The 119,077-nt window shown below is 41.7% G+C and overlaps 2 protein-coding genes across 3 annotated transcripts; one reads left to right on the top strand and one right to left on the bottom strand.

The window, feature by feature from the left end:
* The first annotated feature begins 15,377 nt into the window (after positions 1 to 15,377).
* Positions 15,378 to 91,762, top strand: URB1 (URB1 ribosome biogenesis homolog). Of its 2 annotated transcripts, XM_054048005.1 has the most exons (39): positions 15,378 to 15,665; positions 16,932 to 17,071; positions 19,201 to 19,352; positions 21,740 to 21,872; positions 24,031 to 24,127; positions 25,308 to 25,393; positions 27,597 to 27,722; positions 29,649 to 29,779; positions 31,172 to 31,367; positions 32,797 to 32,934; positions 33,366 to 33,539; positions 34,217 to 34,361; positions 36,937 to 37,059; positions 40,805 to 40,917; positions 42,137 to 42,256; positions 45,299 to 45,415; positions 45,913 to 46,051; positions 48,738 to 48,908; positions 50,740 to 50,936; positions 52,347 to 52,571; positions 53,136 to 53,315; positions 55,707 to 56,562; positions 60,819 to 61,023; positions 61,889 to 62,072; positions 64,989 to 65,047; positions 65,783 to 65,976; positions 68,486 to 68,596; positions 68,678 to 68,741; positions 70,089 to 70,260; positions 70,867 to 70,969; positions 77,204 to 77,364; positions 77,911 to 78,022; positions 79,983 to 80,089; positions 80,675 to 80,818; positions 82,610 to 82,719; positions 85,045 to 85,242; positions 86,915 to 87,156; positions 89,196 to 89,801; positions 90,450 to 91,762. In XM_054048005.1, the coding sequence occupies exons 1-39, from the start codon at positions 15,530 to 15,532 to the stop codon at positions 90,653 to 90,655; spliced, it is 6,873 nt and encodes a 2,290-aa protein (XP_053903980.1). In that variant the 5' UTR covers positions 15,378 to 15,529; the 3' UTR covers positions 90,656 to 91,762. The 2 variants fall into 2 exon arrangements, with proteins under 2 accessions (XP_053903980.1, XP_053903988.1); XM_054048013.1 differs by lacking the exon at positions 32,797 to 32,934 and having other exon boundaries at positions 31,172 to 31,250.
* A 3,559-nt stretch (positions 91,763 to 95,321) lies between these two features.
* On the bottom strand, positions 95,322 to 110,376 carry MRAP (melanocortin 2 receptor accessory protein). Its single transcript, XM_054048035.1, has 3 exons — positions 110,178 to 110,376; positions 104,211 to 104,310; positions 95,322 to 97,192 (listed from the first exon to the last, which is right to left on the bottom strand). Exons 1-3 carry the CDS (start codon positions 110,281 to 110,283, stop codon positions 97,027 to 97,029), a joined length of 372 nt encoding a protein of 123 aa, XP_053904010.1. The 5' UTR covers positions 110,284 to 110,376; the 3' UTR covers positions 95,322 to 97,026.
* Positions 110,377 to 119,077: the final 8,701 nt, after the last annotated feature.

Here is a 119,077-nt window from a genome sequence, read left to right as displayed (position 1 = left end):
TTGGGGGAAAGCATGGGGGACCCCAGGAAATACTTTGAGAGTGTAAGCCCTGCCCATAAAGTTATGAGAAAAAGGACCTTAAATCCATCAGTGGTTCAGGATTGAATCTGGTGCACACTAGCCCTCAGGCAGATGAAATTTTGGGGAGAAGATCCACATGATCTTGGGGAGAACATCCTCATTAATGATCTGGAGGATGGCATAGACTGCACCCTCAGCAAGTTTGCAGATCACACTAAACTGGGAGGAGTGGTAGATACGCTGGAGGGTAGAGACAGGATACAGAGGGACCTAGACAAATTAGAGGATTGGGCCAAAAGAAATCTGATGAGGTTCAACAAGGACAAGTGCAGAGTCCTGCCAATATGGCAGCTGTTTGAAACTGCTAAGAGTTTGGAATATTGCAAGTAATCTCAGAGATGATGGATGAGTGGGCAGAGGGCACGGTGAGGTAGTCAAAGATGTATGATAGTTTCATATCTATGTTATATGGCTGTGCAAGTTATATGGATATCACCACCAGATGTGTTTGGGGGAATCTATTTGCCTATCTATCTGTCTGGATAGACAGACAGATACAAGTATACATATATAAGCCCCAGGTCAGGAAAGCATCCCTATTCTGAAAAGCATTTTAGGACTTGAAGTCAATGGGACTTAAGCACATACTTATAGTTAAGCATGTATTTAAGTGTCTGTTTCCTGAAACAGGGCTATAGTTTGTTAGAGTTTACCTCTAACCTTTTTAGTAGGACTTCATTATTGCTATTGATTTTATGATGAAGGAATTCAGATACTGCATTGATGGCAATATAAAACCCTAACACAGATAGTTAGAAAGTAATATTTACAGAATGTATTTTCTCCTTTCACTTCTGGTAAACCCTTTGCCTAGGAAAGCAGTTTTTGCCAGCTGACAATATCCACTAGTCAGAGGGAGAACACAGCTTATGTGTTTGTTTACTCACTTCCCAAACCCATGATGCTGTAATCTAGACCCATCTGACATCATCTTTTGCTCTCCTAAGTGATTCCTTAGTAGCAGCAACACTTGAGTCCATTTATTCCTGAGGACAGAAGTTAGCATCTGAGCTGGGTACTCTGTCTGCTCAAATCAGTTTACTCTCTTTTGCACTGGAGAGAACAGAAATAATTTCATAATGTTAGAAATGTGGAAAACTTGCTGTTTGTATGAAGTTACTATTGGAAGTCTCAGACTGTCAAGGCAAGAAACATACCATACTATATCTACGTTTTACTCATTTTCTCTGAACCTCTGCCAATTTGAAACTCATATCACAGTTTCCTGTATGGAAACTCAAATAAAATTAGTGTTGTCAGTTAGAGAAGAAGCCAGCAGTGTGGAATAATAGAAGAATCTTGAGTCAATTAGTAAATATTAGACTATTAGTAAAAAGTTCACAACCAGGCAGATTTATATCACCATGACAGTGACACCACAGTTACTGCTCTGGAGATATTTTAGTTCTCAAAATCCCTATTTTCAGGCACACACAACTCTTCTCCCCTCAAAAAAATCTTTTCATGCTCGTTCTCAGCTGCAAAAGTGAGGGTTTTGAAATGTTTAGTAAAATTTTGTTTGGTTATTTTAGAAAATTCTGAGCATGAAAAATAAAAAAACAAGATTTTCCCACCACTTAGGACATTTTTAAACACTTTATTTTCTTGCACTCTGACACAAATGAAATCTACAAGAGAGTTCTAACAATTGGGCTGCCATAATCAGTTGGGTTTCTCTGGCAATGAATGTCAGACCAGTTAAAATAAAGTAAGTGCTTTAAAATAATTACTATATGGTGGTTATTTAAAATAACGTGTCCCATATTTGCTGATTCAACCTCCATTTCTATGGAAAAAAGAATAAAAAAGGTAACCAGTAACAGAGAACTCTCTCTTGTATATTTCAGCTGTGGCTGTTTTCTGAATGATACAAGTTCTACTTTTCATATAGTACTAAAGACTGTTGCATCTAACAAGGTCTTCAAGTCTGCAATAGTTTGACTTTGAAAACAACAGGCCAAATCCTGCATGCTCTACTCAAGAAAAATTCTTATTGACTTCAGTGGATCTTGGCCCAGAGTGTTTAAAAGTAGGGAAAACATCTTACCATCCCCCCGCCTCTCCTCCTTCACAAAAGTAATGATCTCTGATGTGATGGAAAAGACAAAGTTATTTAAGACCGTGGTTTTCAACCTGTGATCCACAGACTCCTGGGGGACTGCAAACTATGTCTAAGATTTCCAAAGGGGTCTGCACCTTTATTCAAAAATTTTTAGGGGCCTACAAATGAAAAAAGATTGAAAACCACTAATCTAAAAAGTTCTGCGCTTTGTGGTTAAATCAGTTCCCTGCACCGTCAGCTTCTTGCCCGGCTAATCATAACTTTCCAATGATCATGCCCACTCTGTAAGAAAGCAGTAAGACAGAACAGGATGTGCATTCATATCAGTTAGTTAAACCAATTACCTTCTCTTTGGTTCCCCTCTAAATTCCATCTTTACTCCCTCATTGTAGGGAACCTCCCCACCCCCCATCATGCTGCCACTGTCATTGACAGCTCTCCTGTAATCAGATATTTTTTCTGATAACACCCACAGCATGAAAGGCACTATACAAACAGAAAGAAAGGCACAACCACTGTCCCAAAGAGCTTCCAATCTAAAAGAACAAAACAAAACACAAAGGAAGAAAGAAAGGGGTAAAACATAGATATAGAGAGGTCAAAGTTTTGATTGTCCATATCTCAATAATTCAGAGCATTGATGGTGTAGATCAGGGATCGGCAACCTTTGGCACGCGGCCCGCCAGGGTAAATTCCCTGGCGGGCTGGTTTGTTTACCTGCCACATCCGCAGGTTCGGCTGATCGCAGCTCCCACTAGCCGTGGTTCACCGCTCCAGGCCAATGGGGGCTGCAGGAAATGGCGGCCAGCAGATCACTCAGCCTGCGCCACTTCCAGCAGCCCCCGTTGGCCTGGAGTGGCGAACTGCAGCCAGTGGAAGCTGCGATGTGCCGAACATGTGGACGCGGCAGGTAAACAAACTGGCTCTGCCCACCGGGGGCTTACCCTGGCGGGCCGTGTGCCAAAGGTTGCCAATCTCTGGTGTAGATCATCCCCAATTGCTCCTCAGTCTAACCATTATTAGTCAAATCATCTCTTGTGCCACATAGCAGTGGGTGTTCAGGAGGGATCAGAATGCAGGGAGAGAATGTGATTTGCAGACCAGCTCTGGAAGGACATCAATAGGAGCTGCTGGTACCCATGAAAATGAAAACCAGCCTACATGTTGGTGCTCATTTTGTCATTGCTTGTACTGATGCTTGCACTGATGCTCTTTCCCTCTTGACTGCAAGGGTTCAATGATGAATTTGGAGGAAATAATCAGTTTATAAAGTCAAAGTGGCTAAAGCTTAATTAATATAATATTATTCTATTAAAATAAAGTGAGTGAGATTTTGGTATTTCTGTAAGCTACCCTTTCTCCTTTTCCTTTGTAACCTAACTACTGTGCAGAAGATGTCATTGGGCAAAGGGGCTTATTCTATTAATTACAAGTGATTACAATTGCTTCATCTTATACTGCTCCCCTCTCTTCCAGGTTTGCTCACTTTGTTTGTTGGTCCCCTGTCATCTTCCTCTCCTATCCTGATCTTCCCCCCCCGTTTCTGTTTTCTGGGCAAGCAGCCCAATTCCCAAGCCATTCTGAGTCCTGGCTTGAAATCCTAGCATGTCCACTGCTGCTGACACCACAGCAGGTTGGTTGCTTTGATATTGATATAGCTCAAGTGTGACAGTGAGGAAGATAAACCCCCATAAGTCATATTTTAAAATGCAGTCATTTAGCTATTTAGAAAAGTGCTGCTCAATTTGAAACAGCTGAAAGACTGATTTTTTTTTAAGATTAAACCAAGTGGTGGTTTACCTAAATTGCTGCAGCTGCTAATCCTTGTCAATAACAGAAAACCCAGCTTGGCTGCATTGGCTCAGCAGTGGAGACACATTAAGGATGTAATCGCAGGCTGGCACTGCCAAAGAGTGAGATTTACCCCAGTTCCTGGGCCCACACAAGGCCTTATGCACTTCTTAAGCCCTGTGTCAAGGCCAATGTTTTCAGAAATGATTTCTAACTGGGTGCAGGGCAGGGCTAAAATCATCTCAGGCATGATGCTCAGAGGGGCTGTGCACCTACAGCTCTTCTTGGAATTGTAGGTGCTCAGTACCTCTGAAAATCTGCACCTAGGTGACTGATGTGGGCATCCGAAATTAGTGGGCACTTTTTAAAATGTCAGCTTTAACATAGGGCTTAACTGATGCTTGTGTGGGGCTTCTTCATGGGGGTGAATTTCACCCAGTATGCTACAGGAGCTGGAGAGCTTACCCAAAAGTACAGATGGAAGCGGTGTAAAAGAGGATAGTGTAGGTGTGAGTGGAGAAAACCAGTGATAGATTCATAGATTCATAGACTCTAGGACTGGAAGGGACCTCGAGAGGTCACCGAGTCCAGTCCCCTGGTGCTTTTGGTTTTTATTAGTTACTTTTAAATATGAAAGTACCCCATTTTGGACTGAAATGTAACTTAATTTTTGTTTTTGGTACAAATCATAATACAACATCGCGTCTTCTATATATCTCACCCTTGGTTTAGCTCCCTATGTTTTATATCAACAGTATATCAAACCAGAGCTTTCTGTAAAATGGGAGCGCAAAAGCCATAGCTCCCTTAGCAGAAGCGAGAGCAACTGAGAGGGAGTGTCAATGTAACAGAAATAGAAATATATCCCTAGAAGAGGTATGATCAAAAATAATAAATGCCTAGAACTAGAAAATTAAAAATTACCTAAGAACAAATGTCTTATAAAAAAAGACCAAAGGTACATAGTTATAGTCTATATACAAACAGTACTGTACTTAATTTGACAATCATAAACCTTGCTCACTTCACTTTACACATGTAGTCCCCCTGAAGTCTATGATTGAACAAAGTAAGAAACATTTGGCTACATCTCTACTAAATATTAAGTTACTAAGGAGATCAGCATGAATTATGTCACTTATTCCATCCACCAAACTCTCACGATTTTCACCTTCTTTAAGACTGAAGAAATAGGAAGTTCTTTCTTATATTTTTTGTATTGTTTTAATGAAGGGATAATTTTTTTCCACTACACTGCATCCCAGCATCTCTAATAAACCCTTTGGGCCTACTCCTGCAGTCCTTAGACAGTCATAGTCCTACTGACTAAGCCACAGAGCCTTCAAACAAAAATTTGCTAAACTTTAAGCACTAGACGTGAGTGGGATTTACTGCCATGACTGGAGTTAACCACAAGCGTAAGCATTTGCAGGGTTGGGGCCTTAAACAGGAGTTTTGAGTACCTCAGCACTACAAGATCTAGCTCTTAGTCATCACTCAAAAACCAGAACACTGGAAGAAGGTTACAATTATTTTAGTCAACATTTTGGCACGTCAAACAGTCGTGTAACTTGGCACATCAAACAGTCTCTACTTGTGTAAAATGTTGTTGTTTCATTGAAGCCAATGGAGTGATGGCAATTTACACCCATTGAGGATCTCCGTTGCAGTCCTGTACCCACTGAAGTCAATGGGACTTCAATCAACCTCATTTGGAGCAAGGTTGGGATCTATCTGGAACAGAGAAATAAAAATACTGTCATTTTGCTTGAGGTATTCCTGAAGCAAATATATATGGATAACCAAGTCAGCAGGGGGAGGGGAAACAGAGTAAAGAAACAAAGAGTGAGTTGGCTCTTATTTATCGATAAGTCTATGGTCTATATTTCTACATTCTAATGTATTGTGGCCATAGTAGGAATTCACAAAGCCTCCCTTTGAAGTGATTTTGTGTTCTGAACACCATGCATGCAGGATAATTTAACCTTTTCAACCTTAATAAATCTCAAAGAAACAGGTTTGCCATTAAAGAGATTAAAATTTGTGCCAAAATGGCAAAAGTCTCTCCTAGATTTATTTCTTGGAGTAATCCATTGCTTTTAATTGTATTTAGTCCTGCTGATGTACTGTGGAGGGAAGTATAAGAGCATGTACTGTGTATATGACAGTGTGTATATGGCAATGTGTTCTTTACATGTGTTAAAATTCTTAATAGAATTCTTTAATAATAAAGTTTATAAGAGCATTTCTATCAAGTACACATTGCCCATTTTTTAGATTAACTGTAGAAGAAGGAATATTGAAAGGGGTATTCCTAATTGATTCACAGTGTGAATGAACCAAATAGTCCTTCACAGACTTTTCAGGATTATAAAATCATACCTCTTAGCACAGGTTTCTAAAGTTGGGTGCAATATCCCAAGTTTTTAATGTGGTATGGTGGCTATGTCTAAGCAATGAGCATTTATGGCCTTGCAGTGTTATATTCTGGGAACTGTGTAGTTCTGCCAGTGTCTGCTTTCACAAAATGTCTAGGACACATGCTGTAAAAATGTTCCTTTGTTTTCTGACTGGATCTGGATTATTTTTTAAAAATTAACATTAAATTTATGATTAATTATTATTATTTATTATTACCTTAGTGTCTAGGAGCCCCCGTCATGGGCCAGCACCCCATTGTGTTTGGTGCTGTACAAATATAGAACAAAAAAGTGATCCCTGTCCCAAAGAGTTTACAGTCTCAGTATAAGACCATAGATAACAGATTGATACAGACAGATGGGGCATACAAGAAAACAATGAGACAATATTAGTCAACATGATCAGAAGCGGTATCTGAATCTAGAACACGTCCTGAAAATTGCAACAAAGTTTTAAGGGTGTATCCTCACATGTATTCCTTCATAACAGACAATAGTACATAAGAACGGCCATACTAGGTCAGACCAAAGGTCCATCAAACCCAGTATCCTGTCCTCTGACAGTGGCCAATGGCAGGTGCCCCAAAGGGGATGAACAGACAGGTTATCATCAAGTGATCCATGCCCTGTCACCCAATCCCAGCTTCTGGCAAACAGAGGCTAGGGACACCGTTTTTGCCCATCCTGGCTAATAACAATTGATGGACCTATCATCCATGAATCTATTTAGCTCCCTTTTGAACCCCGTTATAGTATTGGTCTTCACAACACTCTCTGGCAAGGAGTTCCAGAGGTTGACAGTGCGTTGCGTGAAAAATACTTTCTTGTGTTTGTTTTAAACCTGCTACCTATTAATTTCATTTGGTGGTTCCTTGTTCTTGTATTATGAGAAGGAGTAAATAACACTTCCTTATTTATTTTCTCTATATCACTCATGATTTTATAGACCTCTATCATATCCCCCCTTAGTCACCTCTTTTCCAAGCTGAAAAGTCCCAGTCTTATTAATCTCTCCTCATATGGAAGTCGTTCTATGCCCCTAATCATTTTTGTTGCCCTTTTCTGAACCTTTTCCAATTCCAATATATCTTTTTTGAGATGGGGCAACCACATCTGCACGCAGTATTCAAGGTGTGGGCGTACCATGGATTTATATAGAGGTAATATGATATTTTCTGTCTTGTTATCTATCTCTTTCTTGATGATTCCCAACATTCTGTTCGCTTTTTTGACTGCCGCTGCACATTGAGTGGATGATTTCAGAGAACTATCCACAATAACTCCAAGATCTCTTTCTTGAGTGGTAACAGCTAATTTAGTCCCCATCATTGTATATGTATAGTTAGGATTATGTTTTCCAATGTGCATTACTTTGCATTTATCAACATTAAATTTCATCTGCCATTTTGTTGCCCAATCATCCAGTTTTGTGAGATCCTTTTGAAGCTCTTCGCAGTCTGCCTGGGACTTAACTATCTTGAGTAGTTTTGTATCATCTTCAAATTTTGTCACCTCACTGTTTACCCATTTTTCCAGATAATTTATGAATATGTTAAATAGGACTGGGCCCAGTACAGATCCCTGGGGGACACCACTATTTACCTCTCTCCATTCTGAAAACTGATCATTTATTCCTACCCTTTGTTTCCTATCTTTTAACCAGTTACCAATCCATGAGAGAACCTTCCCTCTTATCCCATGACTGCTTATTTTGCATAGGAGCCTTTGGTGAGGGACCTTGTCAAAGGCTTTCTGAAAATCTAAATACACTATATCCACTGGATCTCCTTTGTCTGCATGCTTGTTGATCCCCTCAAAGAATTCTAGTAGATTGTTGAGGCATGATTTCCCTTTACAAAAACCATGCTATTTCCCAACAAATTATGTTCATCTATGTGTCTGACAATTTTGTTCTTTATGATAGTTTCAACCAATTTCCCTGGTACTGAAGTGAGGCTTACTTGCCTGTAGTTGCCAGGGTCACCTCTGGAGCCCTTTTTAAAAACTGGCATCACGTTAGCTATCCTCCAGTCATTTGGTACAGAAGCTGATTTAAATGATAGGTTACAGATGACAGTTAAAAGAACGAGGAGTCCTTGTGGCACCTTAGAGACTAACACATTTATTTGGTGTCAAGTATCAGGGGGTAGCCGTGTTAGTCTGTATCTACAAAAACAACAAGGAGGGGTTGGAGCAAATTCGGTTGTATCTTAGGGCTTGGCTGTAGACAATGGATCGTGTGAGGTGTCTTGGATGGAAGCTGGAGGCATGTAGGTACGTATAGCGGTCAGTAGGTTTCCGGTATAGGGTGGTGTTTATGTGACCATCACTTATTTGTACTGTAGTGTCCAGGAAGTGGATCTCTTGTGTGGACTGGTCCAGGCTGAGGTTGATGGTAGGGTGGAAATTGTTGTAGTCCAGGTGGAATTCTTCAAGGGCCTCCTTTCCGTGGGTCCATATGATGAAGATGTCATCAATGTAGCGCAAGTAGAGGAGGGGCACTAGGGGACGAGTGCTGAGGAAGCGTTGTTCTAAGTCAGCCATAAAAATGTTGGCATACTGTGGGGCCATGCGGGTACCCATAGCAGTGCCACTGACTTGAAGGTATAAGTTGTCCCCAAATCTGAAGTGGTTGTGGGTGAGGACAAAGTCACAAAGCTCAGCCACCAGGCTTGCTGTGGCCTCATCAGGGATACTGTTCCTGACAGCTTGTAGTCCATCCTCATGTGGAATATTGGTATAAAGTGCTTCTACATCCATGGTGGCCAGGATGGTGTTTTCAGGAAGAACATCAATGCATTGTAGTTTCCTCAGGAAGTCGGTGGTGTCTCAAAGATAGCTGGGAGTGCTGGTAGCATAGGGTCTGAGGAGAGAGTCCAAATAGCCAGATAATCCTGCTGTCAAAGTGCCAATGCCTGAGATGATGGGGCGTCCAGGGTTTCCAGGTTTATGGATCTTGGGTAGCAGATAGAATACCCCTGGTCGGGGTTCTGGGGGTGTGTCCATGTAGATTTGTTCCCGTACTGTAGCTGGGAATTTCTTGAGCAGATGGTGTAGTTTCTTTTGGTATTCCTCAGTGGGATCAGAGGATAGTGGCCTGTAGAATGTGGTCTTGGAGAGTTGCCTGGCAGCCTCCTGTTCATAATCTGACCTGTTCATTATGACTACAGCACCTCCTTTGTCAGCCCCTTTGATGATAATGTCAGAGTTGTTTCTGAGGCTGTGGATGGCATTGCGTTCTGTACGGCTGAGGTTATGGGACAAGTGATGTTGTTTGTCCACAATTTCAGCCTGTGCACGTCTGCGGAAATACTCTATGTAGAGGTCCACTCTGTCATTTCGACCGTCAGGAGGAGTCCACGCAGAGTTCTTCTTCTTGTAGTGTTGGTAGGAGGGTTCCTGTGGGTCAGTGCACTGTTCAGTGGTGTGTTGAAAATATTCCTTGAGTCGGAGACGACAAAAGTAGGCTTCCAGGTCACCGCAGAACTGTATCATGTTTGTGGGGATGGTAGGACAGAAAGAGAGTCCCCGAGATAGGACAGACTCTTCTGCTGGGCTGTGTGTGTGGTTGGAAAGATTGACAATGTTGTTAGAGGAGTTGAGGGTACCATTGTTATAGCCCCCAGTGGCAGGTATTAGTTTAGATAGCTTACAGTCCTTTTTCCTCTGTAGAGAAGTGAAATGTGCATTGTAAATGGCTTGTCTCATTTTTGTAAAGTCCAGCCACGTGGAAGTTTGTGTAGAAGGCTGGTATTGTATGAGAGTCTCCAGTTCTGAGAGCTCATTCTTGATCTTCTCCTGTCTGCTGTACAGGATGCTGATCAGGTGGTTCCTCAGTTTCTTTGAGAGTGTGTGGCACAGTCTTTCACCATACTCAGGGTAGTATGTTGATTGCAATGGATTTTTTACCTTCAGTCCTTTTGGTATGATGTCCATCTGTTTGCATTTGGAGAGGAAGATGATGTCTGTCTGTATCTGTGCAAGTTTTTTGTTGAGGTTGATGGATTTCCACTCCATACGGCTAAATTTAGTGCCTTGCATGGTGTCAAGTATCAGGGGGTAGCCGTGTTAGTCTGTATCTACAAAAACAACAAGGAGTCTGGTGGCACCTTGAAGACTAACAGATTTATTTGGGCATAAGCTTTCGTGAGTGGCCAAGCCCTAAGATACAACCGAATTTGATCCAACCCCTCAGACAGAGACAAACACCTACAAGATCTTTATCAAGCATTCGTAAAACTACAATACCCACCTGGGGAAGTGAGGAAACAGATTGACAGAGCAAGACGGGTACCCAGAAATCACCTACTACAGGACAGGCCCAACAAGGACAATAACAGAACACCACTGGCCATCACATACAGCCCCCAGCTAAAACATCTCCAGCGCATTATCCACGATCTACAACCTATCCTGGAAAATGATCCCTCACTCTCACAGACCTTGGGAGGCAGGCCAGTCCTCGCTTACAGACAACCCCCCAACCTGAAGCAAATACTCACCAGCAACTACACACCACACCACAGAAACACCAACCCAGGAACCTATCCCTGTAGCAAACCTCGTTGCCTACTCTGTCCCCATATCTACTCTGGCAACAGCATCAGAGGACCCAACCACATCAGCCACACCATCAGGGGCTCATTCACCTGCACATCCACTAATGTCATATATGCCATCATGTGCCAGCAATGCCCCTCTGCCATGTACATTGGCCAAACCGGACAGTCCCTCCGCAAAAGAATAAATGGACACAAATCGGACATCAGGAATGGTAACATACACAAGCCAGTAAGTGAACACTTCAATCTCCCTGGTCATTCTATTACAGATTTAAAAGTCACTATCATTGAACAAAAAAACTTCAGAAACAGACTTCAAAGAGAAACAGCAGAACTAAAATTCATTTGCAAATTCAACACCATTAATCTGGGCTTGAATAGGGACTGGGAGTGGCTGGCTCACTACAGAAGCAGCTTTTCCTCTCCTGGAATTGACACCTCCTCATCTATTATTGGGAGTGGACTACATCCACCCTGATTGAATTGGCCCTGTCAGCACTGGTTCTCCACTTGTGAAGTAACTCCCTGCTCTCCATGTGTCAGTATATAATGCCTGCATCTGTAACTTTCACTCTATGCATCCGAAGAAGTGAGGTTTTTACTCACGAAAGCTTATGCCCAAATAAATCTGTTAGTCTTTAAGGTGCCACCAGACTCCTTGTTGTTTTTACATTTATTTGGGCATAAGCTTCCGTGGGCTAAAACCCACTTCATCGGATGCATGCAGTGGAAAATACAGTAGGAAGATATCAGGGCCGACTCCAGGCACCAGCCGAGCAAGCTGGTGCTTGGGGCAGCAGCTTGTAGGAGGCGGCATTCCGCCCAATCCTAGGGCGGCACGGACGCGCTTTTTTTGTTTGTTTTGTTGTTCCACTCTGGCCGCCCTGTAGGGGGCAGCGGCGTGGAGGACAGGAGCGCCCTGCAGCAAGCCCGGCAGGGTAGCCTGTGTCCTTCCCTCCCAGCCGACCAGAGAGGTGCGGAGCCCTCCCGGCAGGGGGCACGGCGGGAGGGGCCGCGTGACAGCGCCCTGCTGAAGCCCTGGCCGCCCCCCTTCTCTCTCTTCCCCCACTCCCTCTACCTCCCCCCGCTAGCCGGGGCACATCTGCAGGGCAGGGAGTCCCCCTGCACCCTGGCTCCGGCCGCGCCGCACGTTTTTTTTTTTTTTTTTTTTGCTTTGCTGTTCTGGCCGCCGCAGTTTTTTTATTTATTGATTTTTTGCTTGGGGTGGCCAGAAAGCCAGAGCCAGCCCTGGAAGATATATATACACAGAGAACATGAAAAAAATGGGTGTTGCCATACCAACTCTAACGAGACTAATCAATTAAGGTGGGCTATTATCAGCAGGAGAAAAAAAAACTTTTGTAGTGATAATCAGGATGGCCCATTTCAAACAGTTGACAAGAAGATGTGAGTAACAGTAGGGGAAAAATTAGCATGGGGAAATAGTTTTTACTTTGTGTAATGACCTATCCACTCCCAGTCTTTATTCAAGTCTAATTTAATGGTGTCCAGTTTGCAAATTAATTCCAATTCTGCAGTTTCTCATTGGGGTCTGTTTTTGAATTTTTTTTGTTGACGAATTGCGACTTTTAGGTCTGTAATTGAGTGACCAGGGAGGTTGAAGTTTGTACTGACTTTGCTAGTGCTTTTTGAGTTGCCTGTTGTAAAACTAGGCAAATATCTAGATGAGTTGATGTACCCTTTGGAAGACCTGTGCATACCTCTAAGGGTATGCAGTACTCCTGGCCCCACTGGTTGTTTATCAGGCTTTCTGCTTCTGATGTATTTAAAAAAAAATTGCTATTACTTTTGGAGTCTTTGGCTAGCTGCTTCTGATGTATTTAAAAAAAAATTGCTATTACTTTTGGAGTCTTTGGCTAGCTGTTCTTCAAATTCTTTTTTGGTCTTTCTAATTATATTTTTACACTTCATTTGCCAGAGTTTATGCTCTTTTCTATTTTCCTCATTAGGATTTATCTTCCACTTTTTAAAGGATGACTTTTTGCCTCTCACTGCTTCTTTTACTTTGTTATTTAACCACAGTGGCTCTTTTTTGGTTCTCTTACTATGTTTTTTAAATTGGGGTATACATTTAAGCTGAGCCTCTATTATGGTGTCTTTACAAAGTTTCCACGCAGCTTGCAGGGATTTTACGTTTGGTACGGTACCTTTTAATTTCTGTTTTACTAACCTCCTCACTGTTGTGTAGTTCCCCTTTCTGAGATTAAATGCTACAGTGTTGGGCCATTTTTTTACCATCAGATCTTGTATGTTTCTTGATCCTGGACATATGCTGATGACTCCCTGGCACTTTTGTTCTCTCCCTTGTAAAGCTCACAAGCTCCCAACCCTAGCAACATAAAAATCATCTTTGGGTGATAACCCAGCACTGGAAACTTCAGGTGCTGCCTTTGAACCCCTCCAGCCCCTCAAAAAAAAGTAGAGGATAAGAGAAAAGAAAAGGAGTATTGGAATAGAAATAGATCATCCATTTTAATAGGTTGCTCGGTAGCTTTTGTATTCCTTAAAGTAACAGTTGGTGTATGTATGAATGCAGTGTGCATACCCTGTTTCCCCGAAAATAAGACATCCTCCGAAAATAAGGCTTACTTACAGTTTTGCCTCTCGTTGTAATATAAGGCATCCCCCCGATAATAAGGCATCCACCGATAATAAGGCATTTTTCATTTCTGAAAAATAAGACATCCCCTGAAAATAAGACCTAGCGCATCTTTGGGAGCAAAAATTAATATAAGACACTGTCTTATTTTCAGGGAAACAGGGTATAAACAGGTTATATGACTAGAGCCTGAACAAAAAGTTATTTGCAGACACAAGTGAAGCATCACCAATGCTGGGACACCTAACTGGGAGGTGGGAGAAGGACTCCTAGATGAGGGAATTCTAGGTGTGGGAATCCTCAAAAGATAGGAAAGGGAGTTGGAGACCCAGGGGTATGAGAAATGCAAGGAAAGAGAAGACCAAAGGGGCAGAGAATTTGGGAGGAAAGGGAAGTGAGAGTGGGGTTTACAGTGATTCTCAACCAGGAGTACTGCATACCCTTAGAGGTATGCACAGGTCTTCCAGAGGGTACATCAACTCATCTAGATATTTGCCTAGTTTTACAACAGGCTACTCAAAAAGCACTAGCAAAGTCAGTACAAACTAAAATTTCATACAGACAATGACTTGTTTATACTACTCTATATGAAAATGCACTTAATGAAATGGAAGTACAATCTTCATATTCCAATTGATGTATTATATAATTATATGGTAAAAACGAGAGAGTAAGCAACTTTTTAGTAATAGTGGGCTGTGACACTTTTGTATTTTTATGTCTGATTTTGTAAGCATTAGTTTTTAAGTGAGTGAAACTTGGGGTACACAAGACAAATCAGATTCCTTAAAAGAGTACAGTAGTCTGGAAAGGTTGAGAGCCACTGGTTTAGGAGACCCTAGGAAAGAGGGGTAATGAAGACAGAGAACCAAAGGTTGGGGGAGAGGAGTCCCAGAGAAACAACAGTATACAAGAGGGAAATCCCAGGAGGGAGAGAGACTAGTAAAGATGCAGCCATGTACAATAAATTGGGATGGGGGGAACCAGGAGTGGCTCCTTCAGGTTTCTTTAGAGGCTCCCATACTACAGTGATGAGTGTTAACAGATAGATATTTACAGGACAGTGAAGTAGTGACAGATGGAATATGCCCCTCCCCCCAATTCTCATATTGTTGTACTTATGAGTAAGAGATGTTTCAACTCCCAGATTTAGGGCCCAATTCTGCTGCCCTTACTCTTGCTGAGTTGTCCAATTGAAATTAGCTGGACTCTTTGAGGAATAAAACAACACTCAGTATCAGCCCTTCTTTAGGGATTAAGATTAAAGCAGTCTGTACAAAATGTCTCTCTGATGAAATACCAGACACACATTTTTGCGATAACCTTTCCTGCAAGGATGGCCCTGCACTTCTCACTGAAGAAGAATGAAACAGACACCCACTGGATTCCACTGATTTTTGCTGTTGTTGTTGGATTAGCCAATAACCAGAAAGCAGGATCTTTAGGGGAATTTCCCTGGTGTTCTCAGAAGCTTGTGGGGAACGTTTTCTAAAACGTCCTGCAATTGCTTACACTGGTGTGAGCAATGGTGGGAGGCGAGCCCTAACGGGACCAGCCCGCTGGTCTTTTAACATCATGCCTGTCAATGAGAGCTGCTCTGACTGTGAGCACACATTGGGCTCCCCCTTGCAGGCTGATGGACTAGTCCCTGAAGGCCTAAAGCTGCAGTGGGGCCTAGTTCCCTGCCTCCTCCTGGGCCTAGGTAGATGTGCTCAGGCGGAATGTGGGTGGCCTAGAGGGGGTTTGGGCGTGGGGGTGGATGTCCAAGGGGGGAAGGGAGGGCAGGGGCGCGTGCCCCGCCCCCCCCCCCCGCGGGGCTGGGAGACAGCCTGGGGCTTGTTCAGCCAGCCCTGAGCGCTCTGGGCCGGGGCGCTGCCGGGCTGCAGTTTCCAGAGGACCGAGCAGGGAAGCGGACGCGGGCCGCTTCCGGGAGAGCACAGGCCGGACCAGTCCGCCGCGTGTAGCCGCTGTGCGCAGCCTGGAGGCCGGCGCGATGGGCGCCCACAAGCGAAAGAGCTCGGCGCCGGGCCCGGGGGCGGCGGAGGCCAAGAGAGCCCGCGGCGCGGAGGGGGAATTCACGGGCACCCAATTCAAATCTCTGCTGCGGGACCCCGAGACCGCGATCAAGGGTGAGCCGGGGCGGGAGCTGGGCTCGAATTACACGTGCTTCCCGCGGGGGAGCCTGCTCCCGTCACTGCTACTGCTGTTGCTGGGGGCATTACCACCCCCCCCCGGGCTGCTGCTGCCCCTGTCCTTGAACTGGCACTGACGGGGCACCAGCCTGGGGTGTCCCCAGGCTGCTCTTTGAGTTGTCACCGGCCATCGCCCACTCGTGCTGCTGCCTCTGCACTCTTTAAAGTTTCAGAGTAGCAGCCCTGTTAGTCTGTAGCCGCAAAAAGAAGAACAGGAGTACTTGTGGCACCTTAGAGACTAACAAATTTATTAGAGCATATGCATCCGAAGAAGTGGGCTGTAGTCCACGAAAGCTTATGCTCTAATAAATTTGTTAGTCTCTAAGGTGCCACAAGTACTCCTGTTACTCTTTAAAGTGTGCTGAGTTCCTGTTGCGTTCGCCCCCCCCCCCCCTGCATTATTTCCCAGGTCCGCGCACACTGCACTGCTCCCCGTGCTGCTCCAAGTGTATTACAGTTCCGTTCATGTTGATCTCATGCATTATGGCCCATCCCTGCGGGGAGGGGCGGGGGGATTGAGACCCACACCTAGGAGCTTGTTTAGTGCAGGTGCCCCAGTAATAAATGAATCATTGTTGCATTTGTACTGTGAGTCGCTCGCTGTTACTGTTCACAAAGATTTTGCATTTTCTCTCTCTCTCTCTCTCTCTCTCTCTTACTTTTTTATCTGGCAGCCTTGGATGTAGTTAGGTGCATTATGTGATTTTCTTTACTATACAAGTATTCCTGTATCTTATGCAAAAAAAAGGGGGGAGGGCACCTTTATTACTCTCTAAAACTATTTTGCAGTTTTTGCATGTTTAAATGAGCTTGAAATGATATGAAGTAATTCAGTGTTCAGGGTAGAAATATTTTTGGATAAATTCTGTCCTTTGTGGGGATTTATTCAGTGAAGGGTAGTTGGTTGCATTGTGCTCTTGTAACGTTCCCATTCTATATTAGTGAATGTACCTTTGGATTGGCAGTAATATGCCTAGCACTCAGATGAACATAAAGTGAGAAAGAAAATGTTAACAAGTAGATGATATTGGTCTAAGTTTCTTCCCATGCTGAATGTCACGTTCTCCATACCAGACACTTCTTCCATGAACCCTGACAAATTATAATGCAGTGTACAGAGTTTGTGAAGCTGGAATAAAGGTTATATCTGTCATTTAAAAAGCATGCTTTTGATTACAGATGTAAATGCTTGTTTTCTTTCAGGTTTAGAAAACTTCGTCTCCACAGCTAAAACATTACCATCTACTGAACTATATGATGTAGTAGAGGGATATATAAAAATTTCTGTGGAGTGTGCTGAAATTTTCAGACTTTTGGATGGTGAAAGAAGGCCTGAAAGTGAAGTAAGTTGTCCACATGCATTGCATTTGTAATGGACAGCAGAGTGTGCACTGAATAGAACGTTTAATAATTGTTGTATAAACACAGAATAAAATAATTTATTTGGAGATCTGAGGAGCAGAAAAATCGGTTGTTAAGTTGTCAGTGGCCTTATAAGTTTGTCATAAAATGTGCAGGGATCCTGCAAAGCCTCTTACACATGCTAAACCTAATGTATTCTGAATAGTCCTATTGAAGTCAAGCTCTGTAGTACTGAGGCCTTTGAATTTTCTTAAGAAAAGCTTTTATAAAACTCAAGACCAATAGAAATGTTTATACACACATGCGCACACACAAATCTAATAAAAGCATTTGTTTTTAGATAAATAAGCCTTCCTTTGTAGTGTGTGATATCCAGCTATTTCAGCTTTAAGAACCTGAAGGTAAAACTTATTGTCTTAGCTGAGAGAAATGCAAAACATAAACAAAGAGCATAAATAGTGACCAATAAACTGGATTTATAGAATTGTCTTACAGCTAATTATGTGAGGCGTTATTAGTAATTTAGGTAAAGAAGAGTTTGTTTACAACTGATTAAAGCTGATAGAGCCCCTTTTAACTTCCAATAAACAATCTCTTTAATAAAAACAATGAGGAGTCCTTGTGGCACCCACTCCATGCATCTGATGAAGTGGGTTTTAGCCCACGAAAGCTTATGCCCATTTAAATTTGTTAGTCTCTAAGGTGCCACAAGGACTCCTCGTTATTTTTGCTGATACAGACTAGCACGGCTACCACTCTTTAATAAAGTATCCTCTCTGTCTACATAACAGAAAAACTATGTATACATTGTGTCTTGCTTTGTCAGCTGCTTGCTGTGTAGATATTCTTCCACCTACTGATAAAACACAGAGTTTGTAATTTGTAAGGCCCTGATGCTGCAGTAGGGTTGTGTGTGTATTTAGGGTTTCACTGTGAGGAGCTCAGTGCAGTATTGGGGCTTAGGTATAGTTTTTGAGTTCTGTATATAATGGCATTACAGTAGTACACCTCTACCCCGATATAACGCAACCCGATATAACACGAAGTTGGATATAACGTGGTAAAACAGTGCTCCGGGGGGTGGGGTGGGGCTGTGTACTCCTGTGGATCAAAGCAAGTTCGATATAATGCGGTTTCACCTATAACCCGTTAAGATTTTTTTGGCTCCTGAGGACAGTGTTATATCGAGGTAGAGGTGTACCTCAGAGTTATGAACACCTCGGAAATGGAGGTTGTTCGTAACTGAACAAAACATTATGGTTGTTCTTTCAAAAGTTTACAACTGAACATTGACTTAATACAGCTTTGAAACTTTACTATGCAGAAGAAAAATGCTGCTTTTAACCATCTTAATTTAAATGAAACAAGCACAGAAACAGTTTTCTTACCTTGTCAAATCTTTTTTTTTTTTTTTAAACTTTCCCTTTATTTTTTAGTAGTTTACGTTTAACACTGTACTGTACGGTATTTGCCTTTTTTTTTTTTTTTTGGTCTCTGCTGCCTGATTGTGTACTTCCGATTTCAAATGAGGTGTGTGGTTGACCGGTCAGTTTGTAACTCTGGTGTTTGTAACTCTGAGGTTCTACTGTATATTTGAGTATTATTTTCCATTCCATCCACATGTGCATCCTAGTGTCTTGTTTCCTTTCTTGAATGCTGCGGCACTATAAGCAGATGTTTTAATTGTGCTGTCCATATTGAGGCCTAGGTCTTAATCTTTATTGGTTACAACTACTTTAGAATACAGTAAGTGTATGGGTAGTTTAAATGATTCTATATGATGTACTTTGTCTTACCATTATCAACACTGAATTTCATGACTTTTGCAGCTGGAAACAAGAAGAAGAGTTGGTACCATGTGACCAGCCACCTCTTCGCTGCTCAGTAGTGATTCATAGACCATAGTATGGAAGCCTCTGCCCAAGCATATTATTTCAGTGTTAACCACCTGGAAGAGAATCAGTGTGTCACATTTGGAAGCATTTCCTCTTGTTGCACAGTTACTCATTATTTATGATATTTACTGTTCTAATGTTCTTATTTAGCTTGTATAGGGATATTTGAGGAAAGTAATGGCAACAATATTTTAAAATATCTCTGAACTTTGCAGATGCTGTTAATTTTTCAAGCTTTGGAAGCCATCTTATTGAGAACAGCAAGTGACCTGTCCCATTTTTCTGTTGTGGGGATGAACATAGTAAAGAAGTTGATTAATAGCTATATGAAATTAATCTATGCTGCTTTGTATTCTGAAAGTCACAGGTAAGTCTAGTGCATACCAGAGTGAGAATCTGTGTTGGTTGCTCTGACGTAGTCCCGATATGCTACCTTGGGCCACCATCCTGCAAAGACTTAAGAATGTGCTGGACTGTTTGCAATGTGAGGAGTCCCACTGACTTTAGGAGGACTGCTCACAGTGTATAATCTTAGGCACATACATATAAGTGTTTGCAGGAATGCTGCAGGGAGTAGCGCTGCACTTGACTTTAGCTAAGTCTGTAATTTTCCATTCTCTTCCTCTGCTTGCTTTGTTTACCCTAACTATGTCGTTTGTGATATGAAACCTGCTTGAGGTGTAGAGAGAGGTTTCCTTTTCTATTGCTCACCGAAGCTGAGCAGAACACCATGGTGATGGCAAGAAGTGTTGAGTTTGATTGTTGCTTCTTTTTCCTAGTCTTTTCACAAAATGTCGACACATTTGTAATAGAATTTCTCCATTAGCCCAACTTTTCCTCGACACCTTTTTCTCTGTCTCTTAAATGTGACAACTAATTGTTTTGATTGAATTTATTTCTTAATTTATTTATAACCTAAGTCCAAAGGAGGTACTTCCACAACCATTTCTTCTGCTTTGTCCCTCCATGGCAGTTGAGGTTTGCTGAGTGGTTCTTGCTTTACATCCCAGTGTGTCATTTGGATGAGGGAAGGTGCTTATTGGTGCAAGGACCCTGTCTGTTGCATTCAGAGCTCTTCGTCAGCTCTGTGTAAGCTTGAAAGCTTGTCTCTCTCACCAACACAAGTTGATCCAATAAAAGATATTACCTCACCTACCTTATCTCTCTAATATCCTGGGATAAACATGGCTCCAATAACACTACCAACAAAATAATGTACCCTCATAATAATGACCCCAAAATACAGCTATTGGAGAAATCCTTCTAGAGCTTGCTTAAGGGAAACAGCCCTGTTGAATTTCAGATAGGGTATTTTGACTTTTGGCTACATTGGCCAACTGGAAAGGCCAAGGGGTTTGGCAGTAACAAAACAATTATTTTCATGTGTCAGTTGCACCAATGGGGCATAGAATATAATGATTACAATAATTTGCTGAGAATGTATGTTGTCCAGTTGAAGCATAAAGAGGTCATGTTGTTGTGGCATGTGGAGGCAGGATCTCTGCTTTGTATGCGTCTTCTCCTCAGGATTTTTTATGAATGATAACATTTCTAAATTAAATTAATGGAGATGTCCTATCTCCTAGAACTGGAAGGGACCTTGAAAGGTCATCGACTCCAGCCCCCTGCCTTCACTAGCAGGACCAAGTACTGATTTTGCCCCAGATCCCTAAGTGGCCCCCTCATGGATTGAACTCACAACCCTGGGTTTAGCAGGCCAATGCTCAAACCACTGAGCTATCCATCCCCCCTATTGGAACTTTAGGGCTTGATCCTGCAGCCATTAATAATGGCATGTCTTCACACATCAGAAAGGGCTGCAGAATCAGGCCCTTATGGCCCCAGTTTTGAAGTTAACAGCAAAATCCTATTGACAGTGGATGCAGGGATTGGAGCCTTCATTTCCGGCGCTCTCCCCCTTATTCTGGAACATCAACATCCAGCCTCCCAGTATATTTGTGTGTGTAAGCTGAGTTGATAGGAACAATGTAGATGTACTTTTCCTCGTGCCTACTCCCTCTACATCAGTACCTCTGACTTTTTCCTTTCGTTACTCAGATAGATTTCCACTCCAGTCAGTGAGTAAGGACTGAGTATAAAATTTGAATGAAAACTAGTAAGGACTTCAGGGTTTGGTCCAGTGACAGGAATACAGCTCTTTTTCTGCTTTCTTTAACAAAGAAAATAATAATAAGCAATAATAATACAAACCATTTTATAGGAATGAATTAAGGCACCATCTTGTAAACACTTATGTTGGTGCTTAACTTTACTGCCAAGGGTAGTTCCAATGGCTCTGCTCCCCATACTAAAGTTAAGCACATGCATAAGAATTTGGAGGCTCAGGGCCTTGATGTGAGAAACATACTTTTTAAACCAGGCAATATGAAAATAAGATTGGCCAGAATTAGGGAAAAGTCACGTGCATTTTGCCTAAATTAATAACAGTGGTTGCTTTGTAAAGATGCTGGATCTTGCATTCCTTATTGAGCCAGGGCTTCCCTGGACTGTCAGAGCTTTGCATGCAGTAGGAATACAGGATCAGGTTCAGTGTGGTTAGAGCTTAGCTTTCCTGACTGTGCTTGCTTACTCACGTTGGGACAGACTCCGAGTGCTGTTCTGTGCCTGCAACTCCCACTGACTTTGGTGGAAGTTGTGGCTGGATGATTTGAGAGGTATAAATTCTCACATTATAGCGTCTGTGTAACCATCATTCCTCCAATAACATGCATTCCCCCCTATTTATTCACGTAGGATGACTCGAGTATGCCTCACCTTGCTGTTGGCCATGGTGGCACAGGGGCCAGATTCTGCAAGGGATGTCTATAGCCATTTTGATTTTAATAATAAATTCCTGCCTGGATTAGTGAAGAAAAGAGATAAGAAGGTAAAGTGAGCAAAGTATCTGCAGGGGTCAGATGAGCTGGCCTGGAGGTATCTTCGGTTTACTTTTGCTAATTTTTAAAGTAAACTTGCTAATGCGACTCCACTGTATTTTCATCCACTGCTGCTTCTCCACCTCTTCCTTCCCCTTTTCTGTCTGATTGTTTATAATAGGCACTAGCGCTGATCTATGAACAGTTTCCCATTCACTTAAATGGGAAACACCCAGGGGTCATGGATGTTTCTAAGTGTCTATCGTTATGGGAGATCTTGTGTAACAAAGTCCTGGCACCCATAGGAGTTGCTCATTTCATTGCCATGCCTGCTTGATCTCTGCTACCCTGATGAAGTGGAGCGCCTGAAGATTATAATACCATAGGGAAAACTGGTTGAGTTTTGCTGCCTCAGTATTGGGTGACCTAGTTTGTTATGAAACTGCATCATGGCTTATTATGTGGTTTGGTGGCCATAGGAAAGAACTGCCATCAGATGACATTTTAAGGCTAGAATGGAATGAAGGCAAAGGCAATGTTTTAATGTTTTTAATTTATGTTTCAGAGGGGTGGAAATTGTCCAGTTCTAAAATTAACAAGTTAAATCCTGGTCCTGTAGAAGTCAGTGGGAGTTTTGCCATCAATTTCAGTGGGGCCAGGATTTCACCCAATATTTACGAAAAAACTACACTCTGCTTTGGAAATTGTAACTAATGGTTTTAGGGGAAAATCGGTTGGGTTTTTTTAATGTTAAGTTATTAGGAGTGTCAAGTGTGGGGTTTTGCTGCAGGATCTACCTTTGTGAGCTCTGACATCTTAATTGAAGGACTTGGGTTAAATCTTTATCCAGGATATTCATTTAACAACGTGTTCATTAGTCATGGGAGTAAATTAGATACTATTAACCAAAACAGAGTTTCAGACAGTGCCTGAAAATTCCTCCTCTTCTCAGTTGTTCAGATTTCACTCCATTATGATGTCGTCATTTCACTAATTCTCTAGTTGTAATAGTGTCTCAGGATAGACCAAGCCTGAATTTCTAATGTAAAAATCAAGCAGAAAAGCAACAAACTCCCTAATTTTTTGACAAAATCTTTCATGTCCCCACTGCTATTTCTTTTCTTTCCCCCTTTTTACAAGTCACTTTTAAAGGGAAAGTTGTTTCACATTGTACTCCAGTAATTATATTTAATTTGGGGATTTTTACATATAGTTTAAATGACATATACTAACACAGTGGCTCTCAACCTTTCCAGACTATTGTACCCCTCTCAAGAGTGTGATTTGTCTTGTGTACCCCCAAGTTTCACCTCACTTAAAAGCTTCCAAAATCAGACATAAAAATACAAAAATGTCAGACACTGTTACTGAAAAATTGCTTACTTTCTCATTTTTACCATATAATTATAAAATACATCAATTGGAATATAAATATTGTACTTACATTTCAGTGTGTCGTATAATAGAGCAGTATAAACAAGTCATTGTCTGTATGAAATTTTAGTTTGTACTGACTTTGCTAGTGCTTTCTATGTAGCCCGTTGTAAAACTAGGGAATTATCTAGATGAGTTGACCCCCTGGAAGACCTGTGAGTACCCCTAGGGGTACACGTATTGGTGGTTGAGAACCACTGCACTAAAGGGCTAGGGATTTCATTTTCCAGATGGAAGTTAAATAATTAATCTTTAAAAATAATTCTAATTTACAGTCAGATCCTGTGGCCTTTATGCGGACAGAACTCCTGTCAGTTTCTGTAGCATTGCCAATACACCTTGGTCCTGAGCAATAGCTCCCCGTTAGTCTGGTCCTTGGCTTGTCTGAGTAGCTCAGCAATCTCTGGTGGTTTGGTGATGTGCGTAAATGGGGATTAGAGTCTGACTGCCAAACCACTTATCATTTGTGACCTAGCCCAGGTATTCAAAATTGAAAAATTAGTGAACCAACCAGCCTTCCTAACTAGATGCTAAGATATGAAAGTAATCTCCACAGGTTAATAGACTGTGGTTGACAAACTCGTGTAGTTTATCAGAGTAATATACTGGGGATGTGTTTATATAAAACATATCTATACAACTTATTACATATTTTATGATAACAAACTGCTGCTGTAAAATTTTTGCAATTGTGTACAAACTATATGCTAAAAGTGTCTTTTAATTTTCTTTTAGGGGAAACCAGATGTCCGTATGGCATATATTCAGTTTGCTCTCTCCTTTTTAATTGCTGGTGACAACACTATCCTAGTACAAGTGCTAGAGTTAAAAGGTACTTAACAATTACTGCTTTTGTTAAAGGAGTATCTTTTAAAGATCACATTTAAAAATATGAACCAATTAAACAGCATTGACAAGACAAAGGAAATTCAATTTTAAAAACTGATTTTAAATAAGCTTATGCTTTCCAAAACACTTGGCTGTACTGGCTGAAAATAACGGTCATGGTCTTGCTTATGTTGACTGCAAAGAGATTGCAGGGTAAATAGGAAGGCCTAGATGACCCAATTCGTGATAAATAAGCTTATAGTACCTTCAGAATCACAAAGATCAGATGACAGAGGAGACTTTATGGCTTTTAAACTTCTTCAGAATATAACAACATTGGATGTGCTGCCTTCTTTTAAAGTTAAATGTTTAAAAATCAGGCAAGATCTAGTTTTTGAACACAGTGAAATTCATCCCTGTGCAGATAGCCTGTGCAAGGCCCGTGTAAGTCCTTAGAATGGATTGTCCTTGGGTCAAATGGCCACTGTCTCTGGCTGCTGTACCCCTTTAAGCCCTTCATTTGGGCTCTGCAGGGAAGTGCCATCAGAGGGTGTTTGTACAAACCCCGTATGTTGAGGAAGAGGCAGCTGTACTAGCCCCACATAGAATAGCTCACAGAATTGCAATAGAGAAGGAATCAGGGTTTTTAGCTAATTTAGGGTCTGCTTCTGAAAAGACTTATCTATGCACTTGACGTAGCATACTAAGAACTGGATCCAATGCTCATTGACGCTAATGGAAATACTCCTGTTGATATCAGTGGACCTTGTATCAGACCCTATAATTAATCCCATTGACTTCAATAAGTGTAGGTCCTTCAGGGCTATGGTTGTCACTAACTATATGTTTACACAGAGCCTAGCACAATGGGGCTCTGACCCGATTGAGGTCTCTAGGCGCTAGCTCAATATAAATATTAAATAATAATAACTGAGCTAACTAACTGCCTAATAATTCTTACAATAGGTATTTCATAAAAGGCAATATTACAGCAGTTTGCTTATCACTGTATTATCTGTTCACCATGCATGCTAATACAGGTATTTTTGTTCATCTTTAAATACAACACAGAGATGAGTGACATGACATTGAGGACAAACAAGTACAAATTCCCTGAAATTAATTTCATAGTCAAATGCTGCTTGTCCTCAGATCACGACTCTAACATTGAAATATGTTCTTAGATTTCATTCCAGATATTCTTAGGACTGGATTAAAGGAAGATAAAGTTTCTACTATCAATCTTCTGCTTTCCACACTGGGAACAAAGGTGTTGTATGCCCTTGAAATGGCTTTGTCTCTTGCTTTCTGTTTCTCTTGCTACTGAAGACAGCTTTGCAATGCATTCCCAAAGAATATACACCTATTTATTACTCTGGCATTGTGCTGCAAAGAATCATCATCATTTCTGTTGCTGAGCTTGTTCATCAGGGGTTTATATGTTGGCCATAAAATTGTCTCAGGGTTAAAGCTTCTAATGTGATATTTTTTAAGTAGAATTTTAAATTAAATGATTACGCGGCTGAATTTAAAAGCTACTTACTGCTTGTATGTAACGTTTCTCATACATCCCATCTCACTTACCTCCTGGAGAAGTGGGGTGGTATAAATCTGCAATAAGTTATTACTCTTACTTCGAAAATCTAGCTATTGAACACACTGCCTCACTTCTAGAAGGAACAGAGCTTTTATATTGGGGGCTGTTGGGGCAAATGGGGTGCAGAGAATTGTCCTTGTCTGGTGGGTGAAGCCCCTTTACCATAGGTTTCCAATTAAAGACATAGTCTTGATAGGGTTCTGTAGCATCCCTCATCCTGACCTCCTGACTAGAGATAACTGTTGCAGTCTGGATCTGCTTGCAGTTGAGACTGGGAGTGTCCTGATTTGGGGCTAGTGATTTAGTCTGCCAGGCAAAGCTGTTTCTTGATGGACAAGAGGAAAATGGTGGCTTTTATAATGAAGGTTTCTAGTAAAAACCCAGGGCTACATCCAGGAAAGCTGCTGCAGGGAGGACTACTTTCCATGTGCCACATAAACCCATTGAAAGAGAAGGGAGAAGTTGGTTCTGTGATGGGATGTCATGTTGCCTGTTTCTCACATGGGGTGGGGAAAGCAGATTTAAGTTACATCAAGGCTGCTATGGAAGCTTGATAACAGAAGTCATTGAGAATTGCTGTAGAATCAGTTGTCTTCAGCTGCTTTGGCCATATCCCCTTGTGTATCAGCAGTTTCCACATTTTGAGCTCTGTTGCCCCTTCTGTCCCTTTTCCATATGGAAGAAACTTAACAGGAAAGGGTAACTAACAATATAAATGAAAACTGTGCTTTTGTTTACCTTACATTAAACTTTAAAAAAGCTAGCATCGTGACTGCAAAATCAGGACCTTAGAAATCAGGGAGTTACAGAAATGAATTTTTCTCCTGCATTGTTAGCTTGTCTGTGTGGCATATCTTATTCTGGTATGTATCATGGTTGAGTTAATAACATAATACACAAAGTTTAAAATTTAACAAGGAAAACAGGAATAAAAAAATGAAGCCGAGAAAACATTATGGGAAAAACCATTAATTTTCGGAATTTCCTTGCTGGATGTTACAGGGTTAATGCTATATTCACAGTAATTTTTTACATTTACTTTTGCTGCAAGGTTTTGTTTTTTTATGGTTATTTTTGCAGTAGGGAAGTGGGGAGGAGGCATCTGGAACTGTTTGTTGTGTGAAATTTATATGCACCTCAGATTTTCCCATAGAGCTTGTAAATTCCTTGAACTGCAGCTACAAACAAGCCTCAGCTATCCAAATCTTGTTTAACCAAAACTCTTGGTTCTCCAAAAGTCAGACGTGTCCCCTGAAGGTCTGATTGAAGCTCAGGTCCTGTAGAGCTGCAGAAGACTCTGATTCTGCAAAACTTAACTCTTAGCCTGGAGCAAACCAGTTGCCATTGCTAACATCTGCTTGGTGCATTCATTGGATTACTCTGGTAACAACTCTTGCCAGCTTCCCCCAGTGGATTTTGTCAGCTCCTGTATTGAGAGTAGAGCCTTCAACATACACAAACTCTCTGTGTAGCTAACACTCCCTCCTCTTCCGATTCTACAGCTAGGAAGCTCTGCCAGTTTTTCTAATAGCTTTCCAGTTCCTTGTCGGGAGCTAATGGGGTTTTGGCATTCCAAAGGTGCTGGAAGCTCCTTAGTCCAAACTGTGGCTCTAGTCCTGCAAACACTTAATATGCTCAGTGCTTAAAGTAGATTGAAACAGGAGAGGCTGCTCGCAGTACACTAGCCAAGAAAGAAGGGGAGTGGTGGGAGAGGGCTGCTTCCCCAAGCCAAGGAGAAAAGGGGAAACGCTTCTGTTCTAGTAGAGGAGAGGGAGATGCGCAAAAGCAATACCAGTGCAAGGTGTGATGGAGACTATTATTTTCCATTTCATTGTAATTTGCAATATACAAAATACTTTCTTTTTATTGTTTTCAGGTGGTTCAAAATAAGAGTATCAGTAAGACGCAGAAGGTGCGTTTTTTTACTGTGGAAGTGTTAAGTCACATTGCTTCTCTTTACCGTTGGAATGGGATTACCGATGTCAGCACTGAGGATGTCAAGGTCTGGTAATTTCTTTCGTAAGATGTTTCTCCTAATTCCCTATCCCGTACCTCTTTCCTCACTCTCCTTGCTTGAATCTGTGCAGCCTACAAACAGGAGGAATAGACAGGTGGGGCTAGGGCTATCTCTATTTATGATCCCAAGAAGAGGAGAGAGCCATGCCATATGCTGCTTTAAAGAAACCAACAAACGACTTGCCTGGGCCGGAGACTACTAGTGCTTCAGTCCTAGGACGAGTGGCAGTAGGGCTGCCCCTTTTTTCTGATTGCCTGAAGGGTGTGGAGGGACCTCTACCTTCATGTCGCTTTGTGGGGCTCTCTTTTCTGTCCCCCAATTTCTGGAGCTCCAGAGCAGAAGTGCTGCCTGTGGGGCATGCTGATACTTCAGCATTCTTCTCTGCTTGACTGCCAGGAAAAATTTGCTCCTGCATTAGGGCAAGACGGAGTAGGAGAGAGCAAAGACTAGACTGTGCAGTGCCTCTCTCAATATCCTTTCCATGTACCCAGTTTCCATACATCAGACTGGGCTGACTCTGAAATAATGCCCCAGAATAAAGAGCAGCCTCATCTCTGGGGCTGATTCTGCTCTTGCTTCCACCAGCAAATGACGTTACGCTTGTATAAAACTGTCTTTAATGAGTTAAGAGTCATTCTTCTGAAACCTAGTACCTGCTAGCACTGCATTGCTGCTGCGTAAGTCACTTTGTTTTTACTTTACATAACAAGAATTACACGGGTTGTTATCTTTTAGTTCCACTTTTGTGTAATGGAAATATCTGAGATGTGGTGTATCTAAATTGTCTTAGGACCTTATGCAAAGCTTATGGAATGGAATGAAAGACTCCCATTGCTTTTAATGGGCTTTGTATCAGGCCTTTATATCAGTATCCATAGATTTTAAAAGACCAACTCTCTCCATGAAAACTTCTACCATTAATGGGCTGTCTCTTTGTCAGCTCCTATCCTGGTACCTACAGTATATGCAGTTCAGGTTATAAGAAGCCTGTAAACTCCTGGCAAGGATCTGTTTCCATTAAGTGTTTAATACAGAGCCATGCATACATATGACTCTACATAAGTTTGAGCTGTGAATTATTCACACTGTTGCAGTGTGGATCAAACTGCTGCTTTGTCAGTAGGTTTTGTGATTTCCCAACAATTACTTGCCAATGAATTTTGCATTTGCAGAAGTCTTAAACTCTGCCATATCTAAAGAGTTAAAGTAACCAGACATTGACCTGATAAATATTGCTGGTCTGTTCTCTCCTCTCATTTTTGTGCTGTATCTGTAATGGTATTCATGCTTTTTCATCCCTGAAGAGTTAGCATGTGCAGGACATCTTTCATGTACTGTATTCTCGGTGTGGCCAACATCTTGACCCAAAATTGGCCCAAGGAACATGTTATTTGTTTTGTATGCTTCATGCTGATAGCATCTGTGATTTCTATGACAGCTTTCTTGCACTGATTTTTAGTAGTAAGGCTGAAAGTAGACATTTCAAATCTTAATTTTTATGGTGCCAGCACATTGTTTGGCCATAATCCCTTTATAAAAGTGACATACTTACATCTCAATTTAGCTTCATTTTTCACTTTGTTCATCTGGCATGGTTCTTTTTACTGTCCTTATTTCTTGCCAGAAAGCCCTAGGTGGCAATGCCCTGTAATTAATAAAAACACTCCCAAGGTATGCAATTTGAGTCCTATGAATAGAAGGAATCCTATATTATTGAATGTGTTTAATACACAGGTTAAAACTTGCCTTGTTAACTTAACCAAAAACTAAAGTGAGTGAAGTAGGAGTTGTCTGTGTATAAATCAAGCTGTATAAAATACAGATAAAAGTGAACTTGTTGTAAATTTTTCTTTCATTAAACTAACAATTAAAATGTTTGTTTGTTTTTCACAATTCTCTTGTACACTGTAGATTACTCAAGATCCTGAAGAGGCAGGAAAGGTCATGGTAAGAGAACTGGTTCATAACTTCTTAATGGACCTGTGTTGTTCTCTGAAACATGGCATTAATTTCTATGATCGAAGCCTTGGCACGTCTGGCAGGTGAATTACCAGGGCTTTTTTGTCTATATTCATTTTCGGGGGGAGGAAGGGGCCATTGGGTTTCCAGTCTGTATTTCATAGATTTTTAAGGAAAGAAGGGTACCATTCTAGTCATCTAGTCTGACCACATGCATACACGGGCCATAGAATTTCACTCAGTAATTCCTGGATTGAGCTCAATAACTGTGTGGAACTAAGGCGTATGTTTTAGAAAGACATCCAATTTCAATTAAAAGATTTCAAGTAATGGATAATCAACCACATCCCTTAGGCATCTGTTCCAAGAATTACCCTCCCTGTTTAAAAATGTTTTCAGTTTGAATTTTTTAAGCTTCAGTTTCCAGCCATTGGATCTCATACTTTTGTCTGCTAAATTAGGGATCCCTCTCGGATCAGGTAGCTTTTGTCTGCACAGGTTCTTATAGACTGTGATTAAGTTGCCTCTTAACCATCAGGTATTTGAGAAGCTAAATAGATTAAGTACCTTAAGTCTTTCATTGTACGGTGGTTTTCCCAGACCTCAAATCATTTATGTTAGCATAAAGTAACAAAGATGAAATTGCTAATGTTGACCTTGCCACGCCGAAGTGTCTGTTTTAATTTACTGGCTTATGGAACTACAAATACATATCCTTGTCCCCCTAAAGTTAATGTGAGTTTTGCTATTAACTTCAGTGGCACTAGAATTTGGTTCATAACACCTGACCAGCTTTTTCATTTGTCTCTCAGTCACTGTTGGCTTACTGGATAAAATACTTATGCACCCAGTTTATGACCAACAGGGAAAATAATCTAAACTTTTATGTTTCCATGGAGGGGGGTGGGTACAGTGATGTTGTGCTTCATTGCTAGACAAACCATTTGGCTGAAGTCCATTTATAACTCATATTCACGCAAATTGTTTTCTTGCTTTGGGGTAAATTTGAAGAGCTGTTCCCTTGGCATTTGCAACATTCTCACTTTGCTCAGGGTCGTTTAGAAGAAGCCATCTGCAATGCCGTGACTGATCTTAATAAGGGGGGGCTACAGAAAAATATTTTCCAGTTTAATATAATGCTATAATTCTATGTTTTTAAGTTTGTGATATTTGGTTAGAATATTTTTTGGAATATCTCAGTGATACTGTGTTGATGAGGGCTCTGTTTTAGCTACAGTACATCATGTAAGAGACCTTTAGCTATAGTCTATTCTTAGTTACCCAATATAAATCCAGGGTGACTCTATTCATGTCAGAGGAGTCACTTTTTGGATTTACACCAGCAAAAATGAGAGTAGAGCAGAATTTGACCTCTTGCATGATAACATTATTAATACTGGAGTTATTGAACTAGTGGAGTGCTTAAAATATTAAAATTGTGACTCTCCCCTCCCCCCGCAATTTTGTCTTTACAGAGGAGGAAATTTGGTGCTTCTGCGCTTTCTGCTGAATTTAAAAACTGCAACAGAGGATGAGATGGTTGCTGATCTTATGGTGAATATTCTTAAAGTGTGCCCAGATTTACTGAATAAATACTTTAAGGAAACCCAATATTCCTTCATTCCCAGACTGAAGTCAACCTGGTTGGACAATATCAAATTGCTAAAAAAGGTAAGAGAGAGATGAAAAATGTGTGCTTTCTGTATATGGAAAAGCCCAGTTTTGAGGCTTTTTATTTTTTTTTTAAAAAAACATTTTTTGTTTAAACAAGTACTATTATTTTGTATGATTGTGTAATACAAATGACAGAAAATTCAAACACTCATAGCCTATCTAAAGCCACTTAACAAGGAAATGCAATGCTATATTGGACAATTTGCCCTTAACTCCACCTGTTACAGCTGGGTATTCCAGCACATTCTAAGTACTGTTAGTACGGTGCAAAATTAACCACTCTTGGGATGCCATGCAATACATGGTCCCAATCCAGTTATATTGTGGAAATAATTTTGTGTGTGTGACTTCAAATTGAAGATCTTGGCCTGAACTGGTGTAAATTGAGGATGCTCTGTTGACTTCTGTAGAGCTAAACTGATTTGCACCAGCTGAGGATCTGACCTCTTAATTGAAAGAATCAGTAGTTTGGTGTCAGAGGAGAATGTGCCTAAGCTGAGGCTCTAGTGGATGAAGATGTAGTGTGTTCCCAGCTGTGCACACATGCTGTTTAGTGATGTTCCCTCACCAAAAAGGCAGCAAGGCACTTACTTTAAATAAATTATTTATTTTAAAAATCAAATGAGATCCAAAGGCCCAGCTACAAAGAAGGTAAACTGTTGTGGTTTAAATGACCTAAACAGGAAGGACATAAGGGTTCTGAAATACCTTTAGTAATTGATGTTATGTTAGGAAAGAAGAGGCAGGATGTTGTAAAATAAATGTTGAAGATGGTAAAGAAAAAAGTTGCATCCTGTTTTCTGTGAACGCTGAGTAAAATGAGCTGTGGCTTGGAGCCATGGCAGCTTGGAGAAGTGTAGATGTAAAGTGAGTGAGAAGGTCATTTGGTAAAAGGCCATTCTGGGAGTAGAAAGAGGTATAAACATTTAGCTAAATTGGGAAAGGAGGAGTTGGCATTACAGTCTGTGAGAAAAATCCCAGTGAGGATTTTGGTTTTCAAGACACAAAAACAAATGGCTAGAGAATCCTTTTGTCCTTGCTGTATACTCCTCTGCCTTTTTTTTAATCTTAAAATAGCTGAGTGGTGTATACAGTGCCATCTGTTAAATAGAGCAGGGCATCCAAGGATAATAGGCAAATTTTCTGCAGGTTTCCGGTGTAACTGAACATAAAGTAGATGTATGCTCTGCAGGATATACTACTACTCATTAGTAATCATCATTTTAGAATAACTATGTTTTAAGTATGTATGTATGCTCTGTGGTTAACTTTCGAGTGCCCTTCTCTTTGTGTGAAACCTGACATTTAGTACAGTTGTTAGTAACCTTTGACAAATAATATCGTGTTTGTAATGTATTCTGTAGAATTGGCTGCAAATCCACATGATTACATCAGTCTTGGTTAAACTCTATTATTTTTATTTCAGATCTATGAGGCTCAACCAGAGATTTCCAACTCCTTTAAAACTGCAGAGTTTATTCCACTCCCTAGATTGCTTTCTATGGTGATGGTAACAACAGTTCCTGTGGTGTGCAATAAAACTATGTTCACCCAAGGATTAACTGTAAGAGCATTTTATTGTCTCAATGTGGCTTTTCCCAAACAACCTCCTTAGGGTTAAGAGTGTGAGGTGATCATCCAAGTAACTTTTAAAATCAATTAATTATCAGATTTTATGCCGAATGCTCCAAATTGTGACCCCAATTCAAGAAAGCACTTAAACATGTATTTAAGTCCCACTGATTGTTGCTTTCATTAACTTCTTGTAAGCCACAGCTGTGCAACTGCTCACTGTCTGTAAGGGCTGGTTTTTTTTCTTCTACCACATGCAGTGAGAATGCATGCAGTAAAAGAACCCACCAAACAACCCAGTTTTAAAAAACAATTATCTTGTTTACAAGTTTCAACAAATACTCCAAAATAAGTAGTTTGAATACAATGGATAGGGAAGAAGCACTGTAACTTTATTGTTAATTCAGCTTTTCTTTCTTTTAGTTACCCAGCAAAACAGTGAAACACACCATCTTGTCCCTTATATCAACTATTTTGAGAAGAGCCCTGAAAAATATTGAGCACTGTCTGAATGAGGAAATATGGCAAAAGTCAGAAATCTACACTCCACTGATGATGCAGGAATTTGTCCAACTGTACAGAGAAGCCCTTAGCAAGGTACAAAAGAGAAGATATTCAAAAACAGCAAGAGACTAGAATTACAGGTGTGCAGCAGATAACTGCTCCAGTGCACTCTGCCCCTGATTTATTGTATCCTGGGGTCCAAGCACATAAAAGTTTCTAGGTATTTTATAGACATTTTTATTAAGTGTTAATAACCAGTACTGTAGTACAGAATGGTAGCTAATAAATCTGGTCAGTGGAAGTGCCAATAAAATTCTGTTCTAAGATGAATTCATAACATTGGCAGCTGGTGTGCTAGTATTGAGAAAAACTATTAAAATTAAGAGCAGCTTTTTAATAATTTGGGGCCAAATTCTACTCTCACTTTAAGTAAATTGCAGTCAATGGAGTTCATGCAGATTTACACTCCGGTAATCTATAGCAGAAACTGGTCCTTGGTTTGAAAATGTTTATTACATTGAAATCCAGACAGCCAAAAAATTCTAAGCACTTGGTAACTTTTCATATCTGTTTTTAATACGGTGTTCTTCTTTCGTGTGTTTATTCTCTGCAGAGCTGAAAATAAAAATCTGATTTCAGTCTGTATTCAAATTGCATAGTGTAAGCAATTCTCCTCGTCAGTGTGTTAGGAATATTTGCATCATTACAGCATTGTGCAGCACTGAAGAGCTGTTGATTTTTTTTTTCTCGCGTATATATTTTGTCTTTAGCTTTTACCTGACATGAACAGCATAGTGGCGGTCTGGCAGTCACTTCTAAAACAAGAGAGAGAACAACATGATGGGGAGAGAAGGGAAGACACCATTTCCACTGAGGAGGAAATGACTGAGATCACAGAAACCAATGAACAGCACGGTAGGAAAATATTTGTAGGCATAACATCCTATATGTATATAAACAGTTGTGATGAAATCCTGGCCCCATTGAAATCAATGGAAGTTTTGCCACCATTTCATTGGAGCCTGGATTTTATCCTTGGTATTTGGTATTCAGTCAGTTTGGTCCTTTGGCAAGGACCTTTGTCTATAGCTGTGTTCCAACATTTTTTTTTAAAACTGAGTCCCTCTACAGCAGTGGTTCTCAAAGCCTGTCTGCCACTTCTTCAGGGAAAGCCCCTGCCAGGCTGGGCTGGTTTGTTTATCTGCTGTGTCCACAGGTTCGGCCAATAGGGGCTGCGTGAAGCGGCGGCCAGCACATTCCTTGTCCTGCGCCACTTCTTGCAGCTCCCATTGGCCTAGAGCGGCGAACTGCGGCCAGTGGGAGCTGCAATCAGCCGGACGTGGCAGGTAAACAAACCGGCCTGGTCCGGCAGGGGCTTTCCCTGAACAAGCGGCGGACTGGCTTTGAGAACCACTGCTCTACAGAAAATCAAACCAGTCATGCCCCCTGCAGCTTAGCCAATTATTGCTAATGGCCTACATGTCTTAATTGATGTGTCTTCGGTGCACCCACTCTTACTTTGTGCCCTCCCAGGGTGGCATGTCCCATGCTGAGAGAAACGCTTGTGTAGCTCTTCGCAATATGAAACTTCCTCTCCTTTTATAGGAGTTTTGTGAGCAGCAAAACAGTTGTTAATATTGACACTTAAATCAGAGACCAGTGATGATACTTTAGCACCTATCATAACAAACGGGAGTTTACACCTAAAAAGCAGTTGTTTCAGGCTCTCTGCAGACGCAGACAGGCTCTGCTGCATCAGTTACTTGCAGGTCATGTTTTCAAGGTTTTCTCTGCAGCCATTACAGCTAGAGATTTCATTTTTTAAAAACTGTAAGCTGAGAGTGTGGATAACAGTAGAGAGGTCTGTTCTCGTCTTCCCATCTAGTTTTTTTTTTGGGGGGGGGGCGAGGGGATGTTCCACATTTTGAGAAACGCTGGCCAACAGGAAAAAAAATGTTGTAAAGAATTGTCCAGCTATTTTTACACTGTATTTATTTACTTCCACTAGCAGCTGTACAACAATTTGCCTTTATGCAGCCTCACATCAATTCAGCTGTCAATAAACCAGAAAAATATTTTAGGCTGCTGAAATGCCTTTTGCTTATAAGTGGATGGCTGCTGTACATGAATGAGGATGTTTCTGTTGTACCTGCTGCACATCTTACAGTCATTAAATGATCTCTCATTTTAAGGCTTCACATTTGGAGATTATTATTTAAAAAACAACAGCAGGGGAGAGAGAAACCTTAGCTGAAATAAATAGTGATACATTTCCAGTATATACTGTATATCCAACACCAATGTACCCAATGTCAATGATAAAAAAGCAATGATATTGGTTAGCTATATTTTTCACTTCAGGGCTTTGGAGCTGTGCTCCGGCTCTGCTCCAGCTCCAGGCAAAAACTTGCAGCTCCGCTGCTCCGGAGCTGCTCCGGGCTCTGCTCCAAAGCCCTGCTTCACTTTCCTATTTCTTTCTATCTATCATTTACTTTAGAGCAGGGGTCGGCAACGTTTGGCACGCGGGTCGCCAGGGTAAGCACCCTGGCGGGCTGGGCCAGTTTTATTTACCTACTGACGTGGTGGGTTCGGCCGTTCGCGGCCCCCGCTGGCTGCGGTTTGCCGTCCTGGGCCAATGGGGGCGGCGGGAAGCGGCGCGGGTGAGCGATGTGCTGGCCGCGGCTTCCCGCCACCCCCATTGGCCCGGGTCGGCGAACTGCGGCCAGTGGGGGCTGCGATCGGCCGAACCCGCCGCGTCAGCAGGTAAATAAAACTGGCCCGGCCCCCCAGGGTGCTTACCCTGGCGAGCCGCGTGCCAAACGTTGCCGACCCCTGCTTTAGAGATTGATGGATGGTATAGATAGTATGCTTTTTAAGGGAAGAGATTGTATCTTCAGATGTGGGGGGCACTATACAGGCAAATTTAAAAACGATAGGTCCCCATGTAAGACTTTGATCAACTAATCCAGATTTAAAAGTATAAATATTAATACAGAAAAAGGGGTGTGTATCCAATTCTGCTTCTTTTTATTAGTCAACTGGACAGAGTCTAGCTCGTAGTGGATGCTACTGATAATACAAATAATAATACAAATGTGGGTTAGAGCAGTGATAGTCAGACCACTGTGATTCAGGAGCCAAATTAGCAATCAACATTACTCAAAAAAGCCACAGTAGTGTTAATGACGGGGGAAATATTTAGTGTGTGTGTATATTGAAATATACTATAATAAAATATATTATTCTCACAGCAAATAAGTTAATAAATTAGTGCAAGTTGATAACTTAATTGGTTGATAACATAGTTAAAACCTCCTGACTGGTTACTAAATAAATCCTACAGTGTTTTAATAGTGTGTGCTGCAAACAGGAGAGACACTAAAGAACCATTTGCGGCTTGAGAGTATCACTGTGTTAAAACATTGCGGGTTTCCTTTGTCTGAAGGAAAAATGAACTAATTCTAAATATATTCATTCTATCTGTGTTCAGGCTCAGATGATGCAGAGACCACTCTTCTGAAAGCTGTGTTACTTCAGGTCATATGCCTTTGTCAGAAGGTTGTTCCCCATTTGGTAGCTCAGAGCAACTTTGATTTCAGCAAACTGCTAAAAGGTATGTTAAGGGTATTTAAATGTTCTTCAGCTGGCTAATGAAAGCATTAAAAGCCTCTAGGACAGGGGTCCTCAAATTGGGGGTCGGGACCCCTAAGGGGGTCACGAGGTTATTACATGGGGGGTCGCAGGCTGTCACCCTCCACCCCAAACCCCGCTTTGCCTCCAGCATTTATAATGGTGTTAAATATATTAAAAGGTGTTTTTAGTGTATAAGGGGAGGGGGGGGGGGTCGCACTCAGAGGCTTGCAGTGTGAAAGGGGTCACCAGTACAAAAGTCTGAGAACCCCTGCTCTAGCAGGAGAGGTTGATTACTTTTCTACTTAGTAAGAGGAACAGAAGTGTCCTCAAAAGAGTAACCTGTTTTAGACTCTCGATTACATCACCATTTCATTTTGCTGTTTGTGCAGGGCATAGCACTTCACAAACAAATGTAAAATGACAAGATCGCTGCCCCCAGGATTTAGCTTTAAAACTATAAATATTAACGGTTATGGGGCGTTGCTGTCTGGAGTGGTTCACGGTTGTACGTGCCAGCCTCTGAGCAGTCTGTCAGAAAAGCAGGGCAAGCTGGTGCCATGTTCTATAATTAGATTTTCCCAACCTAGTAACAAATGTGAACTCTTGGATCACTGTAAGAGTGTTACCATGGAGTCACGGGCAGTCCCCTTGGGCACTCCAGTCTGTCTTGCCACCCAGGCAAGCTGGACTTAGTGATGGATGGTCACTAACATAAAAAATCAGAAATATTCAGGTTGCTCCCAGTCTCAGGAGACCAGTCACTTACCCCAGATCAGTTTGTACCTTAGATCTAACACCAAAAACAATGCTGGTAGCCAATCCTGTAATAAACTAATTAAGGATTTATTACCTAGGGAAAAAAATGAGAGGGTTTATTTATATATTAAAGCAGGCAACTTATGAGCACAAATGAGTTACAGTCTGTGATTCCAAAAGGTGACAGAGATGTAATAATCTGTCCATTTAATGTCTTTTAGGGCTAACCTAGGTTGACTCTGGGGAATCTCTGCTCTTGTTTCTTAGCTCCAGCCCGTGTAAGAGTCTAAACAGCAAAGAGATAACTATTTCTTCTTGAGAGCATCTTTCTATGTCCATCCCCCAGAGTTCAAACTGATGGGACAAGAGCTCCTGCACATAACTTCTTCCTGGGTGGATGGGGCAATCCATAAAGTTTCTGTCCTACGATGGCCTGGATAATCCTTCTTGGTGGGTGGGGGAACCCCTCTTCCTGCTGAGGCTCACAAGCTCATAGCAGGCATTTTTAAAATTATAAAACAAAACTTTTATATTATCTTACAGCATGGGATACAGACATTAGAAGTCAGATCAATGCATGGAGCAACTTACAAGCATTTTACAGAATCTAAATAGATTTTTACAAGTCTAACACCTGTCTTGAACAATACTAATATATAGGTCTGGTTTCCAAATACGAATTTGTCAGTGCTCAGCTGATGCCTTCAGACTTGGCAACAGCTGGCACCTGGTCTGCCAGTGTCACAACAGGAAAAAGACATTTTTTCTTAAATTCCTTATCTGTTTTGTCACATCCACTCCTATTTTTAAATTTTAAAAATAATTTTCTAATCTACTTCTTGATGTTGTTTACAGAAATTTACTTGCAAAAATCTGGAATTTCTAGGTGTCTAACTCATAAGAAGATAACATTAGAAGGCCATACTGGGTCAGACCAAAGGTCCATGTAGCCCAGTATCCTGTCTTCAGACAGTGGCCAATGCCAGGTGCCCCAGAGGGAATGAACAGAACTTGTAATCATAAAGTGATCCATTCCCTGTCGCCCATTCCCAGATTCAGGCAAACAGGCTAGGGACACCATCCTTGCCCATCCTGGCTAATAGCCATTGATGGACCTTCCTCCATGAATATATCTAGTTCTCTTTTGAACCCTGTTATAGTCTCGGCAACATCCTCTGGCAAAGAGTTCCACAGTTTTACTGTGCATTGTGTGAAGAAAAACTTCCTTTTGTTTGTTTTAAACCTGCTGTCTATTAATTCCCAGTGACTTTCAATGGGATATGGGTGCCTAACTCCCTCAGGCCCCTATGACAATCCCAGTCTAAATAAATGATTTTAGAACTCTTCATATTTGCAACAACATTGCAGTCTCTTAAAGGGATAGGGTAATTCATTAGAGGTTTAAAAAAATCACTTACCAATGCAGTGGTCTCTTCTGGAAGGTGTCAAAAGTAACCCTTTTCTTCTTCTACTGCTCTGTTTTTTTCAATCATGCTTACTGCAGTCCAAGGGAGGAGGAATGGAATTCTACATGGTGTTGCTTCTGAGGGAAGCTCATAATAGGAGAATTATTAACAGTAATATGAGATGGTTTGAGTTTGGGCAACTGTTACATAGGAAACAAGGAGTGTTTCTTTGTACAGCAAAACTGAGTAGAGAAGTATATACATTTTCTGTACCATAGAGCTAGAATAATTATCTGTACTATGTGCAGTCCCTTGTAAGGTATATAAGAGTAGGAGTTACATAAATTAAAAGTTTGTCAAGAAAAGGAGAGCCAAAAGTCTTAAAATAAATAGACTAATGCATGGGCTTCCCATCCCCCTTGTGCCCCAATCAGAGTGCACTGCCATGGTTAGTTTATTCTGTGGCTGCCTCACAAAATCATGTGTCCTGTGTGTCCCAGTATTTCTTGCAACATAATGGATTGATTTTTCCAAAAAACAAAAGGAGGGACATGTATCTTGATAAGGCAATGACCCCTTGGTATTGTGTTTAGTTATAATGTGACACAAGGAATAAAACTTTAGCACCTCACATTTTTTGGCAGAAAAGTACATTGAGGATTAGTCACAAATCTCCCATCCTCCTGCACAGAATTGAGCAGTCTGCCAGTGGGACTGAAGACAGGCAGTCTGTTTTTGACTTGTAACAATCTGTATGTTTAACAGCTGATCCCATTGTTTAGTTTTGCTGCTGGTGGAACTTTGGAGTTTTGTTAGTTCTGCTATCTTTTTTTAATGTGCTGTTCCCATATACAAATTACACAATACAAGAAAAGAGAACACTGAGCTCACCCCATAGAAAATGAGATTATAGAGTGCATACCAGAGTGGAGTTAAAATATGAGGCAGCTCCCACTCTGTGCTTAATGAACCAATGGTAGCATCACTAGTTTTGTGAATTATATGGGAAGTATTTGATCTCTGATTAATTCAGGAAAATAAAGTATCCCATCTCAGTCTGTTTTTTGCTTTAGGTGAAAAATACCACTTGTTGCAAATAAATGATAAAAAGCTACTTTTGGTGAGATGTAAGCCCAAAGTTCACTTGCGGTTAGTAAATATGCCATATCACATTTTGTAACAGTATGGGTATTAGTCCGGACACCTAGGTCAAATTCCATGTTGTAGTCTTTGCTAAATTTCCCACTGCAATCTGAACAGCACCTGGGTTTTCTTTTTCACTTGTTATGTAAAACTACTGTTTGGAGTTGCTGCATGATAACCCAAGGGCCTGTGTTGTCAAGGGTGGGCCTAATGATTCCTACAGTGTGAACTGGGTGAGGTCGTTTGGATTGTGTTACTCAGGAGGTCAGACTAGATATTAATCCTGGCCTTAAAATCTATGAATTTCTTGCTTGCTCACTTCATAAGAGTGCTTTGAGGCTTAAATAATGAATGTTTGTGAAGCATTCTGAGATCTAGAAATGCAAAGTAATATTGATTATTACTGTTTTCCAACCCCAGGTATTGTCACTGAAAAAGGACTCCGAGAAGAGATCCCTCCTGTTCTACAGCACCATATACTGAAAGTGGCTCTGGAACTGCCGGCAAATAAATTTGCCTGGTTCAGAGTACAGGTAGGAGAATTGCAGATGCGTTTATCTGTTTCTTTTGCCAGTTGCCCTCATGTCTTTGTCTCTGATGCTGCACGTCTTTAGTGCCAGTCCTATCATTTCAGCGTCTGTTTCCATTAGGCAAGAGCCCGGGAATCATTGGCTCAACAAAGGCCTAGGACCTTTGTCAGTGGGAATAGAAATTCCCTCCTCTCCTATGAAGGGTTAAAAGGGGCATCCTAAAATCTGCTGCTCCCAGAGACAAGAGTGAGACTCTTCTGGACACTGAGGGATGGAAGGATTGTGGCTGCAAATCAAGGAGATGAGCAGGATTCTCGGGTGCTGCTTCTAAACACCTGCTGGAGAAGAACCTTACCCTAGGGGGCTCCTTGCTTATGCGAGTGGAGGCTTTCACAGACTCCCCTCTCTTCTCATTTACTCTAGGCACATATAGGAAGAGACCCTCCTACAGCTGGCTGGAGAAAGGATTTGAACATGCCTTGTGAGAGTTGGCAGTGGGGGAAAGAAGTGACTCAAGGCTGCCCTGATTGGAACCCTCCATGATAACAGATCCTCCATCATATTCAGCCAGCCATAGAGAACAGGGAAGAGACTTAAGAGGGAGCAGGAAAGATCTTTGAAACTGGCAAAAAAAAATTTACTTCTTGCCAGTTTCAACAGCAGTGTAATTTTTCTGTTTTGCACACTATTAGTGTTAGACAAGTGCTTAAAGGAAAAGTTAGAAGGCCATATTCAACAGTGATGCAAAGGGTTTTTGTATTTTGCACATTGGGTTGGTCTGAAAAGTAGAATAAGCAGTAAAGTAGTGCACATTTGTAATAATTCGGCACCTGTCAGAACAGAAGCGACTTACACTGATTTCCTATTCTTTGGGAGCTAAATTCAGCCCTGGGATAAATGGATTTATTTCCCCTTGAGTCAGTATTAGTATGACATCAGGATTATTGGTGATGAGGGAAAGTTAAAGGGTGTGGTGTTCTACTTAGACCCTTCTGTTAGTTGGTTTTCCTATTAGACACACTCCTTCCATTGCTCAAAGGCTATTATACTCATCTTGCTCACCCACTAATTGCAGAATTCGTTCAAATCACGCTACTTCCACTTGGCCAGCCCAAAAAATCTCTGGCCTGCAAAACAGTTTTTGCTATTCTGCTGCCACAGAGTAACTTATTCCTGTCCAGTGATATCACACAAGGGAAGTTTAAACCCATTATTCTTTTAGGATGTCTCGGAAACAGAAAAGGTTCGTGGTGAAAGATCAGTATTTTATTTACTGATGAAAATGTTTGTAACAAGTAACCATTCACAACTGAAAACGTCAACAAAACAACTGATCATCAAGGTAAGTTTTTTCTTTGGCCTCAGATACTTAAACACATTTATATAGTTTGTGCCAACAGCAGTGTGTTGATGTTGATCACGCTAAGGTTGTTTTTTTAGCACTTTGATTTTAAAGAGTCTCTAATTTAATTTGACTGTAATTATTCACTCCTTGGCTCACAGCCAACCTGTTCTGCTCACATGAAATAGTCCCATTGGCCACAGTCTTTTCTGGGTAGCAGTGAATATTATTTACCCTTTAAAAAACAAATAAAAAAAATCTACATTTTGGCACTTAAATAGAAGATGTCTGATTTTCAGAAGTGCTGAAGGCCCACAAATCCCATTGAAGTCAGTGGCAGCTGCAGAAGTTTGGTGCCTCTGAAAATCAGGTCACTTCTAGTTAGATGCCTCAATATGGATTTAGGAGCCTAAATTAAAAGAATCTGGCCTAGGTGTTCCTAGGCCCTGATTCTGCAATCAGGTCCATGCAGGTGGATTGTTGTGACTGTGCATAGCCCCAGTGACTAGTGACTTCTGCACAGGTCCAGGAGCTTGTCCCTGGGTACCCAGTTGTAACATCATTCACAAACCAAAATGATATGGATTTTAAAAGTTAAATCTGGCATGTGATTACTGTTATCAGGTTTTATCACAGGTTGCACTTTGAAAGCTGGAAACAGCTGCTTTTATCAGAGAAATTACATAAAGAGTTCCGTTGTATAGTTCATGTCAGCCACTGAGATGCACGTGAGTCTGTTACCCACTAGTGTGCTCCTCCTGCTCATGGCACTAGCATTGGCTGCCACTGTCAGCAAAGCAAGGTGCCAGATCACAGATGAATTTTTAAGGACTTGGGGGGGAGGGATAGCTCAGTGGTTTGAGCATTGGCCTGCTAAACCCAGGGTTGTGAGTTCAATCCTTGAGGGGGCCACTTAGGGATCTGGGGCAAAATCAGTACTTGGTCCTGCTAGTGAAGGCAGGGGGCTGGACTTGGTGACCTTTCAAAGTCCCTTCCAGTTCTAGGAGATAGGATATCTCCATTAATTTAATTTAATTAAAAAAATGTAAGTTACAATCCAAAGCCCTTTGAAGCTAGTGAGGGTCTTCACACTGAGTTCAATGGCCTCTGGATTTTAATGCTTGCATGGTAACACCATATCTGGGGCCAGTGGGATTCAGTACAAAATGTTGTAGAGGCTTAAAGACAGTGACAGAACTCCCACAGATGTTATAGGGTTCAGGATCAGAGCTGGAATTTGGGACCCTGTAGAATTTCTGTTACAGTTACTTTTGGCAGCTGCATAGGAAAAGCCTGCTTCGTAAATGTGCAGTCCTTAATGGTGGTGGGTAAGCTCCTCTTGTGTGAGCCTCTGGTGCTTAAACGTATTTACATTTAAAAGCAATAGCGTGGGTGTTTTTTTTTTTTTTTTGTAGTATATTTGATTGATGAGCAGAGATTTGGGCTGCCTGATTCATTTTCTCCTTTCAGTTCGTTCTGTTTTCTTTGAAAGGGATTCATAAGCAGTGAGGTCAGGACAGTTGTATCAGTTCCAATGGGCTTTTCAAAATTCTTAAAAAAAAAAGAGAGATGTTAATGAGTCTTTTTTTGCTTTATTTTTCAACATAATGGAATATAAATTGCAGGTATGTTTTCAAATTTTGCGTTCTGTTCCTGCCTCTTTTCATGAGGGCTGAAAGTATTTTCTTTTTTGAGAATCTGCCAGAAGTAGTTAATTATTTAAGAGTGAATCATTTTTTTTGATGAACTGTCATGTCAAATTCGTGTAATCAGAGATGCTATTTTTGTATCTGCCAGTGTAGCACACACAGTGAAAGCTGAACAAACTGAGCCCTGAAAGAGAACTGTTTTCAATATATGTTTTGCAAAAGACAAAGTTCATAAAACTATATAGAAGCTTGTTATTTGAGTTTTCATATGATAGTGTCCTCTCTCTTTCAGTAACTTCTGTTAGTTTATTTATTACATGATTACCTGTGCTGTTGTTTTAAACACAAAAGGTCTGATTTTGATTTCACTTAATGCTGGTTTAACTTTTTTTACTTCAGTTGAGTCAGAACTTGTTTACACAGTTTTTGTACTGCTTTCACTATATTGGCTTGCAACTAATCACCATAGCGTGGATGCAGTTGTGAAAAGGGCCTCGTCCCTATAGCTTGTTACCCATAATTTCTGGGAATAACCTATACCGGTATAAGGCACCTTTTCAATGGTAAAACTATTGTCCCCAGACAAAACTATGTCTGGTAAAACCCTACCAGAAATCAGGGGTTTTACTGATTTAATAATTTTGGTAAAAAACAAACAAACAAAAAACCATCAGTAACTGAAATAGTTTAATGGGTACAAAAACTGTGTTTAGACCAGGCCTAAATTACTTTTGATTTATACTGGCGTGAGATCGCAATCAGGCTGTAGTTTAGCCAGATCCCTGCTTCCCCCGATGTTACAAACACTCTAGTCCTGCAAACAGTTGCCCTTATGAATAACTTTACATATATGAGTAGCTTTATGTTGTTCAACTGCATTACTTGTGTGCATAATATTAATTGCGTGTGTAGCTGTTTGCAGGATCAGGGCTTAAAATGCATGGATCTAAGAAAATAAGTGCAAGACTAAGAACAAATTAGAGTTGTATCTGAGAGTTGTATAAAGCTAGGCAGAAAAAAAGTGTGTGTTGGGAAAAGTTTTGGAGGAGAAGATGGCTGCTTTCAGCAAAGGGGGCAGCATGAATAAAGACATGGGGCCTGATTCTCATTTACATCAAGGCCACTTTACACAGCTTTGGCAATGTAAAATGGCAGTAAATAATATTTACATCCACTTTGGGGCCCTTTTGTGGAATTAGGGTGGTCTAAAGCAACCTTGGTATATGTAAGAATCAGGTCCCTTTTGTCAGAAGTTAGAGAGGGGGACAGTGTTGGTGTTCAGCAATTTGCTGCTATTCTGTCTGTAGTAAAAGAAATAAAAATGAAAGCTGCTGTACAAAAAGCTATAAATATACACTATTTATTTTCTCTCACATGCTGTTTTTCCGGCTAGGTTTTGCATGACAGTGGAGTATTTGAGTACACGTGGAAGGAACTCGTACTGTGGCTGGAACACTTGGATAATACAATAGAAGACAAAAAGGAAGCCGTGATTCAGTTTTTGGAGAGGGTAATTGTTCAAATTAGTTAGATAAACAATGTCAAGAATAGCATTAATGGGAAGCTAATTACTTTGCTGTTATTGAGGAAAATCTTTTCAAAGGATTGTGAATGAATTCTGAGAAAGGCAGTGACTAAATCCTTTACACAGAACTCATATCTGTTGTCCTTGGTGAAGGGGTGGATGAAAAGGGTTGGGGGGAATTGACTCCCCATAAGATATATTGTTACTGGAGCAGTGCTGGTATGAGGAGAAAAGACGCTAAGGTTATTAGGCATCCCACCTGCTAGGCTCCTTTGAAACTCCCAGATAAAATTAACTAATTCCAATGAAATCTAATCTTTAAAAGAAAACATTTCTTTTCCTGATCACCTTTTCTAGATGTTAAATTTCCAAGCCCTTCCATTTGTTTCACTTAATATTCCTATAACTAGCATTTTCTGTATAGAATTGCAATGAGCTTGCTTGTTCGGGGGTCTATGACTGACTTTTATCTTGGTTCGCAGATTTTAATGAAGTTGGTGACAAACCCCTATCCATACACGGATAAAGCCGCAGACCTTGTCCAGGAAGCCAGTATGCTCCAAGTCAACTTATTTAAGCAAGATGTGGATAATGTTAGCATACCCATCTCTCACATTGATGGTATGTGATGATCCCAAAGTGATGTCTGCTCCATCTAATTTTGCAGTCCTTAATCAGGCAAACCTGCTACTGATGCCTGTTGAAATCTTGCCTGAGTAAGGAACTACAGGATTAGGCTTTTTAATTGTATTCAGCTCTGTAAGTAAACACTAAATGACCATGATGTCTCCCCGCACCAGAAGGTAATCTATGACACAGCTTTGCAGTTTTAAAAGTCCAAGTAAAATCTTACTTTTGATCTGCTTTCAGTGTCCCACAGCACCAGTTTTTAATCCAAGTCAAATCCATTGCAGTCATGCTTCCTTTTAAATCACAGGGCCAGGGCTAGTTCCCCCTGCATATATGAGCAAGGGGCAAGGATCATACCAGAGCCCCTCCCACTTCTTGTGTTCATTCACAGGGGGCAGCTGGAATCTTGCTGCTTGTGCTCTTTAGGCCAAATCCTGGTCCCATTGACTGCAGTGTCAAAATTCTTATTGACTTCAGGGACCAGGATTTGGCTAGCTGAGCATACAGACATGGGAGTGTTAGTTCCACTTTGGTAATTCAGGGCTCAGGAGAAAGCACATGGCACAACTCCCAACCCCCCCCCCCCCTTGTTTTTTTTTTTTTTTTTTATAAAGAGTATAACAGCTGCCAGGGTGGATTTGATTTTAAATCACTAGTCAGGAAGACTCGATTTAATCATGGATTTCTACATAAAAGTGCCTTCTTGTTGGTTGTTATAACCTTAATACATATTCTTCACAACTCAGAGATAGATGTAGGTTTCATTTTTAGAAGGTACACACTATACGTTTTTAAAGTGATTTATTTTGAAAACTTTTCAGATTAGTTTTATAGCTATATTAGAAAATGAATGATGGTTTGGTTATTTAATTTACCAAAAGTAATTGAAGCAGATATTTATGAAGTCATTGGGAGGTGAACTATCTCCAATTCAACAGGTTAATCATTAATATTTGGAGGATTTTCTTGCCATGCTGTATTAGGAGGAGAACATCACCAGACAGACATTTAAATTGTTTTATTTAACTAAAACAACAACGTTATGTATTCTGGATTTTTTTTCTTTAACAGCAAACATATAATGTTTTAATAAAACAAGTATACGAATTTTTGAATTTAGTTAAAGATTCAAGATTTTTTTTAAATCAGGTTTTTGTTAAAAATTTTTTTAACTAAAATAGTTAAATGAAATATTTAAAAAAAAACACACACAAAAATTAAATCGACTATATCAGCCTGGTCAACATGAGAAACTTAAAATATTGGCTTCTGCAGCTAACTCAGTCATCTTCACCTTCCTGCTTTCCTAGGATGATTTCTCAATTTGGAATAAATTAGTCCAAAGGAAGAAAATATTCTTTCTACACCGGCAGAAGAAGCTACTGCTGTTAAAAGTGAAATTATCACTTCAACAGTCTCTGAATCCACGTGCTTAAGTGACTTCCACCAGTTCACTGGTGTGACTTTCTTTAAAACATCATCAGCAAATATATATCTCAGAAAGACCTCAAGACTTCTGGAATATGCTGCTCAAACAGTTTCACTTTTGTTTCTACTGCTTTTACCTCCTTTCTCCATTTATCTCCAGACTTCTTCTCCTTGTCCAGATCTATTTCACCCCCAAAAATCTTCTATTCATTGAAATTTTTGAAACTTTGCACTTTTAGAGAGAGGTAAGGGATTGGCTCTGTGTACACAAATTTAGAGATGGACAATAGGGTTGAGGTCTGTTATTTCTCACTGCTACACATTATTTATTTATTTATCTATTTATTTATTTAAAAACATTTTTGTTATTAACAAGCATGTTATCTCTGGAGACACAAATTCACAGTTTGAGAACTGCAAAACTAAGCATCTCTGATGGTATCTTCTAGACTGAGCGCTGAGTCCCATTGGGAAGAAAGCTTAACCTAAATAATCTATACAGAAGTCACTGGAACCCCATAAGAGTGAGTCCCTAATCCATGAACTGTTGGAACTCATTTACCAAACTTTTCTTAAACATTACATGAATATATTGTCTCATTCTATAGAATTAGAATTTATAATCCCTATTCCATGATGAGATATCTTTGAGCTATAATGTATCTTAATTAAAACTATCTTTAGATAGGTTTTTTCCTCAAAAAGCATTTTATCAAAAAAATCTGTTTGTTTGTTTGTTTAAATCATTGATTTTTATCCACCCTGGCAGCTGTCTCCCCTGTACGCGCTCGCCTGTCTCCTCCAGAGGTGCTCTGACTGCAGATGTTTTGGTGCGATGCCTTCATCCACTGCTGCTGGTGCTAGTTCCCCTTTCTCCATACTTCTCTTAATGGGGCATCAGCTTTGAAAGCCACCCACAGTGTAAACATGCTAGGAGTGCCATCTATTTTACCATCATTAGGAGCCAGATATACCTGTCTTTCACCCTTTGTCTGATTTGTACCATGAATGTATATTCAAAGATAATGTATATTCAAAGAGACATCTTCTTATCCTTGGGTTGTTGTTCCCCCAAACCTATATTAAATTGTTCCCTTTCACTTGCCTACAGCACTAACATTGGATGCTTCCTTTATTTTCTCCTGAATTACCCACACCTTTAAATCTCCTCTTATTTCCTGTGTACTTGCATCCTAAAAGTAGTGTTTGCTTGAACTCAGAACCCTGACATTTTTTCATTGGTAACTAGATGTCCTGGATATGGTTGATGTCCTTGTGGAGGGCAGCGAAGGCCTAGATGAAGAAATTGGATTCAGTTTAAATGAAGACATGATTCTACACACCTTTCCATTCAGTGCTGTTGTCCCTGCAGCGTTAGAAGCCAGGAATAAGTTGTTGCTTCAGACTGAAAATGAAATGGGTATTTACTGTGTTTGTATATGTCCCTGGGAGTGGCTAAAAAGATTCATGCTGTATATGGAAGGGGGGGGGGAATATTTTATCATTTTCATGCAGTGGTTACTCTGGTTATTGTGTATGAAAATCAATGAGCCCTATTGTACCCTCTGCTTCTACAAGTGGGAAAACACAGATCCAAGGGATCCTGGCTCAGAGCAGCATTAAGGGTGCAAGGTGCCTCTACTCTCTTCTGACCCCAAGGAAGATACATTGGGTTCAGAACCTGAGCCAAGAGGGCAATATCAGGGTGATGATTGCTCTTTACAACATTAGTCCCACCACCACCAACTCTGTGGAACTCTTGTGGGAAAGCTACATAGGTCATATCCGAATTAAAGAGCCCACCTATCCTCTGATGCTGTGGAACCCACAGCAGTGGCCGGAGAAGGGAGCCCCTGTAAGCACAATTCTGCTGGGAACCAGGGCGGAGGCAAAGTGCCTCAGCATAGATAGTCCTGGCTTGAGAAGCCTCCAAGATTCTCACAGCATAAACCTTTATTCCCTGTTTCTTTTGTGAGAGAGGAATGCATGCCTTCCTCCCTTGCTCCTGAGATAAGAACATGTACAGAAGTCACCCAAAGGAACTTCCTGGAGTTCCTGTCCTTTTATGCAGTGTAGCCATGTAGGAAGCAATATTGCTCACAATAATTTGTGGCCTTATGGAAAATGTAGAAAACCAAACCTCCTCCTTGCCCCCGACACACACATTTCATTTGGGGGAAGAATTCTGCAAGTTCACATTCTAAAAGCACACTGTTGATGCTTAGTGACGACTATGTTACAATAGCCGTGACTGGGAAAAGGAAGTGCTTAAGTGAAATAGAGCTGAACAGTTTTAAAGGATTGTGTTTGGTATAACAAATAGTGTGAAACTCGCCCATTGAAACCAGTTAGTTGGGACTGGAGAATTGGACCCATGGGGGAGGGAATTAACTTTTTTTTTTAAAGAAAACTTCCATATTAATCCTTGACTGACAACGTTATCTTTTTGGGTGCATTGGGAGCATAAATGACAAAATGGGCTGAACTCTACTCAGACCTGAATTTAGTAAGGTTGAACGGGTATAACTATAGGACAGAACTTGGCAAAATGTGGTTAAATGCTAGACTTAAGATAGAAGTGCTTTTGTTTGTATACAAGTTCAACGAGTTAGAAGTTTTAGGTATAAATTCTGACTGATGCTGCCATGTACGTGAGAAAAGAGGTAGCCATGATGGGTATAATTGTTATGCACAGATCAGGATTCTCTCCCCATGCCCCACCCACAAAGCTGGCATTCGCCAGGCCCTGCACATGGAGAACTGTTGAGTATCCAGAGTGACTAATGGGCCAAGAGCTACGTATTTATACACCGCTTCCCCTCTGATCTGCACACCTGCATGCAGATTATGCCTGTTTCTATGTGCAGCTGTGCTTGGGCCTATGACCAGCCAGAATACGGGTATAATATAACACTGCGAAAAGCACTTAGTTTTGTGTCAGGTTGGGGGTTGAACCCAGTAGCAAGTCTGAGTGTAATCTGGCACCATTTACCTTACTAAGAACTACAGTACGTAGGATTTTCACTAGCACCTCAAGAAATTAGGAGCATAAATCCATTTGACATTCAGTGGGATTTGTGCTCCGTAGGCACTTATGAAAATCCCACGTTGTAGTCTCAAAGTGATTGCTATCTAAATACTGCTCAGGTTAGGTGGGTGTGAATGGTGTTGTGGCTAAAGTTACTGTATGTACTTTCCCAGATTCTTACCAGTGAGAGAACCTGTCTCAAACCTGTTGTTTGCTTTTGTAGGAGGAAGTATAGTGGAGTATCTTGTTGCTGTTTTTACTGATCTCCTTCACAGTCAGAGAGATCCCCTGGCCCTCTGTCTGATGTTTCAGCTCTTCGATAAAGAACTCCAGTCACTGAATGCATCTCAGTATCCTCAGCTCTACCAGTTTAACCAATACTATAGTCTCTGGATACCACAGCAAGCTAAGGAAACCTTGGTAAGGGATGCATAAAATCATTTGATTGCTAGCTTTAGGGTTGCTAAAAGACCAGTGGATTGTAGAAGGCTTTCATTTCCACTGTGCAGTACATCTAGGCTTTTATCTTCCAAACCCGAGTTTAGGCATCCTTGTTTTCTAATGTGTTGCAGAATCTTTGCAGGATTGAAGGGTATTGGAGACTTTTAAATGAGGTGCAAATACTTTTTAGCTGGTGCAGGGTCAAACTGTTAATTGAATCCTTAATTACTTTTACATTAGCAGCAACTTCTTATCAAGTTGCAACAATGATTTATATGCAGAATCACATTTAGCAAGTGGCGGGAAAGTTACTTACATGCACCAGTGGCCTGAGTTTCAAAAAAAGTAAGGAAATGGTTGTAATACCTTGACAATAGCCAGTTTATTATCTATCTGTGGTACTTATGTGGCCCTCACTGCAGTAGTATCTGAGCACGTCACAATCTTTAATGTATTTATCCTCACAAGGCCCCTGGAAGGAAGGGAACTGTCCATTTTACAGATGGGGAGCTGAGGCACAGAGAAACTAAGGGAGTTGCCAAAGGTCACAAAGGAAGTCTTTGGTGGAGCAAGGATGTAAAGCCGGTCTCCAGAGTCCAAGGCTAGTGCCCTAACCATTGGGCAATCTTTCTTCCCCAATGAGAGCATCACCACAGCTCCTATCATGGAGTGAGCAGATCAGCCAAGACCCTGTGAAGGGAGTGCCTGCAATCCCTGTGGTGCCCGCCAGGAGTGCTAGTTTGCTGCAAGTTCAGATCCTGCTAAAAACAGTTTTTGCGTTTTGCTTTTTAAATGGATTTGTTATTTATTTGTTCTGTGTTAGTTATAACTATTTCAGGTGTCATCCTGGTGTGAATAAGTAATGTTTATAACTCTAATTTGTAATTAAGTTTAATTATTTCAGATTCCTTTCAGAGCAGGCAGTAGTAGGCACAAGTGTCCCTTCCCCAAATGGGGAGGCAGGTGGATGAGGAGCATCCCCACAAGGGCAAGGAGAAGAATGGTGGTGGGTGCTCCCCATCTCCTCCCAACAAGAGAGGCTGGTGCAGCAGTGATTGAGGTTGTGCAGGGCTAGATGGGAGCGGGTTAGGAGCACACAGGCCATCCACGATAGAAGCTGCAGCGTTGCTCCCTCAGCCAGCCAGAGAGCATATGAGGGGCACTTCGGCCAGCATTGATCTGTATGCATTGATAACAATACAGCTGTATTGCACTGTGCATTGTGGTTGCAGGGCTGGGCCCTGAGAGCATGGTTCTGTGCTTGGTTACATGCCTTATTCCAATGGGAATTGCCCCAGCCTAGGTCAGAGCACAGTTTGGCCCTAAGAGATTGATATACACATTGTGTCTTTTTTTTCCCCTTCTCCACATTACTTCTGTTTTCAACAGTTGAAACAAACTGAATGCATAAGCAGGGAGCTCATCCTGCCACCAGATTCTTCGTTCCCCTCCTTGCTGAAGATTGCCTTTGAGAGAGGTGGCGCTGTCCTGTTGGAAGATGGTGTCCAGGCAAAGCTGAGAGAGGCAGCTTCCCAGCTCCAACTTCAACAGCTTTTGCTAGCAGTCAGGCACGTGCTGCTGTACCTAAAAACCACAGTGGAGAACTTCGGCAGTGTAAGGAATATGTTCTCTTAACGCTGGGTTTAAGTACAGCACGCTGAAGTGGTGCAAATGCACTTTGGTTGTGTAGCCTCTTCATGTGCACAACCCCCACTGAAGTTAGGGAGCAGCTCAGGAATCCGGCCCAGATTGTAGCAATTGTATCTCTTGTTGTTGAGACTGGCTGCCTTTACAATAGGATTCTTTATGAATGTGTGTGTCATATATACTACAAATGAATTGCAGCTTTCTTTCCATCTCTTGTTGTCTTTATATCACGACTAGATGCCTGTCTGGAGGATATGCTTTAGTTGTGATTAAATTCTTTGGCCTGTGTTACATTAGAAGCAGACTAGATGATCTGATGATTCCTTCTGCCCTTAAAATACATGAATATTGTGTTAGCCTCACAGAGGCTTTGAGCGGGAGCAGGCCCCTATTGTGGGAGCCATTGTATATGGTCCCTGCCCCAAAGAGCTTACAATCTAAGAAGATGTTAATTTAATCCTGTTCTTGCATAGTTTTCGTTCCAGCCTCCTCCACTTTTCTCCTCATCCTCCAGTGTGTTTACGTTCACAGCTCAGTAAAAGTTCTGGTCCTCGCCTTCTCGGTCTCTACATGGACCTACTGAGTAGCCTGCTGTGCCGATGTGATCAGATGAAGTTGTGCAACGAGCAGAAACAAGAAGGGGCCCAAACTGAATCAGATCTCTTTATGGATTTAGAGTCTGTGGCCACAGTGGAGTCTGCAGATGGCAAGGTATAAATAGGCTTGGCAGAATTCAATTTTTATTTATTTATTATATAATTTTAACAGATAATATCAATGTTTATTTTTAAGCATTTTTTCCCAAAATTATGGAGGAGAGAGGGTCATACAAGAATTATTTAATAACAGTAGACGTTGAGATTAAAAAAATTAAAGCTTTATAACCCTTAAAATACAAATTGTCAACATCACATGCCAAAGTATACAAAGTAAATAATGTCAAATCAGACTCTAAGAAGTTCTCAAGCAGCACTTTTTTTACTTTGCCTATCAATGGAAATATATTTTTTTGGTCGGTGTCTGTGTGTTGAAATCAACTTTTAGCAGCAATTACCGATAAAAATCTGATCCTTCCAAGCTTAGGTATAAACCCCTCGGTAGACTCATAATGAATGCTGTCATATTAGTCAGCACAATTAAATTGGACTCTAGGAAGTCTTTCATCAGCTTTGGAGAACTGTTTACTGAGGCAAATCAGACAAATGGCTCTCGGGTGCAAACTATATTATCTAATTGTCATTGGTAGTTGAAATAAACGTTTAGCGTAGAGCATGGAGCTGACCTGTATTCTTACTGATACACACAATGTGATAGAGGCTGAAGAAAGAAAGGGGGCTTCAGTGAATGCTACAGTCTGATGTGGAAGGTGAGGGTTTGACTCTTTATTTGTGTTAGAGTGTTTAATTAGGATTAAAGGTGATGCCTGTCTGATAGGGAAGCATGCAATCACTTGTTGAAGGCCTGTGCAAGATCTGCACACTATGGCCTGGTCTACACTCTGGGGCGGGAGGGGGAGTGTCGATGTAAGATACACAACTTCAGCTATGGGAATACCGTAGCTGAAGTCAACATATCTTATTCCGACTTATTTCCCGTCCTCCCGGTGCGGGATCGATGGCCGCAGCTCCCCTGTTGACTCCGCTACTGCCGCTCGCTCCGGTGGAGTTCCGGACTCGACGGGGAACACGTTCGGGGATCGATCTATCGCGTCTTAACGAGACGCGATATATCGATTCCTGATAAATCAATCGCTACCCGCCGATACGGCGGGTAGTCTGGACATACCCTAAGTGGAAGCACTACTGTAGCTTTCTGTAGGGTGATGGGCGGGATGCAGGTGGGTTATCGCCACATGGATAGTGGGCTTCAGACATAGTGTTTCACAGAGGGGTCTTTGCATCAGGCACAGATAGGTCAATGCAGAGGTGTGCCATTGAAGGAGGTCTGGGAGAGGGACCAACGGATCTATGAGAACGTGCATTCAGTGTCCCTAAACTAGTGGCTCTCAGCCAGGGGTACGCAGAGGTCTTTCGGGGGTACATTAACTCATCTAGATATTTGCCTAGTTTTACAACAGGCTACATAAAAAGCATTAGAAAAGTCAGTAGACACTAAAATTTTGTTCAGATGATGACTTATTTATATGCTCTATATTCTATACACTAAAATGTAAGTACAATATTTATATCCCAATTGATTTATTTTATAATTGTATGGTAAAAATGAGAAAGTAAGCCATTATTCAGTAATAGTGTGCTGTGATGCTTTTGTATTTTTATGTCTGATTTTGTAAGCAAGTCGTTTTTTAGTGAGGTGAAACTTGGGGTAAGCAAGACTGATCAGACTCCTGAAAGGGGTACAGTACTCTGGAAAGGTTGAGAGCCACTGCTCTAACCTACGATACAGGTGTGTGGCTGGGCAGCAGCCTCTATTATTCTAACCCACAGGCTAGAATAGTGGCTATGGAAAGGGCTGCATTGCGGATCTACAGCTCACTTGTGTATGGGGAGAGTGAATGCTATTTCTCCATTCCTTTTAGACCCTGGCTCAAAGCTTCGTTGCCCACGTTTTGTGGAGGGAGGAGTGAATTTTCACCATAGCGTTAGTTTTATCTGATTCCTGGATTCAAGAAGATTAGAATGTCATGTATTTAGTTGATGAAACCTGCGATACCTCCCCTGGGAACGTAGTAAAACTTATGGAAATGTACAAAGTTACATTGTGTGATAAGTTAAAGTGGTGTCTTCTCCCTCACATGATACTCTGACTTAGGACTAAGTCATTCTAATGTCTGTGTAAAATTGTGCCACAGACTTTGAAAGATTCAGTCATGCTTGTCTGAATGAACAAATGGAGGAAGCATTTGGCTTTATCCTAGAAGCAGCAGAATAGAAATTGAGATGAATAACTTGGAGATGTTGTTTAATGTTTTACAATACCATAAACATTGAGAGAAACATAATTGTATGTACCTGTATTTCATTAATTCTTTTGACCAGTAATAGGTTTTTAGGTTTCAGTAAACATGCACTATAGGTAGAAGCAGAGAAATGATTTTAGATTATCTTTTTTGTGGTTTCTTCATCACTGTGTACGTTGCAGATGCTAGAAGATATGCTCATGTTGATCTTCAAACATCCTACACTGGAGATCTGGTTCTTGGCTTTAGAGCAACATTCTCTTCCCCAACACAACTTAAACCCTGTCATGGTGAAGCTTTTGTCAGCTCATGTAAATAATGGCATCCTTCAGTTACTGAAGGTGAGTGCTCCAATGTTGCAAAATATGAAGCACATAGGCATGCTGTCTAAGTATTTTGAAGCCATCACTGAAAGCGTCTTGGAAGAGTTACGTGCTGGAAGAAAAGAAAAGAACCTGGTATCTCCCAAAAAGTCCCAGCAGCTGGAGGCTCTGCAGCAGTTACATGTTTATATGGATGCGGCTCAGTTAAAAGAAGTCACGCTAACCATGCTCCAGCTTCCTGAGGCAAGCCTGACCACTCAAAAATCTGAAAATTCCCCTAAAAAAGAGAGAAATTTAAGCTTTTATGGGAAGACACTGGTGCAGCTCCTCACAGAAAGCTACCAAAGACCGACCATTCAAGGAGAGCTACTGTTATCAACAGAGCACATTAAAGGGATGGGGATTCTGCTATCAACATCAAACAGTGAGGATCTGGAAAAAGTCTTCCTGCATGCTCTCTCTCGAGAGCCCCTGTTTGCCCATGCGGTTGGTGTAGATGTACACGTTTACTGCCTTAACCACATGACTGAAACTTCCCTTGCCATTGTGGCTTTGCTGATCCAGCATTGTAGGACTCATCTGCTGCAGTTTGAGCTGTGGTGTCTGAATTGTGCAACTGGAAAGTACCTAAGGAAAAATATGGACATCTTTCTTCCACTCATCAACGTATATTTGCAGAGTAGAGAGCAGTATGACTTTACACGGCCATCAAAAGGTAAAACCGACAACTGATCAATATTAATGATGTAAATATTATCTGGGGATTTTTAACTATTCTCACCAGAGTGTTCAGATAAAATGACGTGTCTGTCATTGGGTGCATTGGGAAGACCATTTTCAGGGAATGAAAATTTCACTGGCCTAAGGTCTGGGACTTGCTACATTCAGTGCTGGACTAGCCCCCCGAAAGGTACTGTTAGACTTGAGGTCTACTGACAGTTTAGAAGTCCATTATCTTGTGAATCTTTAGTGCTAAAATCAATACTTGTTATCCCTGAAAAGTTGGAATTCTCCACCTTATTAACCAGTTACAAAAATCGCTCTTTTCTGTCTACTCTTATCTGACTCTATGGGTGTTTATCATGTGACCATCACTGACATATCCAGGGCAAGGCACAAGGCACTGAAGTCAAGTCATCAGGCCTCTTTCCATTGCCATCTTTTTAAAATGCAGATAACTTTCCTTCCATGTTGGTTATTAACTGATTGTTCAGCACTTAGGAAATAAAAAGTGCTATCTGCAGCGAATGCTATGAGTATTGTTGCCGATCATGTAAATACAAATTTAAAAAGTGTTTGAAAACATGTAGAATTTGCTGAACTAGGATGGCTCCAAAGGTGTATTGATAGAAAATTACAAAGTAAGTTTTATTGGCCCATTAGCTTAGTGATACTTAGCCTCCTGGCTCTAGAGTTGCATGTGGCTCTTTGGAGCACCGCTGTGGCTCTCACTGAATCCAAAGATTGGTGCACTTCTTGTTCTGCTTAATCTCATGAAGAGCAAGTAAAGTACTGGTAAGCAGGAGCAGGCCTCCTCCTGGCTGGACACAAGAGGCAGCATAGACATGGTATTCTAATCAGAAGATCCAGAGCTCATTCCCTGTTTCTTCAAGGTGACAAGAAGGAGGCAGAGAGGAGAAACTTTCATTGCTCTTACCTCACAGGAATGGGTGGAAATATTGTGCTGAATGGCATAGTAGAATGCTATAAAGTAATCTCGGATTAGTGTCATGAGCAGGGTGGATGAAAATCAAGGACTTTTAAAAAGAAATTTTAAAAAATTAGTTTTCTTTTAAATTTAAATTAAATGCATTTTTGTTTTTAAAAATAAACCTCCTCAAAATTGAATTTGAAATGTAAAGCCTATGTTAAGGTCTAAACTTACTATATCCTCTATTAAAAAATTAAGCAGTGTATGTTTGCTGTCAAAGTTTTAAAGAAAATCAAACCACTGAACTTGTAGAAGCCATTGGCTGAGCACCTGGAACCAGCAATGTTGAAGAGCTAAACCAGCTTTTGACAGCAGTAGTCTCCGCTGCAGGTGCAGAGAGAATATTTTCTTCATTTTGTTCATCTAGTTCAGTTCAATAATTAGTTCATTCAAAGTTAAAAAAGGGATTGGGGGTTGAAAAATCAGGAAAGCTTGTTCTCCTCTTCCAATTTATGAATAAAAACTATGTGTGAGAGGATGAGGTCTACTAGTTCTAAAATCTTAAACAATATGGCGACCAGAAGCAGTCTGTTCAATTCCCAAACTATAGATAATATTAAACTATTCCTTTGTTTAATAATCCAGTTAGTTTTAAATGCAAAACTTGTTTTGATAAACTTAACTTTTTCTCAATATATCCAGCACAGTTAGGGTAATTTTATTTAATGATAAAATAAAAATGAAAACTCTGTTTTTGGCATTTATAAAATTCCAGTTTTGTTTCCTGAACAGAGCTTGACAAAAATCGCAAGTAAAAAATTAATCATCTAGTACATATGAAATTCATCATTCACCAGGCTCTAATATAATACATTGTAAAAATTAATAATATGAATAAATGTATGTTAAGCTATATAGTTGCTTAAATAAATGTGTATACATATAGTGTATTGCCCTCGTTAGCAAAAAGTAATACAAAATTTATTGTAAAAACTAATTTTAGTTGTAAATCAGCATGTAGTAATGGTTACTAACTAATGAGAATCAACTTTTCTTTGGACAAATAACTAAAAAGTACAAATGCAAAACACACTTTAAATTATTTAAATCAAGGTTTCCTGGTTGCTGATTTAAATAATTATTAAAATAATTTATTTAAATCACTTTGAATAAATCAGTCCACCCTAGCCACGAGGTTTCATTGTCATTTTTGCATTGTGGTGTTGCTTCAGTATGTGAGAAATGTGTTTCATGACAAGGCAGTGCAGTGACATTGATCACTCTGATTGTTTTGTGGCTTTCTGCTGTTCTTTTTGATGGCAAAGTGGCCCTGCCCCTCTTTGTGCTCTCATCGCCTGGCAGAGTTAACCTCATAACTCCATCATGTAGTAGCAGTAATTTCCCAAAGGCAACCTAATAAGTTAAATGAAAGCATAACACAAAAATTAATAAGTAGGCTGATGAGTACCATCAATGAGCAGGAATCCCAGCAACAGTTGAGTCATTTGCCTACATCCCGAATGCCACAACATGACCCATAACACTCAATATGCTGTAACTCAGGGGTTCTCACATTCATTGCACTGCGAACCCCTTCTGACACAAGAATTACTACACAACCTCAGGAGGGGGGACTGAAGCATGAGCCCCACTGTACTGAGTGGTGGGTGGGGGCAAAGCCCAAGCCCCATCACCCCATGCTTGCGGGGGCAAAGCAGAAGCCCAAAGGCCCTCCGCCAGGGGCTGACGCCTGTAACCTGAGCCCCGCCCCCCAGGGCTGAGAAGCCCTTGGGCTTCAGCCCCGGGTGGTGGGGCTCAGGCTTCGGTCCTGGGCCCCAACAAGTCTAACGGCAGCCCTGGAGACCCCATTAAAATGGGGTCACTACCCACTTTGGGATGCCAACCCACAGTTTGAGAACCACTGTTCTAGCTCAGTCAGAACATGGACTTCATGCAGGAGCTTTTTAGTGACATTCTGTGGCCTGGGTTTATTCAGGACATTGAACTGGGTGATCACAGTGATCTCTTCTGGACTTAAAATCGATGAATCAGTCTGTCTGCACCATCAATGGAACAGCTGATAATGAAAATCAGAGACATTTTATGATTATTCTTTAGACTATTATTGCAGTAGTGCTTAAAGAGCCACAACCAGGTGGGGCCAAATTGACTCAAATAGAACACTGCCAGCTGCAGTTGCCCCAGGCTCTTCTTGAGCCCTTTACAGCTGGTCAAAGCATAACACTTCTTAAAATCTGCCTAGATCATTATCGGTTCAGTTTAGAATAAACCCTATCTATCTAGTGGTTGGGTGTGAAAAAATTATTTCCAGCTGCAAAGAGAATATTTTATCTGGTGAATGGAATGTTGTAAACGATCCATTTCAACAGAATTTTATCTGTCATGTTTAAAAAAAAAAAAAAAAAAAAAGTTCTAGCCCTGTAGGTGGAAAAATAAATTTTCAAGTATAAATCAATACAGTGATGTCTTCCTGAACCTCACACAGCTCCAGTAGCTCTGCTGCTGCTCCAAGTTTTCCCAATCAACAGCAGAATTAAACTGACAAAAATCTGGTCAGTTTCACCGTGGCATTTCAGAAAATTAGGTGCCGCAGTTAAACTAACGAGGGTCATGCCTGTTTCATTCTTCTACTGATAAGGAAGGTTACAGGCGACAGCAGAGGCCGACACGCTGTATCTGTTGATGGGGAAGGACACCTGTGTCTGGAAGCGGTATAAAATGGTGGAGAATCCTCAGCAGCAGCCAGTAGCGTCTGGGAGGGGTAGAGTAGCAGACCCAGCTGACAGGAGGTTCAAGAAAGGTGTTGCTTGGGGAAGGGCCAGAAGAGGAAGAGAAATCTTTCTCCGTTCCATTACTCAGAGAATGGTGGTAGCTTCAGATTTATCAGACACTTCCTATCTGAGAGCTGAAATGAAAGAAGAAGCCTCTGATCAGAGTCCAGGGTCAGCACTTTGGTAAGAATGTGAGCAGTTACTACTACCTTTGTCTAGCAGATCAGAGCTGGGCTTCTCATCAGGATGTTGCCCCTGTGCCTTGGAGGTCTGTGATATTTGCCTGTAACTACTCATTTTAATCCTCTGTCTAGTAGGTGTTTGAAAGAGATACCAGACACTTTACGGAACATTTGTCTTTCAAACACTTCCTAGATCTGTTACAGTCCCACACAGTGCTTTTTCACAATAGGCCCACAGTCTATGTTCTATCATTCTGTTGAACACATGAAGCAGTTTGAGTTGAGAGCACTGCCAGAGAGCTTACAATGACATCCCTATGTCTCTTTGCACTCTTTCTTCCTACAGTCTCCTCAGCTGTTGTACCTGTCTTGAGAGTAGCTTTGTGGAAAGAACTGTCCAAAAAAATTCTAGATACAGAACCATCGCAAGAACTCACAGCCGTGAAGTTGCAAGTGTTTTCCAAGCTGGTACAGTCTTCAGAAATTGAAGTGCTAACTAATCTAATTGACCAGTTACCTGGAACTCTTGAGAGAGCAGAAAATTATGAGAGGTAGGCAAGTCCTATTTCCAAATTTTGCATTTTAAGTAATGTAATGCCTGGAATTGTCATTTTGTTGCATAAAACATTGTTATCCCTGCTTCAAAGAACGTACTGTCTAAGTGTGATAATATTTTTAAGCTGGGGTGTCCTTTAATGTATGTATATCATGTAAAAATATTTTTAAAAATCTCAAAAGTCCCCCAAAACTTTAAATACAACATTCCTCGTTCATGAAGCTGTACAGTGGTTCAGTGAAATTAAATGTGTGTGTGGGGGCGGGAATATCAGGAATTCAAAGCCTGATGTTTTCTCCATTTAATTTCATTGGTGTGCTTCAGACATAACTTTATAGTACAGCAGAATAAGGCTACAACAGCCTCGCATATCTTGCAGGGAAAGGGAGCCACAGCACAGATACCCATATTAAGTTTTATTTAAAGTTTGTGGAACTTTTGATCCATTTTTAAAGTTAACATTCAATAGCATAATAAACAGAGAGACAAAAAATATTGTAAGGACGTGTGCGTTAAGGTCTGGAAGTACTCAGCTGGGACCAGTACACTTTCACAAGTTCTGTTTTTGGGCAAGTGATCGAAACATTTTCTATCCCTGCTTAAGCTGATGGTGGCTAGGTTTATAACAGATGTGACAGTACTCATCTCTGAGGGAACATGAGGAAAGGACTGGCCATGTAAATTCCTGGGTGACTAACTTATTACATGATTATCATGAGCTTTAGAAGATAGTGATTCTTTGGTCATCTGGGGCTTAGGTGTCCCTATGCATAAAATCAAATGTTTAAAAATGTGTGGAGAAAATCATGGTAAAATTAATACAAACAAAAACATTCTACTAACATTTGAATTTTCTGCAGTTGGATTGTGGCAGATTCCATATCGAGAGCGCTGGAGAACTCTGCTGAGGATTTGCACTCCTGGAAGAAAAGCCTCTTGGCAGCCTGTATAAAGTGGTTAATCACCACATATAACATCAGTAAAGACCAAGAAAACAACCAAGGAACAGAGAGTTCCATGCTGTTGAGACTAGAAGAGTTATTGGTGAGACTCCTTTCCATTTGCTTTAATCTAAATCTTGATTGTATGGACTTTTCTTTATTGTGCTTTTCTATTTCTGTATTATGTAAATGAAGTTGTTGCGCTTGTCTTGGTTTCTTTGGTATTTTGTGTGCAACTTGTACAGTTTGTAACTGGCCTTGCAAGATCCTAATGCAAAACCATTTTGGGTCCTGTTGGGAGAGGTGCTGGACACTTGCAATTACCATTGAAGTTAGTGGGATTTTGAGATGCTCAGTGCCTTTCAAGATCAGTCCCTGACGGTATTTTTTTTTTTTAAAAAGAGAGAGAGAAAGAAAATGCTGTAAAAGTAGAAATGTTCTTACAAAGTACATGAATCTGCTCCCACTGAAGTCAACGACAGTCATCCAGTTGACTTCAGTGGCAGCAAGGTCAATGCCATTAGTTCCTAATCATGTATACCTTATGCATCTCAAATTTTCTTTAGGTGTGTAAGGGATACAGGATCAGGTCCTAAGTAAAAGCAAAAGATGCTTTTACAGAAGCTGGGCTAACTGCCCCTCTTGGTTTCTTTGTGTGCACTCCCTCTCAGGCATCACCTGTCTCTTGGGGTGTAAATAACAATTCTCCCACTTTCAGACAGGACCCTGATACTAACGGTGATTACCTCAGCAGATCTGATTTGTGGTCAGCACCTGCAGCACACTTCTGTCTAGGAGCTATGACCCATGCTATCCTTTGACTGGACAGCTTTATAAAGCAAAGTATTGTTTATTTAGAACTGAAACATTTCAGAGAAAAAGATCTTAAAACAAGAAGTAAACCACATGTATATCTAGCTTACCAGGTACCTATCCAACTTCCACTTGGGATCCTGGTAGCCCTAAGCTTCCTAGAGACACCCCCAGAGCCCTCAGGTCAAATAGCATAATTTGCTCTCTTAGCCCTCAAACCAGTTCTTCTCTATACTTCAGGGACAGAGTCTTGAAATCCTGTTTCATTTTTGTCCTCCTCCCCTTTGCAGGCACCATGTCACTTTTTTTAACTGTTAGCTACCAGCGCTGGCAAAACAAGACTTGTGACTTAGTTGGAAGTAGGTTGTAGCTTTCCCCATTGTCTTTCAAGTGTGTGCTGGAATGTTCTTATCCAGGAGCTATTGTCTTCGTCCTAGAGACAGCTCCCATTGACTTAAAGCAATGCAGGTGTGTAATAAACATTCCACTAACCCAGCATAGTTCTATACTGTATCTGTTTGACTGTCACACATGGCATTCATAAAATTATTACATACCCACTCCATGTCCACTGTAGATCCTAAAGATTTCCACAGCTGATCTACAGATAAACTCAGATGTACTGTATCCTTGTAATGTTCTGTTATCTAAATTGACTAAAGATCCCTCCTCACCCTGCAAAATGAAGTGTTATTTCATATCAGTAGTAAAGGTGGGTGCTGCATTATAGTGGTGGGCTTCTGTTCTAAGGAAGTCAGAATTGCTGCTGTCTCATGTTAGCCAATGTGATTTGGATTATGCTTCTGTTTGTAGGGCCCAGTTATATTGCAAGTATTGTAATGTCTCCCCTATTCCTTCTTGCTGAGCTGTAAAAAATTAAGGGCCCAATTCTAAGAGGTGATGAACAGCCTTGAATCCCACCCATCAGCAGGAAAGGAGAGCACCTGGCACCTCACAGCATCAGCCCTTTATTCGTTTGAATCCCAGGGAGAAGGAATAGGTGAGAGGAGGTTCTGATACTTGCAATGTAATTAGGCAAGGAAACATATCACTTAAAACAAAAGGTGTGATTAGTATTTGAAGTGCTGCGGTATGAAAATTCCTTTGCAGCTGAAGATGGAATACCCTGTAGTCTTCCTCCTCCACCCCTGACAGTGAGTTTCTTTCTGTGGGAAGTTGGCTGCAGATGCCATGTTGTCCCAACTTCATATCTGTAATTTTGCTCTAAAAATGTTTTGCTTTTTTACATTATTGCATTTCTCACGGAAATAGTCCTGGGCCTGATAAAGTGTCTTTGAAATTTTGTGTTTATCTAAAATAACAGCATAGGCCAGGGGTCGGCAACGTTTGGCACGCGGCTCGCCAGGGTAAGCACCCTGGCGGGCCGGGCCAGTTTTATTTACCTGCTGACGCAGCAGGTTCGGCCGATCGCGGCCCCCACTGGCCGCGATTCGCCATCCCGGGCCAATGGGGGCAGCGAGAAGCCGCGGCCAGCACATCGCTCGCCCACGCCGCTTCTCACCGCCCCCATTGGCCCGGGACGGCGAACTGCGGCGAGTGGGGGCTGCGATCGTCTGAACCTGCCGCGTCAGCAGGTAAATAAAACTGGTCCGGCCCGCCAGGGTGCTTACCCTGGCGAGCCGCATGCCGAACGTTGCCAACCCCTGGCATAGGTTATGTCTACACTAGCACTTTTGTCTGTAAAACTTTTGTTGGTCAACGGTGTGAAAAAAACACACCCCTGACCAACAAAAGTTTCACCAACAAAAGTGCTGGTGTGTATAGCACTATGTTGGCAGGAAACGCTCTCCTGCTGATATAGCTACCGCCACTCGTTAGGGGTGGTTTAATTATGCCGGCAGTAGAGCTCTCTCCCACCAGCATAGAGTGGCTACACAGGAGACCTTACAGTGGCACAGCTGTGCCGCTGTAAGATCTGTAGAGTAGACATAGCCTTAGACCATTGCTTGAGAAACATGGGAAGACCAGAGAGTACCAAGTAGTAAAAAAGGGATTAAGGCTTGACATGAGCCGAACAGTTGTATTTTGCTTTTGGTACTTTTTAAACCCTTGAAACAGGTTGGACTCTGCTATCATGGCTCCAAAGTGTTCAACAGAAAATGGGGATCTTGATGTTCTATGGAAACTTTGCTCTGCTTCATAATGAATGTTACATATCACTACTTGTTGTTTACTACTCCCACAGCATTTTGTTAATGAAGTGGTTCCGGCTGACTGGCACAGTCTTGTGAAGATGGGACTTAAGTAAGTAATTTTGTATTGCTGTTGAGATGAAGCAAAGATGGGATAGGCACTCTGTAATGTTCACTGGGCCATATCCTATCAGTTATGGCCCAGTCCTACAGTGTACTAAGCACATCCTAAAAGGTACTAAGTGCCCTCAACTTCTACAGAAATCAGTGGGACTTGAGGATGCCAGTCACTTTTTAGGATTAGCACCATAGATAGGCACAATCTCCATTCACTTCAGTACAACTCCATTGACTTCATGTACAACTGAGGCCAGACTTGGCCTTCAGTTAGTGTAGTGTAGCAAATTACTGGAACTGCTCCTACTTTCTTACTACTAGTGTAACTCATGATTTTTAATTAAAGATATTCCCAGTTTACTCTGGTATGAAGTCAGGATCAGGCACTTTTCCTTTACCAATGAAAAAGAGAGATGAGAAGAAATAAATATTTGGGGGGAGGCTTAGCTTATATGGAGATAGTAATCCCTCAGCCCCACATTTCTATCAAATGAAGGTTTTAATATAAAATTTGTGAAATGCTAACCGTTAATAAAGCCTGTACAGCTGATAGCTGTTCTGACTATGAATAGGCCTTTCTTCTGAAGTTTAAGATGTGGTTAGTTCACAAACTGAATGAAAAACTGGCCTATGTTTTTTTTATTTGCTTTCTATACTATGTTTCACTACTTTGAATAGCAAATTTGCCTTTGGTTGAAATCTGAGTTTTCTTTGATCCTTGTTTTTGAAGGTATCGCTACAGAGATCATGGATTTTTGAAAACTCTTAATGCTGCTGTGCAATTGTTGTACACAAAAGAGAGCCCTCTTAGTCAGAGATTAGTCAAGCTCTCCATGCTTTACACGATGATCACGCAGCACTCTTTATTTTTGTCAACCATGCTGAGGTCAAGAGAAGAAGATAACATGAAGATTCAGACAAGAGGTATCTCTCTCTTTTCTTCAGCTATATATAGTAATACTGTCTTGTCAGTTTTGTTTTCCATCCATCCAGTTACCTACCCATCTACATATTTACCAAGCTATTAAAATAACTCCCAAATTGTTATTAGCATTTCATTTCAAAGCCTGCCTTCTCTTTTCTACTTGAATTTAAAGGTTGTATTTTTCCTCACGAATGCCAGTTTTAAACATTAATATCTTACTGCTGAAGACTTGGGTGAAATCCTGGCTTCACTGGAGTCATTGGAAGTTTGCCATTGATTTCAGTAGGGCCAGAATTTTGTCCTTGATGAAGATTAGATCAAGAAGGTAGAAATATTATTTGGCCAAGTATTTATTTAAAAATGTGCATACATAAGAGACATTAATTTTAAAATAGGTATTTGTGTTGAGATAGAGCAGTGGTTCCCAAAGTTTAACAACCCGCAAACCCCTTTCACTAAAATGTCAAGTCTTGTGAACCCCCTCCTAAAAATGAATATTTACAGGGATTTTTTCCCTTATCTCAGCATAAATTATAAAAGCAGTGATCTTGGAAATATAAAATTTGTTTTTATGACATGCTTATTACACACTATATATTATTATTTATCATTACAGTATTTTTATTACATTTATGAAAACGGCAACACTCTTCCAAGATCTCACTTTTGTAGCTTGTATCAATTTTGATTAAGCTTGTTATAAGACAAGGCTCCTATCAGTGATGCCAGTAGAAAAAAAGGGTGCGGGGGCAAAGCCTCCGTGCACCCTGGGACCTGGGGGGGGGGCACCTCTGGAAAAGTGGGGGGGCCCGCGGGGGCCTCCGGAAAAAAAGGGGAGGGACCCATGGGGGGGCAGGGTGCACGCTGACATGGGGCTGGCACGTGACTCATTTGCGACACCCCCTCCCCCCCGTACTGGTGCCTCTGGCTCCTATGTTTCATCAAGGAGTATCAGATGTGGAACAGCATGAAGGTATTTAAGAGGCCAACTCAAAGAGTTCTTCCTACACAAGCATTCAGGTCTTGAGCAGTCCAGGCAAACAACACACGTTACAACAAAACTTAAACTTGTTGTTCTTAATAATTTAAAAACAACACTAGCAGCCTATTTATTTTTAAAAACGGCCAAAAATATCCACCTCCCTTTCTATTTGTATAAGGAGTCTTGCAGTTTAAATCTCCTCAGTGTGATAGATATGCTTGCTTTGATCTGCTTAGCTCTTGGAAGTCTCCGGGCTGCTGGGGTCCCTATGGACAGTTCTGTCCACCATTAGGGAATTTTTTTCCGAGAATCCCCTGTAATGTTTCATGAACTCCCAGAGGTTCACGAACCCCAATTTGGGAACCACTGACATAGAGGATTTAATATTGCTCTTTGCTAATTGTATTTCAAATTTTAATTTCTTAGCTTGTGTATTTGATAGAACAATCCTCCTATGAGGAATCGAGTTCAGTCCTAACCTGAAAGAGGCAGCAAGGTCTAATGATAGAGTATTGGGCTGGGAGTCAGGAGACCTGGGTTCTGTTCTTGGCATTGCAACTGAGTTGCTCTATGACCTTGGGCAAATCACTTACCTGCTCTGCACTTCAGTTTCTCCAGCTTAAAATGGGGATAATATTTAGCTGCCCTTTATAAAGCACTTTGAGATAAATTTATAAAAATTGCTATTTATGAGATGATGATGAAATTCTAAGTGAAACAGTTTGATGACAAATTTATACTGCCAACACCGATAGTCATGAGCAAAATCTAGGCAAACTCTAAGGCTTTTAAATGCCTGACAAGATGAGAGAGCTCCAGTGACGCAGTAGGAGGAAGGGATTGCTTATATTTTTCATGAAAGTATATCCGTTATTTCATGCATTTGTCAGTTGGACCATATTTCCATAGGACAAGGAGAACAGGCTCTTTCAAAGAAGCTAGCCTCAGTAATTCAGAAGTTTACTGTCATGAGTTCATTCATCTTTACCTCTGTCTTTTTCTAACTCTAATGAAGAGGTTGTCGCTGTTTTGCTTTGATTTATGATGTGGCATGGCAGGTAGGGGAGAAACTAAGGGCTTTTGGCTCAGGCGATGGAGTGCAACTCAAAACGTGGGTTCAATTCCCAGCTTTGCCACAGACTTCCTGTTTGTCCTGGGGCAAGTTTGTCCATAATTTATTTGGGCATTAGCTCCCCATCTGTAAAAAGGGAATGGTAACACTTCTGTATGTCACAGGATAAATTCACTAACATTTGTTATGCAATCAGATCCTACAGTGATGGGGTCTATGTAAATCCCTAGATAGGATGGTAAATACCAAGCTGGCTTCTAGAAAGGTTGTTCCAGTTGAAACTATTGTATCATATCTGGACTACAGCACTGATAGAGAAATGTTTTGCCCATGTCGTGTCACAAGTGTAAAATATTAATGCAAAATCTTAGGGTGTTTGTTTAAATGTTCTCTCTCTGGCTACCATCTGATAGAGAATGCAAAAACTAAAAATACAGTTTCGTGTTTGTTTCAGAGGCATTAGTGGATGTATTGTCAACGATAGTGAAACTCAATCCCTCAGTCTGTGAGAGCAGCCACTTTGCTGTGTTACTAGGATCCTATGGTGCAACGCTGAGTGGTGTTGGTAAGTCTATTGGAGTGTTAAAGATATTTTCCATTGGATCTATTTTCAAAATGCTTAATGTATGTCTTACTGATTTTTTAGATCAGAAAATTTTACTGCTTCTTCAGTTATATGAGAAGAATGATCTAAGTCTTATAAACTTTAGGTAAGTTGATTGACGCCTTTCGTTTTGCTAGCATATGTGCCATATAAGCAATCTGAAAGTTAATATACGCCTGGCACCTTATTTTTGAATTGAGGACCAAAACTCAGAATGGGAATTAAATTGATGTTGGTGCAAGATGCTGGATTAATAGAACTTGGGCACTATTCACAGAGCAGGTGCAGAACAGACAGCAGCTTTTCAGCTCCCCCTCGTGCCACTTCACTGGGGTAGAGAAGACCACATTGCGGGGTGAAAGGATTGCTTTTTCTCCCAGTTATTTTAGTCCTTGGTCTGCTGCTCAGCCAGCCCACTTTGCAGTTAGCACTTTTAATGGCTCTGCTGCCTTTAGCATTTTGCTGCTTATTCATTCTGTTTATTTTAAATGCACCTTTCCATCATTTCACCTGTATAAGTATTGCTAACAAAGTGCATACAAAGTACAAATTCAACCTATGTCCAGCCCCCTCGCCTCCCGTCACCAACAAAACTACACTTGTAGTGCTACAGCGGCACAGCTGCAACACTTCAGCATAGACACTACCTGTGCTGACAGGAGGGGCTCTCCTGTCGCTGTGGTTACTCCGCCTCTCTGAGACAGGTGGCGGCTACGTCGATGTGAAGAATTGTTCTGTCAACCTAGTGCTGTCTACACAGAGGGGTTAGGTTGGTTTAACGACATCACTCAGGGTGGTGGATTTTTCACCCTCCTGAGCGACCTATCTGGGTCAGCCTAACATTTTAGTGTAGATCAGACCAAAGACTCTCCTTTTTCTCACCCATTCAACCCCATCCCACCCATGGAAAAGCCTCTGGGAACAGATAAGCCTTGTCGCCTGTCCTGAGGGTCAGCATATTTGAACTCTGGTGAAGTAAGGACAGAAGTTAATTCCAGAGTCAAGGACCCTGCCACTAGTCTCCTCCTGCCTCTCTGCTGCTGTTTAGGGGGTCATAGAGGCATTTTGGTGCTGGCTTGAAAAACTAATTAAACTTCAAGACCTTCTGAGGTTTGTATAGTTTGATCAAGTCTTGGTCAGTGTGTGAGGAGGTGGTGGTGGTAGGCACTGACATTGTCAATAAATCATTCTCCTGAGGCGTGTACAGACTTTGATTTGTTGGCTAAAGGGACACCATCAGCCTGAATTTCGAAAGCCTTTGAGAAAGGATGAGAAAGATGTTGCCAGGGAAACAGATTCTAGTTTCAAGTTCCCACAGGATAATAAGCACAAGTGAGGGGAAATTTTAAATACTAATTTATATCCTTTTATAAATTGAATCCATCTCTATAATTGCCTTTCTCTCCATGCTAATTATCTGTTAACTAAGGGCTTACTTTTAACAATATTTAAGGATACTGTTATGGGGACCAGCAGCTGTGGAACATCACAAGACTTGCAAGAGTCTGGGGAAGTCACTATGGCAGCAGCCAAGCATGGAGGAAATGTTGTGTTTGCTAGATAAAGAGAAGATGATGAAGACTATCCTACATTTCCCTCAACATCGCCGTCTCCTGCCACCAGAGGTGCTTTGGATCAACTATTAATTATTCTCTTTTGATGTGGAAAAGCCCCTTTCCTTTTAGTAATTGATTAATCGTGCTGTTGTTAATGTGATATAGTCCATTGTTTGCATTCAGAAATACGTAACAGGATGGCTAAGATAAATTAGCTGGTATCACTTCACAGAACATGTTTTTACTGTTCTATTTCCAACTGAACCAGTATTTTTTTTTTCCAGATTAATTGCAGTCTGGGACCACATCTTGCCTGTAATTAAAGCTGTGCAATACCACTGAATTTAATGAGGTTGCCAAAATATAACAGAGATCAGAATTTGGCATCTAGTGACTCACCACGTTTGACTGTCTAAACCACGTCTGTGCATCGGTACAGTTGCACTGGGTTCTGTAGTTTAGTCTCTCGTATAGTCTGCTCCTATTGGTCAAGGACAAACATGCTGGAACCATGGCAGCAATAGCCATATTTAAACACAGCAGTGGTTAAGCATGATTCTACACCTAATATTTCAGGGCTTTAATGTGAGCGGCCATGATGATATTGTAAGGGCAGTTTGAAATGAAGCCGGTTTAAATTCAAGTAGTATCTCTCTATTTTGGGTTTTGTTTCAGGAAGGACAAGTGCCATTGTATAGAGATAAAAGTGAGAAGGATCTTGATGATCTCTATGACCCCTGTTTTCTACTTCAGCTCTTCAGTGAATTGACCAGACCAGGTAATGTATATATTCATCTCACATTTTAGGCCAAACTGTCAGGAACTGCAAGCATGCATCTGAAGGAAGAATTCAATATTATTACAAAGAAAGAGTTTACACCATTTTTGACAGGAGAGAGATTATGATATTTGCGTTATTTACCCAGTCTATTGTGGTGTTTAATAATTTTCAGAGTAATTAGAAAAGATTTTTAAAAAGCTCTAGAGCCAGTGAAGCAATTTCCTAAATAGTCCATAGTTTCTGTAGTTAGTTTTAGCGGCATTCCAGTTCTCACACGTACAGTGATGGGGGCTTGGGGGGCATACAAGAGATATACATAGAATTCTAGTTTGAGGCCATGATCCTGCAAGCTGCTCTATATATGCAAACCCATGTGCCCATGTCTGGCCCCTATGAAATAAGGGGCTGGAGGGAGGGGTAAGAAAGGCAAAAATGCAGTTGGGAGAAATCATTGCTGCTGTGGTGAGGATATGGAGGAAGGGCTGCCTGTGGGCTTGTAGTGGGAAGATTTTAAATTGTAACCTGAAGTGGCTTGGCAAAAGGACATAAGAGGCAAACCAGCCTTGATACTCTCTGGTCAGAGGGCCAAATTGTGTAAAGTCACTATGCCCAACCTAAGGGGCACGAGTGAAAGAGCTAGAGATGGTCAGTGGAGAATTCCCCAATCTAAGAGAGCTCTTCACTGATGTAAAGCTGGTGTAGATGGCAGAGGTGTCTCCTGTGTCAACCATTGTGCTCCGTTCCCCCCATCTCAGCATAAAGCAGAGCATGGCCGGGGTGAAATGGTAGGGCACATGGTGGAACAGATCTCCACTATGCCCAGTTCTCCACTGGCGTAAGATAGAGCTGTTCCAGTACAGCTCTAATTTGCACCAGGGCCGCGCGGCTGAGAATCAGGGAACAACAGCCCGTCAGCCCCCTTCTTCACTGCCCCTAAGAGCAGAGTTTGGCCTGGGTGGAGAATCTGCACCATTGTGTTGAAGGAAGCTCTCCATCTTTAAAATGGCAGTCAGCTTTTTGGGGAGCTAGTTCCTCAGCTGGTGTGAGCTCTATTGACCTCAGTGTAACTGCACCAGTTTACAGCTACTTAAGGTTCGTCCCTTTATGTGTTTATGTGTGAGAGCATCTAATATTCAAATCAAACAAAAGTGGCTGAGAGTTCACAGAAAAGCAGGTGTATGATGTGAAAAGAAAGAGAACTATCCATAAACTAAGCTATGGTTGGGTATAAATAACAAGTAATCACCACCAGTCACCTCCTGCTTAGCACTGGCACCTCTCGGTGTGCATGATTTGTGAGTTAGAATCTATTATGTGTTTACTTGTTAGTTATGTTGTGGTCCACCATTAAGTGTAACTTTGGCCAAGTAATTCATCAGCAGTGGTGGTGTTTTAAAAAAACCTCATCATCGTGTTATGTCTGTGTTCCCAAGTCAATGGAAAGTTTTGATTATATCTCTGTGTGTGCTGGTAACCACTTGCTCAATATTGCTTTTCTAATTTAATATGACACAATTTCCCTGTACACCCAACTGCTATACTTGCAGACGAGGCTCTGTGTCTGTTTATAAAATGTTTAAAGATCAAAGTGAGACATTTATCACAGCGAATTTACCAACCACCTCTCTCCCATGTCCATCATGATGTTCTTTTCTGGGTAAACTTTGGATTGCTACAGCTGGCTTTTGTTTGCTATAGCAATAACATCTTCTCAAACAAACGGCAAGCTGATAATATAATTGCTTTGAAAGGTAGAATAAAAAGTGCAGATGAAGAGAAAGGAAATATAAACTGGAGTAATACAGTACCTGTGTAGGTGGGAACGGAGGGGAAAGGAGGTGCTGTTTTAAGTTGGTGTTACAAATTGACCAATATGCTTTTGACAGTAATAATAACATAGTCTGTCATCCTGTGTATATTTAAAAAAAAAATTAAGCTATAGAAATTCAGGATGCCCCTTGTGTTCTAACAGGATCAGTGTTAGATGGCCTAGTGTTTTTGGCTGTTATTGACTAAAGGTGGGATTTGAAAAGTGCCTGTCCCAAGTCCAAATATGTTCCTAAGTCACTTAAGCCACTTTTGAAAATCTCACCCCTACTATTCTGTGCCTGCTCCTTGCACTTGCTGTACAGCATCATGTGTACAGATGTTATATAGTTCATCGGTACATAATTATAAACATACAAATGATTACTGCTTGCTGAGTAAAGGCCTTGAATTGTGCAAATACCCAGTTCTCTCTAACTTTAGATCTGATAAGCATCTAATCAAAAGCTTTCCGACTGTGGTTCCCAAGGTTCTTTAAACAAACTGGATGTCAAACATACATTTAACTTTTTTTTTCAATAGCTTATTTCACATCAATTATTTGATTGCTGTTTCCAAGGGCAGCTTGGTTGACAATGTTTCCATGCCATGCGTGCAGTGGAAGAGAAGTTTCTAGATAAATCCTCCTCTGAGTTACATAGATTATACCCTTGAAATAAGGAAATAGGATTTTATTATGGGACATGAACATGGGAAATTATCATTTGTTGTTCATATACGACAGAAGTGCCCAGAGACTCCACTTGGAATTGGGGCCCCATTGTGCTAGGCTACTCACAGGAATATAGTGAGGCACAGTTCCTACTCTAAAGAGCTTCTGGCCTCGCATTTGCACTTCAGGCAAGAACTCTGGATCAGCCACTTCTAAGGGGGGGATAGAGAAACCTTCACAGACTGGTAGGCATCAGTTCATTCTTCTGGAGTGTGTGTGTGTGTGTGTGTGTGTGTGTGTGTGTGTAAGTAAGTGTGTAAGTAAGTAAGTAACACACCAGGAAAAGTTCCTTTCCTTGAGCTGTTCTGGCACCCTGCAACCCAGCCCGAGTAAGGGCAGCACATAGCCACCGTACCCCAGGAAGAGGGCAGAGAACAGACTGTGAGTGAGAATCCAGCAGGGAAGGAAGTGCTGCCAGCTATCTTCTGGTGCCCCTGGTGCTGCAGGAGAATGGGGAAGAGCCATAGGTCCTCCAACTTCCTCCCAACCTATGCGAGAGCAACCTGGCCACAGCTGCTGTTCCTGCCCTGCACAGACTCTGGCGATGTGGACATCCCATGCAGAGGAGTTAGGGGGGCTCTTTATGCTCCCCTGCACAGCTGTGCATCCAGGCGCATGACTGAGCCGCTTATGAGAGGGAAGACTGAGGCATTTTGAGTACTACCAATTCAATATGATGGATCTAACTTAGCCAGGAGGCTCGTGGGGAAATGTACAGGAATCGTTAGTGCTGAGAACAGCTGTTGACTCTCTCCAGCAGATGGTTTTGAAATGCATTTCCAGTGGTGCTGTTGCGCAGGTTGTCACTCCGTCATGTGGAATAGAGCTGGCCATTGTGCAGTGTGGGGAGGGGAAGATTCTACATTGGCTGTCCCTCCTTCAGCAGAGCTATAAGTGGAACATGCCAGCCGAGAGACGGAGATAGGTGTTATGTTAGCTGAGGAGGGAATGACCACAGCTGTTGGGATGGGGATATAGATAATCTGTGATTTTGGGGGGCGACGAGGAGAAATTGCCATGACAAATATAAACCTTCAGTGATCAAAGGGCTAGGAATGTACTCAGACATCTTGGTGTAGGGGGAGCAGAGCTGGAAAACATTCACTAAAGCTTTCGTAGGATGTTGCCACTAAGTAAAGAACATTTGTTATTCAGCTGGAAAAAAAAATACTCCTATGCTGCTGTTTCTCCTTGAAGACTAGCATAGACAACAAGGAGTGTTTACATCAAGTTGGTGTGGCATTAGGAGTGAATAGAAATGCCACCACTTTTTCAAAACCTCATTAAAAATGGCTTGATTAACCTCAAAATCCCTTTAAAAAATTCAACCCCGGGTGGGGAGGAACTACACAAGAGAAATATGATGCAGCAGGTAGGTTTATTCAGAAAGTTAAAGGGGGTGTAAATTGGGTTTAAATTAGAAAATGCCCTACATGTTAAAGTTATTGATGGGCCTATATTGTAATTCAAACTAGTAAACTAGATTCTTTGACCATGGCTAGTAGCTTAAGAGGGAGGATCCATGTCTTATTCTGGTATCCATTTCAGTAAAAGGATGCTTATCTGGGAGGTGCTTTGACTCACCCCGCTGTTTCTTCATTCAGACGCAGGATATGGGGAATGCCCAAGAGATTTATTTTTTCCCTACAGTTAACATGAATCAAACATTGAGCTCCATAGAGTCTTCCCAGAACTTACTCATAACTTTATATGGTCTTCCACTTACAGCAATATCCTTCCCAAATAATGAGCACTGGATTGTGTCCTGCCACTCTCAGCATGCAAGAGGGGCTGGGCACAGGGAACCCCCCTCTCCTTGTGCAGCCTTGGGGCACAGATTGTGTCCCGGCAATGTAGGAGCTGCTGGACTTTTCCCTCTGCACGTTCTGAGGTGCATGACACTCCGAAATGAGCAGGGCCATGGCCCAAACTGCCCCCTCTTCCGCCCCACCCCTCCCGTCAGCAGAGCTTCTTGCAGGGCCGGCTCTAGCTTTTTTGCTGCCCCAAGCAGCAAAAAAAAGCGCCGCCCCCCCACCGAGCGCCGGGCTGCGCTGCCCCCCCCCTGCCGAGCGCCGCCCCCCGAGCCGCCCCCCCGCCGAGCGCCGCGCACTGCAGCCCCCCTCCCGCCCCCCCCCCCGTCCCCCGTGCCGAGCGCCGCCGGAACCGCCCCGCGACGCCCCCGGCCGCCGGAGCCCACCCCCGCCCCCTGCCAAGCGCCGCTGGAACCCCCCTCCAGCGCCGCGCCCGCGCCGCACCCCGCCCCCCCCGAGCGCCGAGCCCCGCGCTGCCCCCCAGCGCCGAGCCCCGCACTGCCGGAGCCCGCCCCCGCCGAGCGCCGCCGGAACCCCCTTCCAGCGCCGCGCCCGCGCCACCCCCTCGCCGCGCCCCGTACAACCGGAGCCCGCCCCCCCAGCGCCGCGCCGCCAGAGCGCCCCCCCCTGCGGAATGCCGCGCTGCGCTCCCCCCACCGCCCCTTACCAGGTGCCGCCCCAAGCATGTGCTTGGGTGCCTGGTGCCTAGAGCCGGCCCTGGCTTCTTGAGCCTCCCCCTTGAGCAAGGCAGCTCCATGCTAACTCTAACTTGAAGCTGTGCCATAAAGGGACAAGTGCCCTGACTGTGCTACGGTGAGTACATCATTCCAAAAATGACAAAATCTACAGAGGTACAGCAGATTGCAAGGAATGAAATCTAAAAAAGGCCATTTGAAACTGTAATACCTCTTGATTTTGGGGGTGCCCTCTTATGGATAGGTGCCCATAAACACTGAAACACTGTTCACCTGACTCGTTGCACAAGGCTACAATTCCCAGCTACAGAGTTGAGGCTCAATTCCAGACCCACTGAAATCAATGGTGATCAAGAGAAGAGAAAAGATAGCACTAGAAGAAAAGGGGTGGGCAAGAGTTGGTTTATTAGTTAAATTCTGCCCTGTTCTTTGCATTATCCTATACCAGGGGTCGGCAACGTTCGGCACGTGGCTCGCCAGGGTAAGTACCCTGGCAGGCTGGGCCAGTTTATTTACCTGCTGACGCGGCAGGTTCGGCCAATCACGGCCCCCACTCGCCGCGGTTCGCCGTCCCGGGCCAATGGGGGCGGCGGGAAGCGGTGCGGGCTGAGGGATGTGCTGGCCGCGGCTTCTCGCCGCCCCCATTGGCCCGGGATGGCGAACCGCGGCCAGTGGGGGCTGCGATCGGCCGAACCTGCCGCGTCAGCAGGTAAATAAACTGGCCCGGCCCGCCAGGGTGCTTACCCTAGCGAGCCGCGTGCCGAACATTGCCGACCCCTGTTCTATAGCCTGGTCTTCCTTACAGTTGCTGTTTGGCAAGCTAAGAACATGAGCTGAACAAGCCACTCTACCTGATCCCAGGCCCAGCCAGCTTCTTGCACCAGGCAGAATTCTTTGAGTTGTCCTTGAAGATGAGCTCTGGTATATCATAGCACACTAGGAACTGGCCAACATGACTTCAAGGAAACTAAAATGTTCTTGTTTAGATGTGTGTGTGCAGAATGCGTCTTCCTAACCCGGGTATTGGAGTGTTCATCACGCATTGCTACAGTCAATTAAATTTACAGTTTCTAGTTCAACTTTCAGAAATTATGTTTTTAAATGGAAGTTAATGTGAAGAATTGCATTGCCATATGTTCTTTGTAGTTGTTGCTTTTAGAAATGTTAACTTCTTTCCTTTCCACAGAGTGTGTAGTGGCATGCCATGCATTTGTGGAAGTGAATGCTTTGGGCCTCACAGTAGCTGCCCTGAGCAGCTATGATTCCAATATGCGAGCAGCAGCGTACTATATCCTGGGTTCCTTTCGTTCTCACCTGGAAGGAGCTCGCTTTCGAGAGCAGAGACAGGTACAAATGTTCTAGATTTAGCTTATCCATGATATTAGAACCTGCCTTGGTAGGCAGACTAGGGCAAATTAATTCCTGGAATGGACCCATTCACCAGCCTCTAGTGTCCACTTGCCCTTGGATGGGTGAGCAAACAGGTTTCTCAAGCCCTGATTCAGTCTTTAGTATTATTATTAGTCTGTCCTCAAAGATGGGATTGTGTTTCTCGCACACTTTCACTTGTCCCAGAGTTAGCAATTCCCAGCTATAGAAATGTGTACATAAGAGTTGATTGAATTCATATAATGGTTTTTTAAAAGATCTGTTATCCTTTTTCCTATTCTGTTTTCATCTTTCTGTATTTATTATGATTATAATCAGTGAGCTTTAAAAAAAACAACATTTGGAATTCTTAGAACAGTCATTCTGCTGGGATTGTGGCTTGATTTGTTACTTGTAAAATACAATTAAGGCCTATTTTCCCACACTCCCATTGAGGAACGTCCTGCTGTATTATCTGATGATGAATAATACTAGAGCTTTCTCTTTCTTGTTCTTGTGCGACAGCTCCTCTATCTTATGGATGTTGTGCAAAATGGAATCAGACAACCGAATCTCAGGTTTACTTTCTCTTTGACTCTCTTCGTTGCTAGAGTGATGCAGCAAATGCTGAAACCAGGTATTGTAGATTAAATTGTATGTTCTGTGGTTTAGCTTCTGGGGCTAAAGCAGGGAAAACAACGTTGCATAGAACGATTAGTTTCAGTGATACTGTAGAATCAAAGCATATTGGTAAACATAGCCACCATGAGACATGCTATAGCACAGTCTCCACTCCAGCATTTCCCCTGGAAGCCAGATGTATTGCAACTCTACCTCAGTTTCCTCCACTGTCCTTTTACCTGCTCCAGCTGTGGGCGTGGCCTGGCCCTACCACTTTACAGAGTTCAGCTCCTTCCAGTGCCTTAGAGACTCTTACAAAAATGCCAACAAAAATATATAGCCCGGACAGGCTCCTGTGTCCCAAACAACCCCACTGTCGAGGGGCTGGCGCTCTCCTCTTCTCCCTCAGGGGCAGAGGTGTGCTAGACCATCGGGAGCCCTAAGCAGGAATATTCCCCCCTTCCCAACACATACTAAAAAAGTGAATGGGGGTCCCCTTGAGCTGCTCGGGGCCCTAATCAATTGCTTAGTCTGCTAATGCCTAGCACCGGCTCTGCTCAGGGGCTCAGGCATGCAGGTCATCACGGTTCCTGTCTTCAGTCAGGCTCCTTGCCATCCATAAGCCAGCCTGTCTGCTGTACTCCCTCCACACCAGCCTCCAGCTGCTGGACTTCCCTCTTTAAACTCCCCTTTCAGGCTTAACAGCCAACCCTGATGTAGCAAGGTTTGACTAATTAAGCCTCAAATTGCTGTTTAACCCTTTCCAGTCAGAGACAGAGTTTATGTGCCCTATCCCGCATGCCTTCAAATGTTTTGAGGAAAAACCTTCATTAGAATCTAAGTCTTATGCACTGACTTATTGGAGGAGTGGAAAGTGTCATGCTTTGTGTGCAAGTGGTTGCCAGTTCAGATCCCATCTAATCTGTTGCAAAGGAGGTGGATATTCTCTTCACAAATTTTGGGCTCAGTACAGGAATAACTGGGTGAAAACGAATGGCTTGTGTTATATAGGAGATCAGACAAGATGATCTAATGGTCCTTTTGGACTTAGTCATGCAAATAGCCTGATTTCTGTGCAAGCCAGGTGGGATATTTGCATGCCAAAATCCAGGCATTAATGCGTGCATCTCCAGATTTGGCCATAATACAAAAGTTTTAAAAATGTGGTCTGTGGAGACTTGGCAATTTGCATGGTGTGCTGGCTCTCCTCTGTGTTTACATCTAAAAATATAGGAAAATACTTTCCTTGTATTACTTTTCCGTTTCATTAGTTACTGTAATTGCCACAAGAATGTTTATAGGATGGTGTATGGGAGGAGAGGTGGTCTGCAGTATTGCAAATAGGATCAGGTGTCCACAAGACAGTCTCTTTTAAGCTGTGGTTCACACTATATGGAAAATGTTGGTAAATCCCTGCCCTAAATGGCTACTTTTATCAAATATATAAAATGTGGAATAACTGCATAATGTTTCAGTGATGTGTTTCTTTGGTACTGATGTTTTCCTGTAAGCTAAAACCGATGATTGCATGGTCTGGAATTTGTCCATGATTTTGAGTTTGCTTTTCCTGTAACACTCTTCACCATGCTTAATATCCTGTATTTTTTAATAAGATTCCCTGGGGCTTATCTGTGAATTTCACTGAGGGGTTTGCTTTTAACTCTGCAGTAGATTTTAATTTCTGAGTGAAGGGTAACTTTGGAAGTACAGTATTGAGAATTGACCAGTGTTAAATATTCATGTGATCATTTGCTTGGTGCATTCTCTGGTTGTGTATTTTTGTTTTAAGTAAAATTAATGGTTAACAACAATACCTTCACTGTTACAGTATGAGAACATCATACTTGCCACACAGTGAAATATTTCTGACATCTACTGAGGCAACATAAAGTGTAGATCTCACTTCATCAGTGAGGTTGTGAATGTGCACACTTACATTTCCCTCCTCAGCAATAACCACTGAAATCTGTTCACAGAGGAGCACATGTACACAAAGATAAATAAATTCCTTCTGTCGCATCAGTACTTGGACTTGAAGAAAGTACCGGGATTTTATCAGCTTTTCTACAGCTTTGATTTAGAGGTAATGTGAGATTTATGTCCTGTATGTTTCATAAACCTTCAGAGAGCAATATATTGCCTGGCTTAGCCAGTATTATGACTTGAGGGTGTTAATGTCTAGTAATCAACCAAAAAATCCCAGCTATTTTCTACTTAACACTTGTAATTATTTACTGGCATTTTTGTTTCATTTTTATTTTCATATAAATATTCATTATTTCTTTGGTGGTGGTGCCTAGTGGGCCCAATTAGGAATCAAAGCTCCACTGTGCCAGGCACCATGCAAACACAGAATGAAGATCTAGTCCCTGCCCTGAAGAGCTTACAGTGATAGTCTAACTTAGTTATTAATGCTGAAATCAGTGAAGATATTTTAGAAATAGCAACCTTTTACATTTTGTCTCTGATCACATTTGCCCCATTGACCCATTATTCCTGCAGAAATCTGTCTGTTGGTTACATTTTGTGGTGGTAAAAACTGAAAAGAGGAAGTCCGGAAAAGTTAATATTGCCACTTGTAGGAAACTGTATTGTTTGTGCTGAGGCTTTTCCCAGCATGTTTTACTTTGAAATTGGTGACTCTGGCACTTTTCTATGTGGTTTCCAGCACAAAACAGAACGTGAGTGGGTTCTTGGGCTTCTTGGAGAAGGACTGCGAGATAAGCACTGCTATGAGCTGTACAACTATCAGAGGATTTTCCATGTCATTTTGTGCTTCTTCAACAGTCCACTGTGTGATGAAGCCTCCCAGGTAATTAAAAGGGAAAAAAATGTAAAACTTCAAGCAAATTAAGAAGGGACATATAGATGCTCTTCTTTCAAACTTACTATTGTTCAATTGTATGGGGGGAAATATCCACTTACATCAAGACTATGTGCCACATTCTCACCATGGACCTGCACCATTTTTCACCAGCTGACCGTAATGGTCAGTGGCCTCATCTGCACCAGTGAAACTAACTTTTGAAATTGTAATTTGTGCACTTTCAGTTGCGTAGTTGGGCCTTTGCCCTTTTTAGGATGGTTCACAAGCCAGCATTCCACCTTCACTGTACCCTAAACACTAGCCTAAAGTAATAATATTAATAGCTTGCTTTGTTGTATTGCATCATTATACCTGAAATGCAGCCTGTTTATAAGTTTGTCAGAAATGAAGGGCTCAGTCCTGTAGGTCAGTGGTCTCCAAATTTTTTTGATCATGCATCCCTATCAGTAAAAAAAATTTGAGCACGCACCCCCTGCCGCGCCAGCTCTACCAAAGGAGAAAAGAAAAAAAAAAAAAAAAGGAAGGCACTCAGACTCCCGCTCGATCTGCTGAAGCAAAAATAAATAAATAAAAGGGCTCCTCCTGCATGTAACCCCAAAGGATCCTCTTGCACACCCCCTGATCCAATAACATAGGGGGCATCCTTACAATGGAGAAAAGTGGAGGCTTATGTCAGCATTTTTAAAACTGAGTGATTTTGTTTCCTCAATTTTTGGACACCCAACTTGAGTCATCTTAAAGAAGCCTAACTTTCAGAAAATGTGGAGCATCCACCCTTGGAAAATCAGGTCCTTTATGGTATCTCAAGTTGGGCACTCAGAAATTGAGGTATCCAAAATCACTAGTTGCCTTTGAAAATCTTGGCCTAAAAATAAAAAAATATCTTGTTGCCTGGGCACTGTTTCTCTTTAATGATTCTAATATATCTGCCTCAAAATTAGAAAGTCTGGTGTTCTTTGGCCATTCTGAAGAACTTGAAATGTTTTGTTACAGTGTTTGCCTTTATGTGATTAGATATTGTCCACCAATTTTTCTAAATAGTTCACATTTTTGATTTACTTCTGTATGAATAGCTATCCCTCTAAAAATACATTTTAAAAACATTTTTGTTTACTCACATCACAAAATGTATAACAATTGGTGTTCCCAGTAGAGGAATGCCGTAAGTGATGCAATAATAACAAATGCCTTGAACTCCTATAACACTGCAATCCAGGCACTTTACAAAATCTCAGAACACTATACAAAAATTAACTCATTATGCCTCACAATACCCCTGGAAGGAAGGTAGGTATCATTATTGTGATTTTATAGCTGGGGAAACCTGAGATGTACTGAAATTTAATAGCTTGCCTCTGGTTACATAGCAAAAGCTAAACATAGAAGCCATGTCTCCTGACTCCCTATTCTGTGCTTTAACTTCCAGACAGACTTCCTTTCTGTGGCCCTATTCAGCAAAGTACTTAAGCATGTACCTAGCCTTCAGTAGTCCCATTGACTCGTGCTTTGATGCGGCTTATCTGTTTAAGTTCAGTAAGGAACGGGTGCCTACGTCTCTGCGATATATCATCAAAACTATGGGGCTCCAGCTGATGTCTGTGTGGAAGGTTATAGGGTTCAGTCAGGCATTTTCCCTGTCTTATCGTTGTTTTCATTTGAATAAAAGCTTATCAAAAAAATAGATTACTATTCTATCATTCCTAAATGTTTATACTAGTGAACTAGCCCACAGCTATAGTTTATTGAAATAAAAGTATGTTTTGTTTTCTGTTTCAGAGTCACATTCTGGAAATACTGCAAAATGCTGCACGTATCACTAAAGCAGCCTATGAACTGATACGAGACCATAGCCTCTTAACCTGGATATTGTATATTCTGGAGAAAAGGTACATAGAAGGGGGATGTTGTTGTAATGAGAAATAATTGTACTCTTTGTGTATAAAGGGAGTATTTGTGCAATTGAAAACAAAAATAAAAAGGTTTATTCACACATCTGTGTGTGTGAAAGAGACTTACATAGAGGTATCCAGTCAGTAAATTTTGGGGATTGTTTTTTAGAAGTTTCTCACAAAGGTACTATCAAGGTGACATATTAGGATAGCGCATTAGCCATTCACTTCTTCAAAGGTTGCTGTAGGCACCCAATACTGCAATGACCTCTGCATGGCTGTTACTTTGATCCTCTATCCTGAATTGGCTGTAATCTCACTCACTCACTCACTCCTTCCTTCCTTTTGCACAGATAATTCTTACCAGCTACAGACAAGGAATCAGGAGAATCTGTGCTAAAAACAGACTGAGCATGCTCCCAGGCCCACCTGCAGATCAATTTGCAGAGCATAAACCTTGTAGGTGCCTTTCTTCACACCTGTCTGGAAGTGGAAGCATGGATTTGGCCCAATATGCACAATACTTATTTTGTGATTAGATTAGAAAGCATCTTCCTTGCCTATGATCAGGCAGCAAATTGTTTCTAATTATGTGGGATGGGTCACTGACCTCCAAGGTAATGAATAATAGACATAATAATAGCTTTTGTTGTGTTAATAAAATACAGACGATTGATGATCAGCATGCTGACACCTATAATAGATCTTTTAATGGAAAAAGAAAGATTGATGATTTGTCCTCCTAAAGCAATAGTGGGCAACCTCTGACCCGCTGTCTGTCAGGTTAATCCGCTGGCGGGCAGCAAGACAATTTATTTACATTGACCATCCGCAAGCACGGCCGCCCGCAGCTCCCAGTGGCCGTGGTTCGCCATTCCTGGCCAATGGGAACTGCGGGAAGCGGCGCGGGCCAATTTGACCAATTTGTTTTTAAAACTTCCAATGATGGGGACTCTACCTCCTCCCCTGGAAGCCTATTCCAGAGCTTAACTATCTTTATAGTTAGAAAGTTTTTCCTAATATCCAACCTAAAACTCCTTGCTGCAGATTAAGCCCATTGCTTCTTATCCTGCTTTCAGTGGACATGGAGAGCCATTGATCACAGTCCTTTTTATAACAGCCCTTAACATCTTGGAAGACTATTATCAAGTCCCACTTCACTCTTCTTAAGACTAAACATGCCCAGTTGTTTCCTGATAGGTCAAGTTTTCTAAACCTTTTATCATTTTTGCTGCTCTTCTCTGAACTCTCTCCTAAATTGTGGCACCCAGAACTGGACACAGTACTCCAGCTAAGACCTCACCAGTGCCACGTAGTATGGGAAAATTACCTCCTGTGTCTTACGTACAGCATTCCTGTTAATACACCCCAGCATCATATTAGTCTTTTTGCAACAGCATCACATTGATCACTCATATCTAGTTTGTGGTCCACTGTAACCTCCAGATCCTTTTCAGCAGTACTACTGCCTAGATAGTTACTCCCCATTTCGTAGTTGTGCATTTGATTTTTTTCATTCCTAAGTGAAGTACTTTGCTCTTGTGTTTATTGAATTTCATCTTGTTGAATTCAGACCAATTCTCCAATTTTTCAAGGTCATTTTGAATTCTAATCCTGTCCTCCAAAGTGCTTGCAACCCCTACCAGCTTGGTGTCATCTGCAAATGAAAAATCCTTAATACAAACCATAAGGGAAACTCTTGTTTTAAACAGTAATTGATCTAAAACAAATGGTGGCCGTTGCATAGTTTACAGTTTAATGGATTGCTTTGGAAAATTACTCAGATTTAATGAAAGATATAGTTGAGTCAAAAATCACTAGTTCTATTTATGGACCTTTGCCAGAAAGCTCTGTCAATTCCTCATAATAATAATAATAATAATAATTAATATGTAGCTCTTATAAAGTGTTACAAATTGTACAGATGGGAAACGAGGTACAGAGTGGCAAAGTGACTTGTCTGAGGTCACTCAGCAGGCCAGTGGCAGAGTGGGGAATAGAACCTAGGTCTCCAGAATTCCAGAACAATGCTGTATTCACTAGGCTACACTGCCACCCTTAGAGGTGTTTTTTATTCTATGGCATCTAAACAGGAAATGTTGGGAATTCTCAATGTATAGGGGAAGCCTGGCAACCAAGGCCTCAATCCTGCAACGAGTTCTACCTGGGTAGAATCCTGAGCCCATTTGGAGCCCCATTGACTTCAAGCCTGCCTGCATGTTCAACTCCAAATGCTAACATGTGACTCCTTCTAGGAGATGGATTGGATGGTGACCAGGTCAGTTTCTGCATTCCACAAAGACATTTTTGTTTGTCTTTCAGGTTTCTGGAAAACAAGGTGCTAACCAGTGTAATCTCCTTAGTCCATACTCTGTGGATAACAAATTTAGGAAACAAAGGAAGGGCGATGCCACTTCAAACTCTTTGCAAAAAAGAGCCGCAGGAGAACCAGAAGTTCCTTCCTCTTCAGCTTATAAATGAGTTTCTGTATGTTTTGATCATGCTTGTTAAACACATTCGGTAAGTCTTTTCCAATCAGGCTTCGAGGCTTATGTAATCATGTTGTTATTCAGTTTGAAATATATTAGGCCATCATGAATTCACTTAATCTCTGATAAATTAGCCCTTTCCCCATTTTAAATGGTGATAATGAACCTGGGTGGAGAAACTTGTGCAGAAAGATTTTGCTTTTAAAAATATTAACAATGAAGTGGTGACTGTAAGGTGACTCATGTTCTAAGTACTGGATAGGTAGTTTTTAAAAAGGCAGCATTATGTAATTTGTCCTTTTCCTGCTAGATCAGAGCCTGAATCCAGCACTTCAGCTCTCTGGCAGGCCTCCTCCCTGAAAAGCTTCAAGCTCACTCTGCCTGAGCAGTGGCCACATTCTGGACAGCGAGTGGCACAGTCTCCATTGATGAGTTCTGCTAGGTCCCTACTTGATGCTTGGGCCAGATCCTCAAAGATATTTAGACACCTAACTCCCACTGAAATCAATGAGAGCTAGGTGCTTAAATACCCTTGAGGATCTGGGAATAGGTCCATACCTTCTGAAGACCCCGCCAACTGGGTTTGCATTCATTATCTGATGCAGCCTTGGTTAGCAAGTGGTCTGTGTCGGGGAATCCGGCTCAGGCAAAGTGGTATAGGGAGGTATAGGCTAACAATGCAGAATTTTCAAAAATGACAAAGTGTTCCAGGTGCCTGAGTCACTTTTGAAAATGTTACCCAAAATTTTTCTCCAGCTCTGGCAGTTCTTCCCCTGTGGAAGCCTGTCTGTGTGCTGGCAGCTGGACTGCCCACCTGACAGAGGAAGAGGATTTATTACTATTATTTATCATTTGTCTTCTCTGTTTAGATCATAAGCCCTTAGGGGCAGGGACTGTCTCTGTTTGTATAGCATCTAACACAGTGATGCACTGATCTCAGCCTGTAGTTGCTACCATACAAATAATAAATATAGTCATGGTTAAGCTTTTTAAAGCTGACACTAGTGGAGTTGACTCCGTACTCAGTGGAGCTTCAATGAGTAGTGTGGCTAACTCACTTAGTTGGCTTTGAAAAATCTTAGCCAATAATAGTAATTGTGCGAGGTGTAGAATACAGGTGTGATAAAAAGACAGTCCCTTTCTCAAAGGGTTTACAGTCTTCCCCGATGTCTTTTGATGTTTATGCTGAGAGAACAGACAAACCAGGTCATGGTGAGCAAGGAGAGATGACAAGGAAACTGGTGATGTTTGGTACAATAAGCAGTGGTCTCATTCCACCTTAGCCATTCATCCAGATGGGTGTTTGTCACAACATGAAAAATAAATGTATTGTTCTTCCCTCTTGAAGTTTGAAAACTCATGTAAAATAAATACTTTTAGATGAAGCACCAGAGCATTTCCCACACTACTGGGTGCTGTCTGGCTTTTACTGTTACCTTTTCCAGGCTGCAGGAAATCTGTAGAGCAGAGTTGTGGTGTATGTGATTTTTTTTTTTTTGTCTCTGTCCCATCAGGCACTAATGGAGAGAAGCAGCAGAAATTCAGTCTGAGTGAGATTAACTGCCTCTTGCATCCTAAGAAACTAAATTTAAAAAATCAGAGGACTTTAAATAGCCATGTATTTACCTTTTTTCTTTTGGTTAACATGTAGAAAAATATATTTTATGAATTTTTTTAAAATTTCCTTTTTCTTTTTGAAATAGGACCAACTTGGATTTTGCCACGCTCACTCAGTTTTTCAGTACGTTCAGTTCTGTGCTAGGATACCGAGCTACTGTTGTTGAGGCCTTCAGACAAATGGGCAGATTTACTGTAAATGAGAGTGTCCTTTCAAACAAAGATGTCCTAATGCTCTTGCATAAGTGGGGCATCATTGAAAGAAATCTGCAGCTCCAAGAAGATGTGCAAACAACTGCTGAAAAATATCAAGTCAAAGAGTTGCTTAGTAAGTATTAAAAATGTTGATTTAAAAGCGCAGCGGTTGCAGTGTTTTTTAACTTTGTTTAAACAAATAAAAGTGGATTCTGAGCGCTTTTAGGAACCAATATTTCCAAAGGAAACCAGTTTTAAAGTAAGAAAAAAATCAGTAATAAAGCAGGTATTGTGGTTTGTAAAAATATATTTTATTATATTTTCACATGAAAGTAAATACAGTTTTAAAAAAATTGTGTGCAGGCTTAGTCATCAGCTTGCCATAATAAACTAAAAGTGTTAAAAATATTCTATCTGACAGAATGGCATAATGACTGTGGCAGATTGTGTGGACAATATTTTCTGGGGTTTGGCAGCCTGTTTGTATCTGTTGCATGTTCTATTAGTGAATATAAGCCTTGCAACAGAAATATTTGATCAAGAAGCCAATGGGTTAAGCAGCTGGAATGATGAAATTCTGACCCAAACAGTTTTGCTGAGTGGTCTCTTCCATTTAATAAAGTTGTCTCATTTCAGATAGTTGGTATATACCTTTCAAGAACCTTACATCAGAATTATTTTTATATCGGTATTAAATTATTATTATTTTTTTTTTAAAGAATCTTCAGAGTGGATTTCAGTTTTTCACCTTTTTGCTTTCATAGCAGGACATTAAGGAATTATTTTAATAAAAATAGAAAACAACACTTTATGTATAGGTTAATATGCATTTCTTTCCATGTTTTTAAAGGACACTGCAGAGTTGAACATTTTCCAAAATGTACGTTTTGTAAAAATAAGTTTTAACAAAACTGAAAATTATATAAAAATATTGTTATGATTTAAAAAGAAAACAAAATGCCAGTGGGAATAGTGTTATAAACAAACATACAGTGGTCTACAGCGTTTGCAGCCAAAGCCTTGCAGTGTTCTGAGAGTGCTTGAGAACCTAAAAATGAAATTGATTTGAAACTGGGTATAAATCAAAAATGAAATTGACTAGTATATTTTCATTGTCCATGCTGAGAGAAATACAAAAAGTAAAGGAACAGCACAATGAGTGAAAAGCAAATTAGACTTTTTACCGCTCTTTCCATTTCAGTAATATATAAGGATATTGGGAGGAGGGGAAGAAGAGGGGTATATTTTTTTTTTAATCCAGTGCACCAGGATCAGTGATACTGTAGTTTTTACAGAATATGTTGTCACTTAACAAAGTATATATATATTAAAAGCCCACCAAATTTTAAAAGATGTCAAAAAAATTTGTTTAGGTATTTCTAGGGATTCTGTATATTTGCCTGTGCCATATTATTAACATATATATATATAATTTTAGTTTAGTGAATTATGTTTGCATTTGTTACCATTTCTATAGTTAACAATCAATTATTGTGTCCAGTTTCATTCTCCAGCCTTCAGCAGTTTATAAGACAGTCACAAAAATTCCCTTTGACATGAAATGTTGCTGTTAAAATCACCTGCTGGGGTTGATATTAATTTTTTTTAGTAATCGAAATTGGTTTAAATCCATTGCATTTATTGCAAAATAATTGAGATTTCTGATGACTTTCCAGATTTTTCAGAATTAGCATCTCTGACAATGCCCCATTCAGTACTTATGCAGTAGAATAAATGCATTGCTGCTGTTTACAAGCCTTACTGCTTTGATAATATGACTAGCAATGAATTGAACTGAAAGTTTCACATAACCTTACATAAAAGTCTAAACTTTCACAAGATCAGTGACAAACTACATCCTGTGGATGTGGGGCCCACTGAAGTCAATGGAAAGACACCCATTGGCTTCATTGAGCTTTGGATCAGGGCCCTAGTGAAGTAATTGCACCCTTTGCCGTTAGAAGCTTTAATTCAACAGGGTACCTAAGCATGTAACTTTACTTTTTAAGCACACAAATACTTCTTTTTTTTTTTTAAATCAGGCCAGAAGCATGTACCTTGCAACCTCCCAGCAGCTGTAATTACACAAGGCCATCCTCCCTGTATTATTGCTTTATAGTGACGAGAGTTTTTGAAGGGCTTGAAATGTTTTTTTATTTTTCCCATTTACAGAAAATATTAAAGAAAAGAACAAAGGTCAAGTCCCATTTCGGCCTTCATCTCGCCATGTTCGGAAAAAGGATGTGGTAGAAAGAGAAGAAGAAACGGACTCAGAGCTGAAGGTCTCAAACTTAGAGAAATGCAGAGACCATCTGGAGTCCATATTGGTTCATTGGGAGCCTGTTTATCCAGCCCCGTTTGCTAAACTTCCAGAGGAACAGCTTGAATCTACTGATCCAGAGAATGAAACTATCAGTCTTACATGTGCAACTGCTTACATAGTAACCAAATGGCTAGTGAAGTCCATGGTTGATCATAGCCTCAATATACAAAATGTATTTTTGACTCTCAAGTGGCTAAACAGTAGCATTTTGCCACACCCTCCGGTAGTGCGGGAGATTCTTAGGGATGCCACACTGAAAAGTAGTGTGTTTAAGCTTTACAACAGAATCTGTGAAGCCAACGAAGAGAAGTCATCAAACATTGAAGAGCTCTGTTTGTTTAATACAATCATGCTTCACTTTCTGGATGCTCAGGAGTTGACTAACGCCAGTTGTCATAAGGTGGTGAAAACGTTCTGCCTGTCAGCAATGAAAGAAAAGGATGAAATCAAGAAAGGTAACTTGTCCTTTTTTTGTTTACACTCCGTAACAAGGCAGAGGAGTAGATGACAGTAGTTGTGTAGTTAAATATTTTTCATTCATCAAATGTTTTTGAAATCTGTCTTTGCTAAGATGGAGGATCATCACTTCAGAAAGTTATGTCCTTCCCAAGAAGATAGCCTATTGGTCATTAATTAATATAGAATATGGTCTTCACCTCAAAAGAATATTTGATATAACATTAGTCCTGGTCCCCAAAAGAAGCTGTTGTCTTGGATTAAATTTGGCTTGCTTAATTATATACATGGATATCTGAAGTTGTATGGGGAAAATATTCTTGCACCAAAAGTCACATTACAGGTTCTGGTTTGCATGACACCAGTTCTGTCCATTTGTTGACAAAAGTGGTTGCTAATGGTATAATTAGCTATATTCAAAGATGGAGGTTTCCACTAAAAAGAGGGTATTTTCTATTAGAGGTGGGGAGTGGATGGTCCGAGATAAGCTCAAAAAATTAGATTGTCCATTAAAGCAAAGAATTAGCAAACTCTAGCTTAAAAAAACAGCTTTGAAAGGGAAATTTTGGTAAAATAGATTTTTCCATGTTACTGTTTTGAAACTGAAGAGTATACTGATTCCTTTTTTCTTTACTTTTGTTTCACAGCTTCTTGTGTATTCCTGGCTTCTGTTTACATTGGGGACATTTGGCTTGGCGCACAGGAACCAGATATGTTTATAAGCCATGTCAAATTGATCTGTGGTGGTACAGATGGTAAATTAAATGGTGATGACAAGAAAATGCACAAACAAGCGGAAGAAGCCATGGTGTCTCTTTGCAAAGACATTTATTTAGCTATTTTGGGGCATTAATTCTCTATACTGACTCATACTCAAAATGTCAAATCCTATGTCATCACTGCTGGTAACCATGAAATCCTCTTTGAATTGTACTGTGTACAAATCTAACTTGTTTTCCATACACTTGTTCAAGCTCAGAAAAAGAGAGCAAGACTTAAAAGAATTCTGTACACAGAGAATGTGTAGAATATTCAAGCAGTGTTTGTTCTTTCTGTGGCAGACAAGGGCAAGGTGGGATGCTGGAGCTATGATATAATTTATACTGCAAACATTTTTTACTTTCTAGATTACTAAAAAGAAAAATTGCTGATTACTGCAGTGCCTCCAAACTCATTTTCATTTCCCCATTGGCCAGAGAACACAAGTCCTAGCCATCAGAACCAAGGAGGTGACATAACTATGGCAAAGATCTATCTTCTCTCACTTCTGAAGACATGAGGGTTGGTCTTCTATGTGCTTATCTGAGTTCTAATCCCTGCTTTTCCAGAGAGTGGGGATGAGTGTTTCCGAAGCAGACCCAACTTCTGCATCATAGAGAGAGGGAAAAATGTGAACCTGAGTCTCCTGTGTAACAGTGACATGCACTAGGTTACTGCTGACTGGGACAGTCTAAAGACTCAGATTTCAATAGGATAATGATTGGTCCTTCTGCCTATTTTCTCAATAAAAGCACAATGCTATGGTACTGCTTCACTTATGTTAAATCCAAAGATTGCTTTCTTCAAATTAAGGCAAAAAATAGTATAATTGACCAAAACAAGACCTAAATGAATTGTTCCTCATCAAATAAAATTGTATTCTTTTGCACGTTGTCCATGAAATCTAATTAAAGATTTCTTGAACAAGACCTGGAAGGGGCAATATAATGTACCATTTCAGATATGCAAACATGCAGATGCTGCATTTCAAGCTTTGAAATATAAAACAGGGTTTGTTATAATGCCTCATATGTGCTATGCATAGGTACTTTGTACAGATTTCTAACTGGAAGTAAAGTCCGATATACACAGTCCATTTAATGTTTATAGAATCTGTTTTTAATACAAGTGTAACATTTCACATTCACATCATGGTATGGAATTATATTTTATATGTTAATATATTCTGAAATATAATTTATTTTCTTGTCGTTTTTATTGATAGTATCAGTCTATTTGAAGATGATTTTTAAAAAATACAGAAACATTCTCTTTGCTCGTTCAGTGAAAATATATTTTATTCCAAAGGGCCCATCAGGGGTTGTACAGTCACATAATTTAGGCCTAAAATTTGACAACCATTTAAAATGATGTGAATTTTCAATTAAAAAAAAAAAAAGCATTTTCTTAGAAAATAAATAAATAATTCACTGTTGCCAAGAAGTAGGATATTAAAGCAATAGCTGCACCCAGCAACCAAGAGCAAACTTTAGTTTCAGACCTTTACGTATTGATAACGCATTGCTGTTGCTTATACTAGTAGAGAGACACATTTCATTTTAAATGGTAGTCTCAAAAACATTAACAAGAAGAAAACTCCTTATGTAAGTGAGCTGACAAGTTAAAATTATTAGTCTGGCCTGTGAAGGACATACAGTTCACATGGACTTTTATCGGTGGCGCTTATCTAAATCTTCATTTGGGCACTTTTAAAAATAAGGATTGATTTCCAACTGGTGAGCTGCAATCTGTTCTACAAATGTGGTAATTAGGTACTTTTAAAAGTACAGGTTAAGTGGCCAAAGATCTTTAAAAGTTCATATGATCTATTGAATGATTTCTTTATTACTGCCCCACTACAAAGCATTCTAAGTAAACTGTTTATGTGGGCACTTAATTTAACATTTAAAAATATATAAAAAGACAAAAACAACGAGGAGTGCAGTGACCCTTAAAGACTAACAGATTTATTTGGGCATAAGCTTTTGTGGGTAAAAAACCTCACTTCTTCAGATGTAGGGTTTTTTTACCCACAAAAGATTATGCCCAAATAAATCTGTTAGTCTTTAAGGTGCCACTGGACTCCTCATTGTTTTTGTGGATATAGACTAACTCAGCTACCCCTCTGATATTAAAAAGATATAACAGCAATGTCAGTAAAAAACAAATGCAATGAATATGCCCAAGAAAACTAATCTACATTTTGAACCAAGGAGCTGCATTACTTTAAATAAAGTAAGTTGCCAACTTTGGCCCTGGTCCTACAATGAGAACTGTGTGGATGGATCGTCACTGAAGTCAGTGGGGCTTTTCATGAGTGGGTCACCCTTGGTTCTCATTGTAAGGGTGTAAAGGCCTTTAACGTTCAGTAAAGATGTGATCCCATTGTCCATTGATGGAGTCTGTGGACTTTGAATTGGGTCTGCAAGTACTTCCCTTTGTGTACCGTGTGTGAAATATATTTGTAGTTTTTAGCAGCAGTTGGTATTTCTCAGGATTTAAAGCAGAGCAGGAAAGATGTGGCTCAGTGGTAGTATCACAGCCCTAGGCCATTCTGACTGGTTCAGCAAGGGGTTGCTGAAGTAACAAGAGAAAAGAATTTTAGGCCTCTAGATTGGAGGTTTCTTAATAGGCTGATTCAGTAGAAATTAGGATCCTCTGAGAGTCATTTGGCATCAAGATTTTTTTTTTAGGGAGCTCAGGTTGATTTTGAAGCACATAAAGGGACTGGACTTGAGTCCTACTGCTGTGTAGTTTGTAGCCTACAGAAGGGGGTAGAATTCCAGCAAACCATGAAACCTGGCAAACCACAAGGAGGAGGAGCATTCACCTACAAAAAATATGTGAAGAAAAGTCCCTACTGGGAGGATTGGTAAACTTGAGATACCCAGAAATTGGTGTAGGTAGGAATGTCACCAGAAGGGAAGCTATTCTTACCCAGAAGTATTTAGCATTTTTTAAGGGGTGGATTGCATTTTAGTATATTTAATATTAGTTTGTTTTCCAGGTTTGGTTTATTCTGCATATAAAGCTATTGTTTTCTTAAAGTAATTTAAAAACAGATTTTATTTCCTTGTTCTTTGGACTTTGTGTAAAAATAAATAAATAAAAATCCATCTTTGGTTTCCATATTACGCTGAACTGTTACATATAATGTCAAGGAAATAATAAAGAGTATACGTAACTTCAATGGGTCTGTGCTTGAAGCAGGCCACATTGTAACTAAAAAAAGAGAACACCAGTGATCATGGAATGACTGAGTGATTGAGATACTTCAGCAATCCTCTTGGAATCAGCCATTGTGAATAGTTTTGATATAAAATAGATGTCTGTCACAGGCTGTCATTAGTCAATAAGGAGGATGTTCACCAGTTCAGACTGAAGGCCTGAGCAGGGCAATTGGTGCAATGATCTGTTAGCACCACGTAAGCAGAAAAATATCCAGGGTGAAATATTGGCCCTATTGAAGAAAATGGAATTTTGCCAGGATTTGACCCCAAATACATATTTATTATGTCACCCATGAACCCTGCCAAGTATCTCATGCAGAACTCTCTAATAAAAGAGGAGCACATTTGAGAAAAAAGGGGAAAGGCTGCTGTGGCCATATCTGTTTGTCTATTAAAAAGTGAGGTGCTTTGACATTTTCTTGCTAATAACCTGCCTTGAATTCCTGCAATCATTTCCACACCCACCCACCTGGTCCATGACTCAGTCTGACTCAACCCACTTTAACCCCTGGTGTTTCTGAGCCTATTGCTGGTAGATAGACTTGCTTTAAAAAATATTCTACAATACTATTTGCAGTATCGCCAACCCCAACATTAAATCATGAGACATGAGATTTTTTTTAAAGGTTATGTTGTCTGTTCGGTCTCTGATTTTTGAACTGCCCTTGTCCATTCTTAGTGTCTGTGAGACAATTAGTATTGCCAGTTCCCAGATTTGTAGAGTATGGTGATTCGGTGACCTGCCTGATGGTACGGAGCTTCCAGCTCCTCTCCAAACCCCACACTTCTAATTAATTAATTCTGTGTCCCACTCAGCCCAGCAATTAATTATGCAATCCTCACATCAGTACTACTCCCTAGCCCCCACATCATCTTGTCCTTGTCAGCCTCGCCTCTGCTCATCCTGCAGCATTAGGAGTTCTTCACCCCTCTCTCCCAGGCCCTTCCTCCTCCCCCTTCCTAGGCCTGGGGGTGGGGCAGCTCCAGTGGTCTTCACCCACCTTTTCCTTCCCAGGCCTGGTGTTGCAGGGATGGAGCCGAGACCAGACTGACCCATTGTTCACAGGAGGAAAGAGGAAATGGAGTTACCCTAAGCTGCAGGGCTCTTTTTGGTCCCTTGTCCCTAATTCTGTCTTGTAAGAATGGTGTCAGCTGCTCTCTCTCACTCCTACTCGACGCAAGAACCTATCTGGCTCCTGAGCAGGGCCAGCTCCAGGCACCAGCATAGGAAGCAGATGCTTGGGGCGGCCAATTCAAAGAGGCGGCACTCCGTCCGGTATCGGGGCAGCACGTCCAGGTCTTCAGCAATTCGGCAGCGGGTCCCTCATTCCCTCTCTTTCTCTTTGAGCTGCTGCCGAATTGCCACCGAAGAGGAAGAGGGGAGGACCTACTGCCGAAGAAGCAGCGCGATTTAGCTGAGCCAAAGTGCCACCACTTGTCTTTTTTTTGCTGCTTGGAGCAGCAGAAAAGCTGGAACCAGCCCTGCTCCTGAGAGGACGAGGAGTGAAAGCTATGACTATCTTCTGCAGCAGCTCTGATTGGATGCTTTTCCCCAGGCAGTAAGAAAGTTGGAGGGGGTTTTACTTTTCCTCCCGACAGAGGGTTGGAGCGTCTCATTTCATCGCCAGACTGGCTCCAGCCCTGACCAAAATCACATCAGTTGTGAAGAAATCCCAAGAGTTGGCAACACTGCAAGTTGTTGCGCTGATGATAAAACTGTCAGAAGTAAAAGACTGCAAAGTTTTCATCCGACTTTAAGACCAGTGGTAGCAATCAAATAATGGCAGAGTTTCAGTGTTAACATTTTCTTTCTGGTCATTAAAGCAGACTAGAAATTGGTTTATACAATCTTTCAGAGGGCAAACCTGTGGCTACTGGGTCATGATTAGTGTCACTTGCCAGCTTTATTTACAAATACACTTCACTTTGTTTATGGTAAGAAATGCTGCTTTTAATCTTTGGCTAAACTAAGCAGGTAAACTTTTTTTAAAGTAACCAGATATTTTTAAATATTAAAGTAAATAAAACACATTCTGTTATACTTTAAAAAATATCTGAATTTGAAGCCGGTGGAGCCAGGTGCAATTCTCTGCTCTGCAGTCACAAGGCTTTTAAATTTGACTTTGCTCTAAAATTGTCCTTCTCAGCAAAGTGGCCCGAAGATAATGCAATATGCTAAGATGAGGTTGGCAATGAGAAGATGAGCTAAGGACAGGCACCTGAGGAAATAAGACTGATGATTATGGTCATGATGGAGCTCATAAGGAATAAGTATTGCAGGAAAAATATTTAAATCTAATACAATCAAAGGGTTCTCTTCAAATTAATAAAACCTTTGATCCTGCAAAGATTTACACATCTTCTCTCCATGCACATGAACAGCTCAGCTGAAGATGATATCTAGTGCATAAAGGCAAGCTCAATTCGTAACAGTTTGCAGGACTGGAATCTACTTTGGTATTCTATACCAGTGGTTCTCAACCACGGGTATACGAACCCCAGGCAGAGGTCTTCCAGGGGGTACATCAACTCATCTAAACATTTGCCTCATTTTACAACAGTCTATATGAAAAGCACTAGTGAAGTCAGTACAAACTGAAATTTCATACATGTATTTTATATGGTAAAAATGAGAAAGTAAGCAATTTTTCATTAATGGAGTGTTGTGACACTTTTTTATTTTTATGTCTGATTTTTGTAAGCAAGTAGTTTTTAAGTGAGGTAAAATTAGGGTACTCAAGACAAATCAGACTCCTGAAAGGTGTACAGTAGTCTGGAAAGATTGAGAACCACTTTTATCTACCTCTATTTGCAGGAACAGCCCCTGCTCACAGCCACACTGGAGTAAATCAGAGTAATATACTTGACAACAGAAGAGTTGCTTCAGATTTACAACCATGTAACTGAGAGCAGAATCTGTCCCTGATTATTTTTTTAAGTTGTTCTTACATCTAGTACATTAGTAATTTGCAAGATCTGGGATTATTCAACACCTCTAATAAACAGCAAGTCTAGCTAGGTGCCTAAATGGCTTAAGAAGCCTAAATCATTAGGCATCTAGGTTTGAATATTTTGAATTTTAGTCTTAGTTTTTAAAATTATTTTTGTTCTCTTTTTCAGGGCTAATTTAGTTTAATTTTATACAGCTACTAAAAGGTAGCAAGGGTATTCTTGTATCTTCCCACTGTCATAATCACTATGATTGGTTTTTAAGGAATCAGTTTCCAGTTCTCACTCAAGCCGAGATGCTTCCATGAATGCCAATTTCATCTGAAAGAGAATTACATGGTTCAGTAGCGATCAAGTCTGAGTCTGGACTGTTGAGATCATCACAATGCAGCTGCTCAACATTGGAGCTACTTCCTTCCAGATGTTCTATTCGGTTACCTGCAAGCACTTGTCTGTAATGTGTGGAAAGAAAAAAATGTGTTGTTAGAGACATGCTGCAGATCTGATATAAATATAATTAGAGTTTATAAACATTATAGATGATTATATTCTGACACAAAAGGTATTGCATCCAACATGAGATAACTGTTTTGGACCTCATTATGATGGATAAAGATGAATTAATTACTGGACTGGAAGTTAGTTGGTTGTCTAGGCACTAGCGATCATGACCTGATTACATTCAATATGGGTGCACAGAGGACAGTCCCAACCACTAATCTATGCTCTTGGTGCTTCAAAAGGGCTAATTTCCCGAAATGGAGGAAAATTATGAGCAAAATTAGACAGGGAGTTCTTTAAGAAGAGTTTATTAGATGACCAGAAGTCATGATTCCACAATCAAGAGGATGACTTTGGCTAAAAGCTCCTCCGAGTTCAGTGGCAAAGCAAAGGCAGCAGTAAGAAATAAAAAAAGAACATATAACGCATGTAAAAAGGGAAAATTGATATCAATCAATGTAAGTTAGAAGTTATGAAGTGTAAAAAAACAAGAAGAAGTTAAAGACAGCAGGGAAAAATCCATGGCAGTCAGAGCTAGGAACATGAGTTAGGAACAACTGTTAAGAACAAAAGAAATTCGAGCAATGGCATAGGCCCATTACTGGGTAAATATAGTGCAATTGTTGATGATGATGCAGAAAAGGCAGAAGTTTTCAATAAATACTTCTGTATTTGGAAAGAAGCAGGATGATGTATTCATATCACATGAGGTTGATGAAGTATTTTCCAATCCATTAGTAACTAAGGAGGATGTTAAACAACATCTAGTAGGGATAAACATTTTGAAATCAGCAGTCCTAGATAAACTTACACCCAAGAGTCCTAAAAGAGTTGTCTGAAGAGAACTACGGCTTGCTGACGTTAAATAAATCTTGGAATATTGGGGAAATTCCAGAGGACTGGAAGAGTGCTAATCTGCCAGTATTCAAAAAGGGACAAACTTGATTTCATTATTTCATGAGATTATAAATTTGGTCGATAAAGATAACTGCAGATGTAATATACTTTGATATATTACCACACAATAGTTTGAATAAAAAATTAGCATTAGACAATAACAACAAAGCACACATTAAATGGATTAAAATCTGGCTAATTGCTAGATCTCAAAAAGTAGTTGTCAATGGGGAATCTTCATGGAATGGGGTTCCACAGAGAAAGGTACTGGTCCTCTGTTAAACATTTTCATCAATGATCTGGAAGTAAATATAAAACCACTGCTGATAAAATCTGTGGATGACACAAAGAGTGGAGGAATGGTAAATCATGAGGACAGGGCAGTCATACAGCGCAATCTGGTTATTTAGTAAAGTGGGTCCATTCAAACAAAATGCTTTTTTAATACAACTAAATGCAAAGCTATCCATCTTAGGAACAAAGACTGCAGACTACACTTACAGAATGGGAGACTAAAGCAGTGCCTCTGAAAAGGGTTTAGGGGTCATAGTGGGAAAGTAACTCAACACGAGCTCCCATTGTGATGCTGTGGCAAAGAGGGCTAATGTGATCTTTAGGTGCATAAATGGGGGATAGTGAATAGGAGAGAGAGAGAGTGTGTGTGTGATTTTAGCTCTGTATTTGGCATTGGCAAGGCTGATACTGGAATAGTGCATACCATTCCGGTATCCACATTTGGAGGAGGGATAGCTCAGTGGTTTGAGCATTGGCCTGCTAAACCCAGGGTTGTGAATTCAATCTTTGAGGGGGCCACTTAGGGATCTGGGGCAAAATCAGTACTTGGTCCTGCTAGTGAAGGCAGGGGGCTGGACTTGATGACCTTCAAGGTCCCGTCCAGTTCTAGGAGATAGGATATCTCCATTAATTTATTTATGTAAAAGAATGTTGAAAAATTGGAAAGGGTGCAAAAAAGAGACAGAAAAAATTATTCAAGTGCTGGGAAAAATGCTTTGCAGTAAGAGACTTAAAGAATATCAGCTCCATCTGCTTATCAACATGAAGATTGAGAGGTGACTTAAATACCTTTACAGGGAGAAAATACCAGCTACTAAAGGATGTTTTAATCTAGCAAAGAAAGGCATAACAAGAAGCTGGCTGGAAGCTGAAGCCAGACAAATTCAAATTAGAAATTAGACATAAATTCTTAACAGTGAGGGTGATCACCCATTGGAACAAACTACCAAGGGAAGTGATAGATTTTCCTTCTTTTGATGTCTTCAAATCAAGACTAATGCCTTTCCAGAAGATATACTTTGAGCCAAATACTAATTATGCTTTAGTCAAACAAATCTTATTCGACTCAGTACAGGGCTAGCTGGATGAGATGTAATGCCTATGGCTGCGAGTTTGTCATGGAGGTCATGGATTCTGTGACTTTCTGTGACCTCCATGACTTCTGTAGTGGTCACTGTGGCTGGCCCGGGGGCTGCCTGAGCATCAGCTTCCCTCCCCCACAGCAGCAGCAGGCATTTGGGTGTGGGAGGGGGTGAGGGTGCTGGGCGGCGCTTACCTTGGGGGGCTCCCTGGAAGCGGCAACATGTCCCTCCCTCAGCTCCTAGCAGACAGCTCCGTGCATTGCCTCCACCCACAGGTGCCTCCCCTGCACCTCCCATTGGCTGCAGTTCCCAGCTGCAGAGCCGGCTCTTGTGATAGTTGGAAAGAACTGGAGCATATGGTGAACCAGCATGAAAACAGGTAGAACGTAAATCAAAAAAGGGCAGGTGTGTTGGGCTTGATATCCTCTCCTATTCCTAAAATTTCTTACGGTATGTTCTAACATCTAGAAAAACAATACACAAGATGAACTTCAAACTCTAAATAAACAATCAATCATCCAGTGTTCCTTTCAGTTATTGACACCTATGGTTTGTATAAAATGCCCCTAAGGTTTAATTGGTTACCATAGCACTTTCAATGGGTTATATCGGAAATACCAGTTACGCTAGAGATTAATATGGCAATATTGTAATACTGCACAATACATGTCCTACGTGTTCTTTCTCAATGGCACAGTATAAAAGCTCACCTAATGTTTAGTCTTTTCTGTGTAGGTCTTGCAAGTACTCTGTTTACAATGAGGAATCTCTCTTTCCTGAGAGAATATTACTTGTATACAATTTCTCCTGCCAGTTCTTTAAGCACAGTAAATTAAAGGGAATTTGCCTCTGTAACCATGTAATTTTATGTTGGATATGTTTCTTGTATTATTTATGTCTTATCTGGAAATTAGTTTGCCTCTTGCTTTGCGGTTTCTTTGGGAAAGCTGCCTTTTTGTATTGTTGTTACCTTTTGTTAATGTCCCAAAGGCCTTAGGGTGCTGATACATTAGACTGTATTATTACTCCCTTTTACTACTATGTTATACTATTGTTTGTCTCTGCTTGTTTGTGACCTAATCTTGAACCTCTCTCTGCCTAATTGCTAGGCTGAATTTTTTGCCTCCTGATCAGTTTATGAAAAGCAGTGGGCACAGCCTTCCAAATTCATCCATGTTTGCACAAAGTTGTTTGCTCAAGGAAACCAGCAGCAAGCAAAGTAAACTATTATGTGGACTGCATCAAACAAAAACCCTACTTAGGCAAAGTTCAAAATCTCCAGTAATGTTAGGTCTATGAACCCACTAAACAAATCAGTGTCAATGGGCATTGCTTTCTTCTAGTCTATGTCACAGTCACAGAGGTTAGAGATCGAAATGAATGGCTTCACCTTAATCCACCTACTTTTCCTGGAGAGTTGTCCCCTACTTTGTCAAGTCTAGCTTTACATGACTCAAATGATGAACTGCATAATGCTAACATTATGAGTCAATTTGTGATCTCTCTCAGTGTATCCTGGTATGTCACACAGACTCATGAGACTGAGGAACCTGTTATGTTCTGCTGTGTCACTAACTCAAAACGTTACTCTACCTCTCTTACACCAAGTAGTACCTTGTTCTGCAAGTAGTCCCTTTGAAATGGGACATCTCATACATAAGGAATTACCCAAAGTGAGTAAGGGTGATAAAATCAGCCCTTTGAGCATTAGGGGCTACTAATTAGTTGATTTAGTGTTTAGTTTTCTACACTCTTTTGCAAGAAAACCCAATTTGAAATGCAGCCTTTCACTTCCAGGCTGCCCAGGTCTGTGAATACTACAGAGGCAACATACTCAGCTCCAGTTATAAGAACATAAGAACAGCCATACTGGGTCAGATCAAAGGTCCATCTAGCCCAGTATCCTGTCTTCCGACAGTGGTCAATGCCAGGTACCCCTGAGGGAATGAACAGAACAGGTAATCATCAAGTGATCCATCCCCTGTCACCCATTCCCAGCTTCTGGCCAACAAAGGTTATGGTGGGCAAGTGCTTCAAATAATTCCACAGCAACCCCTCCAGCTGATTATGGACCATCTTTGACTGCCTCAAAAGGGAGTCCTTTCCAGGCCTGCTCAGCGTGTAGGATAGTAGCTGAGATGTAGGTTGTGAGGTTGGAGAGGGAGATTAAAGCAAGGGAAATGGAGGGAGTTTTAGGTCTGTGCTAGGATGTGGAAGACATCTTCCCTAAAACAAAAGACATTGGGCCAGAATGTAAGCCATTGTGAATTAACAGAGCTCCATGGATTTCAGTACAGCTGTAGTGATTTAAACCAGCTGAAGATCTGGCCCATTCATATATTTAAAGCCAGAAGGAAGACTACTATAATTATCTAATCTGACCTCCTGCATAACACAGGCCATACAATTTCACCCATTTTCAAGGACTGAGCCCAATAACTTGCAGGTGAACTAGAACAAGTGATGAGGAATTTACCACATCCCTTGGTAAATTGTTCCAGTGATTAATTATCCTCACTTAAAAATATGTGTGCCATTTCCAGTTTGCATGTCTAGCTTCACCTCCAGCTGTTATATTTTGGTATGTCTTTGACTGATGCAAGAGGGCTCCTTAATCTAGCAGAAATCTATTCACTGTATATGTGCTTATAAATCATCAAGTCACCTCTTAACTTTCTATTTGATAGACTCATAGACTTTAAGGTCAAAAGGGACCATTATGATCATCTAGTCTGACCTCCCGCATGATGCAGGCTACAAAGCCGTCCCAACCCTTTCCCTTGACTCTGCTGCTGAAGTCCCCAAATCCTGTGGTTTAGAGACTTCAAGGAGCAGAGAATCCTCCAGCTAGTGACCCCTGCCCCATGCTGTGGAGGAAGGCGAAAAACCTCCAGGGCCTTTGCCAATCTACCCTGGAGGAAAATTCCTTCCCGACCCCAAATATGGCGATCAGTAGAACCCCGAGCATGTAGGCAAGACTCTCCAGCCATACCCTCATTGGCCGTTGATACTATTTACCAGCGATGGCACACTGTTCATTTGACTAAAATCATGTTATCCCATTAAACCATTCCCTCCATAAACTTATCTAGCTTAATCTTAAAACCAGACAGGTCCTTCACCCCCACCGTTTCCTTCGGAAGGCTGTTCCAATATTTCACCCCTCTGACGGTCAGAAACCTTCGTCTAATTTCAAGCCTAAACTTCCCCACAGCCAGTTTATATCCATTCGTTCTCATGTCCACATTAGTACTGAGCTGGAATAATTCCTTTCCCTCCCTGGTATTTATTCCTCTAATATATTTAAAGAGAGCAATCATATCCCCCCTCAGCCTTCGTTGATAAATTAAATGGATTGAGTTTCATAAATTTCTCCCAGGAAGACATGTTTTCCAGACCTGAAATCATTCCTATACCTCTTTTCTGAATCTTCTCTAATTTTCCAATGTCCTTTTTAAAGTGTTTACTCTAAAACTGGCACAATATTCTAGTAGTGGTCTAAACAATGCTGTATGCAGAGGTAATATCACCTTCATATTCCTACTCAATATTCTCCTGTTTATCCATTCAGTTGTCACAAACATTTAACTACAGCATCACAGTGGGAACTCATGATAGTTGTTTGTTCACCATGTCTCCTAACTCCTCAGATGCTGTTTTTCAGGATATAGTCCTCCATCCTGTACATATGACCTTCGTTCTTTGTTTGCGTGATATATGACTTTGCATTTCGCTTTATTAAAATGCAAATTATACGATAGCAACAGCTCATCAAGCAATCCAAATGGCTCAGAACAAGGGGCCTATTCTCTTAAGTATTTCCCAATCTTTGTCTCATCTGCAAACTTTGTCGATAGTGCTTTTATATTTTCTTCCAGACCATTGATAAAAATATTGAATAACATTGGGCTGACAACCATAGGCCAGCTAATAAAAACAACATGTCATGCTTTATGCACTGCTATGTATAATTAAGAATGTAGTCATTCCGTCATTTCAAGGTTAGTCAGGGTTGTGACAGATATTGCAACCCATGCAGTATCTTTGGGGACCATCGGATTAAATTTATGAATGGTTTAGTATGATAGTGTTCTGCTCTATGGTGGAGGGTTACCACAGGTTAAATGGAATCACGGTCTTCCTTCTGATTCAGCAAATGGACAGGACCTTTGGTCCTAAGCAGACCTCAAACCTTGCTGAAGGGTTGGAAGGGATGTTGGCCTACCAGACTCACCATGTGGAAGCTGGGTGATTTCTGGTGTGTTTAGTAAGCATGTAGGAACTTATGTTGTTTTTTATATGTGTTGTGGTTTTGCTGTGTGAATAAATGAACTTTGCTTTGGAAGAGCTGTATGGTACTTGTAACTGCTGGTACACACTCCGCATTGTTCTCAGAGAGAAAGCACAGAACAGGTGCTGGCATGTAGGTACACTGACTTGCTGAGGACGCCAGAGAGTATGTCAGGGAACTGCACAGTCTTTACATCCAGGTCTGAAGGAAGTGGGACAAGGGTCCCTGCTCAGAGACAAGTGACAGCTGGAAACCTGAGACCTGATTGGGCACCCATGGAGTGGACCACGGAGGTGGGATACAAGTGCAGTTACCCTGAAACTGTGAAAAGTGTTACATGCTGATTATAATGTGAATTAAACAAATCAGTTTGTACCTCATCTGCAGTATAACAGCCTTACTTACTTGACTGGTGTAGACCCAGATCGGGACATGTAGAGCAATATAAGGAACAGAAACACCACAAATGCAGCAATACCAACCCAAAAGGCTATGACAATTGAATCTGTTAAAAAAGAAAAAAGAAGCATACAGCATCAATGATACAGTATCAAGTAAAAAATGTGCAGATAAAACTGATGATCTCAAAGCATTTTATACCATTTAATTAATTAAACTTCACACCACCACTGAATGGTATTATTCTCACTATTCAAGATGGGGAAATTGAGGCACGACTTGATGAAGTGACTATCCAAAGTAATATAGCAAGCCACTGTGTGGTGTATCTGGGCCTGAAATAAAGCAATCCTAATCCTAGCCCCCTGCTCTAATCACTAGTGTGACCAGCACTACATATATCTTTGGAAAAGCTTATTGCACATAAGAAGGTTGTGAGAATTTTATCCATTTGCAGATTACACAACTTAGTTCCTACCACAGAATCACAGAACTCCAGAGTATGCACCTGTTTTTTTAAAGGAAAACTGCACCCATATTGCTCAGCCTAACAGTCTATGAAGCAAATTCTGCCCTTAGATGCATGAGTACGATACCTATTGAACTCACTAGGAGCTCTGTGCATGCATTCAAAGGATGGAATGTGACCCTTACGAAACTCTTGCCAGCCAGGAATTTTAAAATTGACCTTTCAGAGTCAAAGGATGGGGGGAACAGCTTGTTGAAAAGTGATGTCACGTGTGAGCCTAGCAATGTGTCAGTCCCATGGAAAATTCTGTACAGTAGCTTTCAAGTAGTTTTAGCACGTGCTTAACCGTCAGAAGTGTGTTTAATATTTAGATGGCATTTCTAGGACTGGATGCGCTCTTCTAGGGTCAGTGTGGAACTGCGCTAGCCAGCCTTAATATCGTGAGGTGCCAGGGACAGAACATCTGTGACGTGTAAAGAATTTATAAGCAGATGTTAACTTCTGTTGAGGTGAAAAACAAGGGTCATTGACTCAATAGGCAAATGTTTACTAAGATAAAATAATTTTTTACCTCAAAGAACAAAAAACACTAATGTTCATTGAAATAAACTCAATATGTAGGAATACGTGCTTCTACTGAAAACACCTGGAATGTATCAGCAATTAGGGACATTAATTAATCTACATGGGGTACCCATTTTATTCCCTATTAAACTAACAACCTAAAGTTAGAGTTCACCTATCAGGGCCACCCAGAGGATTCAGGGGGTCTGGGGCAAAGCACTTTCGGGGGCCCCTTCCATAAAAAAAAGTTGCAATACTATAGTAACATGTATTTGAAAATGTAAAAAATAACCAGTGAAATACATTCAAAAATTAATTTGTAATAATTTGAAAATACACGAAATACATTATTTAAAAACATTAAATGCTTTAATGGTATGTATACATTTGCAATTACATAATGGGATGTCACTGGGTGATGGTGATGGTGCCAATGGGCTGTCGCTGCCTGGGGGTGGCGCTACTGTTGCCCAGGACTGGGTGGGGAGCTGGGCTCTGGGGCGGGGGGGTGCCCGGCTCAGAGGGGCTGGGCTTGGAGCTGAGGCTCAGGGCTGTGGGGGGATGGGGTCAGGGGAGTGCCCGGCTCAGAGGGGCTGGGCTTGGAGCTGGGGGTCAGGGCTGTGGGGGAGATGGGGTCTGGGGGTGTCCGGCTCAGAGGGCCTGGGCTCGGAGCTAGGAGTCAGCTGGTGCCCAGCTCAGAGGGGCTGGGCTCGGAGCTGGGGGTCAGGGCTGGGGGGGGGGTCAGGGGGTGCCCAGCTCAGAGGGGCTGGACTTGGAGCTGGGGGTCGGAGGGTGCCCGGCTCAGAGGGGCTGGGCTCAGAGCTGGGGGTCAGGGCTGTGGGGGAGATGGGGTCCGGGGGTGTCCGGCTCAGAGGGGCTTGGCTTGGAGAGCTGGGGGTCAGGGGGTGCCTGGCTCAGAGGGGCTGGGCTCAGAGCTGGGGGTCAGGGATGGGAAGGGATGGGGTCGGGGGGTGCCCGGCTCAGAGCGGCTTACCATGCCGCTTACCCCCTCTCCCAGCCTCAGCGAGCCGTGTCCAGGAGCTCATAGCCCCGCACCCTTACCATGTGGCTCCGAGCGGGAGGACCTCAGGCCCTGCCGGAGCCACGCCACTGCAGCACTGTCCAGGGCCGCTCCTGGACACAGCGCGCTGAGACGCCGGGGGATGGGGAAAGGTGGAGGCAGGGGGGAGCCTCCGACATTCTTGTGGGGGCCCCTGGGCAAATTGCTCCACTTGCCCTCCTCCCCCCCCCCCCCCCCCCCCCCCCCCCCGGTGGCCCTGTCACCTATTAGGATTCTTATCAAGCAGCTGAGATTTGGACACACTAACTAGATTTGGGTCACTGATTAACAGGATGGTGCAAAATGATGGCAAGAAAATTCCAAGCCTACTAGAGTTTCAACTCATTTTGGTTTTCATTGTGAAAGCAAAATTCAACCCAGGTATAAAGAATGAATTGCCAAGTGGAGTTAAGGCTCAGAGGGTTGACTCAGATTCAGGATGCAGTACAGCTCCTTCAAAAGACCCTTGCCAGGCTATGAGGAGGTATAAAGCACATATAATGCAGCTCCCTGAAGACTAAAGTTGGGGAAGCAACTACAGCACCTGAAGATGCCAGACGTAATAAACAAGCCAGTCAGTGCCTCAGAAATATTAGATGGGGAAGAGGGGATTGTAGAGCACTGGCCTGGCCCCTCTCCCCAATAAGTCTTTAAAGTAAGGGGTGGCGGGGGAGGCTCTTGTATTGGGAGAGACAGAGTGTTCATACTACAAGCAAACCTCAAGGGCTTGAAATGATGAAAAACAGTGTGAACTGGATCTGGCAGTTTGGAGTCATAAAACCCCACACAAACCTGAACTAGAGGAGAAGAGGGGATTGTCCAGCTTTAATAAGAAAGTGTTATACATGGAACTCACTGGAACCAATCAAGGTGCAACTATTTACATATGTAATGGAGGATAACACTGCTCTGGATCTCAGGGTGGTATTTGAACTTGGGAGATAAACAGGAGACGTTTCCTGTTTTTAGCCTTTCATCAATTGGGATTTTCTTCTTTTCTTTAACAACAGACTTTATTCTAATAGTTGATAAAAGATTTTTATATGACTATATTTTTCACCTGCCTTTTATAACCCAATTACAGGGTTAGCTTAATGTATTATTATTATTTTAGTAAAAAATGGGTAAACTGCCCAATGCTATAACTAGAAAGAAAAATCTTTGAGTAATTCTCTGAAGTGATGCATCATTCCTCTTGTCCTCATGGCTGGTTTCAGATTCATCAGTGAGAAAAGCTCAGCCCTGTGTTATTAATATTGGACCAAAGGAACAAAAGTTGGCACTAAAATTAACCTGCACAGGAGAAAAAAATTGGCTGTTCCCTTTTTTGCTTTGTTTGTTTGTTTGAAGTAGGAAATTCAAGTTTAGTCTACTCTAGAAAACTAGTGATATTATGACATCTCACAAGAGACTGAAGCTCAGATGCAGAAACGCACTTAAGCATGTACTTAATATAATCTTGCATGCAAGGCCCATTGGCTTCAAATTGGGTGCTCTACTGTCCCATTTTTGCTGATTCATCAGTGCAAAGGAGACTTACAGATGGTTCCTTTAGTCTAAGGTAAACCTCAACTTTGCCCATCCCTCTAGCACCAGCACAGGGACCATTCCAAGGCAGGGCCAGAGCACAATGGGGATTTGAGGACCATTATCTGCCAACAAGTTAGCAGCTGTCACAGATCAGGGCAACTTCACCAGTGGTCCAGCAAGGGCATCCACTCTCAGGATTCCAACTTCCAAGCTGTTGCCTCTCTTGAGTGGAGACATGCATTCCTGCCTTCACTGTGTTATTCCCAGCACAGAGTTGCTCACACACACTTGTTTTCTTTCTCTTTATAGATGGTTAACAGGTGTAATTGCTACACTTATAAGTTAACTCACAGCACTTCCTATGCAAGCCTACTTTATTCTTAAGGTAAAAAGCATTTCAGAGAAAACATATTAAAAACAATAAAAGACCCTACACACATGCTAATATGTTTATCACAGTTCACTCTAACAGGGATTCTGGCAAGAGCACTCCTTCAGCTTCCCCACCCAAGGAGATTCCTTGTGGTTACATGTTCATCACAGCTCCAGCTCAGAACAAGCACCCAGACCTTCCAACCCTACCCTAAGGATTGGGGTCCTCTGTGGACCAGGGGTCTTATCCATTTGCTGGTTCAGGATGAAACGCCTGAGCCAGTTTAAAACTAGGCTATTTATCCAAAACCCCTTTCTTTGTCTGTTAGCCCCTAGAGAATCCAATTTGAACTGGTCTATGCAAACCTCTCCAGAGGGGTAGCTTCAAAGGGATGATAACAGAGGAAATACATTAGCATCTCCCCTCCCTACTAGAAAAGGTACATATAATTCCACAATAAACATACACTATGGCATTTTTAATACAATGTACACAAAGGTATTAAACCTAATTCATTAAGGTTTAAATTAATTCAATAAAGTTTACTTAGAATATAGGAAGATACTATGTCAGTCTGTTACAGCAGTTCTCTATCCTGTGCAAGGGTGGGTCAGCCCCCAGCAGTCCCTAAGTCTTCAGGAGAGGCTAAAAACTGATGTAAAGCCACCCATGGCCCTGCCCTTCCCAGGTGCACCAAGCATTGCTCTGCTTCACCTGGAGGTTAAGCCCAGGATTTTTCAAATTTTACAGTTTCAATATTATCAATTACTTGGCACTACAGAGAATGTTTCTTGTATGGCTGTTATACAAATAAGCAAAAGTCTTTCAAGACTATCATTTATTCTTTGTAGACTAGATCATGGATGACAATGTGAAAAGTTTTTTGAACCTTTAATATTGTACTTGTATATTCCAAAATGTCTTTGGTAACAGTAAGTTAAACAGGAACCAATAATGTAATAATATATTTTTGTCTTTTGTCACTTAACTATAAATTCCACCTGTCCAATACATATTGGTTTTAAATTCATCCCTGGTGAATTTATCCTTTGGCTTCCATAAGATGAAGCTATGCAGTTACACTAGGAATGAATTTGACCTATCATGTTAAGTAATAATTTAAGATTACATTAATGTTTATTACACTCAAAATGGAAATTTTAATTTTCTCCAAGTGGAGTTATTATAATTGGATGAAATGAGTGACATCTTATTTCTTCATCAACTGAAAATAAATATCAAAGGCTAAAGGAATCTACTTCCATGGCCATACTGTAGATATGATTCATACAAGCACTTGGTCTTAGGTTTGCACAGCACCCAATGATGCCCATTAGAATGCATTATTTTTGTTATGGTAATAAACATCAATATGATTAGTTAGAGATGAATGTCAGATAAAAGAAATAAGAAAAAAAGTGTGTGTGTGTGTTCAGCTTCTTGTTGTTACTGATTAATCAAAATTTAACTTCTTTCTCTATTGAGATCTAAAAACTTATATACATTTTAATGCAAGCCTGGCATTCCATGAAGAAAACAACTATTACTGACAAAAAAACCAACAACTATATAGAGGAACAAAAGGTTATTTTGTTACTCTATTATGCAAACAGTTAGGAGTACAACAAACTACTGATTAACATCTCAGAATAAGCTTCCATTTAGTAAATTGTTTTTTAAAAAATCTCTTTCCAATTAGATGGGTTAGTATCAAAATCTTTCTCAAATATATATACTGTACAGTAAATGAAATAATATTGCAGGATTAGTATCAACTGCCATTAGAACCTACTAAGTGTTGTGAGAGTTTGGAAATACAGAGGGTCAGCTATAAAATTAAATATATATAACCCATTATAGTCTATGTTACAAAGAGAAACATGATAGTGAAGATATTAAGGGAGATTATTCAACCTATTTTGTTCTTATCTAACTCTTCACATACTAGATCAGAAGCTGTTACTATGCAATACTTACATTTATTAGCCTTCAACTTCCTTTCATCTACAGGAACTGGATCCAAATAGTCCCAGTAATATTCATAAGACCAATAATACTCAGATGAGTTTGTTCTGATAGCCATTTCAGTAGCACATTTTAATCATCTCAGAACTCCAATCTAATACTCTTTTATTTTCTACGACACTTCAGTGTCCTCATATAGAGATTGCATAACTGATGCCTGTGTAAATCATTCTGAAAGTCCTCATATCCTGCAACTCAAGGACTGCTTAGATACCATTTAGCAGAAATGAACGTCAGACTATGACAGACACCTAATAACAACCTCTGTTGCTGGTGGGCAATTATGTACTAGCTATTTTCCACCCGGCTTTGTATTGACATGGATGTCAAGTAAACAGTAATAGAATGGACAAAAGCCAAAATGAGTTATAAACTATTCCCAATGAGTAACTAGCATCAGTGAAGCCCTCAGCATGAAACAGATATTCTTGACCCACTGAAAAGAGCTTTCCTAAAAAATAATCATGACTCTATGACACATATACCCTAGAGGGCCTGATAAATTACTCCTTAAATAAAAGACGGTATTGGAACAGCTGGAGATTTTGTATCGAATATTTTAAATGATTTGCCTTAATACCAGCCATCCCAAACAAATGATGTAAAAATAGGCCCCAGGCAGAATGTAAGTAGAAGAGATTCAGTGCTTTCAACAGTAATCTTTGAAATACCTACACAAACACATATGCAAAACATTTTATTAGAAGAGAAATTACTAACATTAACAGGAAGACAGATCCTCCATTAGTTTTTAAATGTATTCCTGAGAACTACACCATACATCATGGTTGTCCCAATCAGACATGGTTGTTTATTTGGTGATAGGAGTTTGATCGATACTAAACGTGATGTCTGAATAGTGCCAGATTTCTCCTTTTGATATCTGTGTAGCATAGGGTCTCTACGATTCTCTCTAAAACAGACTGCAGAGGAGCATTTGTTGTCAGCCTGAAGTAGGAATCACAAATACAGTAGTAGGAGGCAGATTAGTTAAAATTAAATCTGTCTGTTTCAAAAGTACTACACCTACCTGTTTATCTTATGTACTTATATAGTTCCCATCACCACAGTAGTTGAGCACCTCATAATCTTTAATGCATTCATCTTCACAACACACCCTGAGAGGTAGAGAAATAACATTATCTGCATATTGCAGATGGATAACTGAAGCCCAGATTCATAAAGATATTTAGGTTCCTAACTTCAATTGAAATCAATGGGAGTTAGATGCCTAAATACCTTTGAGGATCTGGGCTAGAGAGACTAAGACCTGGTCTATCCTTAGATCAGCCTAGCTAAGTCGCTTGGGGCTGTGAAAAATGTCATGCCTTGAGCACTGTAGTTTGGTCTATATAACCCCTGATGTAGACAGGAGTAGGTCGATGGAGAAATTCTTCCATTGACCTTGCTACCACATCTTGGAGAGGTGGATTAATTACATCGATGGAAAACCTCCTTCTCTTGATGTAGGAAAGATCTACACTACAGTGCCACAGCCACAACGCCAAAGCTGTGCGCTGTAGGGTAGGCATACCCTATGTGTCTAGCCCAGAGTCACACAGGAAATCTGTGGCAGAGCAAGAACTGAATGCACACCTCCCACAGCCCAGGCCAGAACTCTAACCACTGATCCATTCTTCCTCCCTGAGAATCTCCCTACCCTTTTTTATGAGTTTACAGTCATAACTGTCCTATCTTTAAGATGTTTTCTCTCTCCGGCCGCTTTGTGAAAGACCCACATAAACAGGGGAAACTGACTGAGAAGGAGAAGCAGTGAAAGTGACTTTGAACAAAGCTGTATCAAATGCTTGAAGTATGCAAAGAAGAAAAAAAAAGAGAGAATTATTTTCCCGCTAACATTTTTAGTCACAATAAAGTAGTTCGTACAAGAGAAGCAAAATCAAAATTCAAAAGTTTGATTCTTAAGTTGCCTGTTCCTTTTAACTCGGTTTGCTTCTGTCAGGCCTGTTTTCCCCCACCCAATAGTAAGGCTCTTGTCCCGCTGAGCAGTTAGGAACATGCGAAAAAGTGTGCACAGACCGTTTTTCAAATAAGTCAGAGGTCACCATTTCTGTGTGCATTCTAGTGTGTGTTAGCTTACATTCTGCTTAGAAGGGAAAACAGAGAAAATAACCTAAAATTTACATTGCACCATCAGCCCCAAAATGCCAGCTTATTTGGAGGAAAAACTTGAACGTTTCCCTCCCTGCACCCTCCCAATGGCTTGCTCACAGCTCCTTCACGGCTCCCTGCTTTCCTCCAATGGCTCCCATTCTGCTCCTGGACCCACTTAAGGTATGGCTACACCCTTAGGGCTTGTCTACACTGGCAAGTTTTGTCAACAAAAGATGCCTTTTGGCAACAAAACAGCAATTGCATACACACTGCAATGGGACTTTTGTCAAAAAAAAAATGCCCAGTTTTGGTGACAAAAAACTTCCACCCCTGCGAGTGACTTTTGTCTTTTCCCCTACCTTTATAGTCAACAAACAGCCAGTATAGACACCACACCTTTTTTCCACGATTTTATTGGCTTCCAGAAAGTGTCCCACAATTCCCATGCTGCCGCTCTGGTCAGCGGTTTCAACTCCGCTGCCCTGTAGCCAACCCGTCCCTCCCCTTTACAAGCCCCGGGAATTTTAAATCTCATTTCCTGCTTGCTGGCTTCCCATGTGAGCTTCCTAGGTGGCTTCCCTGGTAAGCATGGCTGGCTATTGCACCAAACGCGCTCCCGCTTGGACCACCGCTGAGCTGTTGGATCTGATCGGTATATGGGGAGAGGAGTCTGTTCAGTCACAGCTACAATTGAACCGTAGGAATCGGGACACATATGGGCAAATTTCTCAAGGCTTGTGCAAAAAGGGCTATTATCGGGACACACAGCAGTGAAGAGCGAAGATAAAGGAACTGAGGCAGGTGTACCATAAGGAGGGGGAGGCAAACCATCGCTCCTGTGGTGCACCTAAGACCTGCCACTTCTATAAGGAGCTGAATGCTAACCTCGGTGGTGACCCCACCTCCATCGCCAATAGCCCCGTGGATACTTCGGAGGCAGCAGAAAGAGGGGGTAACCCGGAGGCTGAAATTCTGGATGAACAAGTGGAGGTAGAAGAGGATGTGGAGTTCCCAGTGGGGTTGCACAGTGGGGCATGCAGCCAGGAACTTTTCTCCACTCCAGAAGTGCTCTATGGGGAGCAGGAAGCAGATGAGATGTCGGGTAAGTTGCTGTGGTTTGTGTAGGGAATAGAAAAGTGGGAGGCAGGTAGTGTTTTATGTGAGCTGGACATTGCCCTGTGTAACTAATCTGCATGGCCAAGCAGGGTGTCGATGGACATAGAGACCTGCAGGGAATCCTCCAGAAAGGCTTGGAAAGTTTCCAAGAATCCTCTACCGCAGATTCTAAGGGTATGTCTACACTACGAAAGTAGGTCGAATTTATAGAAGCCGGTTTTATAGATATCGGTTTTATACAGTCGATTGTGTGTGTCCCCACATAAAATGCTCTAAGTGCATGAAGCCGGCGGACTGTGTCCACAGTACCGAGGCTAGCGTCGACTTCCGGAGCGTTGCACTGTGGGTAGCTATCCCACAGTTCCCGCAGTCTCCGCTGCCCATTGGAATTCTGGGTTGAGATCCCAATGCCTGATGATGCAAAACAGTGTCGCGGGGGGTTCTGGGTACATGCCATCAGGCCCCTCCCCCTCCATCAGAGCAACGGCAGACAATCAATTCACGCCTTTTTACCTGGGTTACCTGTGCAGACAACATACCACAGCAAGCATGGAGCCCGTTCAGCTCAGCTCACTGTCACCATATGTCATCTGGGTGTCGGCAGATGGGGTACTGCATTGCTACACAGCAGCAGCTAATTGCCTTTTGGCAGTAGATGGTGCAGTATGACTGGTAGCCTTCATCGGCTATCTGGGTGCTGGCAGATGTGGGGCTGCATTGCTACACAGTAGCAGCCCCTTGCCTTTTGGCAGTAGATGGTGTATTAAGATTGATATCCTTCATTGTCATATTCCAGTTCAATCAGAGGCACCTGGGCAGACATGCTTTGTCTCCTGGAGACTCAGTCCTGCTGGCAGTCCAATTGAACTGTCTTGACGACGATGGCTAGCAGTCGTAGTACAGTATCTTCTGCCAAGCACCCAGAAGATGCCGAGGGCTATCAGTCATGCTGCACCGTCTGCTGCCAGCTTAAGATGTAAAAACATAGATGTATTCATTTGCTTCCCCCTCCCTCCGTGAAATCAACGGCCTGCTAAACCCAGAGTTTTGAGTTCAATCTTTGGGGGGGCCATTCTGTGTGACAGTTGTTTGTGTTTCTCCCTGATGCACAGCCACCTTTGTTGATTTTAATTCCCTGTACCTGTACGCCATGTCGTCAGTCGCCCCTCCCTCCCTCCGTCAGTTTCGCGCCTTTTTTCAGACCAGATGCCATAGCACTGGGATCATGGAGCCCGCTCAGATCACCGCGGCAATTATGAGCACTATGAACACCACGCGCATTGTCCTGGAGTATATGCAGAGCCAGGACATGCCAAAACAAAACCAGGACCAGCTGATGAGGCGATTGCAGTGCGGCGACGAGAGTGATGAGGAAATTGACATGGACACAGCCCTCACACAAGGTATGGGCCCCAGCAATGTGCAAATCATGGTGTTACTGGGGCAGGTTCATGCCGTGGAACGCCGATTCTGGGCCCGGGAAACAAGCACAGACTGGTGGGACTGCATCGTGTTGCAGGTCTGGGACGATTCCCAGTGGCTGCGAAACTTTCGCCTGCGTAAGGGCACTTTCATGGAACTTTGTGATTTGCTTTCCCCTGCCCTGAAGCTCCAGAATACCAGGATGACAGCAGCCCTCGCAGTTGAGAAGTGAGTGGCGATAGCCCTGTGAAAGCTTGCAATGCCAGACAGCTACCGGTCAGTCGGAAATCAATTTGGAGTGGGCAAATCTACTGTGGGGGCTGCTGTGATCCAAGTTGCCAGGGCAATCAAAGACCTGGTGATATCAAGGGTAGTGACTCTGGGAAACGTGCAGGCCATAGTGGATGGCTTTGCTGCAATGGGATTCCCAAACTGTGGTGGGGCGATAGACGGAACCCATATCCCTTGGCACCGGAGCACCAAGCCACCGAGTACATATACCGCAAGGGGTACTATTCAATGCTGCTGCAAGCCCTGGTGGATCACAAGGGACGTTTCACCAACATCAACGTGGGATGGCCGGGAAAGGTACATGATGCTCGCGTCTTCAGGCACTCTGGTCTGTTTCGAAAGCTGGAGGAAGGGACTTTCTTCCCGGACCAGAAAATAACCATTGGGGATGTTGAAATGCCTATCGTGATCCTTGGGAACCCAGCCTACTCCTTAATGCCATGGCTCATGAAGCCGTACACAGGAAGCCTGGACAGTAGTCAGGACCTGTTTAACTACAGGCTGAGCAAGTGCCGAATGGTGGTGGAATGTGCATTTGGACGTTTAAAAGTGCGCTGGCGCAGCTTCCTGACTCACTCAGACCTCAGCGAAAAGAATATCCCCATTGTTATTGCTGCTTGCTGTGCGCTCCACAATATCTGTGAGAGTAAGGGGGAGACATTTATGGCAGGGTGGGAGGTTGAGGCAAATAGCCTGGCCGCTGATTACGCGCAGCCAGACACCAGGGCGGTTAGAAGAGTACAGCAGGGCGCGGTGCGCATCAGAGAAGCTTTGAAAATGAGTTTTGTGACGGCCAGGCTACGATGTGAAACTTCTGTTTGTTTCTCCTTGATGAACCCTCCGCCCGCCCCCCCATCCGGTTCTCTCTACTTCCTTGTAAACCAACCACCCCACCCTCCCCTCCCCCCTTCGAGCACCGTTTGCAGAGGCAATAAAGTCATTGTTACTTCACATTCATGCATTCTTTATTAATTCATCACAGAACTAGGGGGATAATTGCCACCGTAGCCCGAGAGGGGTGGGGGAGGAGGGAAGGAAAAGGACACAATGCAGTTTAAAACTTTAAAAATTTAACACTTATTGAAGGCCAGCCTTCCGATGCTCGGGCAATCATCTGGGGTGGAGTGACTGGGTGGCCGGAGGCCCCCCCTCACCGTGTTCTTGGGCATCTGGGTGAGGAGGCAATGGGACTTGGGGAGGAGGGCTGTTGGTTACACAGGGGCTGTAGCGGCGGTCTCTGCTCCTGCTGCCTTTCCTGCAGCTCAACCATATGCTGGAGCATATCAGTTTGATGCTCCAGCAGCCAGAGCATCGACTCTTGCCTTCTGTCTGCAAGCTGACGCCACCTATCATCTTCAGCCCACCACTTGCTCTGTTCATCCTGCGATTCAGCCCGCCACCTCTCCTCTCGTTCATATTGTGCTTTTCTGTAGTCTGACATTGACTGCCTCCACGCATTCTGTTGTGCTCTTTCAGCGTGGGAGGACATCTGGAGCTCCATGAACATATCATCCCAAGTCCGCCGTTTTCTCCTTCTAATCTTTGCTAGCCTCTGCGAAGGAGAAACATTTGCAGCTGGTGGAGGAGAAGGGAGAGATGGTTAAAAAAGACACATTTTAGAGAACAATGTTCTCTTTCACGTTAAATTTTGCTGTTCACATTACACAGCACATGTGCTTTCGTTACAAGGTAGCATTTTTCCTCTTATATTGAGGGCCTGCCGGTTTGGTATGAGAGATCATTCATGCGGTGCCAGGCAACAGAATTTGGCTTGCAGGCAGCCATGGTAAGCCACAGTCTTTTAGCTTTTTTAACTCTCATAACATGTGGGAATGGTTTCAAACAGTAGCGCCCTCATTTCCCATACTAAGGACCCGTTGGGCAGCCCTCCCCAGAAACTTTTTGCAAAGGCTTTGGGAGTACATGAAGGAGAGCTTTCTGGAGATGTCCCTGGAGGATTTCCGCTCCATCCCCATACACGTTAACAGACTTTTCCAGTAGCTGTACTGGCCGCGATTGCCAGGGCAAATTAATCATTAAACATGCTTGCTTTTAAACCATGTGTAATATTTACAAAGGTACACTCACCAGAGGTCCCTTGTGTGCCCTCAGGGTCTGGGAGCACGCCTTGGGTGAGTTCGGGGGTTACTGGTTCTAGGTCCAGGGTCATAAACATATCCTGGCTGTTGGGGAAACCGGTTTCTCTGCTTCCTTGCTGTGAGCTGTCTTCATTGTCTTCATCATCATCATCATCATCATCTTCCGCGTACCCCGAACCCGCTTCCCTGTTGCGTGTTTCTCCATTGAGAGTCAAAGCACATGGTTGGGGTAGTGGTGGCTGCACCCCCTAGAATGGCATGCAGCTCCGTGTAGAAGCGGTACGTTTGCAGCTCTACCCCAGACCTTCCGTTTGCCTCTCTGGCTTTGTGGTAGGCTTGCCTTAGCTCCTTAATTTTCACGCGGCACTGCTGTGCGTCCCTGTTATGGGCTCTGTCCTTCATGGCCTTTGAGACCTTTTCTAATATTTTGCCATTTTGTTTACTGCTACGGAGTTCAGCTAGCACTGATTCATCTCCCCATATGGCGAGCAGATCCCATACCTCCTGTTCTGTCCATGCTGGAGCTCTTTTGCGATCCTGGGACTCCATCATGGTCACCTGTGCTCTCCACACTGGGCAAACAGGAAATGAAATTCAAAAGTTCGCGGGGCTTTTCCTGTCTACCTGGTCAGTGCATCTGAGTTGAGAGTGCTGTCCAGAGCGGTCACAATGAAGCACTGTGGGATAGCTCCCGGAGGCCAATAACGTAGAATTCCGTCCACACTACCCCAAAATCGACCCGCAAAGGCCGATTTTAGCGCTAATCCCCTCGTCGGAGGTGGAGTAAAGAAACCGGTTTAAAGGGCCCTTTAAGTCGAAAGAAAGGGCTTCATCGTGTGGACGTGTCCAGGCTTAATTCGACTTAACCCTGCTAAAGTCGACCTAAACTCGTAGTGTAGACCAGGCCTGAGGGATTGCAGCCTTATAAATTCTCCCCAGGGCTGCCGGGAGGGGGAGGGGCAAGTGGGGCAATTTGCCCTAAACCCTGGGCCCCGCAGGGGCCCCGCGAGCCCTGGCCCGGCGGCGGTCCGGGTCTTTGGCAGCATTTTGGCGGGTGGTCCTTCAGTGTTGCCGAAGACGTGGAGCGACTGAAGGGCCCCCCGCCACCGAAATGCTGCCGAAGACCCGGACTGCCGCCGGGTGAGTACAAGCACTGCAGCTCCCCCACTTTGCCCCAGGCCCCCTGAATCCTCTGGGCGGTCCTGGTTCTCCTATTGTAGGAAACTGTACCATGCAATTTAACAATCACTGGAGTTGGGATCAAAGCGGCACATAGCTGAGCTGCATATAGGGCTTGGCTACACTCGAAACTCCAAAGCGCTGCTGCGGGAGCGTTCCCGCAGCAGCACTCTGAAGTGCGAGTGTGGTCACAGCGCCAGCACTGGGAGAGAGCTCTCCCAGCGCTGCAGGTATTCCACCTCCCCGAGGGGATTAGCTTACGCTGGGGCACTGTTTACTCTAGCACTTTACAGTGCTGTAACTTGTTGCACTCAGGGGTGTGTTTTTTCACACCCCTGAGCGAGAAAGTTGCAGCGCTGTAAAGCACCAGTGTAGCCAAGGACATAGACCGGGGTGAAAGTCGCAAGCATGCAGTAGTTGTGCCCGGGTTTCCCTGCTCACTTGCAGTAGTGAGATGTCAGCAAGCAGGCTGGCCGCCTGTGAAGAAGTGTGATAACATTAAAATGAGTTCCCTGCAAAGCTACACTGCAATCTGTGACCGTTTTGTCTGTATGCACAACTGCCTTCCCCACACTCCCGACACTCACCATGATTGGGGTGCTGGTGCTCGCAGAGCTGTGTGCCTAGAGT

Source organism: Malaclemys terrapin, chromosome 1 (genome assembly GCF_027887155.1).
Source record: "Malaclemys terrapin pileata isolate rMalTer1 chromosome 1, rMalTer1.hap1, whole genome shotgun sequence".
Classification (NCBI taxonomy): domain Eukaryota; kingdom Metazoa; phylum Chordata; order Testudines; family Emydidae; genus Malaclemys; species Malaclemys terrapin.
This window is presented reverse-complemented; position numbering and strand designations above follow the sequence as displayed.

Coding starts and splice junctions, on each gene's coding strand:
- MRAP (XM_054048035.1), bottom strand. CDS start 110,283: ATGGCTATCAGAACAAACTCATCTGAGTATTATTGGTCTTATGAATAT. Junction 104,311..110,177: donor GAAGTTGAAGGCTAATAAAT/GTAAGTATTGCA, acceptor CTTTTTTAACAG/ATTCAATTGTCATAGCCTTT. Junction 97,193..104,210: donor TCTGGGTCTACACCAGTCAA/GTAAGTAAGGCT, acceptor CACACATTACAG/ACAAGTGCTTGCAGGTAACC.
- URB1 (XM_054048005.1), top strand. CDS start 15,530: ATGGGCGCCCACAAGCGAAAGAGCTCGGCGCCGGGCCCGGGGGCGGCG. Junction 15,666..16,931: donor CCCCGAGACCGCGATCAAGG/GTGAGCCGGGGC, acceptor GTTTTCTTTCAG/GTTTAGAAAACTTCGTCTCC. Junction 80,819..82,609: donor TGTGTGATGAAGCCTCCCAG/GTAATTAAAAGG, acceptor TTTCTGTTTCAG/AGTCACATTCTGGAAATACT.